General features: G+C 41.0%; 4 protein-coding genes across 4 annotated transcripts; 2 read left to right on the forward strand and 2 right to left on the reverse strand.

Moving 5' to 3' along the window:
• Positions 1–19,151: 19,151 nt before the first annotated feature.
• On the forward strand, positions 19,152–85,130 carry Prkd3 (protein kinase D3). The gene is made up of 19 exons (XM_051166080.1): positions 19,152–19,273; positions 26,334–27,210; positions 53,819–53,957; positions 55,954–56,085; positions 57,635–57,792; positions 59,820–60,012; positions 60,579–60,656; positions 62,881–63,064; positions 64,006–64,129; positions 67,273–67,350; positions 68,378–68,654; positions 71,380–71,432; positions 73,484–73,556; positions 75,661–75,767; positions 78,341–78,502; positions 79,029–79,127; positions 81,639–81,906; positions 84,098–84,183; positions 84,911–85,130. Exons 2-19 carry the CDS (start codon positions 26,923–26,925, stop codon positions 85,082–85,084), a joined length of 2,673 nt encoding a protein of 890 aa, XP_051022037.1. The 5' UTR covers positions 19,152–19,273; positions 26,334–26,922; the 3' UTR covers positions 85,085–85,130.
• Positions 85,131–91,101: 5,971 nt separating this feature from the next.
• Ndufaf7 (NADH:ubiquinone oxidoreductase complex assembly factor 7) lies at positions 91,102–102,583 on the reverse strand. The gene is made up of 10 exons (XM_051166380.1): positions 102,488–102,583; positions 102,050–102,213; positions 100,549–100,629; positions 100,174–100,284; positions 97,215–97,428; positions 96,297–96,355; positions 95,685–95,795; positions 93,306–93,449; positions 91,937–92,110; positions 91,102–91,549 (listed from the first exon to the last, which is right to left on the reverse strand). The coding sequence occupies exons 1-10, from the start codon at positions 102,522–102,524 to the stop codon at positions 91,334–91,336; spliced, it is 1,311 nt and encodes a 436-aa protein (XP_051022337.1). The 5' UTR covers positions 102,525–102,583; the 3' UTR covers positions 91,102–91,333.
• Positions 102,584–102,595: 12 nt separating this feature from the next.
• Cebpz (CCAAT enhancer binding protein zeta) lies at positions 102,596–119,841 on the forward strand. The gene is made up of 16 exons (XM_051166192.1): positions 102,596–102,805; positions 103,564–105,056; positions 107,371–107,602; positions 108,181–108,367; positions 110,081–110,169; positions 112,546–112,599; positions 113,388–113,490; positions 113,591–113,659; positions 114,758–114,824; positions 115,992–116,092; positions 116,753–116,810; positions 117,042–117,226; positions 117,931–118,017; positions 118,864–118,922; positions 119,006–119,087; positions 119,691–119,841. Exons 1-16 carry the CDS (start codon positions 102,659–102,661, stop codon positions 119,825–119,827), a joined length of 3,150 nt encoding a protein of 1,049 aa, XP_051022149.1. The 5' UTR covers positions 102,596–102,658; the 3' UTR covers positions 119,828–119,841.
• Positions 119,842–119,867: 26 nt separating this feature from the next.
• Positions 119,868–123,592, reverse strand: Cebpzos (CEBPZ opposite strand). The gene is made up of 4 exons (XM_051166279.1): positions 123,492–123,592; positions 121,463–121,578; positions 120,565–120,609; positions 119,868–119,950 (listed from the first exon to the last, which is right to left on the reverse strand). The coding sequence occupies exons 2-4, from the start codon at positions 121,575–121,577 to the stop codon at positions 119,868–119,870; spliced, it is 243 nt and encodes an 80-aa protein (XP_051022236.1). The 5' UTR covers position 121,578; positions 123,492–123,592.
• Positions 123,593–133,680: the final 10,088 nt, after the last annotated feature.

Consider the following 133,680-nt stretch of genomic DNA (forward strand, 5'->3'; position numbering starts at 1 on the left):
CAAAAAATGATGGTGGGATATCTAATTACAGTTGTAAATTTGTCTATTTTTCCTTGCAGCTCTATAAGTTGTTATATTATTCATCTCTAAGCTTGTCTAGTAAGCATATATTAGTTATATACAAGTATAATGTCCTTTTAAAAATCATTCCTTTGTCACAATTAAATGGCTTTGTAATTGGTACTATTGTTTGCTCTGCAGTCTATTTTCTTCAGATATTAATATAATAATTTGAAGTTTGTTTTAATGAATATTAATATGGTATGTTTTCCCATCTTTATATTTCCTTTTTAAAATAAGTTTTGTAGAAGCACAAATTCTTTTAAAAAAATTTTTTTTATTACATGGACTGGAGAAATGGTCCAGAGATTAAGATCACTGGATACTCTTGTAGGGGACACAGGTTTGACCCTCTATGCGCACCCACATGGCAGGTCCTGACCATCTGTAATGCCAGTCTTAGAGGATCTGTGAGCCTCAGCATCTAATTCCGTCAGCTGCTGAGTGAGGCCTCTCAAAGGAAGGTTAAAGCAATGACTTTTAAAGAGAGTGTTAAAATGAGTATGGCTAAGTCTCTTATAAACATATTAACAATTTCTAATTTTCTTCCTTTCTTTGTAAGATGCATATAGTCATCTGCTACAGTTTTCTTTGAACCTGAAATAGAGCTTTAATATTTCATGTGTTTTAGGTCTGGTAGCGACTGGTTCTCTCTTGCTCTGTATGCTAAAAAAAAAAAAACAAAACTTTTCTTCATCATTACCTTATTTTTTATTTTTTTATTTTTTTTTGAGTGTAGGATCTATCTTGATAGACTTTTTTCAGTGCTTTAAATGTACCCGTGCAGTGCCATCTTGATTTGTTTTACTTTGGAGGGGAGTTCTGCTATCTTTTTTTTTTTTTTTTTTTTTTTTTTTTTGCCTCTGAATATATCTTTTTTAAAAATCTGCTCTTTTATTTTCTTTCCCTTTTTTATGTTGTTGTTGTTGCTGCTGCTGCTGCTGTTATTTTTTAGTATTATTGTTTTGAAATGGTCTCTTTATGTAGCCCTGGTTGTTCTGGAGCCCTGTAATTCTCTATATAGAGCAGGCTGGCCTTGAACTCCTAAAAATCTCTCTGTGTCAGCCACCTGAGTTTTAGAATTAAAGGACAGATGTGCACCACCACACCCAACTTGCCGTACTCTTTTGTAAAATAGACTTTTATAGTTTTGTATATGTACTTCTGTGCGTCTGCTTGTGTGTTTATATGGGAGCACACAGGTGCCCAAGGAAGTCAGAAGAGTGAGTTAGATCCCCTTGGAGCTGTAGTTACAGGTGGCACCCTAGGAAGGTGCTGGGAAACTACCTCCAATCCCCTAGAAGAGCAGCGAGCACTCTTACAGGTTTTATATTTAATTGTGTAATTCATTAGTAGAATTTTGTATGTTCTTGTGTTTCAGATATACTGAGTTTCTTTGGCCAAGGGGTTTTAAGTTTTCATAAAGTTTGGAAATGTATTAGCTATAGCTTCCTCAAATGTGCCTGTTTTCTCTCTGTTCTTGTACATACTACACACTGCTTTGAGATCTCTCATTACACATGTAGCCATTTGTTTCACGTTTTCTTAGCAGGGCTGGAGAGATGGCTCAGCGGTTAAGAGCACTGGCTGTTCTTCCAAAGGTCCTGAGTTCGGTTCCCAGCAACCACATGGTGGCTCACAACCGCCTGTAATGTGATCTGATGCCCTTATACTTAATAAATAAATAAATATTTAGAAAAGAAATAAATAAAGTTTTCCAGTAGGTTTTGGGGTTCTGTGTGTTGTTCTTTTCTTTTCTTTCTTCCTTTCGTTCTTTCTTCTACTTTTATTTTCTTTCACTTCAAGTTTACAACTCCTTTCTTTTGCAGTATTTAATCTGGTCTTCATCTCATTAATGTGCTTTTTTCGTCTCAGACATTCTTTTATATGATTGGTTTAGATCCTCTTTATAACATCGTGCCTTTGGTTGTATGTTCATATATTTTCTTCTGTCCTCTTAAATACATGGAATATAGGTATAAGAATGGTTTGCCCTCATCTGATCGCTTATCATCTGTATCTTTTTCTATTGGTAGATTTTTTTTCTCCTTACTATGGATTGAATATTCCTATTCCTTTACATGGCAAGTGATTTTTGATAGAGAATAGGCATAGTAAATTTTATTTTTTTAACACTTGGAATTTATTTTATACTTCTTTAAACGGTCTCCATCTTTGTCCTAGAATACAGCTGATTAAATTGGAAATGTTTTAATCTTTTGGAGAGCTGATTTTAACTTTTACTAGCCATAGGAGAGCAGTGAGCAATCTGGGACTCACTTGATTCCTCCATGAGGCAATGTGTAACCTTCAAATTTTTTCAAACCTACTTTATTTGGGTTTCTTTAATGCTTCTACCTCCCTTCCAACCCACCTATCTGAGATAGGAGAGAAAAGAGGTTAATAGGAATAGGAGAAACAGACCTTCTTAGACTCAGTTCCTGGGAGCGATTCCACTTGCTTAGTTGGCAGGATTCCAGCAGACCTACTAAACAGCAAACCAGCAATTCAGCAAAGGGGACTGCAACTGCAGTAGCCGGAACCTAGAGCAGCAGCCAGAACCCGAGACCTCGAAGCGTTCTCTGGAGTGGGTCTCTCTAGGTGCATCTCGAAGTGGAACAACGAACAGCCAACATTAGGAAACATTACCAAGACCAAAAGGCCCAGTCTCTCGTTTTGAACATACACAGAGAGAGGCGGGTGGGAGGGGGGAGGGGAGGGGGGAGGGGGGAGCGGGAAAGCCTCAGGCTCCTTCCAGTTCATCCCTTGTCCCATCACTCCCTCACGGTGCTTTTCTTCCAACATGTATGCATCATTTCTGGATAGGATTGTTTCAAAATGAGATGAAAAACCCGTGCACATCCTGACTGGAAGCATCAGTGTGCTCCCTTTTCCTACACTGCGTGACAAACGGGAAGTAGACATAAAGCATTTCTGTTACACGCTGAAGGGTGGTTGTCATCTCAGCTGTGTTGTCGTTTGAGATGAACTGTGAACTATTTGATTTTCTCATAAAATACCATTTCTAATTGAAAGAACAGTGACTGATAAATTATGAATATTCAGACTTGGGTATTTGGCTGACATTTGCTTTAAAATGAACAAACGGCATCTATATCCTCTGGGACATGGCAGCATTTGTTGCCAATGATAACAGTGGATCTTTCAAACAAAAAAATGGATTTGGAGAACATTTTCTTTTGTTTCTGCTACCATAAGCCTAATAGTTTCCTTTTTGCATAGCATTTTTCCTGATTAAATTAGTAGTTTTTAAAAGCATAATTATAATATATAATGAAATGCTCAACATTTGGAATATCTGTATAATTCAAAGAGCCAAATTTTGTCAAATTACGTGTTATAAAATCACAAAGAAAAGATCCATTCAAAATAAAGGACACCAGAAGCTTTTACCTCTAGCAGGGTAAAGAAGTTTACCCATTTAGTTTAAGACTCTAAATGGCAACTGACTTTTAGGCTATGTTTGTCATAGTTCAGGTGACTAATGAAGATTCTCAGTAGTTCTCTGAAAATCCTATTAACATATTTTCCCTCTACTTGCTACACATGTGTGTGGGGACCAGGCTTTCTTTATAGAGGTCAACCAATAACAGCTTAAATGGATCAGTAAGTATCAGACTCTAGCTATCGTCTAAGAAGTTAGACTCTAAAGATTTTTTTTAAATGTATTTAACAATGCCTTGCCAAAGCCTTTGTTTTTGGAAAATGTAGGGGTTTTTAATGTATAAAAATGTGCTTTGTAAACTGTAATGCTCTCGTTATTTTAACCCATGTTTAAATATTTATAAAGTATTTGCTTTGCTTTTTAACAGAGCAACCATTGACAGATATAACTCACATAAAAGCTACTTGTGGTTCTCCATAATTGTTATTAAGATTAGCACTCTTGAGACCAAACCATTTAAGAACCATTGTACTTGGGGGAGGTAATGTGTTACGCCAACAGTTCTAATTGTGGGTACAGCACTGGCCTTGTTTCTAGTGTGTGGTCTTGGCGTGGGCTTGTCTAAAAGCCCCCAGCTGATTCTAACGCGCAGCTAAAACCAAGGAGCACCGCACTGAGCCACAAGCTTTGAGAAACACACTAGCCAAACTCCTATCCTCAGGTTAACGCTCCTTTCATGGTCATAGAGAACTAATGAAGCCCGCATCCTACCTCTGCCCAAATCCGTCCACCAAAAGGGAAATCAAACTAGTCTCTCCCGCAGTCCCGTAAGGTGTTTGCTGTTCCTCAGAGACCTTAGGAATCCAGGTTTTGTGTGAATCTGCCCAATGCCTTTCATAAACCCAGAGATCAGTTCGAGACAGAGACTGACTCCAGGACAGGGGCCTTCATCTCTGCTTTCTGGTGTCCTCTCCCTCTTCTCTCAAAGAAAGGGAAAGGTAGACTTCAGCCCCCTCGATTCCTTTTCTTTTTTCGTGTGTTTTGTTTTGTTTTTGTTTTAAGATTTATTTATTTACTATTATGTATACAGTGCTCTGCCTTTTTGTACACCCACAGTCCAGAAGAGGGCACCAGATCACATTATAGATGGTTGTGAGCCACCATGTGGTTGCTGGGAATTGAACTCAGAACCTCTGGAAGAACAGTCAGTGCCCTTAACCTCTGAGCCATCTCTCCAGTCCCTTTTCTTTGTTTTAAGACAGGATCTCATAATGCAGTCCTAGCTAACTGACCTGGAACTTGTGACCTAGACCAGGCTGGCTTCACACTCAGCCATCCACCAGCCTGTTTCCTAAGTGCTGGGATTAGAGGACTGTGCTGCCACGCTGGCCTTTACAGGCACCAATCTTGAATTTCCAACAAAATTTCAGTGGGACAGGATGTCCTTAGTTCTGCAGCTACTTAATGAGCCAGGGCAGCTTGGTACCCATGGGGGACCTTCTCTTTCTCTGACGGAGAAGGAGAAGGGAGAATAAGGGGAGGGGTATGCGAGGGGGGGGATTGCAAAAGAACATGTAAAGTCAGTAAATAAATAAATTTCAAATTTAAAAGAAAGACAAATTTTTTCTTGATTCCTTTTATAAATGTTCCTTTTTAAATTAAATATTCTGTGAGGGCTCTAAAAACTAAAAATACTCAAGATTAAAAGAAACTAATCACGCCAGGAGCGGTGGCACACACTTGTAATCCCAGCACTCAGGAGGCAGAGGCAGGCAGAGCTCTGTGAGTTCAAGGCCAGTCTGGTCTACAAAGTGAGTCTAGGACAGCCAAGGCTACACAGAGAAACCCTGTCTCAAAAAAACAAAAAACAAAAACAAAAACAAAAACAAAGAAAGAAAAAATTTAAAAGAAAAAACTAATCTCTAATGAGGAATTTTTATGCGATCAAAGAAATGAGCACAGAAAGAAATCAAAGATGAACTTAAGAAAAAACCCTATTTCTCACGGAGCAGACAGCTCTGAAATGCAGTGTCAAGATCATCAAATGAAGTTACAATCAGGTGGCTGTCATGGAAAGAATCCATCTGTATTGTGTGTTTATATATATGGTGCATGTATGTAGTGTGCTTACCAATACACATATGATGACTTTTTTATTGCATTATATTTTTTTGTATCTTGTGAGACCAACAGGATGGTAAAGCACCAATTTCTGTCACATGTTAAAGATAATACATGGAAGATATGAAAGTTCTATACTAAGACCTTACCTCTAGCCAGGAATAGTGGTACACATCTGTAATCCCAGAGGTGGGAAAAACTTGCAAGTTCAAGGCCAATTTGCACTACATAAAAAGTTCCAGGACAGCCAGATCTGCAAAAGCAACATATTTCCATAGTAAGTTACAGTTTTATGTTATACATTGAAAATATGACGAAAGATGATAGATGTATCCACAATAATATACATTTACAGACCCTCTAATTCTGAAAATCAGTGTATTAGTAATATCATCGTCATCATTGTGAACAAAAATGTTAAGTCACAAAGAGGTTATCTGTCAAAGGCTATAGAGAGCTAATTAATATACTTTAACCTACCCTTGTCTTAGACTATTTTCTGTGGCGACAAAAATCCTCGAGGCCAAATAACTCATAAGAAAAAGATATTTCTTACAGTTTGGAAGGCTGAACGCCCAAGCAATTGTGGGGCTGGCTCTAGCAAAGATGTTGATGATATCCCATCACTGCAAATGACATCATGACAGAAGCCCACACACATCAAGACTGGAACCCAGAGCAGGGCAATGGCCTAGTCTTATCCTTGCATAGCGATTACAATTCTCTTTTGAGGATGCTCCAGGATCCTATAAAAATGGTAGTGAAGGGCACAGCACTGGCTCTGCACATGCATGGCCTTGGGTTTTAGCTCCAGCATGGCACACAAAACAAAGTAAAAAAGTCACCCAGGGCTATAGCAATTCCTTCCCAGGCTACTACCGCCACCGGAACCAAACCTCCTCAGATTTGGTCCATTCTTAAAAGTCCACTACCTCTCCTGTCGTCACACTGGCAGCAATGTGGAGACAGATTACATCCTAAACAAAGCAGTCCTGCAGGCACTTATCTCTTCAAATGAGAAAATTTAAGTCGTCATTAAGATACAATTTTAATATGCTAAGGTAAGCTTTGACTGCTGGACATCTTTGAAAGTATTACTTCCAGGTTTTTTTTTGTTTTTTGTTTTTTGTTTTTTTTTTTTTTTTTTGGTTTTTCGAGACAGGGTCTCTCTGTGTAGCCTTGGCCATCCTGGACTCACTTTGTAGACCAGGCTGGCCTCGAACTCACAGCGATCCGCCTGCCTCTGCCTCCCGAGTGCTGGGATTAAAGGCGTGCGCCACTACGTCCGGCTTACTTCCAGGTTTTTAGCAGAGTCTTTATTGTTGTATTGTTTTCTTTGTTTTTGATCAAGTATCTATTTTATCTGTTAGAAGAGGGGTAAAAATAATATTTTTCTAAAATTCATATGAAAATATAACTCAATCTAAAATCAGGGCTGCGGCAGTCAGTTCCCTTCTGCTTTGGAACTGCGTGTGAATTTCCTAAGGAGTTATATTCTATTCGTCTCAGTTGTAACACTATGAAATAGTAAAGATTTTTGACTGATCAGGCTGTAAAGAGTATAATCAGTCTTTACTGGGGGAGGAGTAAAGCTCTTTCTTTCAGTCTTGTGTTGTTGGGATAATGTTAACTGTGGTTATTATTATCTTCTTCTACCTTTTCAGAGAAGAGCAATCTTTCGATGAGTAACTTTCAAGGTATATGTATGAAAGCAGAAAATGATTGATTTAATATGGCCACATCAGGAAGCATTCTAATGACCACACACCCTCAACACACGCACACACACACACACACACACACACACACACAGAGTTCCTTCAAAACAGTCCTTAAGTGAGTTTAAGTTTAAATAACAGGCCAAGGATTTGTACATCTATGCAGTCTTCATCAATGTGTGTTCTCGCTCACCTCTGACCACCCCTAGCTGGGCTTTGTCTCATCCTGTAACGTGGTCTGACAAGTTGTTAGAACTCTGTGAGATCTCTTTCCATGAGGCAAGTTCCCTCCTCTTCCCTCTGTGCTGCCTTTTCCTTTCCCCAGCATGAGATTCTCCAGGGAAATTCCCCTTTCTTTGGAATCCATTGTTTCAATAGTCTGACACCTTGAGAGACTTCAGTGTCTCTTTAGAATATCTTCATTGTTTCCAGGGTTGTTATGATTCCCCGCTTTCTATTTTAGCATTTTAACCTTGATGTGGAAGATGTCTACATCTGAAACAAACACAGGGACTAGAATGCAAGGAGGGATCAATGTGAACACATTTACTTAGTGCCAGGTAGCTGTGCATAAGAATAGGTTTTCATAATGGCCCTTGGCTTTTCGTTACTTTTGGAAGAGCCAACACATGCAACTCTGTCTTCTTGGTTTGATGCAGGATCTCATTATGAAACCTAGATGGGCCCCAAACTTACTATGTTCCTGTTTCAGCTTCTCGAGTGTGTGGCTTTCAGGCAGCCACTTCCTTGTGCAGTGTGACTTTTAGCTCTAATAATGTCCCCCATGTTTCTGAACAATATCCCCTGAAGACATTGCTGGTTAAACACCAGCTAGTTTGTTCTCCATTGTCCCCTGATGCCAGGAAAAGATTTGTCCTGGTTGGTCTGATTTGATCCCACATTGTGGGCTTTGGGTGTGGATGACAGATGTCAAGAAGTTAGTGATGATACACCATGTAGTCCCAACTGAAGCTGTGGCTCTTAGGGTCAAACAAACTTAAGTATGTTCTGCTTGTCCTTTAGGTAATGTCCTAGCATCTCAAAATTCTCAAAAATTCAAGTTCCTTTCTCCAATGCTGTGTTTTAAGGGTCAGACTTTCTTGAGAAGCCAAAGAAAGTGCAGCTCATTTCTCTGTTTCCCAAGTAAAGATAAAGCAGTTGGGCTGAAGTGGAAAGGCAGGAAAATGTCCCTGGAATAAAATGACTCCAGAAGCTGTTGGGAACTCCCATCTTTCTTCTCCACCCACGGTCTGCTTGCTATGAGTGGCACACCTGCCCAAAATGTGTCTTTGCACCTTCGTGGTCACCATTATGTTATTGTGCTGGCTAGTTCTGTGTCAACTTGACACAAGCTGAAGTCTTATGAGAAGAGGGAAACACAACAGAGAAACTGTCTCCATAAGTCACACTGTAGGCAAGTCTATAGAAACTTTTCTTACATAGTGATTAACGTGGGAGGACCTAGCCTATGGTGGGTGGGGCCACTCTTGGCATGGAGGTCCTGGGTCCCAGAAGAAAGCAGGGTGAGCAAGCCATGAGGAGCAATCCAGTAAGCTGCATTCTTTCATTGCCTCTGCATGAGCTCCTGTCTAGGGTTCCTGCCCTGTTTGAGTTCCTGCCCTTGTTGCTTTCAGTGACTAACTTTATGGAAGTGTAAGTGAAATAAACCTCCCCAATTTGCTTTTGATTACGATGTTTCATCACAGCAACAGCAACCTTAACTAAGTCAGAAATCGGTACCAGGAATGGGGTATTGCTGTGAAGACCTGAGTATGTTGTTTTGGGGAGGACTGTGGAAGGAAGAACCTGTGAATTTGGGGCTAGAAAATACATTAAGTGTTGAGAGGTCAGTGGGCTGTTCTGTAGGAGCTTAGAAAGCAAGAGTGTGGAGAAGGATGCAGGTGATGGAGGCCTTGCTTGTGAAGTTTTAGAGGGGAGTTTGTAAGTTCTGTTAAAGACTGTCAGGCAGGGCCTTTTACACTAAGAATCTGTGGTTCTGGTCAGCTGGGGCTGAAGAGCTGGCTGTGCTCAACAAGAGGTCTGGACCACTGAAATGAAGCCTTTGCTTTAGTAGGACCATTGATGTTGGTTAGTTAGGGTTGGGAAATAAGTGGGGACTAAGAAGAGAGCAGCCCCACTGAGGTGAAGTCTTCTAGGAAGTGTTTCTTCCAGAGATGGACAGTATAGCTGTAGCTACACTGGCAGCTGAACTTGATCTTGTGTGAAGAGTCTCCCAGGTAATATTAGTTTTGAAGGATGAGGAGGTCATGGAGAACAGATGAGAGGCCAAGAGCAGCCACTGCTGAAGAGACAACCTCAGTAGCAGTTGAAGCTTCAGGATTGAAGGGGTCACAGAGGTAAGATGGGGCTTGGCATCATGAAGGGAGCCCAGGAGAAGCTAGTGGTGAGAGCACAACCATATTGCTGTAGGAAACCCCAGGGGTTTGGAGACAGCAGTACTATGAGACTATGGTGAAGAACAGCGGAAGCCATGGAGTGGAACTGGACTGAGCCTATGAGACAAGCTGTCTGTGCTATGCCGAGTCCTTTGGAGGAGTCCAGAAGATTGCAAGTGAGCCCCAGATATTGGACAGTGAGTTATTTATACTTTTGGAGTTGGATGTGCCTTGTTTAGAATGTAATTGCAACCTGGTTCTTCTTCCTTGGAATAAGAAAGTATTTATTTTTATTTTATAGGAGTCCACAGTTGAGACACTTTGAACTTTTCATGAGATTTCTGAAGTTTTAAAGAAACTTTAGATTTCTTGGGGACCTTGGATTTGTAAAGAGACTGAACTTCTAAAATGTTTGAGTTTTTAATATGTTTTATATTGTGATCTGCATTGTGATCATATTGAGATCTTGAGGGATAAATGAAAAGAGAAAGGTTATTGCTAAATAGAATTGTATTGGTGTTTTATGTTGAAAAGGGGTCAGTTACTGAATTTGAGGCCAGTCAAGGTCTGACCGCTCATCCTCAATAAACAATTATAAGAGGCAACTGAAAATGGAAAGAAAGAGGTTACTTAAGGTGGCCGCACTGGAAAGAGGGACAAAGAGATCTAGGAGCACTCCTGTCCCCACTCCCACCCTCACACTCAAGGCCTTCTTCAAGGAATATGTACATATTTTTAAAAGCTGTGGTTAAGGTGCAGGTTAAGTCTAGAAATATGCATTGAAACAGGAAGAAATACTCTAGCATCGCTTTCCAGAGGGCCCCAAAATAGAATACTAAAAAAGCACACAGGTGCCAGGAGTGTGGCTGGTGTCATAACACGTGCTTAGCATGAAACCCTGGCCAATCGCAGGACAAAGCAAACAAATACAAATGACACAAATTTACAGAAATAGCAACAGTCTTTAAAAATAATGTTGGTAATACCACATGTAGCTATTTTAACCAATATTACCAGGAAGCAGCAAGATAATACTATAACTCAAATTCTACTTTTGAGTCATATATGTTCATATAATACATACATACGCATATATATGTGTATGTATACACACGCACACTATCTTTAACTTTGTCTGGATGTGGGTTTAAATTTAGACTAACTTCATACTGGTTTCTTTTATTTATATATCTATAAACATTAGTGAAGTATTTTGAGTGTTTTTTGTAACCCTAAAACAACATAAATGTGGTCATAAAATTTTTTGAATATTATAATTTATTTATACTACACAATCCATTTCATAAATTAGATGAACTAATCCATCTCCAGTTTAAATGTTCAAAAAAAGCACTTCAACAAAGCTGATCATTAACTAGAGTGTACCTAAATTTCTACCCCCACAAAAAAAAAAAAAAAAAAAAGCTTAAATCTCAGAGTACAATTTTTGCAAGACTAATCCCCTTCTGTCACTGACAAGGCTTCGTCTTTTAGGTTATCACTTAGTAACTCAGGTACCTATTACAGAGAACATGTCAACTCAGAGATTTGGACAAAGAAAAATAATTTGATTGATTATTCATCACAAGGGAGGTAGAGGCAAGCAGATTTCTGCAAGTTCCAGGCCAATCTGGTTACACAGTGAATTCCGGGACAGACAGAGATAGTGAGACTCTGTCCTGAAAAATAATTTTTTGAATAATTATTTTTCATATATATGTGTCTGTTCATGGCCATGAGTTGATCAATTTACAATTAACGTCTATTATTTAATTATTCTAAGCACCTTGCATTAGCACCTTCAAAGTACTGGAAGTAAACCTTGTGTTATAATTGAGTTGCATGGGTACACTACCTCCGACTTGAGCGGCAATGCATTTATGTGGGTAAAAAAAAAAACTACCTCCGACTTGAGCGGCAATGCATTTATGTGGGTAAAAAAAAAAACATATATATGTGTGTGTGTGTGTGTGTGTGTGTGTGTGTGTGTCTGTGTGTGTGTGCACGCACGCACACGCACGCGCGTGTGTCTGTTTTGTCATAAAATTGTATTACAAATTAGAAGGAAACAAAGGAATAATTTTAGAAAGAAAATTGGAAGGATGCTTCATCAGCAAAAAGGCGTGGCTATTCCAGGACTGCACATCTTCATTCTGCGTTAAGGCAAAACGGTCTACTGTCAATATTGCTTTTAGAAGAGAGGAAAAAAAAAAAAAAAAAAAAAAGCATCGATCAGAAAACAGGACACCAGCACTGGGGAGGTGACTTCGCAGGTACGAGGCCTTGCGTCACAAGAATGAGGACCTAATTTCAAATCCCCAGCACCCGTATAAAAAGTTAGGTGTGGCTCCCACGGCCCCAGCAGTAAGGGGAATGTAGAAAGTTTGGCCACCAGTGTAACTCCAGGTATAATGATAGGTCTATGTCAAGAAAATAAAACACAGAATGATGTAGAATGAGAGCTGACGTCTGCCTCTGGCCTCTACATGCATGCATGCACACACAACACTCACGCCCTCACACCCGAATAAATACTATGATTTTGAGAAAAGAAAATAAGGCAATGTCTCAGCCAGGAAATAGATGCCATTCTGGTACGCTATATGTATATATGATGCAGTAAGAGTTATTATTCAAGATTTCTACAGGCTGAAAATATGAGGGAAACACAGAACAACAGATAAACAGCATGTTACTCATATTTCTGTGTTACTGCATGTGTTTATCAGATCATACAGCTAGCATACAGTATTATTAATGTATAATGTATACATAGCTTTAACATATAAATCTAGTTGCATGACCCTTAAAGACAAGAAAACCTTCTAAGAAGTATGTTGTTATATGATTTTATCCCTATATAAACACCAGATTTTACAAATGTAGTTGGTATTACAAAGTACACATGTAAATTTAGTTTTTTTTTAAATTTTTAATGACTTGTTTTTATGTGCATTGGTATTTTACCTGCATGTTTGTCTTTGTGAGAATGTCAGATCCCCTGGACCTGGAATTAAAGACAGTGCTGCCATGTGGGTGCTGGGAATTGAACCCCGGTCCTCTGGAAAAGCATCCAGTACTCTTAATTGCTGAGCCGTCTCTCCAGGTCCCCACATTTACGGTTACATATTTGGCACATTTGGTATGCCATCTAGCTCCTAGGGCCATGATGAACGAAACAAACAGAACATTGAGTCAAGCACAAGGGAGATCAAGAGGCACTGTAACTGTGAGATGCATGAGGCTGCCATCATCAAAACACAAAACACAGCATTTGACAGTAAGCTTCAAAAAAAATAAAAATAGCAGTATTGCACTCTAAAACAGCAAGCAACATAGTGGGTGCTAGAAATACAGCTCAGTGGTTTGCATTTAGCTCTCACAAGTCCTTGGTTCAACCCTCAGTACCAAGGGATTACTAAGTAAGGAAAAAAACAAATACACAGTATGGTAAACACAGACGCAGCAACACAGAGGTTCCTGTTACTGTTATACTATTAAGTATTATGCACTGTGCGTAGTTCTATGGCTTTACTGTTGTACACCTGACAAAACAGGCTCACTTCCATCAACATGGTTACAAACGCCTGAGATGAACTTCTCTCACAGTTTCTATCCCTGTATTTTGCCTTCTACTTATACTTTTTAAAACTCCTCTCTGTGTTATATATTTTTGTCCACATCACAGCCAATAAATTTCAACAGGAGCTCTTTCCCTTCCAGATCAAATGCCTTGCACAAATGTTTGACATGCAGAAGTGGTTCTCAAATGTTCTGTGAATCAATAAGTCGAAGACTGTGAAGTCTCAAGGGGGGCACCTAAAGGGAACGAAACCAAACTATGTTAAAACCAAGCAGTTTTTAGGTAAGTCACCATCATTGTTAAAGGAAACAGGAGAGCTTAACATCAACTTATATAATCAGAAGTGTGTCTGGAGATACTTGAAATTTTTAAACTCGAGGTGTAATCAGGGTACACGTTATAGTAAAGCATTCAAGCCACTACAACTGAGTATAGTAAAAAGAAAGCCCAGTGTATTTATTTATTTATCTACTCAGTGATTTTATAATACACCAAGACACTGCCAGCCAGTAGCATAGACAGCGACCGTTCTGGTCACTTGGGGACAGCCGTGGGACCTTCCTTTGATGAAGCAGAAAGGAAGTCCTATCTCCAGATTCCTGTGCCTCTTTAGCTTTCTGTTGTCTTTTCAGATTGACACCCACAGAATCAAGTTCAGCAACTTGTCTCTCTGAGGAGATTAAATTTAAAAAGATAGAAAGAAAGAAAGAAAGAAAGAAAGATAGAAAGAAAGAAAGAAAAAGAAAGAAAGGCCCTCTTTAACATGAACAATGCTGGTATCATAAGCAGTACTTATTGTGTCTTTTCTGTGAGCTGGCCATTTAAAAATGCTTTCTGCACATCATTCCACTTAGTCCTTAGACAACTTACAGGGTAGAGTCAACAGTCGCCCAGAGTGTCACTTGGTTGTGTGAACCATACCAAGGCAGATGACTCGTATGTGCCACTCACTTCAGCCAGTCCTCAAGAGCATCCTATGATATATAAAATTATTCCCCCTGCCCTTGTTTTTTGAGCAAAATTAACTCCTCTTAATGATATTAAAGATCACCAAGTTACTCAATGGTACAGTTTAGACAGGCATTCAAAGTCTCACCCCCAACTCCTCCCAATTAGGATACTCCGAGTTGTTCCCATGTAGTGAGAGAAACCAGACTTCTTTGATTTGGTTAGTCCACATGTGATAAGTCTGTGAGTCCTTTGTTCTTTTCAGTTGGCTTTTGTGCTGTAACTTGCTGACACTATTTCAAAACAGAGTTTTAAATTAAAATTCAATACTCTATAGCCCAAGAGAACTTGATGTTGATTCCATTTTTAAAGAAATTCCTAAGTATTTACACATTATCTTCTTTTTCTTGGGGAAAGCCATTGTGCAAGACATCAAGATAATTGTGGGATTTTATTTTCGTTACCTGAATATTGACTTACAGGGAAAAGATAAAACCTATGTGATTATCCCTCTCTTTAATTATTAGATTTTTCCGAGCCTTCCTCTTTGTAAAATGATCATCTTTTTTTAGTATATGCTCTTGTAAATGCGTACACTGTGTTATCACTGTTATTATTTATAAAATTAAATGGAAAAAACATATAAAACTAATAAAAGTATAAATAATGAAAATAAAGAGGTTATGTGGGATAAACAGAGAAATATATATATGAAATAATGAATTTATCTGACGCAGGGCTAGTGTGCAGATAATGGTGGGATTACTAATAGCTTTTGAACCAATCGATTTGGACTTGGTGAGAAGGTGATAAAGAACTGTTGCAGAGCTTATTATATGATATTTTAGGACTATAAGTTGATTGTATTGATAATCATAACAATGAAAAAGTTTTTCAATTCAATAAAATGAATTTTCAATTCAATTTTTAAAAACTGGCACATATTTTAAACCCAGAGGCAGGTGGAGCTCTGAGTCTGGGGCCAGTTTGGTTTACATAATGAGTTCCAGGACAGCCAGGGCTATATAGAGAGACCCTGTCTCCCTGCCTCAAAAACAAAAACAAAAACAAAAAAAATCCCAACCAACAAAAATTTACTAAGCCCTGTGCTAAATGACTAATGAATAAAAATAAGACATGTTTTACCACAAGTTCAGGAGAGGCCAGGGGAGATCTGGTCAAAAGTAAAGACACACACACACACACACATACACACACACACACACACACACACACACACACACAAATGTTCTATGTAACTAGAGAGTTGTCTATGGGGCAATCCGAATACAGAACAATTACTGCTTGCAAACTCAGACATGATGACAGCTGTAACCACTGGGAATGTGTTACCAAGCATGTAATAATTTGAGCTAGTTTAGGAGAGACTAATTAAGTCTGTTGGAGTAACCTGGACTGAGATTGTGGCTAGGATAACTCTGATGGGATCAGGTGAGGTCCTGTGAGACTAACTCATCCTGTCTCCACTGATAAAGAACCTACAGCACTTCCCCCATAATCAGTTTACTAACTCTGTGTTGACACTTGAAGGCTGTATAAGGTTTTCAGCTGTGCTCCAAGGTCATGAAAAAAAAAAAAAAAAACACACAAATACAAAATGAGTTTCCAGTAACCATGTTCTATAAATTCAACCCAGCTGAGGTTTTGAAAATAATTACTACTTCCTCGAGTAGGTCCTCAGCAAATTGTGTTTTTCTGTATCTTAGATTCTAAACCAGGAAGCTCTGCTCTCTCAAGTCACAACCATGTTGACCCTCTTCGCTTGTACTAGGTAGCACGTGTAAATGATTGTGCCATTAAGGACAAGAGGGGACATTAAGTGTGGGAACAGGAAGATTTACAACAAAAGTCAAAGAAGAGGAAGAATACAAGCGTCTGTTTTCATTTAAAAAAAAAAAAAAACCTGAGATGTCTTGACCATTCAGATTCTGTGTTCTCTTAGGAATAATGAACATTCCTCATGAAAAATAATCTTTATCCCTTAGGACAGGAAGAGAACGTGCAAAAAAAAAATTGTGGTTTATGTTCATGAAAGACACATTTTCAGGTACAAAGACAGGCTTAGCCTCAAATGGCCTGTTGAAAAATTTAACTAGAGAAAGCAATTAAAAAGCAGAACAGTGAGAACGTAGGTCAATGAAATATTTATATGTAAAGTCTATATCTTCACATAAACACTTAAGTCTCTGTAGAGCAGCAGTTAATCCTTTGAGGAAGTTGCTCCTATGAAAAGTGCCTGTTTCTTAAAGGGCTACAACAGAAAAGGGAAGTCAAGAAGGAGATGAAGCTGGATGCAAACTCCTCCAACAGAAATCCTGGGGATCCTGCTTAGAGAAGATATCCTCCGCTGGACTAAAACATCTGTTGGAAAGCTGAAAGAAAAAAAAAAAAAAAAAGCACAGTCGGGCAACAGAATGCTTAAGAAGGTACACTTGAATGAATCTGCTTTTAATCTTAAAGTAAGAGAGTGGCGGAATATCTTCAAACAGTTACACACACACACACACACACACACACACACACAGACACACACACACACACACACACACTCCTTGTTTGAACCCTCTGTATGTCCCCCTTTTAAAAAAATATTTTAGTCATCTTTGCCTTGAGGATCACACTCAAGAGATTTTACAATCAATTTCAAAATTACCCAATCCATCCGTACTTCACACAGAATTCAGGACAACTATTTTTCTCATATGATCTATTAACTGGAATTCTTCTTCTTTAAAAATAAAAACAAAAACAAAAAAAACAAACCAAAAAATCCAAGATTTTTTTGCTACAATCCACAGACCCAAAGAAGCTAAGTTACAAGGAAGGCCCAAGGGAAGATGCTTGAAATCTCACTCAGAAGGGAAAATAAAATAGGCATTGGAGGTGGATGGAAGGAGGGAACTGGGTCGGAGGAGATGGGGAGGGGAGCAGGCGTGAAGATTACGAAGCAGGGAGGGACAGGTGAGAGAATAGAAATTGGAGGTGGGGGGCATCTCTGGGATTTGCCAAAGACCTGGGGTAGGGCAGGCCCCAGGAAGTCTATGGAGGTCACCCTAGCTGAGACTCCTGAAGTGACCACCTCTTGTAGCCAGACAGGACTTCCAGTGGAGGGATAAGGACACCAACCCACCCACAAAACCTTCGACCCAAGATGTGTGGGGGACAAAGATAGATCAAAGGTTGATGGAATGGCCAACCAAAGACTGGCCCTGCCTGAGACTCATCCCACGGATCTGACACTATCAATGCTACCCTGCTATGTTTGTAGACAGCAGCCTAGCATAACTCCTCTGAGAGCCTTCAGGCAGCAGCTTATGACAACAGATTCAGAGACCCACAGCCAAACATTAGACTGAGCTCTGGAATCCTATGGAAGGGTTGGGGGAAATTTTCAGGGTGGGGAGGGGGGGATGTCAGGTACTCCATAAGAAGACCTACAGAGTCAACTGGGCCCATGAAGGTTCACAGAGACGGAATGGATGGGTCCCAGGCCCCCTGCACATATATAGCAGATGTGCAGTTTGGCTTTCATGTGGATCCTCCAATAACTAGAGCAGGGGCCCTCTCTGACTCTGATGCCTGCCTTTGGAGCCCATTCCCCTAACTGGGCTGCCTTGTGTGGCCTCAGTGGAAGAGGATGTGCCTAGGTCTGTAGTCACTTAATGTACCCATGGGGGACCTCCCCTCCTTCTCTGAGGAGGAGAGGGGAGAATGGAGGGAAGGGGAAGGAAAGGAAGAGGGGGGCTTGCAATCAGGATGTAAAGTGAATAAATAAATAAATAAACCCATTGAGTTTAATTAGGGCTGTTTGCAAGAGCATGAGTGATGTGTGGGTAAGGCTTTAAGTACAAAGATGTAATCAGACTGACTTAGATGTTGGTGGATGTTGGCAGCTTCCAATTCCAGAGAAATGTCAGAAAGCTCCTCCCACCCCTTGCTCCCCCAGTAGAAAAGGACTATACACATTATTGTTTTTAAAGCCTCATTACCTAAGAGATGGGGGTGTAGCCAGTAGCATTGGTGACCTTGTGGGTCTTAGCACGTGGGTTCATGTCTGGGTGCCTTGTTTATTTCAAATCCAGGACTATCCATCAATATTGTATATCGGAATCAAAATTAGGTTTAGTCTCCCTCTGTTCTTAAAAGCTACCCGTCCTACACACACACACACACACACACACACACACACACACACACACACACACACACCACAAACACACTGCTTTCTGCATCCAGAGGAACTGACTTTAACCTCCCTAAGTCAATATATTTTACTTTGAAGGGATAAAATGTCGACGTGGGCCAACTATGTAGTTTTTGTGACAGTGACTGTCAACTGCTCAGACGTTTCTCTCGCATCAAGTATTTATAATTTAACACACAGAGTCTTCTCCTCTCTGAGGTTCCCTGACCGTCAAATGCTCTTTTGGTAGTGAGGGCCACACAGAGGAAACACAAGGCATGCAGCGTCTCCAGTTTTACTATGCCACAGGTGAAGGGCTCTGGTTGTGTGTCGTTGGGTGTGCGGGGTGACCGCAGCCACCGAGAAGTTTTGGCAGGAGCGAAGTGGACACGGTCCTCCACGCCAGACACCGCATTCAGATGGTCACCTCTTGCCCCCGACCGCAGTCTCCCGCCTAGCGGACAGCAAAGTGGGTTTTGAGTGCAGCGCGTCACTCGTGCGGCGCGCCTTCCCGCCCTCGACGCCACGCGGGGACCTCACCGGGGCTCAGAGCCTCCACGACCCCCGCGGGAGCTGGACCCACCACGGCGCGCGGCGGGGAACTACAGCTCCCGGCAGGCCCCGCGCGGGCCGCGCGCCCCCGCCCGCGCGCCCGGGCCCCCCGCCCTCCGGCCTCAAGACGGGACGGGAGGGAGGGAGGGAGGGAGGGAGGGCAGGAGGAAGGGGTGCGGGCGGCGGGCGGGATCGTGCGAGGTGCGTGAAGCTTCGCTGCCTCCTGCTCCGGGACGCGGACGCTGGCGCGCGCGGACTTTCTCCAGAGCGGCGGAGCCCGCCTCTGTAAGTAGTCGCCTGAGGGAGCGCGGAGCAGACACCGAAAAAAAGTTCGCGCCGCGGCCGCCACCGCTTTGTTCTCCCGACCCGTCGGGCTGAGGTGGCGCGGCCCCTCCCCCACTGCACGCGGCGGCGGCGGCGGCGGGACTCGGACCCGCGCGGGGCTGGGCGGCGGCCGCGGCTGGGCGGGAAGTCGGGGCGGTGCTCCGCCGGCGGCCAAGTTCCGCGGTCCGCGCGGAGGCCAAGTTGGAGTGGCGCGGCTGCGGGTGACCCACCGCGCCCTGCCCCTCGGGGAAGAGGGGGGGCTACTGTTCCCGAAACCCCGCAAACTAATTCTGCCGCCGCCTGGCCCCCGCGGCGCCGTGCGGTGAGCCTCCCCGGTTCTTCGCTGCACTTTTCGTGGTGCCGGGGCTGGAAGGGGCAAGTATCCGGGTTTGGAGGATGGTGACCCCAGTTTCCTGACTGCCTTTACCAGTTGAAGCCTAGCTCCGAGTTGCTCACTTTCCCGGGGGGAGCTTTGCCCTAAGGTGAAGCAGCCGCGGGGTGTGAAGCAATTTTTTTTATTTTTAAGTATACAGCACACTACTTGATTGCGTGTCGGATATTTTATTTCACACCATCGACATCAGAAGTATAGGCCGTGCTGTCTGCAAGCACGAATATAAATCAGGCGACAGGCGACCTGCAGACTTTTTTCCGTACACAGATTGATGGCATGGACGTAACTGTCCCTTCAACCACGCCCGTCCCCACAGGAAATAAGACTTATCGGTGTCATCTTTGATTAAAGAGGATAAGTTACAACTCCAAGTACAGCTTTGTAGGACAGGGCCTTTAAAACCTGTAGGCACAAACGAAGCGCAGACTTTAAAGTGCCTTCATCTGTAACCTGGGAAAACGTTGTTACGCTATAAAAAAACAAAACAAAACAAAAAAACCCCACCTTTTACTTTGTGCCTAATGTTGCAATTTTAGCAATTTTGATTTTGTTCAGCTCACACTTAAAACTTTTAATGCCAGGAGGGTGGACAAGCCTACGGATTCGCTTCAAGAAGCCTTCCACGAAGTTCCCCAGACTCGGTTCTAAGTAAGATTTGCTTTGTATAGGAACACTTTCCCCCCCCCCGACCCCGACCCCACTTTTAGCCAGCAAGTTGTTTCAAGTTTTTGTAAAAGCATTATTTTAAAATGTTTCATAGGAACCTTCACGGTAAGTTTTGCTTCACACGATAATATTATAAATGTCATGGGCCTGAGAACATGAGTTTGGAGTCCTTTTTGATAACCTAGGGCAGTTCACACTTCAGCAGTGCTAAAATTAAAAGAATTTTTCTTAAATGTGTTTGACAGTTTGATACATTCTGATCACGCTCACCCTCCCCACACTCTCTCTCTAATACCCCTCCAGCCCCTTAAAGAATGTTTTTTTAGCAACGAGCCTTTAATCCTGCACATTTTATAAGCTTTCTATTCTATCAGGTGACCTGTTTAGAATAGGCATTTCTTTCTATTTGCGTGTTGTTTCTCTTCTAAGCACTGCTACACACACCAAAACCCATAATACGTTGAATTTTGAAAGTTAAATGAGTTGAAAATACCTATACAGTAAAATGGAGGGAAAAATAGTTATTGAAATGAACTTTTCACTGAAGGGACATTGTTCAACGAAATTCTAAAGATGCCCTCCCAAAAAAAATACTAGCAGTAGTAGAGTTCATACTTTGTTTTTAAAGAAAACTTGCTCAGATTTTGATGATAACAATAATTACTTATATATAATTTGAGTAGGCACATAATTGGATTTAATAATCACGTCTCTTCTTTGAGTCTCTCGGGTTATGTAATTCAAACTGAACTTGCCTCTTTGGAGCAGTCATTTTAAAAGGAAAAAATGGGATATGGTACTTAGGAGATGTTTTAGTTTTAATTTCAGTGTAGATAATAAGTTTTCTCCACTTGTGGTTATGTTATAGTGGTCGTGTGTAAGAAGAGCCGATTGGCACTTAGCCAATCAGATTTCTTAGAAACCACTGGCGCAGAGTTGAAGATACCATAGCCCCATACTGCTTTGCCGGGCGACGCTCTAAAATCTGGCTACACTTCTCAGTGCCTGTGCAGAGAACCTGCCTGGTGTGCCCTCACCCTGACAGTGAAAGGACTGGGATTCAAATGCCTTTGGCTCAGCTGAGTAGGCTTACAGAGGAAACAATTTAGTGGAGTGCTAAGCTCTTAGAAAGACAGTCTTATATTAATCTGAGGGAATGGTTATGTTTCTGAAATATGCAATAGACTGCCACAGATTGTGAATTTCAAAAATTCTACAAAAATATGTGAGGTTTTGCACAATATACAAGCATTAAGCAAAGTCAGACCTTTGTCAAGATAAAACATAGATACTGAGGTATTGCCGTCAATGTACTGGTTGGCTATGTCACTGAAAAGGCTCACATGCATTTTACATGCTAAAACAATGCATACCATATACATGCACATGAGGGTTGGGATAGAACCTTGCACTTTATTAGCATTCCTTACACACAACGCTAAAGTAAACCTGGGCAACTCTTTACTGGGGAGTCAGGCAATTGCTATTACAAAGGAAAAGCATTTTCCCCCTCTTCTCTTTAACATTTACTGAATGCAAACAGAATGCTGGCTATCCTAAATTGTGAGATTTCCCCTTGCGGTGTTTAATTTGTCTTGTTTCTGGGGACTCTTCTTGTTTCCTTGTTTCTTTAAAGAGGCCTTCCCTGAGACCCTGCTGAAATTTAAGACTCCTGGGCATATCACTCTGGCGTATGTCATAGTTACCCAGCTGCTTGTGCAGATGTTTGTTTAAATGTCTGTGAGTTCCAGAGAAAGCAGTGGACATGTCTCTGTCTGCTGCTGCTGTGTAACTTTGGTGTCTCTCTTAGCAGTCTGGCAAACACTGAGTGTTCCCTTGGTGTGCCCTGAATGAAACTCCTGCTTTGGAGCTTCTAGTTAGAGCCTCAGCTTCTGACACCGTGAAGTTATAACTCAGCCAAACCGCCTAACCTCCAAGGGCCTTGTTTGACATTGTCCATGATGATTGGGCTCTGAGCTCAGAACATCTTTTGATTCTGTTCATTGGTGACAGAATTTGTAAGTTCATTTGAATGAGTTATGTGACAGCTTCCCAAGAGTGTCTGAAGAATGCCAACTAAACTGTTAGAAATTCTTGACAACTAGACAATACTGTTCCGGTTTAGAGACTCATAGCTATTAAAATCTGCATATCTGATTAATACAGTTTATAAATTGTGTGTAATGAGATGTGGTATTTGTTAACTATAAACTTATTTTCTATTTGAAGCATAGATACAAAGAAATTAAACAGTTTACCAAAGTTCGTATATTAGAATTGTTAGATTTCTTACAGATCATATCAAGATTGTAAACAAAACCAGGAGAGAGGAAGTGGATGGGATGAGTGGATGGGAGCTGTTAAAACAGGCTCTTATACTTGTATTCATGCAGAAAGTTAAAAAAAATCACTTTTATACAAAGTTATGTGTAGGTGATTAGGAATTCATGTCACTAGTAAATTAGTCAAGTGTTTTATTAGACTATTACTGTTAGTTAATACCAAGTGACATAATAAAATGAAAATAAGTAGGAAGATTCCTTTTATCTAATTTCTGTGAAACTTCTGAATGGCCTGAGCACTTACAGGAAGCCAGGTGCTGCACATCCTCTTCCCCTGCAGGTGTCAGGCTCCCGGCGGCGCGGGCAGGCAGTGCCTGTCATTTTCCCTGTACTGCTCTGCGGTAGTGCTGAATAAAACCAGTTTCTCTCTGAACACTTCATCAGATATTCCAGGGCCACTCATTCTGCTTGGTGTTATTAAGCACATGCTTAGCGCACACCATTGCCCTCACTGTTACCTGGACGTATGCAGTGTCTTTCTTTCCAAACCTAAAAAATCTGGAACTCTAAACATATGGATTGTAGAATAAAGATGATAGTACTATAGACTGAGGCGTTTGCGGACTAGTGCTCATGACTTTCCGGTGTCCAGAGGATTTAGGTTTGTATTAGGCCTGCTGGTCAGCCCGTTATATTCGCAGCACTTACCTGAAGCCTGGGACGCATAAACCGCCCGCACGAGTGGCTCCCAGATCAGCACCTCCCCATTCTTACATTGCACATTTAACTTTGCATTTACCGTTAAGTTTCACTTTAATTTTATTCTGTTTGCGCAGTTTTGTTCACCCTGAAGATTACATAAGCAGGTCTTCTGTCTTTACCCTCTCAGAGCTAATGAAAATAAAGGGCTCAGAGTGGTTTGGGGACTTTTCCCTAACTCATGTCAGTTGGCATACAGCAAATTTTCTTACTCCACTGATGATGGCCAACTCGGACTCACACAACATATTTACAATGGTAGTGGGGGAAATGTTTTTAATACTGTTTTCTGAGGCTGTTAGTCTTTAGCAAGTAACCTCTGAACTTCTGCTTTCTCAACTCTAAAATGGGTGATCATGAGGATTAATGAGGCAACCCATGTTTCGACCGGTGTCTGTCAGACTGTAAGAGCGCAGTGAGGGTTAGCATTACTTTCTCCACTTGACAAGTCTAGTGACGTTCACTTTGCAGTTGTAAGTGTGATGGGCTTGGCATTTCTTGTTGCGTTAAATTTTAGGCTGACATGTAGTCATTGTACTGCACCATTCTCCGCTTATTCACAAATCAGATCTGGCTAAGGATTTTCTTTCCTTTAAAAAAAGGTACTTTATTTGTTTTTATCTTACTTGCATCGGTGTTGTTTTTGCCTGAATATGTCTGTGCGAGAGTATCACATCCTCTGGAGCTGTGCAGTTACAGACAGCTGTGAGCTGTCGTGCAGGTGCTGGGAATTGAACCTGGGTCCCTTGGAAGAACAGCTAGTGTTCTTAACCTCTGAGCTATCTCCTCAGCCTGTGTCTAAGGATGTTTTAAGTTTCTTTGGTAGTTTCTGATTGTGCTTACCTGCTTTTCTGTGCTAAGCACTTGAAACTGCTCTCCCCATTCCAGGCCACGGGCACTTCTGTCATGCCGAACTCTTTCTGCAGGGTCATTTCGTAACAGTCATGATTAAACTCGTGCACTGCTTTTGCTGAATGGGATGACCTGCATCGTGGCCCGGAAACTTCCCCTCACATAAAGTTTTAGAATCCAAGCACTCAAGAGGGAGATAGAAAGATTGGAAATTTGAGATTACGCTGGGCTACATGGTGAGTTTGAGGGTGGCCTGAGTGAGATTCAAAAGAAAAGACATTAAAAAATAAAGTCATTTAATTCCTATTCATAAAGTTAGAGTTTCGGTTCTCTGCTTTCATTTGAAAACTGTTGGGAGAAGATAAGCAAGATACAAGCTGAGCAATTCTTTCTGTGTAATCTCTCACCCATAGCAACATCCTCCCGGAACAGTGATTCTCAGTTCCTTGTTATCTTTAAGAAGCAGTAGTTATTGTGGAAACAGCACTGGTAAGAAAGCATGAGACTTGGGTTCTAATCCCCACTCTGCTTGTTCATAGCCATGTGATACTACGCACATTGCTTTATCGCCCTGTGATTTGGTCTTCTTGTCTACAAAAGTGATATCTGTTTATTTCAAAAAATATCATGAGACATTACTACCAAGTGCTATAAAATAGAGGATTGCTATCAGTGCTTGTGCTTGTGTTTTCTTTCTTTCTTTCTTTCTTTCTTTCTTTCTTTTTTTCTTTTTTTTTTTTTTTTTTTTTGAGACAGGGTTTCTCTGTGTAATATTCCTGGCTGTTCTGGACTCGCTTTGTAGACCAGGCTGGCCTCAAACTCACAGAGATGCTCCTGCCTCTGCTTCCCTAGTACTGGAATTAAAGGCATGTGCTGCCATGCCTGTCCAGTTCTTGTATCTTTAAAAGTTATTTTTAAATTCATTTTATTCTGAATTTTCTCATTTGTATTACTGTTTCTGTACGGCTTTGTTCTTCCATCACTTACTTTAATTTTGCTCCATATACTCTTCTGTATACACATTTTGGATGCTTTGATTTTTCATCATTTTAATTATTAATGGCTACAAAGGATTTAGAAGGATTCATCTCTTGTGAGCTATTTCATTCAACCATGAAGAGTCATGCCTGTTTTTTTTTTCTTTCTTTCTTTCTTTTCTTAATTTTATGAACTGTGTTTTCCTAAAAACTATGATGCATCATTTACTGTATGTGGTGTGCTTTTTCTTAATGTTAGGAATCCATTAATGATGAATTCACGTTCTCCTGTGTTTCATAGTTTATCAGTTGTCATGGTTCCTCATTGACTCCAGTATATCCCCTTTTGTTTCTTTAGACTTCTGGATGGTATTTGTCCACAAAGCAGTACAGGGTTCATATTTTGGTAGGATTTGACTCTTTTAGAAGGATGGGAGCACTGGGGATCAAACTTAGGGCCTTGTACTCACTACTGCGCTATGTTCTCACTAGATTCTTCATATATAAAAACATAAAATACGGCATAAGCTTTCCTGTATTGGGAAATTATTTTATATATATTTTTAAGGGTAGGGTTGTGAGTGTTTTGTGTCTGTGATATTTGTTTTATTTTTCCTCTTTTGTCCCTTCTGTCTTTCTCAGTTTTTTTACAATCATAATTGAATTGTATAATTTGTGGAAAAACAGTGTTTGATTTTCATAAATTTATAATGCAATAAATTATGAGTGGATGCAGTAGTATGTGTCTCAATCTCAGCTACTCGGGAGCTGAGCCAGAAGGATTTCGAGAGCCCAGGAGTTCAAGGCCAATCAGGGCAACATAGTGAAATCTTGTCTCCAAAAAAGAATATATTACCTAACCTGCCCCACCCCACCCTGCACACACACAACCAGGAGTTAGAGGTAAGGGACAAGGCTATTATTTTAAGTGAGAATCTGTCTCTGAAATTATAACATTGTGATAACTAAAGTAAAAAATGACTACCCCACTAAGTTCTATTCATGAATTTTTAAAATCCCACCAAAAATTATCAGTAAAAAATTATGAGTATTCTTATAAAGCATTAAAACCCTTTTAAATTTTTTTCTAGGTTGACAGCATTTCCGAAGGCACCAGTATTCCTCTGGGGACCCATTCATCAAAGAAATATGCTTGTACTATTTTTAAAAGCTTTTTTACTTCATCAGAGGAAAGTTCACCCCCCAAGATGGAAATGAGTACATGTGAGAGGGCTATTTAAGGTGTGACCATTTGAGGCATCCCATCAATCCCTGAAGAAATAGATTATCTGAAACTACTTTTAACCAGGAATATTTTATATCTTGACACAAAGCAACTGTATTCAATTCATATTTTCTGAAATGAAAAGCAGAAAACAAGAACAGATTTAAGTAAATGAAGATGTTTCATAAATAAACAGTATCAACTCTGTTCTTCCGACAATGATGGTGATGTAAAGTGGGTTACAGATCTGGGTGTGGCCCTAAAGACAAGAGACTTGATGGGACTGATGGTGAGAGCGATAGGACGCTTTGTGCATTCAGCTCTCAGTGACAGAATTTGTCCTCATCGGCAGCTTTCATCAAAATCCAGAAGTGCCGTCATTTTTTTACTGCTGTTACTTTGAAAACTTCCTCGAAACTAGTTGACTACTAGTTATATAGATTCAAGGAAGGCAGATGTCTGCAAACAATTCCCCTCCTTCAGCCCAGAAGTCTGTGTTACCTGCAACTGTTTCTGCTGGGCTTCCAACTCCTTCTCCGTGTTCAAGTCCCAAGACAGGACTCTCAGCTCGGCTCTCTAATGGCAGCTTCAGCGCCCCATCACTCACAAACTCTAGAGGCTCAGTACATACTGTTTCATTTCTACTTCAGATTGGCCTCACACGAGAGAGTGTTACCATCGAAGCCCAGGAACTGTCCCTGTCTTCTGTCAAAGACCTCGTGTGCTCCATTGTTTATCAGAAGGTACTGTGCAAGCTATTTATATCAATAGGGTTTTTTTTTCCCTAATTAATATTGTTTCTCACACATCTCTATAATGTATGTGTGAAACAATGAAATAACACATTTGAACTCATCGGTAATTTTGTCCTGATTTTGAGCAGTGTTCTGACTGTGAGCCAAAAAGTCTGAAGTTGCAGTGTCTACCCGAAGGGAATTTAATATCACAATTAAAAAAATATATCACTTACCCCAAAGGAGTGTCATTTTACAGTCTAGGGGCTGATATTTGATTTCAGAGAAAAAGGTAAGAGGTCAGAGGGCATTATGACATTGAGGTAACTTATTAAAAAGGTGGGACACCATAGTTGCTGAATCCAGTGTCCACCTCAACCTTGAGTTTGCTTCATTTTGCCCTCATTTTTACCCTTGCCTTTTCTGTGGATGCTGATAATTTCTCATAGAGGAAGTTCAGAAACTACGTAGGCTACCATTTAATACAGACGCGCACTCTCTCTTCCTCTTAAACATATATTCAGTTTTGAATATATGACAGGTTGTTGAAGGTGATTCTTTATCATATTGCCCTATCCCGTGCTGTCTTCTGATGAATCTTGGCACAGTGGATAAGATAATATGTTTTCTACTTATGAGTTATTTATACAGATTATATTAATTGGTTTTGTTTTATTTTTAATGGATAACCAGTTGTTTCAAACAAACCTGTAGACTTTCTATATGCAAATAAATTCTCTTGTGGCTGTGAAAGTGAAAGTTTATCAAGTGCTTGCTTCACAAGCATGAGGCTGTGCATTCAGAGCCCATAGCCCCCGCTTAAAAAGCTAGGCTCAGCAGTGTGCACCTGGAGTCCCCGCACAAGGGAGGTGGGGACAGGTCAGCGATGACCGTGGAGTCAGTGAGCTCCAGCTTCGATGAGAGACCCTGCCTCAGCCAATGAGGTGAAGAGTAAGTGAGAAAGAGGAGCAGAGCCAATCCTTGGCCTGCGTAAACGTAGAGGCATACGCATGCACAGAGGCGTACACAGTCTCTCAGACTGATAACTTTGAATTTCAGCTCCTCATCTTTTGTTTTCCTTCCAATGTTTTATATGGTTTGCCATTAGCTTCTAATTTAAAAGTAGTTAGCAGTCTAAACGCATGATAGTGTTTGATAATGGCCTATGGCTTTGTGTTTCAACGGTGACTTACTGGTGTGAATATGGCCTAAAGTAAGAATGACTTTAGATCTGCAGAGTTGTTGATTTGTTTCTGTGTGTATTTACCTAGAGTAATGTATTTGATTTTGAGATGGAGGTTTTACTGTTGCCTGGGCTGGTCTTTGGACTCTGGGGGTCTCTGCCCCAGTTTTCATTATCTGGACACACCACCTTGCCCAGCACCATCTTTCAGTGTCTTTCATTATATACCACATACATTTCTCACAAGTACTTTTGTAGCTATTTTGTAACCTTTTTAACTTAAAGGTAATGTTTAGACTTAAGCATAACTTCTTCTGAGAGCATAGGAATTCCTAACCTGTGCTTTGTTGAACTCTGCTACTCCTTTTTCAGCATTTAGAATTTTTACTTCTGTATTTTAATTGATAAGGATATGTTTTGATATACTTATCATGTACAGCATTTTAAAATGTGGATACATTGTATAATGGCTAAGTGTGCTAGCTAACTTGATTTATTTCTGGTCGTTTGCTTACTTGGATGAGCTCATTTACTTCTTACATTTATACTGATTCTCCGTAGGGTTGTTGCAGCATCGGCTCTATGATTTATCTACAGGATTACTTTGGGCAAGTGATCTTACTTGTTTGAATAAGTTTCCAGGCCTGCCATGTCACTGAGTTGGGGTGGTTTCCAGCCTCTAATTATAACTCAAGGAGTCTTGAGTGGTAGATGAGAAATCTTAAGACACCAGCTTAGATTCTGGGATTTTATAGATACTTTCATGGGTCCCTAACTCACTTTAGATTTGAAAAGACTGTGTCAAAATTTCTTAGTTTCTGTCTTGTCTTAGAGATCTTGCTTTCTAGCCATCCATTTAGTTTCCTGTGTATGTACAGTTTCAGGTTCTGAAATAATAAATGAGTGGTGCTTGTGACTATCTGAACCTCTAAAGAGAGATGTTGTTGAATACTTACACTTTGGGTACCCAGGTTATCTTTCAAGTTAGTAGAGGTGATAATTCTTCCTCTGTAAATAAATGTTTTAGAGTTTTAAAATAATAAGGTTGCTTACATTAATAGTAATTATAGTTCCCATTTGCTGGCTTGTCCGCTTCTGTTCTAGCCTCTTTATGCGTATTCTAATTTGTCACAGCTCCACCATGTACAGGGCCACCTCAGTCACCAAAACAGCGAACTTACGTTACTTTCCGAAGCCTGTGATAGTAAAAATTCAGAGCTTCCATTTTTAACTGTTGTGCTCCAGACAGCTGCTTTGATTTCCCATTACTGATCGTTGCTCGTTTGTGAAATGCCTTCCAGTTAAAGAGACTGTACAGTCAGTAACCGCAGAACCCAGTTCCCTTGAAGCTAACTGCCCTTGTGTGCACTGAGGCCTGTATAACTGAAGGAAGCGGCTCCACAACAGCTGGTATTTAAAGCGCTAGAGAGGTGACTGGCACTTGATGGCTTCATTTGTAATTACTTGGGTGGTTTGATCTAATGGGCCTACTTGCTCTTCTAGTTTCTATTCTTGATAAGCTCACTTATGTAGAACCTTCTAAAAATAGACCGCCAGTTACATTTTATGGATTAGGTGGACCAGACATTGTCCCTGCCCTTAAAGGCTCATAGTCTAGTGAGGGAAACATGCTCACTAGTATCAAACATGAGAAGTAGGGCTGGATGTTGAAGTAAAAAGTATTCTCTGTAGGCTGATGAAGTATGTAGATGGCTAAAGCCATACAGAAAATAATATTAAACCTGGAACTATGATAACCAAGAATAAGGGGGTGAGACAGGTATTCCAGACAGAAGGATTGGGATATGCAGACAGGGTAAACATGGTATGTTTTGGAGCTAGAGCAATGGCTCAGCAGTTATGAGAATATACTGTTCTTCCAAAAGACCCAAGTTTGGTTCCCAGCACCCACGTCAGGTGGGTCATAGCCACCTATAACTCCAGCTCTGGGGAGTTGGATGCCTCTGGCTTCCATGAGCACCCCCCATGTGTGGCATACACCGTACTGACAAAAACACATAATTAAATGTAAGAACATTTTTAATTCTCTTGTCTAATTGTCTTAGAGGCTTACTGTTTCTGTCTGCTAACCCTGGAAGCTTGCAGCCTGCATACATCTAGAGTGTGTTCAGCCTGTGAGACTTACTGGTGAATAAAATCACCCTTTGTTGTTATTTCTGAACTACAGCTGGCTTGTTCAACTCAGTTGTTCTGGCCCAAACTCCTTTCCAAGTTGGCTGATTGAATCTGGCTTCTCTCTCAGCCTCTGACTAGGTTGCTCTGCTTGGCCTCAAACTAACTCTAGCAGTCTATTCTAATCGTCTGCCTCCTTCTCATTCTCTGGCTTGTTCTCTCTTCAACCTGTCTCAGTAAAACTCTCCTGGTAAAACTGCATCCCTCTGCACTGTTCTCTTAAGTCTTCTTTTTCCTGTCCTTTTGAATAGAATTGGATGTATCCTATCTCTGGCTTATTCTGTCAAATCTCATTTGTCATTTTATCTGCCTATCAGACATCACTTTCCAACATGACTGCTTCCTTCTACAAATTTTACCTCCATTGTTTGGCATTATAGGTATGTGCTAAGGGTGTGTATGTATTCCAGACTGAGTAGCCTTGTGGCTGGATTAAAAATTCCTCTAAAATTAAAAATAAAATAAATTATATTAAAGGAAATGTAAGTGCTAACATTTAGTAAGTACATACACGGTGCCAGGATTTATATGCATTTAATCCACACAGTAGTCTGTGATACATCTGAAACTTTAATGTGCATGGTCTTCACCTGGGAATTCTACTAAGGAGTATTATTTTGATTCATTAGGTTTGTATAGTCACACATTTCTATTACAGTGATGCTGGCAGTCCTTTGCTGTAAACCTTGTCTTAAATTACTTTTTCTGCTGTGCTAAGACACAATGACCAACACAACTAATAAAATAAAGCATTTCATTTGTGGCTTATGACTCCAGAGGGTTAGATCCTATCACTATCATGGCAGGAATCATGTCGGCAGGCAGGCATGGCAGGCAGCAGGCAGGCAGGTATGGCAGGCAGCAGGCAGGCGTGGCAGGCAGGCGTGGCACTGGGGTATCAACTGAGATCTTACATCCCAAGCCACAACCATGAGGCAGAGGGCTAATTGGGAATGGCATGGTTTTTTGAAACCTCAAACTGCATCCCCAGTGGCCTTTCAACAAGGCCACACCTCCTAATCTTTACCAAATAGTTCTACCATTCTCATTCAAACCACCACAGACCCATAGATGTACTGAGTTACAGGGGTGTAGGTGATCTTCATTAGTAAAGGAGGAAACGGGAAATTCAAAAAAGAACAATTTGCTGAAAAATCAGAGATCAAATGTAGGTCTGTCTCAACTCAAAGCCTCATATACTCCTCTCTGCACCCTGCTGTCTTCCCTCAGCAAGGAAAACGTTCACACTTGATTCTTCCAAGAGTAGAGCTTTAACTAAGGTGTTGTGTAGCAAAGTGAGATGATCACATCTGTCTTGGAGAGCTTAAAAGGGGCTGGCAAAGTGGCTTAGCAGACAAAGGGCTTTTTGCTGCCAAGCTGGATGACTTGAGTTTGTTCCTTAAAATACATAAGGTGGAAGAAAAATTGACTCCCAGAAGTTACCCTCCAACTTGGAAACACACACACTCACGTGCACAAATGAAATAAATTTTCAAACCTTACGGTTATTTTAAGATGCTAGATGAGTTAGATAGGGGGTTGTGGGTGACAGGGAAAGTGCACTGAGTGAAGCTGCCATCCCTTTAACCATAAGGACAGTGCAGAGTGACAGCCAACATGGGTCACTGCGGGAGTGATGTGCAGATGCCTAAGGTGGGAAGTCCAGGTGTTGCAATTTATTTTCACCAAACTCTGATAAGGTTCCAGTGTTCTAGAAATTTCCAGGAGGACTGAAGAAGTATTCTTGCACTTTAGGGTTTTGCAGGGTTGTACACTGGGACTCTTGTGCTCTGCCTGACTGGAATGTACTTTCTTTTAGAAGAATTTCACATCTCTGTAGTTCTCTTGTCAGCAAGACTAAAAGGGTTAGAAAAAACTTGAAAAGATCTTAGTTTGGAGGACCTGAAAAGAGACCTCTAAAAGAGAAATAAGCCCACAAGACCACTACCCTGTTTTAAATTAGGAAAGAACTTCCTAGATTATTTTTTCATTTTGGGCATGTTTGAGATTTTGAAAATAGGTATTTAATATAGTAACCATAAAATATAGATCCCATCTCAGTTCTATATATTTTTGCTTTCCAGTGTTAACAATATGTTAGGAATAATTAACTTTGTAATAAAAGATTAAAATTTTATCTTAGATAAAATAGATGTAATTTGTAAGATTTTTTTACCCAATAATGATAAAAGGTAAAAAGATTATTTTAAGTTCAAAGCCTATCAAAAAAGAAAGGATTTCTTTAGGGGAAAGTTGTATTGATATATTAATAATATAACAAAGCGTACAGTACTACAGACTCTGATATATATATATATATATATATATATATATGCATATGATACACATTAAAAACAATTGAATATTTTTTAAACAATGATTTTTATATTGCCTTATTTTCTGGCACCTTTAGGTAAAAATATGGGTTGCGGTATATATATTTTAAATTTTTCTCTCTTGAGCTATTTCAAAGATCCTGTTTTTTAAAATTTGTTTATTCTATGTGTGTATCTGAGTGTTTTTATGTACACTACTTGCATGCAGTGTGCTTGCAAGAAGAGGGCATGGATGCCCCAGAACTAGAATTACCTGTGGATTTGAGCTACCTGATGTGGGTGCTATAAAGTGAACCTGGGTTATCTTGGAAGAGCAGCAAGTGCTCTTAACCATAGAGCCATCTTCTCAGCCATCTTCTTTTATAAGACGGATTTGAGATACAATATACCTGTAATAAACTCCATTATTTTTAAGTTCATGAGTTTGATCAGCTTCAACAGTTGCATACAGTTATATAATTCCTCCCATTCAAGATATAAATCATTGCTATCACCCTAGATATCTTCTTGCACTTCCGCGGTCTCTTCCACCCACTGCTGCCCCAAGCAACAACTGCTCTACTTTGTTTAACTGTAACTTAAACTTGTCTGGGTGGTCTTATAGATAAGTGAGATAATCTATGCGGTGTTTTGTTTTTGCTGTCTCTCACATAGCATTTTTTAAATTAATAATATTTTATTTCTATAATTATTTACATTGCTGAATTAGTCTATTATATTAGATGTGCCTTAATTTCTTTGTTCATTGATGTACAATAGAATTGCCTGCAGTTTTGGTGGTTATGAGTAAAGTTGTTCTCAACGTTCTCATACAGTCTCAATTACAACATGTCAATTATGTTGGTCTTTGTATGCCTACTTAGAAGTGTAGTGGCCAGGTAATTTAATGGGTCTGTGTTTGTGATATCTTACCAGACTGATTTTCAAAGGTAGCTGTACACTTTCCATACCTACCAGCTCACACTGAGGAGCCTTTTTAATTTAGCCAGTCTGGTGACTGTATTGTCATACCTTCTTCTGATTTTAATTTGTATGTAATTGTGGACATATCTGCCATTTATCTTTTCTTTGGTGAAGTTTGTACATTCTGTGTGCTTACTAGTTTTTTGTCAGCTTACCCTAACTAGAGTTACCTGGGACGAGGGAGCCTCCATTGAGAATTATCGTCCTCTGATTGGCCTATCTGTGAGGCACTGACTAATAATTGATGTGGGAGGGCCCAGCCTGCTTTGGGTTTTTGAAGAAAGCAAGCTAATCGAGTTATGGGGAAGCAAAAGCGGCTTTCCTCCATAGTTCCCACCCTGACTTCTCTCAGTGGTGGACTATGGGATGGATAAGCCAAATCAGTAATCCCTTAGACCATCATGGTCTCGGCTTCAGCTTTTGCCTCCATGTTTCTGCCTTGACCTCCCTCCATGATGGGCTGACTGTAAGCTTCACAGTGAAATAAGCCCTATTCCCTCCCGACGTTGCTTTTGGCCATGGTGTTCATCACAGCAGTAGAAAACAACCTAAATATAAAAAGGAATGAATTTTAGTTTTCCAAACTATTAGCAAAAATTATGCACTGTTCTGTTAACGTCTCTGTGAGTCTGTAGTATCTCTAGTGAAACACTCATTCCTGGTATTGCTCAATGCTGGTTTTTCTTAATTTTTTTTTTTCCTTTGATTTGTTTGGCTCATAGTTTACAAATCTCACTTTCAATGAACTAGCCTTTAGTTTAATTGATTTTCTTTTTTCCTGATTGTGGCCTGCAACTTCAGTGCAGGATGGGTGGAAAAAAGACAGATTCCAGGGACTCACTGGCCAGTCAGCCAGCTAAATGAGAAGTTTCATGTTCATGTAGAGACTGTGTCTCAACAAAGAAGGTAGAGAGGTGATAGAGGAGGAAGTCTGGCCTCCACACATGTCCACATGGGCAAGCACATAGACACACACGCACGCGCACACACACACGTGCGCGTCCACACAGGGAGGAAGGGCAGTTTCAATTTGTCTAACTTATTGATGTTTGCCTTATAATGTATAATTCTCCATACACTCCTTTGTAAATATTACATATTGTCTTAGTTTCTTATTCTTGTGATGAAGTACCACAATCAAAGCAGCTTACAGGAGGAAGGGTTTATTTGGGTCTTACAGTTGGAGAGGGATCCAGGAGTCCATCCCTGTTGTGGCAGGGAGCATGGCAGTGGCGCAGCAGCTGAGAGCTCACATCCAGATCCACAAACAGGAAGGAGGAGGGAGTGCAGTGGGGACGGCGGCAGGAAGCATTGAAAGCGTCAAAGCCTACCCCTGTGACACACCTCTGACAAGGCCATACTTCCAAATCCTTCCACAACCAACTGGGACCAAGTGTGCAAACATGAACCTCTGGGTGGGTAGGGAAATGGGGAGGATCTGGGAAGAGAAAACATGATCGAACTATATTATATGAAAGGAATTTAATAAAAATTACTTTTGTACATACATATATTTATGATTTTTATTTTTTAGGATTAGTCTTTGTTTGTGTGTATCTGTATGAGCATGTGCTACATTGTGTACATAGGTCAGAGATTCAGAGAGGCCAGTGGATTTACTGGAGCTGCAGTTGTGTTGTGGGTAGGTGAGAACTTACCTGACATAGATTCTGGCAACCAGACTCTGGAGGAGTAGCAAGTACTCATCACTGCTGAGCCATCAACCTCACCCACATTTTAGATTTTTTTAAGCTTTTGTTATATGTACCAAAATTTCAAGATATTTTTCTTTATTTGTGGTAATTATATCTTGTTCTGAATTTGTGGTATTAATATAACTATTTTTATTAGTGTTTACACTGTGATATATTTTTTCACATGATATATGTGTGCATATATATATGTACATGCATACATGCAAGCCTCTCTGTCTTCATTTATAATTTTTGTAGGCTTTATAATTGATTGTATGTTTCAAGTTTATTCTGTCAACTACTTCTTAAGTGTTAAGATCACTCACGTTTAATACAGTTTTCAGTATAAAGTCCTTAGATATACAAATTTCCCCTACTTATAAAGGTTATACTTAGAAGTTCTCAACTTCACAAAAAAAAAAAAAGCAGTTAGTATACAGTAGAAAATATACTTTGAATTTTGAAATTTGCACATTTCCTGGTTTATGATACAATACAACACTTTAACAATGCTAAGTGCTGGCAGCTACTAGCCAGCCTAAGGGTTGTGCTGGTGAGCGCCTGATAACTCTGCAGTGTACTGGGTTGCTAAACTCTATGTGGGGGGGGGACAAGGTGAATTAATACATTCTCAACTTAATAGTTCCAGCCTATTAGAAGTTTACTAGGAGGTACCCTGTCAATCAAGAAGTGTGTGTGTGTGTGTGTGTGTGTGTGTGTGTGTGTGTGTGTGTGTGTGTGTGAGAGAGAGAGAGAGAGAGAGAGAGAGAGAGAGAGAGAGAGAGAGAGAGAGAATTCCTTCCATTCTTAGACTTTTCTGCCTTCTTTTAATTATGTCCTACATTTCCATTTTCTCTCCTGCTCTATTTTGCTTGGGTTTTGTTTGGTTTCCTTTTAGCACTTGCTCTAGTGCAGGGGTCAGCCATCTACATCCTTTGACCAAATCTGGCTATCTTAGTTTCATTTCCTGTTGTTGTAATAAAGTACCCTGACTTAAGAAGGAAGGCTTTATTGCCTTACAATTCCAGGTGCTGGCCCATCATTGTAGGGAAGTCAAGGCAGCAGGAACTTAAAGCAGCTGCTCAGGTTACGTCCACAGTCAAGAGCAGAAGGTGGTGACATAATGCGGCATGCAGTGCCCAGCTCATTGTCCCCACTCCTACCCAGTCCAGGACGCCCTGCCCAGAGAGCAGCTCCACGGTCTGTGGTCTGGCCTTCCCATCTCAGTTTAATAAAGATAACCTCCAGCAGATAAGCCCTGCTGCCACTAATCTACACAGTCCTTTATTGAGACTCCTTTCCCAGGTGAATGTAGATTTTATCAAGTTGACAATTAAAGTGTAACCATCACACTGGCCCGCCATCTGCTTCTGTAGGTCTGTTGAAGCACGGCGTGCTTATTCATTTACATAAGGTCTGTAGCAGAGGTTAATGGGGCAGGTAGCATATGGCCCTCTAAGCCTCAAGTATTATCTTGCTTACAGATGTCTAAAATTTTTTATTCTAGTTGATATATACTATAAACATTTTAAAGTTAGTCTAGAAGATGTTGTGTATAGTGGAACCCTGTATTTCTCTTCTGTGGTCTTATGGCCATGTACTTTGTTTCTGCATACCTTCAGTTCTCATTATTCACAGTAGTCATTCTGCACAGAGTCACACAAACACTGAGTTAGCATTGCAGACCTGTTGTGCCTCGTATATAGGGTAGGTGCCTTAAGCTTTTCTTCACAATACTTTTGTCAGCCAAGAAATACACTATTTTATGTATGACTCTGTCTACGATTGCTTTACTCAACATGCATTGTTGATTCAACAGCATTTTTCTCAAAGCCCATAGCACTGGGACACCTGCCTGAGTAATGCATATTTAAATCAGCCAGCATTCAGAACCTGTGATCTAATGCAAATCAATACATTTAAACAAGTAAAAGACAATATGAAGCTACTTTTAAATATTTAAATTACATATTTATTGTATGAAATTGACAGCTCATTTTCTGTACACCAGAAAAGGAATGTTTATTATAATCTTGTAATTCAAAACTTCAGCGACATGTATTTCTAGATTAAAAGATAGTTGAATCTAGATAGAAAATAGAAGCTAGGAACTGCTTTCTGTTTGGCAGTCTGTAAAGAGCTAAACAGATGATGCTGTTTTCCTTTGCCTAGATTTCCATTATCTGGCACTTACTGCTTCAGTTGAATGAGTATTCGTGGTGCCCTTACTGGAGCTCCCAAAATGGGAGGCTGTTTCCCTTCCCCCAACCATATTACACAAAAGATGAGTTAGTGAGTATCAGATTAGCATAATGGAAGGCAGTTCGTGCCAAGAGCTGAAGGAGTGGTAAGAGGACTAGAACTACGGATCACTGCTGTCTTGTTGGAGAATTGTGGAGCCTGTTTTAAATGTTGGTTTTTGGTTTGGTTTGGTTTGGTTTTGTAATTTTGTTTGTTTTGTTCTTGCTTGCGCCATCATTACCTGTCATACTTTACTTGGAGAAATAGACTTCAGATGCTGCTCTAGTGCCTTACATCGTTCTCTGGTAGCTCATAGCATGGATAAAAGCAAGATACCATTAACATTTTGGCAGTTAGCAAAAAAGCAGAAACCAGTCATGTATACACATGCAAACTCCTCTTTCTTTTTCATGGTCAAATGAATAAATTTTTGTGATTGTGATTTCTGGCAGTGCTATAAACTTTATGTAAGCTGCACTGAGTTACTCAAGAAGTTCATGGTGACCCCTTCCCCTCCTTATTCCCTGGCAGCCAGCAAGACAAACATCTGTGGTTGCTAGCAATGAGCAGGTGACAGAAATACGCCATTGCATCTGTAAGGCATTATTCCTCTCAAAATACAGTGGTGACTCCCACGGCATATGTGTGGTCAGAATTCCAAGCTTCGGACACCTTATTGGCTCATTAATTAGGACGTCATGCTCATTGCTGCACTGCTTGGATTGTCCTTCCCAGTATTTTTCTCCAGGTCAAGGTGTCTCCAGGACGACAGCACAAGAAAAAACAAAACACCCAAAGTTTCCTTCTTTAAGTACTGGCATCCTAGATAGCATGCATTTTAATGAATGTGATCGCCCTTTAACTGGGATGTACCTGTCCTAAGTCTTTAAGCTCTATGAGGTCAGACATCATGTAGCCATCATAAACAAACACCCAAATTTTTCTCATTTGAATGAGTGAAGAAACAACTAAGAAACAGTATAATGCCCTACTTAAAAGCATAAATTTTGGTCAAATTGAGATTCATCTTTACCACTTAGAAGTTGTGTGACCAGGCTGGAGAGATGGCTCAGCAGTAAAGAGCACTGACTGCTCTTCTAAAGGTCCTGAGTTCAATTCCCAGCAACTACACAGTGGCTCATAACCATCTGTAATGTGATCGGATGCCCTCTTCTAGTGTGCAGGTGTGCATGCAGACAGAACACTGCATACAAAATAAATAAATAAATAAATGTTGTATGACCTTGGTTTCTTACGTGAAAAGTGAGATTGAAATTATTGCTCATTTATGTATGTCTATACACGTGTATATGTATCTTAGGTTTTTTTTTTTTATAAACTGCTTTGCCCATTACCTGACATGTAAATGCTAACTTATCAGTATTACTTATTAATTTGCTCTTAGTGGCCTCCAAACACTAAAACAAAAATAACTTAGAACTACTATGATTTGAGACCCTTTCTGTTCAGTTTGTAGAACTGGTCAGTAGTGATCAACAAATAGCTAAAAACTGCTATCAAGTTAGGTTCATGTTAACTTTGCTTTGTGCTTTATCTAACTATACATGTCAAAATTTTATGTTGTGTAGTGTAGAAGGAAATTGCTTCAGTTGAGCATGATGACAGCCTTTTTTTTTTTTTTTTGTCATGGTGACAGTCTTATAATCTGTATTCTGCTGAAGGCTGAGGCAGGGGATATTGAATTTGAGTCTGCTTTGTGCATACTTAATAAGACACTCTCAAAAGGTGAGGGGGCAGGGAGGAAAGGGATTTAAAAAAAAAGGAAACGACTGATGTCCTCCTTGATGTGTGAGTCGCTCAGTTTTCTACTATAGCTTCAAATGCTCCTTTACCAGTGTAGAAAAGTACAGTTTACTGATGCCACTGTGTGATTTCTTTCAGCTTCTCTTGAGCTGCAGGTGATGTAAGCTTGTGGTTTGTTAGAAGTACTTCACTGTATTCCTCAGAACATATGGGGCTTTTGGGCTTTGGGGGAGGGTGGATTAGTGGGGGTGATATGTGGATTCAAAACCTCACAAGCTTGAGTTCAGCTGAGTTAGCTAATCACTTACTTGGAGTAGCTGAGTAAATACATTTTTAAGGTTTCTATATACTTAGGACTATTACCACGTACAATGAAGTCAAGATATTCCAGCATTGGTTTTACATCTCCAATGATTAAACTAGGAAGAGCCTGTGGAACCAAAAGGGACAGTAACAATTAAGTGAGATCATGTAAGGCCATCTGATATCATAAGAGGGACAGAAAAAGTAACCAAAAGTTCATAAATAAGTCATTAAGGAAAAGGGAGTCAGGTGGGAGAATCAGGTGGGACTGCAGAGATGGCTCAGCAGTTAAGAGCACTGGCTGCTCTTCCAGAAGTCCCAGGTTCAATTCCCAGCAGCCATGTGGCGGCTCCCAGCTGTGTGTAACTGTAGTGTCAGGGGATCCAAAACCCTCTTATGATCTCCAAGGACACCAGCCACCCCTGTAGTGCACAGACATACATGCAGGTAAAAGACCCATACACATAAGATAAAATTATAAAGAAGAGAAAGGGGATAGAGAAACGACTTAACAGTTAAGAGTGCTTACTGCTCCCCCAGAGGACCAGAGTTTGTTTCCCAGTATCTCCAGCTCTGGGAAATATGACACCTTCTTCTGGACTCTTCAGGCACCAGCACACACTTTCTATACACACACGCACACAACACATAAAATAATAATGAATCTTTAAAAAAAAAAACTTTAGAAAAAATATAGGACTTACTGATAATTATCTCAAGAGGTACGAAAATTTTTAAACTTTAAAAATTATTTTATTGTCTTTTAAAAGGTGACATGAGTGTTTTGTCTTTTTAAAAAAAAAGGCTGATAGTAAGTAAATTTTTGTTTCCCAATTTTTTGAGGTTAAAGATCTTCCTGGATTTTTCCCCTTGCCCTGACAGTGTTTGAATTAACATGATGTTGTTCCAAAGTTAAGAGCATAATTTTAAAAATCTGAGGCATAGAAAGGAAACTGCAGTTCACTGGAGTTAAATACTACTTAACCAGGAATTAGAAGAACCTGATATGTTTATTTTAGGTTTATGCAAAAAGGGTTCAGGGTTTTAAAAACAACAAAAACTTCTTAAAGGGGTCATTTCCGCCTAAATTGACTTTTGAAAACCAGTTTTAAGTCTTGTAGGGGCTTAATGCTGACCTTCACCCCTAAACCTCACCATCCATGGTCTGTGTGGTTCATTCTTTGAATCTAGAAGTTCCAGAGAGCATAAATAAAATGCACAAACTGGGGTCACAGGAAAATCAGTGTAAAATGGTGTTGCCTGACATCTCGGCAGTAGGGTAACTCTCTTAGGTCAGCAAACCATAATGTCAGCTATAAAAATAATAAAGCAAAATTAGATATTATATTTTTAAGTTGCTTTAATTGCTGCTAAATGATACTGCTTTTTTGCTTAAAGAGACAAAACAAAAATTGACCTCCTTGAAGGCATAGTTGACTGTGATTCATAGATGTTAACAGCAGGCTTCAGTCAAGGCTTGCAAAGTGATCCATGTTGGACGTACTGAGTTCTTCAGGTTCCAGAGCTGTGGAGCACATAGATACTAGATTCATAAATTTTTCATGGTTATTCTATATTTCTAGAAAATTCTTAGCATCAAGGTGGAAATGTTTCTTGTGGTTTGTACAGATTTGTTAAAATATAAATATTTTCTAACCACCTTGTGTGGTAGAAACCAGTATTTTTCAGGATGCTGTATTTCATTCTTGTAAGAATTGTTTTCTTTATTGTCACAGTCGTATTGCTGAGATCTACATGTAAGTTGTCCATGGTAGAGAACAGGCTACCCTGCCAGACGCCCCTAACATGTACAGTTAACTTTGGCTCTTACCTGATGTTGCAGGCCTTTTGGTTTTTGATTTTTGTTTTCATTGAACATTGACACATTGTTTGCTTAAGATGCTGTTGGAATTATAAAGAATGTAGCCAAAGACAGTTAAAATGTAAAAAAAATAAAATAATAATAGTAATAATAATAGAAAAACAAAAGAGGAAAACAGAGCAAGTGTGATAAGATCAGTACGCTCCTCCTATAAAGCGCTCACATATTGGTAAGAAACACAGTGACCATAGTAAATACTGGGTCAGATGATACAGAAACACATTTCACAAGATGATTCAGTAGGTTAGTAACAAACATGTGGGAAAATGCTTAAAGTAGTTTTTAAACAAATCCACACTAGGTGTCTTGTGTTCAATTGCAGCATAGACAGAATTAGTATCTGGTATACTGAAGAGTGTGGTCAAACCTCGTCGAAATACCAGTGGTTCAAGGATTGTGGGAAGCGTTAAACACTGGCAGAGGCTACTTTCTTCCCCCAAGAAATATCTCTTTAGCTAATAGATCATTTTTAGTTGAGCTTTGTTTAAAACTTAGTTACGACCATTTGAATTTCATCCAATTTTATGACACATCCTGAGGGTGGAGTCAATGAGGTGGAGTTTCTTTTGTTGTTGTTAGCATAAGCCAAAACTTTAGCTTCCTCTTTTTTTTTTTTTTTTTTTTTTTTAAAGCTTTGAAAGTCTTCCAACATAATACATTGAGGTCAGTGCTAGCTTCTTCACGTCTTTCCTAAAAAATGCCTAGTCTCAGTAAACATTCAGTAAAGGGCACATTTTACTTGTGTTTACACTAAAAACAAGGTAATGCAAATAATGAAGATTTTCCTTATTCCATGTAAGAACACAGGGTAGGCTACTATGGTATTAGGGGTGCTCAGAGCCTTGTATTTTAATGTCTTATCCCAAGACCAAGTTTACCTTGTGTCCTCAACTCCAGGGAGCTCCAGGCCTCAGTGGATGTTTGTGATGTCTGTACAAGTTCTTGCCTGTCGTGACTGTGCTACTGGCATCGTCTGCTGGGTAGAGCAGGGATGCTGCTACCATACCTGAGAGATGCACAACAGTCTTCTGACCCAAAATATTATACTACTGAGATTAAAATTTTCTGAGTTAAACTGGTAGAGAAATAGATCTTAAGTTTAGGAAAACCTGACCCTTCTGTTAATGCTATTCTGGGGTCTTAATAAATCAAAGAATAGGAATATCTTCTTGATTAAATTTTATAAATGGAATTGTAGTTTAATGTCATTCATATAAGATTGCCTATTGGGCCTAAGTGTCTTTGCTTGTTTCAAAAAGAAATAGAGTTTTCAGAGTAAGTAGTTAAACAGTGACTATAAGATATTAACTTGTAAATGGGGTGTTAGGAATTGAACCCAGAACCTTCTGCATGCAAAGCATGTACACTACCAGTGAGCTACCCCCTTACTCCTGGATTCCTATTTATTCATAGTCTACAAAGCAAAATAAATACAAATGTAATTGTATAAACTGAAGAGAGTGTTTTGCCAATAAGCCTTTGAAAACAGTCTAGCAGCAGGTAGACCGGGGTTGAGCCTGGGCAAAATGGTGCTGATCCAATTGTTTGAGAGGGAGGCCATTTATAGTGTCAGATTACAGATTACCAGAAAATCAATACTGACCAAATATGGCCACAGCCTGGCCCATGTTACATCAATTGTTCATGCATGGATTCCAAACATTGAAACTGTGTTGTTGTTGTTATTAATGCAAGGTTTTTCTTCTTAAGATAGGGAAGTATATTACCTCAGAACTTCAGAATCAAGGAGACAGACCAAGAGTATAGATTTTCATTTTATCACTTTGTTTTGTAGTGATAGGTCTTTTTCAAGTCCCTTAATTTATAATCCCGTTTCTCTCCTGAGAGCCTAAAATTAGAATACCTACCTTCATAAAGAGTTATGATTAAATATAAAGCTCTTAGCACAATCCTGGGACATAACTATTCAGAAAATACACCTGTAGCTTTAAAAACAAAAAACAAAAACAAAACAAAAAAAAACTCTAAATTTGGAAAGAGCCTTGGTTGTGAGTCTAGCCTTTAGTGGCTGAGCCATCTCTCCAGCCCAGGTCCTTGGTTCTGTAGACTCGGAAAGTTTTAGTGGATATTGAAGTTGCAGCATTTAGTTGCAACATGTCAACAAAACATTATTTTGATTTTAGTCTTGACATATGATCATCTACAGAAGAGAAAATCAAGTGTTTAAAGTGGGAGATTGCATGCACAGTGTGTGGTGTGTAATGACTACCCATGAGTGCTTCTCTGTTGTCTTGCTTTCATATTGATAAAAGGCTTAAAAGATAACCCTCTAAAACTATTGTTGCAGCTAGTTTATTGAATGAAAAACTAGATGGAATTCAAATGAGAAAGGAAGTTGGTAGAAAGCAATTTGTTTTGAGTTACGATGATGTTTAGTAAAATTGAAATTCTGACTAAAGCTGCCTGCTTTTAGCTGATTTAAAACACTTTTCTCTAGTTTTGATCATCTTAACACTAGATCTGAAGACCAGCCATGCAGCGTACTTTAAGGGTGATTTGGTCTGTTTAAATGAATGAATCTATTGTCTCTGAAGACATGAATTGAGTGTAATTTTCAGGTTCTGCTGTAGTAGATGAAAACTCCAGCTGTATCTTTTGTTTTCTAGAAACAGCTTGTCATTCTGTGTTGTTTTCTTTCCCCATTCTTTCTACTACAGCTGTGTTGCAGTGGCTTGGTGACATTCTCATCTTTCCCCTACATTTTTCTAAATCTAGGTTAAACAGTGTCAGGCAGCCATTACTAAATACTTCAGCACAAACTAGAGGGAAAAAAAATTATTTTCAGTTTGCTGCACATTCAAGTTACAATCGTAGCTAAATAACAAGGAAGGTCCCTGGAGCTTAAGTTTAAAAAATAAAAAGTTCAGACCTAATCACAAAACAAGGGGAAAGAGTATATTTAAAAAAAAAAAAAAAGGTTTCTCTGGCTTATGTCAGAAGTGTGGGTGTTAAATTGAGCAACTCTACTGGCACATGGGATCCAGAGGATTCTGAATTAGACATCAATGGTGAAAGAAAAGAGTAAGATCAAGTTCCGGTTGAGCCATTTCTGACTAACTCATCTAACCTAATGGTTTTGGATTTATAGGAAATTGTCATTGAACTGCTTCTCTATAGTTAAACACTTTCCAGAAGTTAATAATTAATTGATATTAATGATCAATTAATATTAGTTCTGGAGAATAGTCAACAGAGGTTTTAATAAGTGCCAGTTAACTAAGTTCTGGGTTCTAAGGGAGTCTGAGGAAACCTGGGAAAAGAATGTCCTTGGCACCTATTTACTATTATTTACTATAGGTTTTAAAGATTTACTGTCAAGATACACTTGGCATCAGGTTTAAAAATAAATTTTATATTCCATATATACATATATGTGTATCAAGCCTCTAACAGAAATTGGTGTACTTCACTCACTTATTTTTTACATATATATTTATATTATTACACACATATATAATAAACTATATACAGCAGGAAGAACCATAAAACAGGAATTAATTAAATGTTACATTCATAATGTTTTGGCTTTTGGTATTTGGCAGCCTTGAAGAAAACATCTTTCCTATTTTGGTGAGTCTAAAATTCTGAATGTAAATCAATATCTATCATATCTCATCTCTATCAACTTAAAATATCTATCTAGACCTAAAAACATCTTAGCTCCTAAACAAGTACGTTTAATTGTAAGCCTAAACTATCTGGTCTTCAACCTCATCAGAGACTTGAGAAAGAATAAAATTAATTACCTGACTAGACAGGAAGTACAGGTTAGCAGCTTCCAAAGTGAAAAAAAAAAAAAATGACAGAGACAGTTTGCTGCCTGAACAGTCACCCAAGTCAGATATACTGGGCCAGAAGGCTGAAAATGATGCTTCACTCACTTTTATAAATGAAAATATGTGTGTGTGTGTGTGTGTGTGTGTGTGTGTGTGTGTGTGTGTGTGTGTGTTAAAAGTCCAAGGGTTTCTCTTTTTTTTTTAGAATAAAACCAATCCTACCTTTAAAAAAAAAATGCCTAGTGATAGGTAAATAATTCACTCGGATAATATTGAATTCTGAAGTTGTTTGTTAACATGCAAATTGTTACTTGGCCAAGTAAAATAAAAGTTTTGCAAGCTTTCTACCTTATCTAAGATTTTACTGGCAGAAGTTTAGTGACCTGAGATTTTTTTTGAGACTGGCCTTTAGTGCCACAGTGCTCTAGAACTGGGAAAAGCCTTCAGTTCCCACAACCCAGAGGAGCCCCTGACACAAAAGTAGAAAGTAAATGGAGAAGCTGAGGTGAGGGTGCTGTCAGGTCAGGCCAGATTAAAGGCCCTAGTTCTTTAGCAGTTCTTCATTTCCTCTAGTCAGGGCTGAGGTAGGGTAGGGAAGGAAACACGGCTTGTCCTTTTCAGAAGGTTACTAACTCCCACATTTCCCGGCTCTAGAATTTTGACTCCTTTCATCCTAGAACAGCAGGACTCCTCAACACTAACCAGAGATTGGGACCAGATAATTTTAAGACGGAGCCTGTCCTGTGTACCTACTAAATGTCCACAAACTCAAGTCTGAACACCAGGAATGTATAAAGACGCCACCATGTACCTTCTGAGGCAAGATGGTCTCCGTTGAGCACCCGAGAGGCGTACACCTGCAGCTGTGTTCATTCCTGAGCGCTCCCACCTGTGCTGCTTGCCTCCTGGTCGGCTTCCTTGTCCCACGTGCTTCTTCTCTTCCATGACAATGGAATGTTTAGAAGGCACATAAACAACTTTATTGGGTGTGTCTTATGTTTTAAGGGTAAATATAAAATAGCAACAGCAGTCTTCCCTCCCTCCACTCTGCCCCATGAACAGGAACAGCAGATTCACAGATGTAATCCAGAGTTGGTTTGCATTATTTTGCCAGAATATTTTTTTTTTCCTTTTAAAATGATAAGAGGGTAGAAAAGTGACTTTTTCCATTATTCCTTATTCTACTGAAGTACAGCTTAGAAGAGCAAGCCATTATCTACGAAAAGCTTCTGCTTTCTGTGCATTTCACTGACAGGTTATTTCTTGATAGATTTTGAAATACAAAGTGCTTTTGTTTGTGGGTTTCAATGTTTTGCTCGTGCTTTTCCCACGTCATGTGATCCAGGCCAGCCTCCAAATCCCTGTTTCTCCAAGGATGACCTTGAGCTTCAGCTCCTCAGCCTCCTGCTCTACAAAGTTGGGACCACACGTGTGTGCCTCTCTGCTCGGCTTGTTCAGGACTATCGCATAGCCCCTATGCACCAAGAGTCATTCTAGAAAAAGAAGACTCATTCTGAGGAATAGTTGATTTTGGAGGTTTAAGGATCAATGAATTATTAAAAATAGACAAAAATGTAAATAAACATACCTTAAGCATATGAAAGAAATGGTCAGCCTTGTAAAATGGACAAATCCCAAGTCAGGGCCAGGGGACGACTCCATGGATAGGATAAAGCTCTCCCCATAAGCATGAGAACCAAAGTGCAGATCCCAGAATCTGCACGGGAGCAGGCCATGGTGGCTGCCAGGGAGGCAGAGGCAGGGAGTCCGGGGACAAGTTGGCTAGACCTGCTAGAACCTGTGAGTCTTGGGTTCATGGAAAGGTCTTGCCACCTTAAATAAAGCGAAGAATATACACACACCACCAACACACACGCGTTACAAAGGGGGGTGAAGTACAGGTTAAACTACACAGAGTGCTATTTTTCATATAAGAGCAACAAACTTGATAATGCACTTAGAAAATAACGTGATAAAGAACTCCTTTATCTTATTCTATTTTCGTGTGTATTGTGTTGATGTGTGTAATTGCATGACTTCTGCATGTGTGGGCTCACATGTATGCAGATATGGTGCACATATATGTAAAGGCCTGCGGTTGATGTCAGGAGTCATCCCCAATTGCTCTTGCACTTGTGTTCATTGAGGCAGGGTCTCTCGGTCGAACCCACGCTCACTGATGTGACTAGTCTTGCTAGCCGACTTGCTCTGGGACTCCCAATCTCGCCTTCCAATTGCAGGAGGGCCACCATACCCACCTCACATTTACATGGGGTCTAGGATTTGAACTCCAGTCCTTGCATTTGCTTGTGGGCAGGTGCTGAGCCATCTCCCCTGCCCCACAAACAATATTTTGCATATAGACATATAAGTTGGTATAGCCTTTATGAAGACCAATTGGTCAGTATCTGAAAGTTTCATGTATATGTACACTTTGACCTAGGAAATATTCTGAGAAATTTTTCCCATACATACACTCCAGACATGGTAAAGATATCAATGTGATTACTCACTGACTATTGTTTATAATAACAAAATATTGGAAACAGTAATTGCTAATGTTCATAGCACATTCAACTCATCAGGAATCCAAGTTTTTTATGGTACATTAACTTGTTTAATTTTCATGGGAACTGCCAAGTATGCTCTATTTTACAGATAGATAAACTATGGTTAATATTATTCAATTAATAAGATTTGAATTCAGGGCCTGGGGTGATGGCTTTAGTAAAGTGCTTGCTTTAGGACTAGAAGACCTAAATTTCATCCCCAGAACATAAAAATCTGAGCGCAGTCAGGCTGGCTAGAATGTAGTGAGGATGTCGCTTTCCCTGTGTGGTCTGCCTCCTCAGTACTCCAAAGCCCAGCCTAATAATGAGGTGAGGGTCAGACAGATCCACTAGTGAGGCATCCTCTAAAACACATGACCAGTAAGCAACATAGTCAAAGTCTCCCAAAACTGCAAAGTCTGAGAAAGTTTCACATAGTACCTGGCAGCTCACGGTCATAGAGATTCACGGATGGGATCCTGAAAGAAGAAAGGACATTAGGTAAAATCTAAGGAAATCCAAACAACAAGTGTTGGTAATAGGAAAACTGGATAAATGGGAACACTGTGTAATGTCTGAATCTTCTGTACATCTAAAACTGTTTTTAAAATAAAAACTAGTAAGCATAGGGAATAGTATGTTTAAAAAGTTTTTCAAATTCACACATCCATTTGAGAAGAAAACCTGAACATCATTTGTTTATAATATTTTAAATGTTTTATTAAATCTTTGAGACTTCAATGCAATTTATTTTTATCATACTCACCTCCATCCCTCTCCCTAACCCTTTCAGATCTACCCCACATCCGTACACCCCCAAACTTGGCTCCCAGTTTTTCTTTGAGTAACTTGAGTCCATTTGTGCTGGATGTGGAGCCATCCACCTGAGCACAGGCAACCTTACCGGGAGCCATGCCCTTAAACACTGACTCTCCATCGCCTGTTCCAGCCTCCTCTGTGCTGGAATGATGGCGGGCTTGACCTTGAGCAAGTCTTCACAGGTATCCCTCGCTGCTGAGAGAGTTTGTGGGCACCGAGGTCCTGTCACGTCCAGAAGATTCTGTGTCACTGCAGTCTACACCAGCCTTGGGGTGTTGAGTGGGGTGAATTTCTTCACAATTTCGGAGTGGCTGTCATGTGTGAGTGAAGTTGAGTCACAGTCTCATTGTGAAGACCAAATATCGAATCTTAAAACTCACGAGTAGCAAATATCTTTATATGCGTTTTTTCAGGTTGTTTCTGTTTATTTTTGTATGTTGTTTAGACATTTTTAAAGCTATGTGCTTATGGTTAATTTCCTGTTTCTTTTTAGATGTTTATCTTTATTATAGTCAAGCTTCTAAATCTTGAATGTTTTAAAACATTGGCCATAGTGGTTCCCTGAATTTCAGGGACAATATTAAATCTTGATTTTTTTTTTTCAGTCTGTTTTCTGTTATTTTGATTCTGACATTTGCTTTCAGATAATTTCTCACTGTCTTTTTTGTTTGTTTTTTGTTTTTCGAGACAGGGGTTCTCTGTGTAGCCTTGGCTGTCCTGGACTCGCTTTGTAGACCAGGCTGGCCTTGAATTCACAGCGATCCACCTGCCCCTGCCTCCCGAGTGCTGGGATTAAAGGTGTGTGCCACCATGCTCGGCCTAAAACTTTTTAAACTAACATATTAACCATACAATTTATATGATTTCTATCTTAACAAAATTAAACTACTATAATAAATTGCAGGTTTTTTTCCACAAGCCAGTCATTAAACCTTTTTCTCTAGTCCCGTAGCTTCCTAAGGCTGCGGCCCTTACTACAGCTCCTCATGATGTATGTGTGTGCCCATAATCACAGGTATTTCTGTTGCTACTTCATGACTGTAACTTTGCTGTTGTTATGAATCTTAATGTAAATGTCTGTGTTTTCCAATGGTCTTGAGCAACCCCTGTGAAAGTGTCATTTGACCCCCAAAGGGGTTGTGACCCACCCAAAGGTTGAGAACTACTGCTCTAGTCACTCAGTAATTCGTCAGATTTTGGGGTGAGTATTTTGTGAACATATTTGCTTATCTAGAAAATAACTTTTACTGTTATCACCAACAGCCTTTTGACATACAAATATTATTTTTTTAAATAATTATTTGTAATATTTTCTGCACTCTTTCTCCTACCTGTGCTTGGGTGTTTGTTTGCATATTCATTTATCTACGTGGTGCTGAGGGTTGGCCTGGGCAGTGCACATGCTAGAAAAGCACAGGGCCACGCCCTATCCTCAGATGATGCTACTGTTATCCCTTAGGTAACGTGTAGTGCAGTGTTGTTTTATATTGTCTCTAAGCTATGTGTTTATTTGAATGCTGCTTTCCTTCTTTGACTCGTGTTTTTAGGTTTTAATGGTTTTCATTTACTACCAGTAGAGTCTTGTGCTCTGACGATGTCAGGGTTAGTGGCCCATATGACTAACCAGAGATGCCTTCTGGAGAAAAACAGTGTCTCCCCCCAGTTTCCTCCTGTGTAACCCAAACCCTGATAACGCCTTCCCAACCAGCAGCTTCAGCCTTTCTTCAGGGATTTGCTCAGCTCGTTTTCTGGTCCAGGCCCTCTGAGGGCTGTTTGTAAATGACAGGTCCATTTTTCCCATCTTGCCTCTAACCCTTACCTCTTCCCTCTTAGAATGTAAAATATTTTGAACTATGAGCATTTATTAATTACAGTGCTAGGAATTAGACATAGTCATCAGCAAATTTAGTTTTGACAAATCTCCTTATAAAGCCAGCAAGCAGTGTTGTTGTCCCATTTTATAACTAAGCTGATAACGTTTCTCAGTAACTTATTTGCCCTTATTCCAGAATTTATCTTTATTTCATTTGTCGTTTACTGTCACGTTGTTTAATATCTGGCTTATTTCCATTTTTCCTGTTAGATTGTAAGCTTTTCAAAGATACAGGATGTTTTCTCATTACAACTACTGTCCATACATTGTATTAGCAAATATACCAGAAATACTATTTTAAAAATCATTTTTATTCATTCAAATATTTGTTAGAGATTTTAATTTTTATGAGGGTGAAATATGAAATTCCTTTTTAAGTTCAGGGGTGCTGCAACTAAGTAAGTTCTGAAGCTGATTCGGTCTCTGAGTAAATCATTTAGCAAAACTTAAAATCTTAATTTTAGAATTCAAACAAAAATCTGGCTTTTTATTTATGTCTTTTCAACTAAAAATAATTACTATGTTAGATATATATTAAAGCATATTGTAAACTGTGATAAATACTATTGATAACTCAAATAATTGAAAGTAGAGTTAGTATTATAAAAATTCTGAGTATTTCTATATGTTGCCATTATTTGGCATGTTTTAAAAATACAAGGAAACCCTTAACTTTCTAAAGGAGCCACTGTTTTTTTTTTTTAATATTTATTTATTTATTATGTATGCAGTATTCTGCCTAAATGCCAGAAGAGAGTACCAGATCTCATTATAGGTGGTTGTGAGCCACCATATTGTTTCTGGGAATTGAACTCAGGACCTTTGAAAGAGCAGACAGTGCTCTTAACTGCTGAGCCATCTCTCCAGCCTGTAAGCCACTGCTTTCAACTTAAGAAAAATAATTTTGAGAAAAGATTTGAAATTGTTTCTGAGAGCTGTGCAGAGCATTTCTGGTAGGAAAAATAATGTCTGATAATAAGATAATAATAAGGAAAACCAAGATGGTTATTATATCTAAAACATCTGCCATACTATCTGAGACTGCTAACAGTGGGCTATAAATTTTTCATGCTTGTTGTTCCCCAGTGAGCTGAGTAAATAACAAAACATGTTTAATTTCGTGGTCAAGTTGCTGTGTTATGAAACCAATCAGAGAAATATCTTTTGTGATTCCTCACCAAGTAGTGCCGTCATATGAGGTAGTGCATGAGCAATGTCGTCTCCAACATCCTGCGACAAGCACAGTAACAGCTTAATATGACTGATGAATGTCAGACCATTCAGCACAAACCAGCGACATACTATACTGTATATTAAAGGACACCTATGGTGTTATCTTCTGAGAACCAAGGAATTTTCTACAGCATCATGTTCCAAGGCACTAGTAAATTGGAATTATTTTGTAAAGCAAATATTAAAAATTCTTTTTTTTTTTTTTTTTTTTTTTTTTTGAGACAGGGTTTCTCTGTGTAGCCTTGGCTGTCCTGGACTCACTTTGTAGACCAGGCTGGCCTCGAACTCACAGAAATCTGCCTGCCTCTGCCTCCTGAGTGCTGGGATTAAAGGCGTGCACCACCATGCCCAGCTCTTATTGTTTCCCTAAAAATTATTAATATTTCACCAAGTGTAATGGTACATGTCTTTCATCCCAGTATGCAGGAGGCTGTCTGGCCTAAGTAGCAAGTTCTTAGCCATCCAGGACTGCATACTGAGACCCTGTCTCAAACAAACAAAAACTCTTAACTCGTGGATGGAGAGATGGCTCAGAGGTTAAGAGCACTGTCCGCTCTTCCAAAGGTCCTGAGTTCAGTTCTCAGCAAACACATGGTGGCTCACAACCATCTATAATGAGATCTGGTGCCCTCTTCTGGCAGGCAGCGGTATATGCAGGCAGAATACTATATACATAATAAAAAATAAATCTTCAAAAAACCCTCTTAATTCTAAGGTACTTTCTTCAAAGTATTTGACACACATTTTCATATTTTGTTCCACGCATGAATGTCCTAAGTATTATAAACATGGACTCGTAGGATAGTACATGTAGGGCATGTGTGGAAAGACCTCAAGCCTCTATCTAGAACAGAGATGACTTTTGCTTCGTAATCACAGTAAATGGACCTAAGTGCTAGGTGTGTGCTCAAGCTGAAGTCAGTGCTCCTGTGACTCCTGTCAGAGGATTCTTTGGTCTGCAGCTCGTCCTGAGATGATGTAGGTGCTCTGTTTCGTACTGTTCAGCATGATAGCTGCAGCTAAGGTGCCAGTCAGGCACTTGCAGTATGGCTAGAGTGACTAAGAAAATAATTTATTTTAAATTTACATTGTTTCAAATTCAAATAACTATGGTGAGTAGTTATGCTATAGCAAATATTTGAGATACTCTGCTTATATAGAGAAAAATTAATACTTTGGCTCAGTGTTAGAGGCTCCAGCCCACAACTGGTTGACTCCATTGCATTGGACAGCATACCACAGCAGGATCGAACTGTTCGTTCTTAGTCAGAGAGCAAGAAAGAACCCAGAAGACAGCAGAGTTGCAAAGCGCCCTTTAAGACCTTCTCCTATCCCATGTGCCACACACTCATTGCACAGAAGGACTCCAGGACCTCTTAGAAGGGCACCATGGAGCTCAAGCCTTTCACACACGGGCATTTTACACATCACATCCAAACAAAAGCAGTAGCTGGCCATGTATTGAGCAGCACAGCTGTAGTGGACGCAAACAGCTACTTGCTTTTAGGGATGAAAATAGAATGAGTGGAAGATTATGTTCTCTTATAGCAATTAGAAGTCTGCAATTTGTAAGAGATGTGTGTTCTAAGGTACTGTTTATTTGCAAATTTACTTTTCTGTTTTCGAGCTTTAAAATTAACCAGAATGTTTGAGTGCAAGGTTCACTTTCTAGATATTAAAGGAGTTGTTAGTAACCAGGAGTAATCCAGGACACTTTAAAATGATTTTATAGACTACTTGTAGCAGCAGAAAGCCATGGGGTACTGATTCAGGGCTGTCTCCCACAGTTTCCAGAGTGTGGATTCTTTGGCATGTATGATAAAATTCTTCTCTTTCGCCACGACATGAACTCGGAAAACATTCTGCAGCTGATTACCTCAGCAGATGAAATTCATGAAGGAGATCTTGTAGAAGTTGTCCTGTCAGGTAAGCAAGTGGCTCCTCTTGTTTTGTTTTCCCCCTTTTACTTTTTTCCTACAAAGTATTTTCTATACGAGTTCTATGTTCTGCGGCACTTGGCCTTAGTACTATGTAATTGTTTGCTTCTTTAATGTGTAGTAATGGTTTTTGTGGGGTTTTCATCTCAGGAAGGTTATAGCACAATGAGAAAAATAGGAAAACAAACTGAATTACTTAAGTGTCTTGAAGCTTGGGGAATTGCCAGTTAAACTGAAAAGAAATTCTTTCAGTGGGTTGAAAACATAAAATAAGATGAGAGTTGTTTCCTTTTCCCATTTCTGTTAATAGTGTAGATAAGAGAACTAAAGTTCCAAAAAGAGAAACTGGATTTTAAAAAGAAATATTAACAATTTAGAAGAGAAGCTGGGCACAGTGGTACACACCTGTAATCCCAGCACCCGGCGAGGCACAAATAGGCGGGTCTTTGTGAGTTCAAGGCCAGCCTGGTCTACAAAGCCCAAACAAAGACTTGGAAGAGAAAGTGACAGTGCTGGTTACTTGTATGACTTAAGAAGTGCTTCTTCCCTTCCTGTCCCCGAGGACATCCCCACTTCTGCCTCTGCCTTGCCCTGTCTTGCCATTCTTTGTTCCCTAACTTCCACTATTTCTAGTCTTACCCAGCACATGGGCAGGATGGCCAGTGAGTAGTGTGAGGGAAGGAAGAATGTCCCCATGGTGGCATACTTTGAATTGACAAGAAAGGAAGCAAGTGGTCAGCCGCACACCCTGAGTCTGCCTGTGTTACCCTCCGAGGATCAGTGTTTAGCCTAACGGTGACATCCTCATGACCATCGCTTCCCTCTACTGTTCCAAACAATTGTCATCCAACTTCTGACCCTTACCCCTGCCGCGCCCCCTGCGTTGGGCATGCCACACTACAGCCTCACCTGCCTTCCTCCTCATTCACAAGAGATGTATGTGCTTTTCTCCTCTAAGTCATCATCACACCCATTTCCTCGTGGCTCTGGACCTTTTGTCAAACCATAGGGACGTCACTGGTGACTTTCAGATGAAGTGAGAGAGCCACTCCCTTGCTCATGAAGAGAAAGGAGTATCTCCTGAGAATGTCCTTGAAATCAGTATCTATTCTTACAGAAACATTGTGACAATGAGGTTAAATTCCATAGCACTTTTTTTTGTCTTGTTTTGTTTTTCAAGAGTGGGTTTCTCTGTGTAGCCTTGGCTGTCCTGGACTTGCTTTGTAGACCAGGCTGGCCTCAAACTCACAGAGATCCACCTGCCTCTGCCTCCCGAGTGCTGGAATTACAGGCGTGTGCCACCACCACCTGACTCCATAGCACTTTTATTTTTATATTTTACTTCAATGTTTTTTTTTTCTCAGTCTGTCCTAAGCGAAACAGTTTTGAATGGGCTAAAGAAGATGTAATAGCTATTTGCCATCTTGTCATTATAAGACAATGCTTTTGGAATACCTCGCCTACAGACTTCTAACTTGGCTTATTTTGAGCTTAACTCAAGAACTGCTTTTTTTTTTTTTTTTTTTTTTTATCATAGGAATAGAGGAGGGGGAGAGAGAATGGAACTGAAAGGAGGGGAGGGAGGGGCTACAACCAGGATATAAGTGAATAAATAAATTAATAAGAAAAATCATAGTATTTGGCAAAAGGATGGCTCAGCAGAAAAAGGCCTCTGCCACCAAGTCTAATGACCTGATTTTGGTCCCTGGAACATACATGGGAGGAGGCGAGAACTCAATGCCTACAGGGATCCTCCACACATGCTATGGCACTTGCTCTTCTCCTAACACATGTGTACACACACAATAAGTACATTAATAAAATGTTTTATCAGTTTTATATGCCAAAAATTACTTATTTTGTAGTGAGATGAGACTTTCTGAGACATTACCTTGTGCTTTGATATAAATGAATATGATGGCCATTCCTAACTTACTTGTAATTATAACTATAGTTTAATGCTTTGTTTTTGTTTTGTTAAAAAGCTTTGGCCACAGTAGAAGACTTCCAGATCCGCCCTCATGCTCTCTACGTACATTCTTATAAGGCACCTACTTTCTGTGATTACTGTGGTGAAATGCTCTGGGGATTGGTACGTCAAGGGTTAAAATGTGAAGGTGAGTGCTTTCAAATTTGTGTATTAATTTGAAAGAAGATTTTGCATTTGCCTTTTGAATTATCAGTGAAAGACAAAGATCATAGTGGGTGTCTAGATAGTAAGGATTTAGAATTACAAAGATGAGGACTCTGATCTTTCCTCTGCCTCCACCTACTGGTTCCTTTGTATAAGCAACTTAGTCAGCCTTTCTGGAGACTGGCTTCTCTGTGGAAGGTATTCTACTCTACCAGTTTCATAAATGGCTAAAGGAACGTGAGTAAAATATCTGACACAAACAGTGCTTTGATAACTGTTAACCACTTATTATTAATAGATCTTTATTATATTTTTAGTTTTTTCTGTACAGTGGTAAATTTGTCAGCTTGTTGTAAGTTAGAATTTCTAGGGAGTAGGCCACAGTGCATAAATCTGATTAAGAAGCAGTCTTCTACTGTAGAGGGCAAGTTAACTCTTTTTGTAAAGTATCAGCAGGGAAATACTTTTATTTAGGCTTTGCAGGCTGTGTGGTCTCTATTGTGTCTAACCTCTGCTATTATAATATAAGGCTAACCTTAGGACCCAGAGAGATGGCTCATCTGCTGAGAGCACTTGCTGCTTCTTCAGAGGAGCTGGGTTCAGTTCCCAGCACCCACATGGTACCTTGCACCAGGGCATGTATGTGCTATATATACATACGTGAAGACAAAGCATTCATAAACAGAAATTTTAAAAATAAGTATTTAAAAACCGAGCAATTAGCCATAGAATATAGGGAAATAGGCAGCAGAGTTTGTTCCAATAAAATATATTTTTAGAGTAAAGGAGATGTCTTGGTCAGTACAGTCAAGCCACACAAGGAGGAGGACCTGAGTTCTGTCCCCTGGACCCTTGTAAAAAGCTGGGTGTAGTGACATGTGTTTGGGAAGTTTGGAGGCAAGAGAACCCCTAGGATTTTCTTACAGTTTCAGGTCCCAGTGAGGGACCCTGCCCTCCAGATAAGGTGGATATCTCCTAAGTAATAGCAGCTAAAGTTGGTGTCTAGTCTCCACACTCATACACGGATGACACGTGCAACTTTTGTGTTATATAGTTACATAACACTAATATTCTATTATTCTTTATTATTGTATTATATTCATGAGCACTGAGATTTGAGTGCCATGTAATTTTCTCACCATTAAAGGTTTGTTGCACAAGCCACCGTGGGCTACTGGGTAGTACTTGAAGACAGTAGCTCTCAAGCTTTTGCCAAGTATTCATAAAGCATGCTTTGCCCAGCTCCACCACCAGAGTTTCTCAGTCTGTACATTAGGGGATGAGTCTACTAACTTAGGTTTCCCATACATTTCCAGGTGGTTGACTTCGCTATAATAAGTCAAAATTCACTGCTCCAGTTAATTTAGCTTTTCTAAATAGCCCTTTGTACACATTTTCTAGTCTTGAATTTGTTACATTCCACATACTGTTAATGTGAGTTCTTAATTAAGGTTGGTATTGTCGCCAGAGAAAATAACATTTCAAATAGTTACATCTTAAATTTTTATACTTTACTGTTAAATTTTATTTAGGATGTGGATTAAATTATCATAAACGATGTGCCTTCAAGATTCCCAATAACTGTAGTGGAGTAAGGAAGAGACGTCTGTCAAATGTGTCTCTGCCAGGACCTGGCCTCTCAGTGCCGAGACCCCTGCAGCCTGAGTGTGTGCCCCTTCTCAGTGAAGAGGTATGTATTCTCAGATCATAGAAGGCAATCTACTAGTTATTCCTAGTGATGGTACAAGACACATGACATCCTAGAACAGGTAATACCAGGGTATAGAAATGTTCCTACTCGTAAGGCACTTTAAATGTAATAATGAAGACAAGGCTACCAAAAGCGAGCCTCCTTCTCTCACACTTTGGCGCTCAGTCTCCATACTTTATTACTTAGTCTTACACGTAACGATAGGCCAGGGTTCAGGGTTCAGGGTAGAAGGCTTATCCATTGATTTTAATCTGTGAGTATACATATTTAGATGGGGGTAGGATTTAAATAACCCTGTGACCAGTGCAGCCACAGATGCAGTTGTACCTGGCATCCGTGCTCTATACTATGTCTCCAGTTCCCTGATAACAGCAAGACCTGAACAAAGACACTAGCCAGCCATTGGCAGATAAAAAGACCTGCTAGAAGATCTCTTCTTTTCCAGAATGTCCTGTATATTTGGTGACTAAAAACTAAATCAGTCTTAGTGTGATTTGTATGATTTGAACTTGAGACAGACCAACAATAGTAGATGCAGGAGATGCAAAGTAGACGCACACATTCACAACAAGCTCAGAACACCGTTTCTGACAGTGAAGACACAAGGACTTTAATGGGAGCTTTTCAGTCATCTGGGGCAGTTGTTCAGCCTTTGTGCTTAAACATGCAATTTTGTTTATATTGTTTTGTGTTCCAAATATATAACATAGCACTTAGCATATAATAATCAGCGGATGGTGTAGTCAGTGCCTGGAATGTGCTGTCTTGAGCTGGCCTATACTTTAGTTTGATTATTCTCTTTATTTAAAGAGAGTTGTAGTTAACAAAAATCCACTTATCTTTGAAGCTATATAAACATTATTAATGGTTCTTTATTTAATTTTTTTAGCTTCACTTGGAGCAAAGAAAACCTCCAAAAAACTGGAAAGTATCTGCAATATCAAGGAACTGCTTAAAAATCTAATTATTATCACTAATGATATTTAGTTTCCATTTTTGTTTGTTTGGTTTTGGTTTTGGTTTTTGTCTGCCACCATTTAATTCAAATTTCTGCAAACATGTCCTAGTATTGTTGGGAAATTTTGAAGCTAAGTTTTGCTTCAGGCTATATTCAGTAATATAGTGTGAGCAGTGACAGTGACTCCCACATTGATTGCTCTCCTGTGATGAACTGCTTGAGCAGCTGTGAGTGGGTGTTACCATTTGTTGTAATTCATTGTAAGTTGTAGGGTTTATTATAAAATGCTAAATGTATCTGGCAAATATTAATCAGTATGTGTGTGGTGTGTGTGTGTGTGTAAGGTAGGGTAGTTGGGGATGGAAAAGATAGAAAGCTATTAGATTAGTTGAGGAACCTGCTTTTGTTGGTGGTAAAATGAGCGCCATTATAAATGGCGTTGGCAACAATCCCTCCCTAAACAGCAAAGTCATTCAGTAGGTCCCAAGTGAGAACACACTTTAGGCTAACACCAAGGTGGGAAATGGATCAAGTCCATTGGGCGCTTCACTGCGGAAGGAGGGCAAGACTAGACAGGGGCTGCATCATGAAATGCTCATTATTTGGCCCTGTGATCACACCTTGTTCAACATTTTTATTCTATCTTCTCAACACCAGCTGTGATTTTGGCAAGGGCCTTTTTTCTTAAAGGGTCTATTTTGGAAATGTAGAGGGATAAACCAAATGGCTGGACTGCCATGTGAATTGCCCGCTGTTAGGTCAAATGAGTAGTTCTGTGCAGTAGTCTGGAGCCTGCATTGACACTATCCTAATGATACTGCTTTTCAGCGTGGTTTCTCTACTCTTTAAAATAATTCTCCATACTTTGTAAAGATCTGTACTTCTCTTATGCAAATGTGGTAAATTAAGTCCACAGGAAACTGCTGAGGTCCACAGTTTTCAAATGTTGACTTTAGCATTCCAGATAAGTAACTTGTGCTTATGTTTTGCTCCCAACACTTTGTTTTTTAATACTAACTTACACTGACCCAAGTTACTGGTGTTTTAGTCTCACACTCACCAAGAGCCCAGTAAGAGAATCCCGTCCTGGAGTGGCCGTCCAATATGGATGGAGAAGATGGTGATGTGCAGGGTCAAAGTTCCACACACATTTGCTGTCCACTCTTACGGCCGTCCAACAATATGTCAGTACTGCAAGCGGCTACTGAAAGGCCTTTTTCGCCAAGGAATGCAGTGTAAAGGTAAGATTGGTTACATTCCTGGTACAACTTACGTGTATGCTTTATAATAAATACAAGTTTAAAATATCTGAGTTTCAGAAACATTTACTATAAAAATTCTAATTGTGGTTTAAAAAAAGAAAATTTATATTTATATATGTATATATATGCCAAATTACTTTATCTTCCATGTTTTATACTCTTAAAAAATACAATCAGAGCAACTATATGAGAAATAATAGCACTCACTCATTCTCATTTAAATTAGGTCTAAGACCGCATGGGTGGTAAGTAGAAAATCTGTACATGCCATTAGATTCTGCATGAAGTAAGAAGAGGAGATGTGGAGCTGCCAGGTGTCTGCAGCGTACAAATGGCATTAGCTTTGTTACACAAAGGAGCTGGTCCCTGGTTGGGTTAGGTAACTGAAAAGTTGAAAAACACTGCTAAATGCTATCAGAAGTTGAGACCTGACTACATCCAAGACTTTAGTTCTTAGAGGAAGACACTGTTTTGAGTGATTTAAAGGAAATGTCATTGTATCTGGTTTTACCTTTTAAATAATAAGCTGACTATCTTTATTTTAGACTGCAAATTCAACTGCCATAAACGCTGTGCATCCAAAGTACCAAGAGACTGCCTTGGCGAAGTTACTTTCAATGGAGGTAAAATTACATATTTCTCTTAACTTTTATAGAAGATCAGAAAAAGTCATTACTGTGTACTGTCTGGGTAAAACCGTTTACATATTCTATTTTACTGGCTTTGTCTAAGGTTTTCTTCTGACTTAATAACTAAGCAGAGTACAGAGGTCAGTGACACGACACAGTAGTTAATGCCTCCATCTTTCCTTTAGCGACCTTGCTACTCAGCCTCCAATATCCAGTGGTGCTGCATATCGACTTCCAGATGCACTTAAAATCTGGCAGTCATCTTTATTCTTTATTTATTGACTTTAAATGTAAGAACAACCCTCTCAGGTAATTCTAATAAATGTCTATCACACAAATACATTAAACAATTTGCCTAAGAATTAGAGTCAAGAAGTGGCAGAGCTAGAATTTGAACCCATGTCTGGCTCATTAGTCTAAGTCCTTTTCTCTCAAGTAATCTATGACTGTCCTCTTCCAAAGTAACACTAGTGAAGCCATTACTTGTTTTTGGAAGGAAGGAGTAAAGAACACATGCTCTAAGATCCCAGCATAGTTTGCCCTTAACAGTTTATGTGACTGATAAAAGTAAATCAGTAGTTTTTTAGGAATAGGGTAAGAATTGAAAATTTTAAAAATCCTTGAAAATTTAGTTAACATTTTCTGCATATCTTTCCATGGTTTTCAGTTGTCTTGGGTCTGTTTAGTTCTGAAGGCTGAGAAGTCCAGGGTGTCAGCATGGTCTACATTTGGTGACAGTCTTACCTCCTGGTTCATGGAAGGCACCATTTTGCTACATTGTAACATGCCGGATGGTGTGAATTAGCTCTTTGGGGCACTAATGCAGATCATAGGAACAGAGCCTTCACGGCCTGATCACCTCCACAGGCCCTACCTCCATTACTGTCACCTTAGAAGGTAGATTGAATACCCAGATTTGAGGTAACCCTGCCCTCTGCACCATGGCTAGTTAACATCATTGGCAGTGTATGATTGGCTTTCCAGTGTGCCTCAAGTCTTACCTAGCTTTAAAACTCACACGTTTGTATTCTGTGCCTCTCTACCTTTTTACAAATGGATATGAAATGCTATATATCTATTTTAATGTGCATTTCTCTGGTTACTCATGAGTTTGAACATCTTTCAAGTGTTTGCTGGTTATCTGTGTACCCATTCCACTCCCACCAAATTGCCTGTTCAAATGCTTTGTTTTTGTGATAATTTGACATACTGATCCTTTTTCCATTTACAGTGGACATAATGACTAGATGCTATATTTTTTAGCAACTTTACTGAGCTCTAGTTTGTTTTATAATTTACCCATTTGATATATTCACAAAGTTATGTGGCCATTACTCTGTCTACTGTTACGAATGTTCATTCCCCCCCCCCCCAAAAATTATATAATTCATAGTCACACCCTACTCTACTGTTATGTTTGTCTATTTAAAAAATTGTGTATGTAGTTATACAATAAATATGTAGGCTAGTGGCTGTTTCCTTTTACTTAGCATAATATTTTCAGAATTCATACATATTTTAACCTTTGCCAGTATTTAGTTCTTCATACGGACAAATGATACCACTGTCTGAGAAATTGTTGCACTGATTTATGCAGTCACCAGGCAATAGATGTCTGAGGTGTGGCTACCTTGGGGCTGCTTGGAACAGTGCTGCTGTGCACACATTAATATTACTTGTCCATGGGCATAGGTTTCCTTTCACGTGGGTAGATACACGGTGACTCAGTGGTTAACAGCTTGAAGACCCGCCAGACTTCCAAAGCCACTGCACTGATTTATAGCCCATCAGTATTTAAGTAACTGTTTGGTCTTTTATTATTGAATTTAGAATTTCTTTAAATATTCTGAATACAACCCCTTCATCTGCTGTTTTTTACATATACTTTCTCAGTGGTAGAGCAGTTGCCTAGAATTTGCAAGACCGTGGATTTGATCCCCAGCACACACACCACACAAATAGGAAACAAAGGGATGGGGATTTAGCTCAGTGGTAGAGTGCTTGCTAGGCAAGGCCCTGGGTTGGGTCCTCAGCTCTGGAAAAAAAAAATAAGGTAAAAAAATAAGAAACAAAGACTCCCTCACCTTGAATCTTAAGGATATTTTTCTCAAGTTTTAAAGCTTTAAAGCTTTTTTCCTAGTTAATTTTAAGACTGATCTGATTAGATGCATTGATATTCTATTAATATTAAACTCGGTTCTTTTAAAACTTTTCCTAGAGCCTTCCAGTCTGGGAACTGATGCAGATATACCAATGGATATTGACAATAATGATATGAACAGCGATGGCAGCCGGGGCTTGGATGACTCAGAGGAGCCATCCCCACCAGAAGACAAAATGTTCTTCCTGGACCCGGCTGATCTGGATGTGGAGCGGGATGAAGAGCCTGTTAAGACAATCAGGTAATTCACTAAGCTGCTGCCAAAGGCAAAGGCAGGTCGGGGTCTCCTATTTAGGAAAGGTGGCATTTCTTTAAGTGGAATCTAAAATATAATTTAAAATCTAATTAAATCTTGGCTAATTCTTTATTGCATTTACCACAGTATTTCTAAAATAAATTGTATTACCTTTGCCATCTACTCAAGATAGAAAGTATGAGAATCTACTTTCTTAAACCGAAAAGGACTTCATTTAAATAGAGTCTAGATAAAATATCTTGCTTTGGAGCAGCTCCCTCAAGGTGCCAGTATTAGACCATTAATTGAAGCAACCGGTTTCTTCACAGATACAGGTTACCAGGTGGTAAAATCAGCAGTGAGGACTACGGTCCTGAGATGTTTCCATACACACACACCAAGTTGCACATTTTCTCCAGCTGTAATATAACCTGATTTTACTTATTACAGTGTTTAATTTTCTTAATACCTATAAATAATTTTCCCTAACAGTTTTTTTCTCTAATATGATCAACTGATTTTGAAATTTGAGCCATATAAAGTTGAGTAAACATGTTTTGCCTTATGAATTTATTCTTCTGCCTAGGGCAAGAAAATTCCTCAGCAGCAAACCCAAATGACTTCCCAGGCTCCAGATCAGCTGGCTGGAAGATCCCTTCTGCTCCATCCTTCATCTCCCCACCCCCTCTCCGCCCTCTCATGTGTGTCCATGTCCTCCCAGAAAAGATCACAGCAAACATGATTAGTCACAGTGTTGTAATAGTCTGATAAGTTAGCTGTTTATCTGTGTAACAGGGCTAATTTATTTTCAAGTCACTGACTTCTTACGATATTTTGAAAAATATTAGCTCAGTTATCTTTTTAAAACTTGGTGAGGCTGTAGTATGTGTGATGCTTTTTAAAATAGATATTGAAAATATTGATGATCAATTTTAAATATTTTTTAGTCCATCCACAAGCAATAATATCCCATTGATGAGGGTTGTGCAGTCCATCAAGCACACAAAGAGGAGGAGCAGCACAATGGTGAAGGAGGGGTGGATGGTCCACTACACCAGCAGGGACAACCTGGTCAGTAAGCACACACGTTTGCATATGCCAGTAAAATTGATGATGGTCTCTACTTCATGCACTTGGTGAATTAAGATAAGGATGAAATATATATATATATAAAGACTACATACACTACAGCAATGTGTAAAAGTGAGGCTTGAGCAATAGTGAATATTCAAAGGAGCATCGAAGTAAGGACTCACAACGTAACTGTAGCTGAAGATGGGAAGAATTAGAATTGCATATGAACAGTCATCTGTAGTAAGGTAGGAAGCGGTTGTCTTATGTGTATAAGCAGTGTAAATGGACATACTGTCTTTGGATCAGTATAGCAGAGAGCAGGAACCATACAGTCATAACAGGACAGCAGAGGAAGACTCAGCTTAATGGCGTAGCTAAGCATGCTGGCTCCAAGCTTCGCCCTTGTAAGTCTGTTAGGACTGCAAGCATGGCACAGCTACTTATTTTTCTTTATGCCTCAGTTTCTTGTCTATAAAGTCTGCATAGTGGTAGTGACTTTTCCTACATCCAAACGAGCTGATATATATGGGAAGAACTCATGGCAGTGCTCGGCATGTAGCAGGCAGTCAGTGAGTATCAGAAGCCATTAAGATGTGAATAGTCTCTAGTGAGCTGTTTAAGAGTGACAAGTTAGATAGCCGTAGTGTGCAGACCTCCTCGCAGAAGTCCCTTTCTGCAGAGGATGGCAGTTAACACAGAAAATGACAGCTGGTCAAACTGCAGAGTAAGTTTCTGCGGAGTGCTCAGCTGCAATGAGACAGCCATGTCATACCTCCTCTCCCCAAGGCTCAGGACCCCTGTGAACGCAGGCACAAAGATTGTAAGAGCCAGAGTTGGCGAGGACCGGAGTGAAACAGTCTCTTTGGGACAGGACAAGACAGCTGTGCTCATCAACTCAGCAGCTGTAGCTACCTGCAAGATCAAGCCAGTCACCACTGCATAGGGGAGGGCCTCAGAAGCCCCTGTTCTACCTGAGGGCTTCTGGGGAGAGAAAGTTGATCTTCTTTCAGGATAAGGCTCCTAGTCAGCCATACACCATGACCCCATACCCAGGAATTTATGAGCGGCACCAATGGGACTCTGGATTATTTTTAAGTTTGGGGGTGGGGGTGAGATCAAGGCAGAGTTAGGGGGAAGAAGGGGGTGAAATGATCAAAATACATTGTATGCATCTATAAAATGCTCAAAAAGAATAAAAATATTTGAAAACATATGAAGTGTTTAATATGTTCAGCTGGTTTCAGTAAAGTTTTATATGGCAACAGCAGTACAGATCTGTTTACAATCCATGTCCTTTCAACTGGAACTTAAAAGAAATATACACATATTTGAGACGTTAGTGGGTGTGTCTCATGGTGGATAATTCAGTAAGTAGTCTGTGGGTAACTAAATAGCCATTTGGAGGAAAAAATGACTCTAACATAAATCACACTTCACATGTAACAAAACTAAATGAATCAACGACTTAAACAGTTTCAGGTTAAACCCGTAGAAGAAACGTTGGAACAGTGATTTTATAAAGACTCCTTGTTGGGGATAGGTGATAAATGAACCAATCTCATGAAAGAAATTCTGTAGTTGGCAAACCAAAAACAAGACAAATGACAAATCGGGAAAACATTTCACCTCATACTTTAAGTAAGAGCTAATCAAGAATATGTGAATAAAGCCAACAAATTGATAGTAAAAAAAAAAAAAAAAGGCCACTGTACAGTTAAAAAAAAGCAATTTTATATGAAAAGAGAGATCACAGAAAAGGAAATAAAATTACTTTTATACATAAAGTGTGGTTTTGTTTATAATAAAAGGATTATCACCTTTGACTTGCATTGACATAATAGGTGTTTATTTTTTTTCTTTTTGGTACATCAAAATCAAAAAGTTTAGAAAGAGTCTAAGTAACGTTTGGATTGTGATCCTTTGGGAGGTCAATTGACCCTTTCACAGGGGTCACCTAAGAAGATCAGAAAACACTGATATTCACAATTCATAACAATAGCAAAATTACAGTTATGAAATAGTAACAAAAATAATTTTATGGTTGGGAGTCACCACAACATGAGGAACTGTAGTAATGGGTCACATCATTAGGAAGGTTGAAACCACTGAGCTAAGTAGTCACCTCTGTGTTGTAGATAGGACTGTAAATTAGGTCATCTTATTTAACACTACCAAAACCATCTTTTGGTATCTTTTTTAAGTTTTTCTATACTTTTGAGAATTTCATATATGCATACAGTGAAATATCATATCTATTCCATTTGTTCCCATTGCCCCCAACACATCACCCTTTCAACTTCTTGTCTTTCTTGTGTGTATGATAACCACTAAATCACGTTAACAAGTACTACCCATAAATACCTGGGCATTTGGCCACAGTGCCCAGGATGTAAGCTGTCACTGGCCACCTCCTCAAAAGGCAAAGGAGTCTCCTTCCCCCAGCAACTGTCCCCTGCTAGTGGCTCCTTGTGAAGGGGTGAGACCTGAAGATCAGCTACTCTGAGCATGCCAGGGCTTTGTCTGGCTTGGTCTTGTATAGGTAGCACAGCTGCTGTGAGTACATGATCGCAACTATGTCGTTCCCTGAAAGTGGCATCTCCCAGCGCCCCTCCTCATCCTCTGGCTCTTTCTGCCACCTGTGTAATGCTGCCTAAGCCCTGGTGGTGATGGGGTAAATATCAATATCCCGTTTAGGACTGAGCGCCGAGTCTTACATTCTCAGTACATTGAACAGTTATGTGTCTCCGCTGACTGCTGACCGTGACAAAAACCCTCTCTCCTAACAAGTGCAGCCTGGGTCTGTCAGCTCCTTGAGCGTGAGGAGTTACAGAAGGCTGGGCTGGGCCGTGGTTGGGGCCTGAGGTCTTGCCTGCCAGTGTTTGGGGAGTAGCTCTGTTTATCTCTTGACAGCATCTAGAAATTCAGCATATAAGTAAACTGCATAAAACCGAACAACATACTTGGGTTATGTATGGAATGGGGGACTGATACTTTTTACTAGATTTCCTTTTTATATTTTGAAAAACTTAAACCTTGATATTTAAGCCCACTCAATAGAGGAATGGATATTAAAAGAAAATTGCCACTATTTTGGAAGGAGTAACTTTTTAACCAGGTTTTCTGACTTCTGTTTTTAATAGAGAAAGAGGCATTATTGGAGGCTTGACAGCAAATGTCTAACATTGTTTCAAAATGAATCTGGTTCAAAATATTATAAGGTAAGGATTTTCCATATTAAAAAATGTTAAAATGTTATGATATTGTACTTTCTAGTTTCAGTAAAATTTTACATGGTTAACTTCATTTTTATGTGAGTGTACTTATTATGACTGCCTAATATAGTGCACAGAGGTTATTGTTAAGTCTTTGTTGAAGCAGCTGTCCTCTACTTCCGTTTCACATACACACATACATATACACCACACACAAACACACACAAAATGAATTGTCTATGTTTTTGGACTAAACATTAAATAATAATTTAGGCCAGTGTATAGACTAGAAGGAATGCTTAACCAACCCTACTGGCTCAGGATTCTTTTTCTATTGGTTTTTGGGGGGTTGGGGGGGATTTTTATGATTTATTTAGTGTTCTACCTGCATGTATGTCTGTGAGGGTGTCAGCTCCCCTGGAGTTGGAATTACAGACAGTTGTGAGCTACCATGTGGATGCTGGGAATTGAACCCAGGTCCTCTGGGAGAGCCTGGCGCTCACTGTTTTGGATAGACTAGCTGGCCAGTGAGCTCTCTGAGATCTGAGATCCGTCTGTCCCTGCCTAACACCTGGGACCTGACAGGTCCTCCTGCCTGCATAGCAGGTACTTTACACATTTCCCATGCCCTGAGTCTCTAACACTCCATGATCTGCCTCTGGCATTGCTGGACAATCAGATCTTTTAAGACAGACATTCCATAATACTTGGCTGTGTAATCCATATGCTGTATACTATGTTGGTCTTACTGGCATTCATAAAAATCTTTGATTCTTTAGTGTATTTAAAAATAAAAACAAGGGGCTAGAGAGATGGTTCAGTGGTTAAGAACACTGTCTATCCAGAGGTCCTGTGTTCAATTCCCAACAACCACATGGTGGTTTATAACCATCTATACTGGGATCTGATGCCCTCTTCTGGGATGTAGATGTACATGAAGACAGAGCACTCATATATGTAAATTAGATCTTAATAAATTAATAACAACAAATATGTATTCATAGTTTTTCAATGCTCAACTTTTTTACTGCAGGAAATTCCACTTTCAGAAATTCTCCGCATATCTTCGCCACAAGATTTCACTAGCATTTCACAAGGCAGTAACCCACACTGTTTTGAAATCATCACTGATACCGTGGTATACTTTGTTGGTGAGAACAATGGGAGCAGCTCTCCTAATCCTGTTCTCGCTGCCACTGGAGTCGGACTTGATGTAGCGCAGAGCTGGGAAAAGGCAATCCGGCAGGCCCTCATGCCTGTTACTCCTCAAGCAAGTGTTTGCACTTCTCCAGGCCAAGGAAAAGACCACAGTAAGTAGAAGCTTCTTGGTGGCTTCTCTTTGTTTTATGCATTTGTAGATATATTTGTGTGGTGTGCTTTGCATTTTTAATGCTTAAGTTTTGTTTTTAATAGCCAGTACCACTAGTTAATACTTTATAGATTTGTGCTGGGTGCCATCATATATGCATACATCTGTGTTATTTCATGCAGTTGCTTCATACATTATGTTAGGCCTAAAACTAAAATCCAAAAGAGAAATAAAAGCTCTTCAGGCGGATATGATACATTATGGATGTATCATGCATATGCAATGCAGTATAGAGATAAAATAAGGAATGTTTTACTGTAGACCCAGATATGGAAAGCAGAGACTTCATAAAAGAAAAAAAAAAATGATTTGTAATTCAGACTGCAGTCAAGGGTTGGCTAAGCAGAGATAAATAAAATGGTAGAAGAGGTGGTCCTGCCTTGGTTGGGAAAACAGGTACAATCAGAAGGATGAAGTGATCGTACCTCTTTGATGCTCAGTATGACCTGAGGAAGGTGGGTAGATGGATGGTTAACAGTGTTTAAGTCCTGAGGAGTTTTAGACAGAATTAGCACTTAATCAAAACTAAGAACCCTTTCTCCAGAAATAATAGAGACATATGTGCATACATTTTACTTTAATTTCCAAAGGCTTAGTTAAAAGTCTCTGAGGTAGAATCCTAGAGGGAAGAGGGAAGATCATGGAGAGTTAGACACAGTGCTGTTGCTCATGTTTCTATGTGATCTTGGACTCCAGAGTTCCCTCATCTAAAGTGGGAAGAAGAATAAATGCATGTAATGTACTTGGCATGGTGCCTGAAACTTAAGTGACAGTCCTGTTTTGTTGCTCTGGCTGGCTGTACAACAACCAGTATGGAACCAATGGAATTAAAATTGGATGGATCTGAATAAAGGAGGCCATTGAAAGAAAATAAAAAGATGAAACTAGGAAACAAAACACTTGAAAGGCAATGGCAGGCCCGGTAATTCTGTTGGTGTGCCTTTTCTTGATCATTATTTAAATGTCCAAAGTACTTACAGGGTGTGGTGGTATGTTCCTCTAATTCCAGAACTACTGGAGGTCGAGGGAGGTGGGTGTCTTGAGTTTAAGGCAACATGGCCTTCATAGAGAGTTCCAGGCCAGCCTGGGTTACATAGTGAGACTGTGTCCCTAAAAAAATAGAAAATTTGAATTACTTAATATAATTTTGAATTGGCTTAATGTTTTTAAATAGAATTCCTTTCTCCGATGAATATAAGAGGAGAGTATCAGGTCCTTTTCTGTTATTCTCTGATCCCTTGAGACAGTCTCTCACGAAAACAGGGGCTAGCCATCCCGCTCGATTGACTGGCCAGCAAGCTCCCATAATCCTCCTGTCTCTGCATCTACAGAGCTGTATATGGCCACACTTGGCTTTTTTACATAAGTGCTGGGGATTGAACTCAGATCCAAGCCTCTTGCCCACTGAGCCACCCCCCAACCTGTGCTACTCGTTTAAGATGAAGAATTTGCTTATATTAGTGAGTCTTACTTTTTGAATATGTAGAGTTGTTTCAGAAGCTTCATATTTTGTTTCTTTGGGTTGTCTTAAAGGTATTTTGATCTTTAATAACTGTTCTGCTTTATTTCTTTTTTTTTTTCTTATTAGTTTCTTTGTTTACCACAGTAATTCATCAAAACTTTGTAGAAATGTGTCATTTGAATTGAGGAAGCCCTTGAGACATATGAAAAGTCTATCCCCGTCCCAGCCCTGTCTCTGCCTCAGGAAGCTACTGTTAGTAATTTGATATAGATGTCTTAGCTGAGGGAGAACCGGGGAGGAGAGGAGCCTAACCAACTGCTACATTGTTTTATTTTTCCTTTTACAAAAAATAGGGTCGTATACTCTGGAATCTTTTTCATAAACTTTTTTTTACCTACTCTCTAATATATAAAAGGTATATTTCAGTACCGCTGTTTAAATTTATCTAATTTAAACTTATGAAAGTTATGAGTGCTTTTTAAAAAACTGTACATGGGTGTTTTGCCTGTAAGCCTGTCCATGCACCACGTATGTGAATGATGCCCTTGGAGCCAGAAGAGTATGTCGTGTCCCCTAGGACTAGAGTTACAGATGGTTGGGTACTGGGACTCAAACCCAGGTCCTCTACAAGAACGGCCAGTATTCTTAACCACTGAGCGATGGGTCCTGGCACATGCCTTTTGTGTTTTAAAGCAATATAAGCAGCATATAGATATAAATACTACAGTCTTCACTTCCCAGCCTACGTCACTCACTCATCAGAAGTAACATTTTTAGTTTTAATTCAGACACTCCTACTCTACAACTTGTTTGTTTGTTTGTTTGTTTGTTTGTTTTTCTTTTGCTCCTGGCAGTGCTGGTAATTGAATCTGGGGCCTCAAACTTCATACATAGCAGGCAGATGCTCTAACACTGAGCCATGCCAGCAGCTGCCCTTAGGAGGACATCATGGCTAATTTTCTGACTCAGTAGTCACAGATCTATGTTGTTGATTAGCTAGAGTATTATTTTGGGTAGATGTGTCATATTTTATTTACTCAGTTTTTGTTGATGAATTAGTATTATATATACCATTTTAATATATTGTCTATATTGATGTAAATTTTAATCTTGATAAGCTATGGATTTTCATGTCAGTAAATAATGTTAAGGCATGTGGTAACAATTTTGTGTTTTTCTCATATTTCATTCTTATGTTTTACAGAAGATCTGGCTACCAGTATCTCCGTATCTAACTGTCAGGTTCAGGAGAATGTGGTAAGTAATAATTCTATCCCTTATGTGCAGACCGGATAATTAAAATAGGGGAATGAATGTGAAAATCTTACCACATGTACTGAGCAGTTGCTGAGCTAAGACACTAAGCTAAACTTCATAGTGATGCTGTCCCTAAGCAGTTCTGCTTTAAGAGAGAAGCTAGGGTAGATTTTGCTTCATCATAAAAATGGGAATTTCTTCACTTCAGAGGGGGGCATGAGAATATTGCCCAGTGATCTACAGAGGGAACTTTCTACAGAGCAGTACACCTGAGTGCGGCTCCTTTTCCTGTAAAGGGCCAGATGCTAAACAGTTACGTGGCAGGGAACCCAGCTTTCCGACTGTGGCAAATACCTACACAAGCAAGAGCATGACTGTTGTAATAACTTCATGGTCACTGGAATTTGAATTTCAAGTAATATTCACATATCACAAATTATTCCTTTGATTTGTCCAGTCATTTTAAGAACTTAACCACCATGGATCAAGAGCCCTAGAGAAAGCCAAGGCCACACTTTGCTACCTTTTGGATCAGATTGAAAGAAACAAATGAATATACTAGAAAATGTTTCTATATTGTTCTCTGATAAAAATATCTCTTTCACCTGGAGTTTCAAGCAATTACAGTTTTCTAACATCAGTTTGGGGCTTTCTAAGATTGAACAGAGCATGAGTGTCAGGAAGAGACAGCAAGCTCCAGGAGGTATAACCCTGTGTCTCGTGTCCTGGTGATGGCTAAAAGAGATTCCATATTGAGGAAAGAAAGGGGAATCCCAGGAGCATGGTAGGAAACCTCTACATGACCCATGAAGCCGTGGCTAAGGAGAAGAAAGAGCCCACTTTGGCCTCAACTATCTTGAAAAGCCCATGTCTAATTTGATTCGAACCAAAATGTGGTCACTTAAATTAAAATATGGTTGAGATTGATAAGCATATACACATGATTCTTACAACCTTTAAGGTCTTCATTACAACTTAGCATGTATGTACATACATGTCCATTGGTCTTTGTTTCAAGGCTGAAGCTTTGGATCTGATAAATGGGCTTATACTCATCTTTCTTCAGTCATACCCGTAATGCAGTTCTGGCACAACACACTCTGGGATTTAGGTCTCTTATTTTCTGTGTAGGTCTAAATGCACATGTATACGGAAAACTCAGGCATCATTCCTGCTGAGCACCTTCCACTGTGCTGGGGGAGGGGGTGTTTGGGGCGCACTAAGTAGTGTAGGCATGCTCATTTACCAGCACATCTCATCTCCCTGCACGGGAATTGGAGAGATGCAACATGCATATCTTTTTTAAAGTAGGTTCTGGACTCAATCTGAGCTCCTTGTACAGCAAGCACTTTACCGGCTGAGCTGTAACCCTAGCCTGAGGGGGTTGTGGTGGTTGTTGTTGTAAGTCCAGATAGCAGTCTCTATTTTGGTAAAACTTTGTTTTTATTATTTTCTTAATTCTTTTTATAGATCACTACTAAATATGATATTTGTTTTCAATTGAAAATGGTTTTTTAAATTTTTTAATATGTTTTTTATTTATGTATTTATTTTATGTATGAGTGCTCTATCTGCATGTACACCTGCATGCCAGAAGAGGGCATTAGAGGGTATAGATGGGTGTGTGCCACCATGTGGTTGCTGAGGATTGAACTCAGGACCTCTGGATAAGTAGACAGTGCTCTTAACTGCAGAGCAACCTCTCCAGCCCTATTTGTTTTTAATTTTATTTTTGAGGCAGATTTTACTGGGTAGACCAGGGTGGCCTTGAACTCGCAGATGTGCCTGCGTCTGCCTGGGAGGAGTGCTACGACTAATGGTATATGCTACCACATCCAGCTCCTCCTAAAGGTCTCCTTAAATAATAAGTTATATTTGCATATTCAATCATCATATAAGATCGGGCTATGAAGCCTGTGCTTCATGAAATATTTTGTGCTTTATAAAATTTTTCGACTCTGACATGAAAATTAAACCGTGTGTAAGTATTTGAGTTAGAGACACTGACGGTCTTAAGTGGAGAAAGCTGACCTTGCTTGCTTTCTTGACAGGATATCAGCAGCGTTTACCAGATCTTTGCAGACGAGGTGCTCGGTTCTGGCCAGTTTGGCATTGTTTATGGAGGTAAATGATTATAGCCTTTTATATACATATTTTCTAAATTGAAAATTTTAGGACAGCTGGCATTCTTTTAGTTCACAGTTCTGTCAAGTGTCCTTTTTCTCTAAGGCTGGTTTGCATCCTCTAAATAAATTTCTTTTCGCTAAGACCAAGTTTCCCTTCATTTCAGTTCCAAAATTCTAGTAGTAACAGAATCAGGAAATTATTTTACAGTAGTCTTTATCTCTTCTTGTAGCTCATTCATAAAGATGTGTTTGTGTTGGGTGTGTGGACTGGCCACTGGAGTGTGCTTCCCACTAGTTTCCAATGCAAAGGCAGCGTTCACCTTCAGTGACTGGATATTCTACCAGGTCAGAACACCTGGACCCTATTCTGCTCTGTGCTTAAGAATACTGATGAAACCTATTTTGCTTCTGTGTCTCAAAATCTTTTTTTTTTTTTTTCTTTCTTTCTTTCTTTTTTGGTTATTTGAGACAGGGTTTCTTTACGTATGTAGCCCTGGCTGTCCCAGACTTGTTCTGTAGACCAGGCTGGCTTCGAACTCACAGAGATCTGCCTGTGTCTGCCTCCTGAATGCTAGGCTTAAAGGCGTGTACCACCACACCCCAGCTTGTGTCTCAAAATCTTGCCATCTCCTTATTGAAAGTGATAAAGTGAATTGCACTCATAGACTTACAAGAATTAATTAAAACTCATGTGTATATGAAAGAGTTCCATATGCTGTAATCCAAGACAGAATGCCAAGCCCTTGCTTCCTCTTTCATTCCTACTCTTCTTTCATACCGCTCTTGGAGTGAACCTTACAGAAAATCAGCATCTGAGCTTATCGTTTGGACGTACAGACTGTGCCCGTTGTTCTTGGAGTAAGCCAGCTACAGTGTCTTCTTGTCTGTGTAACCTCCATTCTAATTGTAGTTAGTGTTTTATATCTTCCTGTCATACTTGTATGCTTCCGTATTGTACCTCTGCTCCTTCTCCATCCCTTGTTCCTCTAGTGAACATTGGTGTCCAGGCTTATCTGAAGGGCTTTCTCTAATGCAGTGGTTCTCAGCCTTCCTGATGCTGCGACCCCTAAATACAGTTCCTCATGGTGTTGAGAACCCCGACCATGCAGCTATTTTTGTTGCTCCTTCAGAACTGTAATTTTGCTACTGTTAAGAATTATAATGTAATTATCTGGTATGCAGGTGGTCTTAAGTGACCCCTATGAAAAGGTCATTGGACAGCGCCCAAAGGGTTGTGACCTGCAAACAAGTTGAGAACCACTGCTCTAATGTGTTTTCTTCCCGTCCTATCTCTCCACTAACAAGCAGATTGTGCTTCCTTGGTGCTCCTGCGACACAGTGGGCATCCTCCTGCCACAGCGCCTGTAACTCTTTGTGGTTCTCTCATCTTCCTACTGAACTTCCAGGGACGCCTTAGAGGTGTCTGTGTTTTCTTGTATTCCAAGTATGTGTTGCTGTGCCTCACCCAGAACACGTGTAGGTTTTACACACGCATGGTATCTGTGGTTTGCAGCAACTTCAGATGTGTTCGCTTTACCTCTGGAAGACCTCCTGCAGGAAGAGACCATGGTCTGAAGTACTGCTGCCATCTTACCAGACACGCCCTGTTTGTCTAGTCTTTTAAAGTAGCCCAATTGTTAGTGTGGTGTCCACAAAACAGTTGTGAATGATTTTCAAGTTAGTAGATTGGCAGAGAACAAGTCACATGCGTGTTAGATGGAGCTAACAAATAAGTGTACCTGCTGTGGTCACCTCTTAAGCTGGAGCATTTAAGCAGGGAGATAATGCTGCCTACTTGTTTTATACCTAGGACATGAAGGTCTGGAGCTTGAGGGTATACTGTAGATGATCACTCTGCTGACCTGGGGAACCTAGAATAAGATTCACTAGTATAGCATTTCCATCTTGGCAGTCTCTGAAGACTCGCCACGGCACTTAAAAGCTGTCACTTACTACCATGGTCTGTTACTTCGCAGCAAGCAGGTTCATGAAGACGTTACACCATTTCAGGTCATGAAACTGCCTTCAGTCTGTAGACAACTTCCCAATGGAGCTTTCTGTTACATGTGAGCTGCCGGTTTAATTATTTTCCTCTTTAACAGGGAAGCACAGAAAGACTGGAAGGGACGTGGCTATTAAAGTCATCGATAAGATGAGATTCCCCACAAAGCAAGAGAGTCAACTGCGGAACGAAGTGGCTATTTTACAGGTAAAAAGTCAAAATGGCTTACATAGGCTTGGATTTTGATTGATGGGACTTTGGATGAGTATTTTAGATGATGCAGACAAGGATAGGTTTAGAGGTTTGTTTTGAACTTTTGAATTTAATGATGCAAGTCTTTTTTAAACATTAGGATAATGTTTAAAAGTTTAAAGGAACTGTTATTATTTTATTCTGTAATACCACTTTGTCTAGAACCTTTTTTCCCAAGAGAAAGGTCTAAAAATAAAGAAAAAATTCAGTTACTTCTGCTGTATTTTTATGTTATTGTTTTGTTCATCAAATTCTCATAAATAATGTGAATATACTAATTACCATACAACTAAACATTGATTTTAAAAAGTGTGCCTTTTAACTGTAATGTGGTGTTCTGTTAGTTCAGAGTTCCTCATATTGTATTACTTCATTAAAAGTTTGGTGGTGTTTACTTTGGTTTGGTTGGGATTTTTATTGTTCTGGTTTTATTGAGCCAAGGTTTATTGTGTAGCCCAAGATAATCTCATCTCATAGTGATTCCAGCTTTAAGTCTCCTGAGTTCTGGAGTGCAGGTGTCACCACCATGCTTACTCTATTAAAGTCTATTTTACAGATGCTAGCAAAATGTAAATCACATAAAATAAAGTGCTATAGTTTTCTTTCAATCTAATGTTTTTATCTCTTTTGGAAGTTACTGTCTAGAAGATAAAAAATTGGCTTGATCGTTCTATCTTCTGAATCTTGTAAATAATAATATGCAAATACCCATCGTATGGCTTTTGCGTGCTATTTAAGAAATATCCACGTAATAGTTAATGCTCTTAGCCCTCCATCTACTTCTATGAGAGTGGTACAGCTGACTGCACCTAAGATTCTTAGACAGAAAGCAAAGGTCAGTGACCCATGTTTTAGCCTTACTATGGCTGGCAAATAACAATCACTTCATGTTTTCAGAGGAATGACAAAAATTTCTGATCTGTTAGCCCCCAGGTTCATATGAAGCCTACTTCCAGCAAAGCTAACTTTATGTAGAATACTAATAGCATTTATATAGGTTCTGAATGTGAGTGTGTTGTTGGTGTTTTCTCATTGAATTTTAAAATCTTGCTGTTCAACTAATATGTAGAACAATAAACATAAGCATCTTTATCTAAGGATTAATTTGGCTTTGGCTTTGATCACAGACAGAGCCCTAGACTGAGTATTGAACTTCAGAATCTTTAGTTAATACACATAGTGAATTCTGGTTGTTTGTATATGTGTTACAATTAGGTGTTTTAGGATGTCTCCAGATACACTGTTTTCAAAAATTTTTTTTGGAGGATAGAGAGAGAGAGAGGGTGTGTGTGTCTGTCTGTCTGTCTGTCTGTCTGTCTGTCTGTCTGTCTATGCCTGTGCATCTGTAAAATGGTCACTTTAGGTATTCCTTGACAGTCTGTAAACTCAACAATATTTATATATTTACATGGTTTAAAGATGAACTTTAATATTCCTCAAGTGAGAACTTGTACCACAAATACTTTGTGAAACAAAATTGTCACATCATACCTTATTTATTGATATTGATTCTATAGATTTAGTCAGGGAACATTTACATTCTAGCCACTCTTCCATGTGTAACTTGTCTCTCTCTCTCTCTCTCTCTCTCTCTCTCTCTCTCTCTCTCTCTCTCTCTCTCTCTCTCTCTCTCTCTCTCTCTCTCTCTCTCTCTTTCTCTCTCTCTCTCTCTCACACACACACACACACAATAAGGAAGGGAGAAGAAAGAAAATACTACAGTAAGTGTGGTGTCAGGTCTGTGTGGGAGGTAGGAGGAGGTGTGTAGTGAAGTGAGCGGCCTGAGCTGAAACACAGAAACATCCTGAGAAGAAGACAGAATGGAAGACAGACAGTCTCCCTTCAGTGACTCTCCTTCCCAGCACACAGCTGGGAAAGAGTACCTGTGGTTTTATCTTATATGCTTTTAGTTTCTTTTCTAAACTTTTTTATTCTTTATTATTATTGCATATATATATGCAAAGTTATAAGTACAATCTGCTGGCTTCATTTAGTCTTGCTCATGTGTACGTATGTTAGTGCTCACCACTTGGGATTGGAGTTATCTGGGCTCACTCCTGGAGCAGACTGATCCTCCCCCTCACAGAAGTCAGTATTTACCTTTAGCGGTTTATTTATGGGTAGGCCTTTTGAGTTCTCTGCCATCCATGGCGGCATGTCACCTCTTTAGGCAACCATTTTACTGAATTGCACAGATGTAGCTTCTCTGTCCTATATAGACACTGTCTCGCCACAGGCTTCCTGGTCTTCTGGCTCTTGTACATATTCTGAACCTTCAGTGTGTTGTGCTGTAGGTGTGTCAGTGGGTATTGAGTACCCCATGGTCAGTTGATCTCTGCATTTGACTAGTTATGCCTTTCTGTAATGGCCTCTGTCTGATGCAAAAAGAAGCTTCTGTGAGGGGGTGAGAGTAAACTAGTTTTTCTATACTGTACTCATGTAATCATTGCAGCGTTTCACATGGTTTCATGGTCAGACTAGTTCTTTCCTGAAGTTGACCACCCAAATACCCTGCCACTTCTCTTCAGAATCTGCACCATCCTGGGATTGTAAATCTGGAATGTATGTTTGAAACCCCAGAACGAGTCTTTGTAGTGATGGAAAAACTTCACGGAGATATGTTGGAAATGATTCTGTCCAGTGAAAAAAGTCGACTTCCAGAGCGAATTACTAAATTCATGGTCACACAGGTATTACAACTCTACCTTGAAACTAGATAATTGAACAACACCCTTTTTATATATTCAGAAACTTAAGGATTGGTAGCCTTAATACAAGTGAAACAATAATACTTATAGCTACATTTTGATTAACTGTAGTGGCGTTTGGAAGTTATTATACAATTCAAGAAGTCTCAGTGGGTTTTAGCTGATTTTCTGGGTTTTAAAAGCCTTTTGAAAGGGTAGGATCACTTTTAAATTTTATTTTATTTTTATTTTATTTGTATGAGTGCTTTGCCTGCATGTATGTATGTGTGCAGCATGTGTACATGGTGCCTGTGGAGGTCAGAAGAGGTCATAGGAACTGCAGTTAAAACAGTTAAGCTGCCTTGAAGGCACAGGGAACTGAACCCAGCCCTCTGCAAGAAGAGCTCCATGCATCTCTCCGGGCCTTCGGCTAGCATGTGAAGTAGTGACGTTCATTGTGGGGTTCTCATGCCTGTTTGTCATCATACTTTGCTCTCAGCTGCTCCTCTCAAAACCTTTCTCCTTACAGATACTTGTTGCCTTGAGGAACCTACATTTTAAGAATATTGTGCACTGTGATTTAAAGCCCGAAAATGTGCTGCTTGCATCAGCAGAGCCATTTCCTCAGGTGAGACACTCTCCAGAACCTGATTAAGAACCGTTCTGACCGGGCGTGGTGGCGCACGCCTTTAATCCCAGCACTCGGGAGGCAGAGGCAGGCAGATCGCTGTGAGTTCGAGGCCAGCCTGGTCTACAAAGTGAGTCCAGAATGGCCAAGGCTACACAGAGAAACCCTGTCTCGAAAAAAAAAAAAAAAAAAAAAAGAAAGAAAGAAATATAAATTTACACTCCTTCATTGCTGGTGGGAATGCAAACTAGTACAGCCACTTTGGAAATCTATCTGGTGCTATCTCAGAAAACTGGGAATAGGGCTTCCTCAAGACCCAGCTATTCCACTCCTTGGAATATACCCAGAAGATGCTCCAGCACACAACAAAAAAATTTGCTCAGCCATGTTCATAGCAGCCTTATTCATAATAGCCAGAACATGGAAACAGCCTAAGTGTCCCTCAGTAGAAGAGTGGATAAAGAAACTGTGGTACATATACACTATGGAATACTACTCAGCTATTAAAAACAAGGAATTCCTGAAATTTGTGGATAAATGGATTGAGCTAGAAATGATCATAATGAGTGAGTTAACCCAGAAGCAGAAAGAATCAAATGGTATATACTCACTTATATCTGCATACTAGCCCAAGGGGCATGTCCCACGAAAGCCTTCACTTACCAGGAAACTGGGACAGAGGGGAAGGCATCCTATTGGGACTCTAAATGAGAGACGCATGGGAGAATAGCAAAATAAAAAGATACAGAGGGTCCTAGAAATCTACAAGTAGAACAATATGATAGGCAGATTTGGGCCCAGGGGTCCCGCTCAAACTAAGGCACCAGCCAAGGACAATACAGGAGGTAAACTTTAAACCCCTACTCAGATCTAGCCAATGGTCAGAATATTCTCCACAGTTGAGTGGAGAGTGTGATATGACTTTCTCACGTACTATGGTGCCTCACATTTGACCATGTCCCCTGGAGGGGGAGACCTGGTGGCACTCAGAGGAAGGACAGCAGGTAGCCACGAAGAGATTTGATACCCTATGAGAATATATAGGGGGACGTAATCCCCCTCAGGAACAGTCATAGGGGAGGGGAATAATGGGAAAATGGGGGGGGGAGGAATGGGAGGATACAAGGGATGGGATAAACATTGAGATGTAACAAGAATAAATTAATAAAAAATTAAAAATTTAAAAATTTAAAAAAAAAAAAAAGAACCGTTCTGACGAATGACGTCTGCACGGTACCCTCCCAAATCAAAGCCCAGCTCTGAGTGCACACCACTGTCGTTTCTAACTGCCAGTTGGAGTCAGCAGCTAAGCCACTAAAATTCGGGCTTTATTATTATATTGCTGCTGTTCATTAAAACTTTTTCAGATTTAAATAGGTCTCAAGGAACAAAATTTTGGAGTGGGGGCAGGGCATGATTCTGATTATGTATATGTGGCTCACAACCACACATTTTGTTATGCCCTTCAAATATCTGAAGAGGGAAGTCACAAGATTCAGCTATGACACTGCATGTTTTATTTATAAGACATGTATCATGACATATACTAGAAACACCTCCTGGAGCTGTTTGCACTGTGGCTCTGTAGACACTACATCCCTTCTCTCTTGGTTTACAGTAATACTTTTCCTAAGTCGAGTCAGTCAGATCACTTCTTCTCAGAAGTACTTGGCATTTGCCTGTTAGGCATACCTATAATGATTAATAACCAAATCTAACATAATCTAAAATGATGCAGCAAGAGAAGTGTCCTGGCCTCAGCCAAGCCTGTCATACTTCCTGAGCAGTCTTCCTGAGGAGAACACAGTCGTGGTTATGGTGACCTTATTCAACCCTAAACCATCTGGAGTGACTAGTTCCATCAGCATAGAAAGCACTCAGTCCTCATAGCTTTTCAACTGGTCACATTATCATCTATAAGCCTTGTTTTACTTACCTGCTAATATGTAGCACCCTTGGCAGTAGATAGTTTAAGTAAAATGGAGGATGCTTTGAAATACTGTAGCTTATTTTTCAGGCAGCAGAACATGTATTGAGTCCTTTTGTGTGTCTAGATTCTGAGAGGACCCTGAGGGTTCAAAACTGAAACACAGTTCTTACATACAGAGAATAGAAGGTCAGCACCCTCCATCCATCTCATCAAAACTACAGAGCGGCGTGCTTGCTCCGCGAGGTGGACAGGTTACATTCTGGAAGAGAAAGTGCAAACCTTTCTTTAAATAAGTGCTAGGCTAGCTCTTCATCCTACTGAGGTATCACAGAGCTGCAGCTGTCTCTGCCTGCCTCTGGGGAAGTTTCCCCGTCTACAGCTGTCTCTGCCTGCCTCTGGGTCAGTGGTGTTTCAGTTTCCCCGTCTACAGCTGTCTCTGCCTGCCTCTGGGTCAGTGGTGTTTCAGTTTCCCCGTCTACAGCTGTCTTGTGTATAGTCAGTACCACTGGTTAAGTGCATTGAGCATATCTAGGGACAGGTATTGATTCATAATTGATAAGTTTTACATATTCTATTTCTAGGTGAAGTTGTGTGACTTTGGGTTTGCCCGCATCATTGGTGAGAAGTCGTTCCGGAGGTCAGTGGTGGGAACTCCAGCCTACTTGGCCCCCGAGGTTCTCAGGAGCAAAGGTTACAACCGTTCTCTAGATATGTGGTCAGTGGGCGTCATCGTCTATGTGAGCCTCAGCGGCACGTTTCCGTTCAATGAAGATGAAGACATAAATGACCAGATCCAAAATGCTGCGTTTATGTACCCACCGAACCCATGGCGAGAGATCTCCAGTGAAGGTAAAAATGAATTCATTACAGATTCACACCGTAAGTCTAAAATCTTTGTGATTACAAATAATCTTGTCTCTATCTCCCTCACTCGTTGCCAGTCTTTGAGCACTCTATTGTATTTTCATCAGTGTTATTGTTGTCGTCATCATCTTTTCATTTTTGGCATAGGGCTCACTTTGTAGCTCTTCCTGGCCTCAAACTGCCTGCCACTGCCTTCCAAGTACTAGGATTAAAGATGTGCAACACTTTGCAAGGCCAAGCACTCTACTGTTAAACTGTTTTGTCTCTATTTTTCTTACATTTTTTAGACATGGCAGTAACTCAGGCCCCAACAGCCTCCTCCAGAAACTACTTTAGTACCTTCTCACCTGTGCTGCCACTAGTCTCTTCTCTAGTTAATAGTCACTGCTACTAGATCATGTGCAGGAACCAGTTATTTCACCCAGTTGGCTTCCCTTTAACCACAGCAGGTATAGGCTTCTGGGACGGCCCTTGCTAAGCACCCTCCAGCCTCACCTCCTACTTCTTACACAAACTTAGTTGCATACCTTTCTTAAACTCTTTTCTGCATCTTGCTTAGGTGTCCTGCCAACAACCCCTCCTCCTCACTACTACAATCCTTCAAAGACCTGTGTGAATACCCCTTCTCTAAGCTATTCAGATCTGCTTATGCTAACAGTTGGACATTTTTTTCTTAAGGATATGGTTTGATAATTGATTATCCCAATCTTCAGAACAGCACTGTGAACTCCTTGACTTAGACAATTTTAGTTCATGCACTTACACCAAGAATGAGCTTTTCTATCTGCAGCTCATGTCTTCAGTTCTGATCGCTTACCAGGAAGCTTCCTGCTACAGTTTTTAGTTTGTAATGCATGTCAAGCATGAGTCAGGGCCCTCGGCATACTAGTATGCCACTGGTATGTATACTGCTCCCAGTAGCATGGAGGTTTCAGAGCTTTATACAAGACCTTTCCTCAGGGAAAAGGAATGAAGTTGGTATTCTTTAAATAGCGGTGGAATATGCCAACCTTGGTAAACAGTTGCTTAGATACGGTAGAAGGACCGAGGACTATCACAGGCAGGTCTAGCCAGTCCTCAGAATGAGTAGGTCTTCTTACTTTCCCATGCCTGCTGGGCCAGATGACAGCTTGAAAAGCATCCCACTAACCTGAGAAGACTGTCAGAAGCAGCAGTCTGCCAGTTTCACCTATAACAGAAAAGCTGAGGTCCACTAGGAGGTTGTGATCTTCAAAGCTGTCTCAGAGATCTAAAGGCAGTGTGGCCCACAGGCCGCTCCTGTCATCTGCTTGACCATTCCTGATTCTTACTCAGAAGGTGGGATGAAACAGTTCCTGAAATTGATGCAGATAGTGAACACTGTCGAGAGAATAGGTGTGGGTTTGAAAAATTTGAAACACGGAAGCTAATAACATACTTAGGGAAAGAAAGCCTTTGCAGGTTGGGACAAGGCTTGCATGTCATTATTCCAAATGTGCCTTATAGCCTGTGGTCAATATGGACTTTTGTGATTGCAGTGCTTCAATTTCTCTAAACAACTGAGTAAATGTGCTGAGTTGTCACTATAGATACCAAATCACCCCGACCCTGTTTGCTAAAACCTGCACAGTGTGAACTTTTGTTAGTGTCACTACTTCATTCCAACTGTATTTAATGAAGAGGAGTGACTTCTGCCACTTTTTCAAACCAAGTCAGGGAAGAGAGAGCATTGTGGTGTCAGTGGAAATTACCTGGAGCCAGAGCCTGTTCTGTTCACCCTCAAATAACAGTAATGAATACTTAGCACCTGTACGCTAAGCACACTCTAGGCTTTTACAGTAAGCTCATTTCATCTTCTCAGCAATTACAGTGTGAGGATGAGGAAATCAAGGTACTGCATAGTTTAGAAACAGTTCGTGTCACACTGTGGTATGGCATACATGAGCTGAGCCATCTGGCTCAGTGTACCTATGTAACCCGCACTCTGCCTGCCTCCTTAGTAACATAAAAGGTCGGCATCCGTCTTTACTACAGGAAGCATCCATGGTCACTTGTGTATGCTAAGTTCTAAATGCTAAAGAAGCAGAAATCCCTCCATGCCGTCTTTATGTGGGTCAACCTGCCCTCCTGCAGGTAGGGTCACAGTTTGGGTTCCATACCCCTAAACTCATGTATCTAATTTTGCCTTTTCATCTAGCAATTGATTTGATAAACAACTTGCTTCAAGTGAAGATGAGAAAACGTTACAGTGTTGACAAATCTCTTAGTCATCCTTGGCTACAGGTAAAAAAAAAAAAGTATTCTACATCTTAGCCTCCTATGAGCTTGTCTTTGCTAGTGAACCCACTGTAAAAGCAGTCGGTTCAGCACATTTCTTGGGATAACCTAGGCCCTGTTTAGTCATTATCTGTGCTATGACTCCAGCCTCTGGAAGTTGTGTAGCTGATCACTCAAGTCAGTATTGACAGGCAGTGAGCAGAAACAGTAAAAAAAAAAAAAAAAAAATTTTTTTTAAGGTTGTCATGGCATACTGTTCAATATATTTTATTTTAAATGCTCTCTAAAAGGTTTGTTTGTGTTTGGTCTGATTCATCTGTGAGTTATTACAGAGATTTGTCCCAAGACAGAAATTCACACGCAGAGAAGCTATACACTGTTTTATAGGAACATCAAACAGATGCACCCTGGGTTCAGTGCTTAGTGAGTTAAGCAGGTCACAGATTCTGCGCTGTCCCTGCTTTGAACAGTAAATGTATGCCTCCAGCTGCACAGAGCAATTCTTCATGATTACTATTAGCTAGCTTAAACACCTCAGAGAATTTTCCAGAAATTAGTTCCTTTCCTTTACTAGAGACTTCAGATTTTAAGAACTACTTTTAACGTTGATAACTTAAAATACTACAATGAGAACTTAGGAATAAGTTGTCAGTTGTGTAACTAAGATTATAAACAAAAGGAGGGTCTGGCAGTATCTTGTCTTTTATGGTTCATAATCATTTTCTTTTTGTAGGACTATCAGACTTGGCTTGACCTCAGAGAATTTGAAACTCGCATTGGAGAACGTTACATTACACACGAAAGTGATGACGCTCGCTGGGAAATACATGCATACACACACAACCTCGAATACCCAAAGCATTTCATTATGGCTCCCAATCCAGATGATATGGAGGAAGATCCTTAATTATCAGTGAAGAAGCGTTCTATTTCATGAGCAGATATTTGGCTGCATCAGACAGAGTCATGAGGAGAGATAGGATGACTTGGTGGCACCAATACTGTAGCTCATGATTAGTAGGTACATGAAGGGAAAATGAGCAATAAAAGCACATCCAGAAATCAAAATGAAACTTGCTACAAATTTTTATAGCATAAGCAATAACTGGTTCTGTCATTTTTCTTAATCCTTCACATTAGCACTTAATTTGTCCTTTGCTGTTACTATATCTTTTGTTTTAAAAGCCTACGACTGTCTAGTGACTGCTTATAAGGCTGATTACTCAACACGTTTGTAGTTAAGCAGTAACTATGAGGCTAGCAATATATGGTTTGCTGTAAGGACTTTTAATATTTGTCTACTGTTGGAGGCATCGATTGTTTCTGGGTCCCTATAAACGGAACACTGTACTGCTGACCTTTTGGGGATGTATCTTTAAATAAAATTGTCACATTTTGTATGTTGCAGTAGCCACTAGGATAACTGGACAATTAGTGTTACAAAGTGGATAGAAATAGCTGCTCATCGCCCAGCTCTGCCGCTAAACACGGATGTTCTCAGTTCACACTATCAGTATGCGTGCTGTATGCCACCAGTCAGTGGGCACAGCTCTGCATTTAACTATACAGTTTACCCTAACCTGGGGTTGGATAATTTATAGGCAAAATTAGATACATTCTAAAAAGGAAAGTTAATACAAAGTAAGTGTCACTATACAACAAGCATTATCTTTTCCCCCTTTTTTTTTTTTTTGGTATTTTGAGACAGGGTTTCTCTATATAGCCTTGGCTGTCCTGGACTCACTTTGTAGACCAGGCTGGCCTGGAACTCACAGAGATCCACATGCCTCTGCCTCCCTGAGTGTTGGGATTAAAGGTGTGCGCCACCACGCCCAGTAGCATTCTTTTTCTTTTCTTTTTTCTTTTTTTTAAACCAGTAAACCTGAAGTGGTTTCTACATGGTGTTCTTAATTGTTACCCTACAACCTTGACCATGATTCCAATTCAAAGAGGAAGGATGTATATTGCAGCTAGATGGAGTTCGGGCCCTGCTGCTGGTTGCTGACATAGATTAAATTGAGCAGGGACAGCCGGCCAGGTAGTATACTTCTGAACCCAAGTAGCAATGATAGGTTTTAGCTGCACTGTGTGGGTCTCTAACCTGTGATACTGCTGCAAAGCTAAGTTGCCACCTACCTTCACGGTCAGTTGTAGAGCAGTATACAAGAGGTTGACAAACTGCAATCTTGAACACTCATTGGGGGCTTTCTCAAACTGCAAACTCCCAACAGGCCCAGTGACCACCAGGAGTCTGCCCCCCCCCCCCCCCCCCGTGATGTATTGTCCAAAGGCTAGCACTGTTGCATATTCATCAAGTCCTGGCTGTGGAAAATCTAAACCCTGGTAAAGCACAAAGAGTCATAACAATCCCAGTTGACATTTTGAACTCTGTTTGTTGCCACAACAATCCTACCTGGAGTGACGCCGGAGGGGCGGGGGAGGTGGGTGTGAAAGCTTCTCCAATCTGATGGAACAACTGCTCAAAATCTGCACCTGATCTCTGGACATTATACCAATGCCCTCTTAGATAGTCCCACCCACATATTATTTGTCTTGAGTAATGTCAAGGGTATCCACCATGGTTTCATGCGAGGCTGTGAGCAAGATTTTCCATACTTTTGCATTGATGTTCCTGCCACTGGTTATGACAGCCACTGCTAGGACCACAAGATTGCTTGCAAAGTTCCTAGCTACTGCGACTTCTTGTGTGTGCAACACCAAGGTCAGCAGCAGAGCAAGCACAGCACTGTTTTGTGCTCCTGGGCCTCTAGGCTCACTGGCCTGGCCTGTTGGTACATCGGGTGTGATGTACTGCACAAGTGCCCAGATGTAGTTCTCCCGCCGCAGTTTGTGGGAGAACGTCATCAGTTATATTGCCAGGCCCTCTAGTCTGTGCACAGTGATGCCCCAAGTACTGCATCCAAGTTTCCCAGTGATTCGAATGGAAGGTGATATTTCCGTTAACTGGTTGAACACGGAATGCTTGTGGCCACAGAGCACCTAACCTGAATGATGCCACCCACACTGGACAATTCAACTTCATCCTCTCCCAGGCTACTGAGAATCAGTTCCATCACCTGGGGATCACACAAGAATGTCCCCGGTGGTGGCTCAAGACCTGGTGCTGTCATGCTTTGTGCTGCTATAGCTTCCTGTGTGTCATGGCCCCGGACTGTGCCTTCTTCTCTGGCATTGTCACCACTTCTCTCACTGCCAAATGTCTGAGAATTGTGCTGAGTTGACGGCCATTAACAGTCGGTGGGATAAACTTGTTCCACCTGCTTCCTGCACCTCCTCTGAGAGCGTCGATTCCCTCCAGAAGAAAGGGATTGCGTGCAGCTATGTGGATGTTTGCACAATCGACACACAAGACTCTCAACTCTCTTTGAAACCAGCTACCCTTGGTTTCTACTCTGGCGGCATTCTTAAAATAGCAGTTTGTTTTGAGCAGTTGGGAGAATGGGTTGAAGTAGACAGGAAAGTTCCGTTCTCTAGGTGGGACCATATTACCAGTGAGCAGATGAAGGAGGAGCCCTACACTCCAGCCCCACAGCAGCTCTCTCATAGTAGTTACTGCACCCTAATCTGAACTGTTCCACACCAGAAAGGCGTCAGGTTTCCAGAGACTGAAGTGTTTGCGGACCCCACTGGTTGAGCGTCTCTGACTCATAAATCTGAAATCCTCCAAAATCTGGAGCTGTAGAGTTCAGTGCATTCAGATTTCCAGGTTAGTAATGTTCCAATGTGTGCTTTACCCAAAGACAAGGACCCAGGACCACCGTCTCATTAGAAATATACTCAGTGGTCACCAAGAATAGGTTTTGTTGTTTTTCCTTTCCTGTGCGAAGAACAAAAATTTGAGTCAGCCTGGGTTTAAGTCTTAGTGTCTTTATTTTTAGGTGACAATTGCTCTAAGTTTCTCGGTCTGTAGAGTGGAGATCAGAAACTCCGCTTCTACCTTCCTCAGTGTGGCCGTGAAGTTGGCATGTGTGAATGTTTCTGACAATCTGGAAAGTTGGTGCTGCTGACTACCACTGACTCTGAGAAGGCAAAAGGAAAACTGTGTGTGAACAGACCCGAAACTCAGAGTGCCTTCGCAGATAAGAAAGAAGGGATCTATCTGAAATGCAAAATGTCCTTGAAGTAACAAACAGTATAGGGTGCCTCTGTGTTCTAAGTTTTTGTGCTTTAAATTATCCTCACAATAGCTACATGGCTAACTACACTTAAAGAAGTTTAGGCGCAAGGTTATCTGTTAAAGTTCATTGAGTTTGAATATGGATTTGAACCCAGGCTTTTGTCCCAAGTCCCTTTAACCATCTATCTCCAGGAAACTTTCCACACTATCTCTGTAATTCTCATACAGCAATTGTGAAGAGTAATTTTAAGAAATATATATAAATGGATTTTTCCATTTCTGCTAAGTCCACTTGACCAACATGTACAAGATGGAACTATTTGTGTCATGAGGCAACTCACTGTGGCTTTTCTGTGAGTGAAAACTAACTGGAGAGACTGTTCTGTTTGCTGTACTTCTATAATCAGACTTCACAACTATGAATTACTTGCACTCTGATTTTGTGGAAGGCCTGTGCTATCTAGAGAGGCTGTACCGGCACTGTTAGATAGCATGGAGTTGAGTACCAACTCCATGTGTAACCTGCATAACCTTTTGTCTTTGTCTTAAAGCCAAGTTGTGTTTGCATAAAAAAGTAATTGTTTCTTAGAAACGTGATACTTTTCAAAGCCGTGCATAATGACACTGTTTAGTACATTTTATATTTTTTGTTACATCCCACTTTTTGTAAATATTCTCAAAACTTGATAATAAAATGTATTTCTCTATCACCATACTTTGCTGTGTGAAAACCTTCGCCAGTCTGTAGTACAAGCATCCCAAGCGAGCTGTGCTTGGTTGTAATGTTTTCCCTAGGCCTGAGTAATAGAAGAGCACTGATTGTATTTACCTATGCCCCACATACATGTGCCAAAGAAAAGCTTTTAAAAAGTCATTTCAGCTGTATGCTGCATTTGAGGTAATTATCTAGAGGGTTAATTTATTGGAATGCAAGTGCAAAGAATAATGATAATTAAAATTTTCAGTAACTAGCCCAGATATTCAACTATTGCAATCACCAGAACACTTAGAAAAACTAAATGTCTAATAAGAAAAATAAATTTCCAGATTTTGATATAGAAAGCACTACCAGATTCCTCCCTCTTAATTATAAAATTAAATAATTATTATTTGGGAAGAGCCAGTTGTGGGTATTACCTAGTCTTTGAAAACAAAACAGTGAATGTAGGGATAGAAAGCAGAACAGAGCAATTAGGAGTGGCCTAAGGTGGGGGATGGTGTGCTCAGAAGGTAAAGTACCTGCTGTGCGAACAGAAGGGCATTGGGTCCCCAGCCTCACAGCGTGCCCGTAACCCCAGTGAGACTGTTGGGGAAAAGGGCTAAGACAGGAATGGGCAGAGCCAAGATCTTTCACCAAATTAAAGAGCTATGAGTTCAGAAAGAGACGTTGTCTCAAAAGCTTAAGGTGGGAAGCAATGGAGAAAAACCTCCACATGTAAACGTAATGCCCAAAATGTGGTCTCAGGGTTCCTACTGTAACTGTAGGTGCTGTGGCTGAAATGTGCACACACCACATACACCAATTAAACACAGCCTCGTTCCTTTTTTTTTAATTAAATATTTTTACATACTCATTTATATTATTACACATATATACAATAAACTACAGCAATAAAAACCACAAAACAATCAAGAATTGTATATATGTTACATTCATAGTGTTTTGGCTATTTGTATTTGGCAGTGTTAAAGAAAACATCTTTCTTATCTAAAATTCTGAATGTAAATCAGTACCTACCATATCTCATCATTATCAGCTTGAAACATCTTTGTAGACCTAAAAATGGACACACAGTGTTCACACCATCCTCAGCTAAGCAGCAGCAGGAGTAAGTACCAGGGATACACCACTCCGCCAGTGACTTTCCGGTGCACTTAAACCAAAGATCAAGACATGGCCAGTACTGTTTCCCTCTAACCTCTCATAGGACGGTGCTGCTCATAAACACTTCCCAAGAACGCTCATTTACAGTACTATATAACAGTCCTGTGTACCAACTCAATACACAACTAAAATGTTACATTTATCTGAAAATACAGCAGAATGAGCTCAGCTTAGGAAAGTGTCCCTCATTGGTTATATTACTCTTAAGTCTTATTTCAGTAAAAGTCAGATTTGCTGCAGCTGTTTTTAACTGGTTTTTATTACGTCTTTAGTATCAGTCTTTCCTTAACATCCACAGAAGCATGTGTAGCCCTTCTGAATGGAGTTACTGCTGGCTCCTTCCCAGCCCCTCTTCCTTCATCTTCTCTGCGCACGTGCACACCACAGAACAGAAAACTAAATCTATAGCATATTCAGTTCATTATCCCCTTCAGCAAAAACAGGATAATAACTGTAAAAAAAACCCACGTCGTCAGCTCTGTCCAACTCTGACTTCTATTCCTAAACCTTAGAGATCCTTCTATCAGAATATACTACTTTTCACTTTTTTAAAAATCAAATATCTAGATCTGTTGACACAGAGACTGAACCACCAACCTTAAGTACATGTGTGGACTGCACCTAGGCCCCCTACACTTGGGAGCGCAGTCTTCATGTGGGTTATTAGGACAACTGGAGCGGGGCTGTCACTGACCCGGATGCAGTTGCCAGCTGTTGGATTGCTTTCCCTACCTGGGCAGCTTTGTCTGGCCTCAGTAGTGGTCTGATGCAACAGGAAGTGGCAGGATAGGATGGCACAGGGGAGATGAGTGAGAGGGAGCACCCTTCTCTGAGAAGAAAGGGAGGGTGTGACTAGAAGGAGGGAAGGGGCTGCAATCCTGTACGTAAAGTGAATAAAAAGAAAAAAAGTAAAAACAGCAACTAGATTGATTAAAGGAAACAATTTCACAATAAATTACTTCACTAAGTTGAAAACAGTTATACCAAGAGTTATAACCTTGAACATTCTACCATTTTATTGTATTTATATAAAACAGGTTGTTTGAACACTTATTACCTTCAATATACAAAGTAAATTTCCTTTATTTTGACTTTTAATCCATACTAAGGAAGAAAAACTCCAAGCTGAAATGTCACTGCCAAACAAGTTCATCAAACCCAGCTACAGATGAGGTGGGGGTTTTTGACTGACAGGCATTCCTTTCTTGACTTCCACCATCAAGTCTCTGAAGAGGAAGCAAGGCAAAGAAGTGAAATCTTTCTCCCATCTTCTGAGGGTTCATTAGCATATCATACCCTCGAAGTAGCTGCTGCTTCACCGATGGCTCTTCTGCTTTATCTAAAAGAATCTGAGGGGGAAAGGTCATTAACAAAAGTCGTTGGAAGAATTCTCCAGTGCACCACTAACAACGTACATGATCCAGTACAGTGATTCCCCAAATACAATGACAGCGCGCTTCTAACTGTAGGATGCTGTGGTCCAAGTGTATACATCTGCATCTTTAGCAGATAGTGCAGGTGATTTGCTCTGTAACAACATTTCAGCATCCTTGGAAGAGGAGCTATAAGATGTATACCCATAAACATGGCTCATAGAGAAACTTAGCAAACGGACACACCCCGGCCCTTGCTTCTGCAGAAAGAACCCTAGTGCTTGCTCACCACAACATCAGTAAGCCAGGAGAGCTCAACTTAATCTTTGAAATTCATATATTTAGTATTAAGTAAGCCATTACCTTGAGCCGGACATCAATGCCCATGTTTTTTAAAAAGGTTCGTTGTTCCACTGGACCCAGAGAGGCTACTTTTCCTTGTGCCATTCTGCGTAGGAAACTGAAGTCCACATCAGCTGTGAGGTCAGCTGTTCCAGGAGCAGTCAAGACATCATGAAGCTGGTGTCCACGAAACCCCTTGGATATGAAGAATAGTTTTTACTCTGATATAGTTAATTTTGTTGAAATCAGAGAAAGGATATCTTACCAGTCCATTTTTTACATTGTCAATATGGCCTAAGTCTGTGGTTTAAACTTGATGCAGTAACATCCTTTCCTCACACAAGGTGACACATGGAAAACCCAGTGGACTACATGAAGCTGGAATTCCTAATGTTACCTTTAGCATAAAGCTACTTAACGTGCCCACTGATGCTGTGGGCAAGGTCTTGTTATCACACCCTAGGTAGTGGTTTACAAATCCTACCTGTCCTCTACAGACACAAAACCACCTAAGAATATGGTGTGTGCTCTGCCCAGAGCTGCCCAGCCAGAACCCTGGAAGGAAGCTAGAGATCATCATTTTAAACATATTCCTCCAGGCAAGAATTCTTTGGTTGGTTGATTGTGGGTTTTCCGAGACTGTTTCTCCATGTAGCCTTGGCTGTCCTGGAACTCACCGAGCTCCGCCTGCCTCTGCTGGGACTAAAGGCTTGTGCCACCACTGCCTGGCAAGAATTCCTAACAGCAACGAAGTAGAAACAAAGGACCACTGATCTAGACAATGAATAATAGCCTCTGGCTAAATACGTACCAATTAAAGAATAGTCAACATGGTTAGTCATAGTTAAAGAACATTCTGAAAGAATGTTTAGGAAGGGTGAAAGGAAATATGTGGAAAGAAAAACACATTAAAATAGTTCACAGTAGCTATGTTAACTGTGCAAAGTAACTTTTTTTAAATGAAGGCAGAGTAGAAACATTGACATGAAGAAAATATTTCCCAAAATCTGTATTATTCCAATGCACCCTAGGTTCTATGCATATCAGGCTTGTGCTAAGAATGACTGTAAGATTCAGAATCTTATGGATAATGGTTTGGTTTAGGGTTCCCCCCACCCTTTTGGCTTTTGAAGATGGAGTTCTCTGTGTAGCCTTGGCTGTCCTGGACTCACTCTGTAGGCCAGGCTGGCCTCGAACTCACAGAGATCCACCTGCCTCTGCCTCCCAGAGTGCTGGGATTACAGTTGAGAACCACTGTGCTCAGCCTTATGGGTAATTATAACAACATAATTAATATTAATTAAACCAAGATGAAACAAGTCTTCGGGGAACTTCAGGCCTCGCAGTAACATTCTGATAAAGCATGCTCCTGCCCTTCTGTGGTACATACTCTGAAGGTGTCTGTCTTTGTTCCGTCGTGACCATAATCGGCAATCAGGGCAGCACCTCCAGCTACTGCAATGCGCTGAGAAAGTTCCTGGATGATGACGCCTGCCTCGGGACACACTTCCACATGATCTCTTCTTTCGTCATGCTGGTGAGGGGATAGTTAGAATCACACTGTGTCACTCGAAAGAACCTTTTACTTAGGGCTTTTCACATTTCTACAATGAACATTTCTTAGTTAACAAGGTATTCACCTTGAATATGGTCTAGCCAGTGTTTTACATGACATCCTTTTCATTGTATAGAACTTGGTTCTTTCATGCTGGACATTAAGTTTGCAGACATTTCAATACTTTATTTATTTTTAATACGCATATATATACTCCCACATGGCCAAGGGCAATATCATTTTATTATAAAAGCACTTTCCTGTGTTAATATATAAAAACAGTTCACTGGGTTGAACGCGTGAGGAAATGCCTCCTGTCTGCCTGGAGCAATAACTAATATTAACAGGGACTCAAGAAATACTGTCAAAAGCACCACTCATTTAAATCCAATGAAATCAGATCCTGTTCAGCCAATTGTGTTGCCTTCCATGAAGGCAGAAAGCATTTCCGCGGTACTCTGTATCTCTGAGCAGCAGCATACTGAACTAATGACAATCTTGTAGGATTTGCTATTTTCGTGTTCATTATGAAAACCGCTGTCTTCTACTCCCTCCAGACCCCCTGAAAACAAAATAATGACCCACAGTGACATCGCTGCCTAAGATGGAGCACACACAAGACATGTTGAGTCACAGACTTAGTTTAGGGTTGGACCTTAGCAATTCCTACTGCTCAGTGGGAGACAAGACTTTGCATTCTCCTAAAACATGCTATGGGTTTATAGTGAGATTCAGTGAAATCTCACCTTAATGACTGTAGATAAACCAGTATAGCTACAAAAATCACAAAGGTCTATAGTGAGGATTCAGGAAAATAATAAACATTTAGCCCCAATGACACTAGATAAACCAATACAGCTAAAAAAAAAAAATTAAAATTAATAATCACAAAGCCCGCCTCTTCAGGCATCTGCCAGCAAGCCTCAGGTTCCCCTGCTGACATGCACACCACCGCATACTAAGCTGCAGGGTGACAGGTGGCACTCCTGAGGCTCCACTCAAATGAAAGAGATGCCAACCCTCCCCTAAGTGAATGCTATGTAAGTCAAAAACTCGAAGTGACGACTGCTGGAGCCAGAGTAACCTCAGGGTGGAGGCAGCTCTTTGGTAGCCTTATAAATATGTTTGTCAGCTGGGTGTGGTGGTGCATGCCTGTATTCCCAGCACTCGGGAGGCAGAGGCAGGTAGAGCACTGTGAGTTCCAGGCCAGCCTGGTCTACAAAGCGAGTCTAGGCCAGCCAAGGCTATACCGAAAAACCCTGTCTTAAAAAAAGAAAAAAAAAAAACCCAACAAATAAATAAATATGTTTGTCATTTAAGCAGAATTACACAGAATATGAAAAAATAAAACTTCACAAGTGTTTAGTATGATATTTTAACTTGTACTTTGTAAAGAAAACATATTCATAGGTATGTTTTTAAAAACTTTGTTTTTAAAACTGAAAACTTTAGGAAATTCTTAATTAACATCTAGAACATAAAATATTATTCTGGGGTAAAGAAGAGGAAATAAGTGAGTAGCTCAGATTTCCTGAGAGGCATGTGCAGTTTGGGGACCTTAAAACACAGCCCTGAGGCTAGCAGGATGGCTCAGCAGTTAAGAGCACTGGATGCTCTTCTAGAAAACCTCAGTTTGATTCCCAGCCCCCAGGTGGCAGCTCACAACTGTCTGTAACTGCAGTCCCCGGGGACCCAGCACCCTCACATACACATGCAGGTCAAACACCAATATATGAAGAAAGTTAAGCACAGTCCTAAGATGGAGAGCTCTGGGGAGCATTCCTTACAGCACAGGACAGCAGCAGTTAGCCTGCTCACAGTGCAGGACCAAAGGGAGGTTTCGGTGCAGATAGAACCCAACAGCTGTGCTCTTGCCCAGTGGTGACAATAACGAGAGCACACAGAGCAAACCATGAGGCTCGGTAACTCAGCTGTGACTCACCACGCTGCCTTTCCCCATGGATCACATGCGTCATTCATGCCCAGGGAACAGTGGAGGGCTTCAGGTAAGTAAAGGCTTACTAGCCCGGCCTCCTGCATCACAGTGAGATGACACACAGGAGACAGTGCAGCCCACCCTCTGGGCCGCCACTGTGGGTCTCACCACAGAGCCCCTCACGTGCTCCATCGGGAAGACGCCGAGGTGGCGGCTAAGAGAACAGACTAGACTACTGTGCAACAACACAGGCTTAGAAGGAAAACTCGGATTCATACTTGTAAGAAGGCTTCTGCTGGGGTCGCACACGGCGCCAAGACAAACCTCAGTTTATCAGGAACTTGTGGGTCGACATCAACAAACACTTCTCTCCATCCTTGTGGGGTCTTCTAAACAAAATACATAAAAATAAAGGTTTGCGAGATCTTCAGACATCATGTTCTCATGAAGGGACAGAGCTACAGAAGAAAAGCAGCCCGGGGCTGCGCAGAGATAGAGGGCGAGGTCAGCCCGAGCCAGCAGCCTGGTACTTCCGGGACCACGTTCCATGAGACTGACTCTTCGCCTTAGAAGTTGCCGTGGGCGCAGCTCATCACCAAACCCAAACTCCCCCAGAAAGGATGGAGCAAAGTTTTAGTTTTTGTGATTTAAAGTCCGCAATGACACACACATTCGTCATCCTATGCTCTCTTATGTCTTCAGCCCGAAACTAAGCATGCACAGCAATGTTCATAAGAGAGTAAAGATTCTGGTTGATATTTCATTTTTGCTTCTCAATCATATTCATGAAGGCCCACATAATACTAACCCAGGCAAGCTGGGATAAGCACCAAGAGTTCACTAGCACAGCTTTAAGAGCTTGGGATAAGCAACAACATTTCCATCAATACCTGAAATTTATGCACAGGAAGAACATCAAAAAACTCGTGTGCGAGATAAAAGCTGTATCCTGTTACAAATACAAGGAAAAATTAGTGATTCAGCATTTTACACCAAGTAACTCTACTGAACATTGACCATGAAAGATAGTGCCTGACCCTGTACACTGCAGCCTGGATGGTCCCGTACTGTCATCTGCGGCAGTGCTTCTCACCCTGCCTAATGCTGCGACCCTTCAACAGTTCCTCATGTGGTGGCGACCCCCAATCATAAAATTATTTCATTGCTACTTCATAACTGTACATTTGCCACTGTTATGAATTATAAATACCTGCTATGCAGGAGGTCTGTTACTGCCCGCTGTGAAAGGGTAGTTAAACCCCCAAGGAGGTCTCGGCCCACGGGCTGAGGAACGAACACAGCTCTATGGCAAACTGCCTGTGACTAACAGACTAAGAGAGCCCTGCTCCTCGTTTAGCACATGATGCCCTGAGAACTGAATCCTGCCATGGTCAGCTAAGTCTTCTGTTCATCACTAGGTCTAAACCCAAGGAGACTCAAATGTGTTACCTGGAAAGGAATAGGAGCTTCATATAATACCTGAGAAAGCAGAGGCCAGAGATGGCTTTTGGTGTCTTACTAAAGATCTTGCCACGACACTGTCAAAGACGCCTAGACTAGAAAAAGGCAGACTTACCACCTGAGAGCAATGGCTAACCATCTACCTCAGCCCTTGCTGCTTCGGGCCCTTTCACCATCTGGACTGTCCTAGCTAACGGGAAACACTACACAGTGCAGAGGACACTTACATTTTTGGTTTCTAGAAAATGTTATGAGATCTTCTATTAGAATGTTCTTTGCTAGAAAAAAAAAGCATCATCTATTTTCTGCAGACACAGGACTTCAAGCGGTGACTATTAAAGTTGTACCTTTAGGGACATCCTTCAGGTCTCGGTACCAGGATATTGGAACCCCAGACTTCGTAACACCTTTCATGTACACCAGCGACTCCATATCTCTCTCCAGTGGGACTTTCTCCTCTGTCAGTGTCACTGCTTGAATTTCACTTAACTTTTGGCTCACTTCTACTAGGTGTACTGAAATGTCACAGTTTTTTAGCACAGATCCAAGTTGACTGAACACCTAAAACAAAAAAGAAGTGAAGACTGTGTCTTAGTTACTATTCTGTTGCTATTGCGAAGAGACACAATAGCCCAGACAACCTAGAAAGAAAGTGTCAGGTGTGGTGGCGCAAGCCTTTAATCCCAGCGCTCCAGAGGCAGAGCGGGCGGATCGCTGTGGGTTTGAGGCCAGGCTGGTCTACAAAGTGAGTCCAGGGCAGCCAGGACTACAAGAGAAACCCTATCTTGAAAAACCAGGAGAAAAAAAAAGAAGAAGAAAAGAAAGAAAAAAAGACAGCATTTAACTGGGGGCTTGATTACAATTTCAGAGAGTGCGACCATTATGGTGTGGAGCATGGCAGCAGGCAGGCGGACATGGAACTGGAGCAGTGGCTGAGAGCTTACCTCTTACCCACAAGTTAGAGGCAGAGAGTAAGATGCTTGGTATGGGCTTTGGAAACCGTAAAGCCCATCCCTGGTGATTCGTCTCCTCTAGCAAGGCCACCTTCTAATCTTTCCCAAGACATTTCTACCAGCTAGGGACCAAGCATTCAAATATATGAGCCTACAGGGGCCAAGCCACCGCACACTTATTTGTCATTTAAAAAAATTTTTTTTCAGCGGCTGGGCGTGGTGGTGCACGCCTTTAATCCCAGTAGTCTCAGGAGGCAGGCAGATCTCAGTGAGTTCAAGGCCAGCCTATTCTACAAAGTCCAGGACAGCCAAGGCTACACAAAGAAACTCTGTCTTAGGGGTGGGAGAGGGGAGAAATCATTTCAAGCAAAAATTATTTATCCAAAGATTAAAACTAGGCCAGGCGTGGTGGCTCACGTCTTAATCCCAGCACTCAGGAGGCAGAGGCAGGTGGATCTCTCTGAATTCGAGACCAGCCTGGTCTACAAAGTGAGTCCAGGACAGGCAGGGTTGTTACACAGAGAAATCCTGTCTGGAAAAAAAAATTAAATCCATAATGATTATTTTTTTACATTAAATTGCCAAGAAAAAAAATCATACAAATTAATCTCAAAAACATTAATGAGTTTCAAAACAACAAAAGCTTAAAGTTTAACAAATATTATTACATATCCCTTAAAAATATTCTTACAAAGTCTGGGAGAAATGACAGAAAAGAGAAATGAAAGAATATCCACCTCTGGAACTAGGGAGATGCTCAGTGGGTAAAATGCCTGAGGTTAGCCCAAGCACCATGCCAAAAAAGAAAAAATAAAGCTGACAGCATGCACCTTCAATCCCAATCCTGAAAAAGCAGAGACAGGAGGATCCTGGAGCTTTCCAGCCAGTCAGCACACTCAGCAAACTCCCGAGTCAACAGGAGATCCCATCTCAAAACAAAGGTGAAAAACACTAGAGGAAGACACCCAACGTCAACAACTGGCCTCCACACGCACATTGAAACGTTCACACTCACAAATACATGAATGCACATGCACACGCATAGAAATGGAATGTGAGCAGTCCTTGAAAGTCCTTGCTCCATGCCCAAATGCCACTGTCCCCAGGTAACTACTTACCGACTTTTCCTTATGAATTAGATTACTAAATGTACTTAGTCAACACATAGCGACTGTTTCCTGTTCACTCATCGTGGATTTGACATTAAAATCATGATATGAATTCTTTCACGAATGCTAGTGTTACTCAGTACCGCTGCATTGTGGGCACAGCTGTATTCTGACTCTCACGCCACTTGATACTCCACTGCACGGCTTTACCACGTGGTTGGCTTCAGTTTCCCACTGGGTTGTTTCTAAGTCTTTGCTATTCAACACAATGCTGCCACCTTCTTGTCTAGTCTCCTGGTGTGTGCTCACCACTTCCTCTAGAGTGTGTGAGCAGTAAGGGTGTGCAGCGGACAGTGTAAGCAACTCTGACACACATCCAGGAGCCAATCTGGGTGGTTGTGCCAATTTACACTCATGCCTCAGTATGACAGCACGTGAGAACTGTCACTCCTCCACACAGCCTCATCTTTACCCTCACCAGGGTCATTTCACTTTTTGATTTTTTTTTTTTTCCCAGTCTGGTGATTTCACTTTTTGCTTACCTGACTACTAAAAACTAAGTGAGTTTTTATTTTCATTAGCCATCTGGATTTTCTCTTTTGTGAGGGATCTGTCTATATCTTTGAACTTTAATCTGTTATCTTCTTATTGATTTAAGGAGTTCTTTATATATTATTCTAATTACTATTTCTTTGTTGGTTATGCTGTTAAAAATAACACCTTCCACTCTGTGGCTTATCATTTCATAGTATCTTTGAAAAACAAAAAAGTCCTTATTTCTGTAACAAAAGATTATGAATTTTAATGTAGTTGAAATTATTGTTTTCCATTATACCATCTGCATTTTGTGTCATTGAAAAGCTTTAGCCAAGCATGTTGCAAATGCATGTAATCCTTTTCATATAATCCTGTCACTCTGGAGGAAGTAGCCAGCCTCATGGACCTAGCAAGGCTCTCTCAAAAACAAAGCAAAACTGAAGTTTCCCTACTCAGAAGGTAAATATCGACTCCCATAACTCAGCCAAACATTTTATAATTTCAGCTTGTACATCACTCCTCCATTTTTTTAAGCCTACAGACAATAATAAGTAATGAACCATTATATTACTCTGACATCGTATTTTAGCTGACAAAAATAAAGCATAAAAAGGACTGAAAACCCAGAAGATCAATGTAACTTACAAGCTTGGTCAAAAACAGGAAGATTAACCCATATGACGTAGAGACATTCTTTTATTACCTACCCTCAAAATATCTGCTGTGAGGGTACCACGGCCTGGCCCCAGCTCCACCAGCTGGAAAGCTGTAGTTTTTCCAGAGGTCATCCATTCACTAACGAACCATATCCCGAGTAGCTGTGACGAGAAAAAACATTAAAGTGTTAAAGCACAAAACTCTACATAAAGACATACTTTATAGTCCTTAACTCTTTACTGTCTTCCTTTGTCCTTCAATCTCTCCACCACTACACCATTCCCTCTAATGATTTTAAATATTTGATAAATCACACACACAAACACACACGCCCCATAAAACACTATTGCAGACTAGCATAGTTTGGTCTGCTCTCAAGTATTTATGAAACTCATTTCTTTTGCAGTCTACACATCGTGTATTACCTCCCCGAAGATTTGACTTATTTCAGGTGAAGTAATAAAGTCTCCTTTTTCTCCTAGCATATCATGATGCACATAATATCCCTAATTAAAAAAGAGGAAATGGAAAAGATTACTTTTCAAATAAGGCTTTCAAAACTACTTCTTCAATATGCTTTGTGATACATACAGTGAAGTAACTATTTGCCAAAAAACTTTTCTCTTCTGAAATAATCAAGATAAAGAAAGAGTCTTTACCTACATTTTACACGGTAGTAGTCATTTTGCAAAACTCCTAGAAGAACAATTACTCAAGCAGCAGGGCTGGAAACATGCAACGTGCATCTCTCCCCTCCTTGCCCTCTCCCCACCCCTACCGCCCAACCCAATAAGATTCTGATCATCCTGGCAGCCTCCCCTCCCAGAACTTTGATTTTTCTTGATTGTAGTTTGACTTAAATAAACGTGGTCTGTGTGAAAATCCCCCCACCCCGGGGTGTGTGTGTGTGTGTGTGTGTGTGTGTGTGTGTGTGTGTGTAATCCATCCATCGAACTTATACCAGTGACTTATGTTCTTTTCATATGATTAATGTATCTTGGTAAAAAGGTGGGTTTAGAAAATGTCCCTACTTGTCTGTACTTCAACACCAATGCAAAGTCTTCCTTTCCTTTTGAGTTTTCCCTGGCATCCTTACCCAATCAGCCTACTCAGCTAGCATCTTCACTGACCTCTGTCTCCTAAGACAAGTATTTTTTGTCTGTCTTTCATTACTTTGATTAGAAGGTTTAATTATTTGGGGAGAAGCCTATGTCGTATTATCTTCATAACCCAAGTTTTACCATAATGCTTAACTTGTTGTTGTTGTTGTTGAGACAGTGTTTCTCTGTGTAACCTTGTCTGTCCTAAAACTCACTTTATAGACCAGGCTGGTCTCAAACTCACAGATATCTGCCTGCCTCTGCCTCCCGAGTACAGAGATTAAAGGCATGTGCCACCACACCCAGGCTAATGCTTAACTTTCAAGAAAGACTCAATGGCTCTCTTTCTTACAGCCAGCCAAGTGGAGACCACCTTGAATACTAGCACCAAGAAGGTTAACAGGAAGATGCTGCAAGTTCAAGGTCTTCATATATATATATATGTGTGTATATATATATACACACATACACACATATATATACACATACACATACACACACACACACACACACACACACACACACACACACCATTCCCTTCTGTCAGGGAAACTCACCATCCAATTTGAAAATCATCTTTCCTTTAACTCATGGAATTGCATCTACATTCTACCACCCAAACACTGCAGAAACTTGTCCAGACCTCCTTACTGGCATTGCCCTGGAATTAACGCTGCCTGTTCAACTGACAGATTAAACTATATTCCAAGGACTTCGGAGATGGCTCATCCCCTGATGGCTCTCTGCTACGTGGGCTCAGGACCTTCCGACTCCTCTGACTCCTCTGCGTACACACCCTTCGTGGCTCGCGCTCCCCTATGTTTACCTTGGCTGGGTTGATCAAAACCTCCTTCATGTACTCGGCCACAGTGATGGGACCTGTAGACTTTATTTTATACGTAAGATGCCGCAGCATCGGTGTCACCTGGTTGCTCTCTGCCTGCTCATTCCCGGAGCTGAAACATTTCCCTCTCCAAACACAGGGAATGCCTGAAAAACACGATTAAGCTCCCAGCATTAGAAATCTCCGTTTCGTTTACACGCGCAGCAGGCAACCCAGAGCTTGCAAGGCAGCCTTGGCCATCACTAACTTCGTCCCCACAACGTCAGAACCCGATGGAGGCATGCACTGAGCCCACGACTACAAGCCCCTGGACCACACGACCTATCTTCTCCTCCTCTCGAGCTCCAGTCCCAGGAAGCAACCGAGGAACCAAGGAGCAGCGCGGTTTCCACTGAACCAGAACTCTGCAAGGACTCTTACCCACGCGGGCCAAGCCGCGTCTCACTAAAGCAGTCATTCCTACCACCTTGGGGCCAAGCTCCGCCCCAGAGGAGGAGATGAAGGGTATTTCCTGACTCGCCTCCTCAATAGGAAGTGCGTCACCGGAAAGCGGAAGTGAGCTACGGGCTGCGCGCTCGTGTTCTGCCAGCAATGTCGGCGGACCGGGAACCTTTAGAGTTCCATGCCAAGCAGCCCTGGCGTCCCAAAGAAGTGACAGAAGATCCAGAAGAGGAAGATAGCGATGAGTCCAAGGGTGGCTTCTCTCTGGAGGAGGTGTTACGCCTCGGAGGCACGAAGGTAACGGCCACAGGCTCCGGGGAACGGGATGCTCTCGCTGCTGGCAGTGGGACCGCAGCCCAGCCTCTTACTTGTTCTGAGAACCTCCCGCATTTTCACCGCTCTTCAGTGGAATAAAAATATTCGTATTGCATGTTTTCTCCTGTGTTTACGTTTCGTTAAGATGTAAGCGATCTTGTTATCAACGTGGTGTAACCGTTACTCCCGTCGGGTTGGAACAAAACTAACTTACTGGTCCTTAACCTCGTGGACAGATGTTTTAAAAGCTAGTGAATATGTCATCTGTATCTGCTGGGTTAAAATTTTTATTATTGGAGGAGATGCTATATGTTTGTTGATACGCTCGTGTGCAAGTCAGAGGACAACGTTGTGGAGTCGATTCTCTCCTTTCCGTGGGTTCCCGCGGATGGAACCCAGGTCTCCAGTCTTGCTTAGCAAGGGCTTGACTGACTGACCCATCCCCGTGCCCAGTCTTATAAACCTTTAACCTCGCTCACCTGACACATTACAAGTGTCATTTTCATTGGATTTCTGTGGCTGTCAGCTTGAGCATCTTTTCATATCTTGAAGAAGGTTCTTCGAAAACCTTCTTTTCCCTATAGTGTACATATATCCTTGGCACGTTTTGTTATTGGATGTCTGTGACTTTCCCAGGTAATAGTGTAATAATTCAGATGTGATGGTTTTCAAAGATGAAGTGCTTACTGAAGTTCTGGGTTTATAATATGGCTTTTTAACTTTTTTATGTATTGTTGCAGCAAGATTACCTTATGCTGGCTACTTTGGATGAAAATGAGGAACTGATAGATGGAGGCAAAAAGGGGACAATTGATGACCTTCAACAAGGTGAACTGGAGGCATTTATTCAAAATCTTAACTTGGCCAAATACTCAAAGTCTTTGATTGAAGAGGATGAACTAGATAAAAAAGAAAATGCCAGCAAAAAAGATGTAAAAACACTGAAGGTTGAAAATAAAAAACAGAAAGTAACACAAAGTAAAAAGGCATCAGAAAAGAAGGTGAAAAATAAAAATGGACCAGAACAGCATTCTGATAGCAGTACCATCCCAAAAGCAAAGAAAGATAAACAACCCGATGTATTCGAGTTTCTGGAGAGACAAACGTTGTTACTCAAGCCTGGAGGCAAGTGGTATGACATGGAGTACAGCAGTGAGTATTCCCTGGAGCCCCAGCCTCGGGATCTGGTGTCCAAATACAAAGCCCTGGCCCAGCAGCTGTATGAGCATGAAGTCACCTTGTTCAAAAGTAAGACAAGCTCTCAAAAGGGAGGCTCTTCCACCTGGATGAAGGCAATCGTGTCTTCGGGGACACTGGGTGACAGGATGGCAGCCATGATCCTTCTCATCCAGGACGATGCTGTTCACACACTCCAGTTTGTAGAAACCCTCCTGAACCTTGTTAAAAAGAAGGGCAGCAAGCAGCAGTGCCTCCAGGCTCTGGATACGTTCAAGGAGTTACTTATTACAGACCTCCTGCCAGGCAGTCGGAAGCTCTGGGTTTTCAGCCAGCATCCTTTTCACAAGCTGGAAGAGTTGTCCAGCGGCAACAGGGACTCAAGGGATCGAAGACTTGTACTGTGGTATTATGAGCACCAACTCAAACAGTTAGTAGCAGAATTCGTGCAGGTCCTAGAAACTCTAAGTCACGATTCCTTGGTGACCACTAAGACCCGAGCCCTCGTAGCCGCCCACGAGCTCCTCTGTGATAAGCCTGAGGAGGAGAAGGCTCTTCTTGTGCAGGTGATAAACAAGCTGGGAGATCCTCAGAACAGAGTCGCCACCAAAGCTTCCCACCTGTTAGAGGTGTTGCTGCGGAAGCATCCCAATATGAAAGGAGTTGTGTGTGGAGAAATAGAAAGGCTCCTCTTCCGCTCAAATATCAGCGCCAAAGCTCAGTATTACGCAATTTGCTTTTTAAACCAAATGGTTCTCTCCCATGAAGAAAGTGAGTTGGCTAACAAACTAATAACTCTTTATTTTTGTTTCTTTCGGACTTGTATCAAGAAAAAAGACATTGAATCAAAAATGCTCAGTGCCATCTTAACAGGAGTGAACAGAGCATACCCTTATTCCCAGATAGGTGACGACAAAGTCAGGGAGCAGGTGGACACCTTATTCAAGGTGTTACATGTTGTAAATTTTAATACCAGTGTGCAGGCTTTAATGCTACTTTTCCAAGTAATGAATTCTCAACAGACAATATCTGATCGCTATTACACAGCTTTATATAGGTAAGTGCGTAGCATTTTAGTGTATGAATGTGGGGGAAACCTGCTGTGGGATAGCACATGTAGTATAGGGCAAAAGGAAATTTTAAGTTGTGTGTGTGTGTGTGTGTGTCAGTATGTGTGTCAGTGTCACATAGGCACCCTCAGCAATCGAAAATTCACCAACTTTGAGCACAATACCCTGACACCTGTTTCAAAAAAATAACATTTTGCTACGTTTCTTTAAGTCTTTTGGGATAATGAAGACCTAGAACCAGAGGTGTAACTGACATTCCCTTCCCCCATATTTTCATTCTCAATCTTCTTCCTGCTCCTCATACAGCTCAGTAATTCATTCAACACATGGCTTTTGCGTACTTAGATCTGCTGCCCATGCTCTCGGTGTGTAAGGTAGGCACCAGGAACAGAAATCCCACCCCTGGAGGCCCTTACCAGAGGTAGGCTGGAGAACGAGAGCTAGCGGTTCCGAGGTGAGGAGGTTTTTGCTCTTTTAGCCTTTAAGATTTTGTTTGGTGGCTCATACAGCTCTCGTGTAACTCGTCAAGGCAGGTATTTCTGACAGTAAGTGCTTTGGATCTGCCTTACATACGCCAGCAAGCTGCGTTGAGGAACTTACCTATTCTTTTCTTGTTTTCTTTTTTGAGGCAGGTTTTCACTGTGCAGGCTTGGCTGCTCTAGAACTCATAGAGCTCCACCTGTCTCTGCCTCCTGAGTGCTAGGATTAAAGGCAGGTTCTACCACGCCTGGCCTCTAATTGGCTTTTTACAGTTGCACATATATATGTCTAACTTAGAAAGGAAAATGTAGTGATTAATAGTTAGACTTCAGACACATTTACTATGATTTCAATCCCAGCCAATAGTTTGCCCTGTTAAGATCAGGCAAACCCTATTGTAACTTGATTAATCTCATTTTCTCACAGTATTTTATTAGTAAAATGCAGAGGTGTGCACCTGTCTCGTGCCTGTTGTTCATATTAGTAAGCATTTCCTAAGTTACAACTAGTGAGTGACAGACCTGGAACCTCACAGAGAAAAGCTTTAGCGCAGGTGAGATGGTCCAGGGATAAAGATTCTTACTCACAAGCCTGCCAGTATAAGATGATTCCCTAAGACCCCTTCTCACCTACACACACACACACACACACACACACACACACACACACACACACACACACACACTTTAATTTCCAGAAAAGCTGTATAACAGAAAAGCGTTATTTGGAATAGTTAATGGAGACTTTAGTCCATGACTGATTGGACCCCTCATTTAGGAAACCATCCATGGAGGAAGCCTGTGATAGCACAGTCCCCGTCCATGGAGGAAGCCTGTGACAGCACAGTCCCTGTCCATGGTGGGAGCCTGTGACAGCGCAGTCCCCGTCCATGGAGGAAGCCTGTGATAGCGCAGTCCCCATCCATGGAGGAAGCCTGTGACAGCGCAGTCCCTGTCCATTGAGGAAGCTTGTGACAGCGCAGTCCCCATCCATGGAGGAAGCCTGTGACAGCACAGTCCCAGTCCATGGAGGAAGCCTGTGATAGCGCAGTCCCAGTTCCATTGGATATTAGGAGAAAAGGTGGGAAAGCTGAGGAAACCACAGAGCATAAACATAGGACTGAGAGTATTAGAAGAACTCATTGGGAACTGTGGACATGCAGAGAACATTCTGCACAGAGGACGGTGTGTATGGAAGGAATACTTGGTTAGTCCACTGGATCACATATTAAGGAACTCAGTTTCTTTTTCACTGCTCATAGGTAGTCTCCACCAGAGCCATGTGCGGGAGGCTGCCTCTGCTCGGCTGGAGAGGAGAGAGTAAACAAAGACAGAAGCTGGTCATCTTACCTACTGCTTGCTAGGTGTCAGTTTTTTCCCCAGCTCACAATGTGGCCCTGGCTGGCCTTGGCTTTGCTGTGGAAATGCTGAGGGCAGAACTCCATGAGAGCTGCGCCTCTGCCTTCCAAGAACTGACTGAAAGCAGACTGAGCAGGCGTCAGGTTTTATTAGTTGGCTTTTGTGTAACTGTTCAGATGGGGTTCTGTATCTGTATAAAACTACCCTGTTGTCTTATAAAACAATTAGAGGAGAAAAAAGTCACAAAACAAATGGCTTTTATCTGGTGACACCTTTCCTTTTTTACCGTTGTGTTCTTTCTCCTGGGGTCATTGATGTGCACTTTATCTGATAAGGCAAAAATCGTGTCTTACTTTATTCAGGAAATGTATCCTAAGATTTGGTTGTGGAGTCTCTAAACTATGACCACTGGATGTGAAGATGATTTTATGAATGAACGTCTGACCTTGATTTCATTTTACAGAAAGATGTTGGATCCAGGGCTGATGACGTGTTCCAAGCAAGCGATGTTTCTTAACCTTGTCTACAAATCTCTGAAAGCTGACATCATGTTGCGCCGGGTGAAGGCTTTTGTGAAGAGGTTGCTTCAGGTTACCTGCACGCAGATGCCGCCATTCATTTGTGGAGCACTGTATCTTGTGTCTGAGATCCTTAAAGCAAAACCAGACTTAAGAAGCCAACTAGATGACCATCCGGTATGGTTTTTATGCTTCCTGACCCTGGTGGGTGCTGCTGTGTTGGGTGGGTTTGTGTGTGTTTTTGCTTTACTGACAGTAAGTTAATTTCTCTGGAGTGTGTTACAATGTAAGCTCTAGACTTGGACAGAGCCAGATTTCCCTGCCAGGTGGACAGCTAAATAGGTGAGCAGGTTGCTTGACTCCTCCATTTATTACATAGCAAGCTGCAGTGGTATAGAAACTACAATCAAATGAGGTAGTTATGGGTGATTATAGAGCAAGTAGACCCTTGCAGCCTGTTTCCTGCTTATGAAATGGAGATAAATAGTAACCATGCCTACCTTTGTTATTTATAACAACATTTGAGGACTCAGGTCTAAAATCTCTTGGTTCAGAACTTGGCTCTGTTATGTTTAGGAAGAAAGTAGGATCTTCCATTCATTCTGAGTAGCATTCAGGGCCGTGACTTGACTTGCCTGGGATTTTCTCGTTTGACTGGAATTGCAGTGAGTTTTCTGTGAAACCCACATCACATAAGTGAACACACTTTATTGCTGTTCCCGCTGATTAATAGAGGCACTGGTCTACTTTGGTAGGAATCGGATGAAGAAAACTTTGTTGACATGGGAGACGACAGTGACATAGAAAAGTTCACTGATGCTGACAGAGAATCCACAGTGGATGCTGTGAAGGAGCCTGAGGCAGAAGAAGCTGTGCCTGAGAGCAGCCCAGACGCCAGGAAACCAAAGCCGGCCTCCTGGGTCCACTTTGACAACTTGAAAGGTGAAGTGCTTTGGATTGTTCCCTTGAATTAGCTCTCTCTGTCGTCGTCACAGCTGTGTCTGTGTGACAGTGCTAGAGGGGTGCGCTGAGCCAGCATTGAACTACATTTGCAACCATGAAGTAAAATTTAGTGGTAGGGAATCACAGATAATCTTTATTAACAGAATTACATGTTTTAAATAAATCTTACAAATCAAGCAAATGCCTTTTAGAGCTATGGGAATTAATTGAAAAGCAATGAAATGCTAGATGCAATGCGAGTCATTTATTTCCATTCTAAATAGGAGTTTATGCCTAATTGAGCCACTCTAGTCAGAGCACATGAAGACACCCAAGTGTGGGTCACATGAGGTTTGATTTCTGACTGGAACTGTATTTAATCATATCTCTACGACTCTTCTTGAGTTTTGTGTAACTGTCATATTCAACCTTTGCAGTTTCTTAATGCAGGGCTGTTTGTTTTTTTTAATTTTTTATTTTATGTGTTTAAGTGTTTAGCCTGTATATATGTCTGTACCATGTGAATGCCTGGTGCCCAGGATGCCAGAAGAGGGCATTGGATGCCATGAAACTGGAGTTACAGGCAGTTGTGAGCCACCACACAAGTGATGGGAATCAAACCCAGGTCCTCTGGAAGTGCAGCCAGTGCTCTTAACTGCTGAGCCATCCCTCAAGCCCCCTAAAGCAAGTTTTTAAGATAGAAGACTCTCTGGGAAATAGAAGCCTTAAGTGACTATTGCTACACATACCAAAGAAAAAGAAGTCAATTAATAGAGTATTAGAGCCAAAAGAAAGCGTAGAGATACAGTCTTGATCTGAGGCCAAAAAGAAAAGACTACTAGCCTGAAGAAGACAGTGCCAGGAACATTTCTTTTAGGACTCATGGTTAAAGTAACTCAGCTTTACATTTCAAATATATTGAAGAGAATGCCAGTAGTCGTCAAGAAAGTTCTTCAAAGGATTTCTCTGTTCAGAGCACATACTGTTGTCCTTTAGGAGGATGACAAGCATGTGCTAGGGCTACACAACTAATAGTGGATTTCAAAATTCTTGCTTTTAGTATCTGGGACCACAGAGACAACTCATCCAGGAAAGGAAAAGGCACTTACTCCCATGCCTCGTGACTGACTTCAGGCTCTGAGACCCACATTTAAACTGGAAAGAGACCTGGCTCCTCAAAATCATTTTCTGATCTCCACATGCAGCCTTGTGGCACTTACACACTAGCACCCACACCTACACACACACACACACACACACACACACACACACACACACACACACACACACACACCTACACACACACACACACTTAGTGAGAAAAAGTAGAAAGGAAGAATTAATCTCTTATTTCTGGATTTTTGCAAACATACAAATCTGTTCCAAGAAAAAAACTTCCTTCAGTTTATTTCCATCTTACCTATTTATGACTTGCTTTCTGAGCACTTTCTCTGGCTGCTTGAAAACTACTGACTGAAGGAAGAGGTTGATGGTTTGGTAGCTGGGACCAGTACGTTGCAGATTTTTCAGGAAAAAATATTAAAGTAGACATTAAGATAGATTGTTTAAGGGACTTGGCATTTTAATCTGGTAATGTATTACTGAACTACTAATAGCTTGAAAATTAGGTCTGTCTGTGAGAACATTAGTTGTGATAGTTTTAAGTGTCTCCTTGAGCTAGGAATAAAGCATTTAAAAATACTGTGTCCTTAGGTGGCAAGCAGTTAAAGACATACGATCCATTCAGTAGAAATCCTTTGTTCTGTGGAGCTGAAAATACAAGTCTTTGGGAGCTCAGAAAGGTAAAATAATTTCAACTATTTTTTAATTCATTTGTAGCACATATTCCTCCTGTTTTCAATGGCTTTTAACACATTAAAACTTTTCTTACAACTGAAGAACTTAATATGAAACTACAAATGAGCAAAATTATAATTGGTATGTTCATTTTACAGAAACTTTTTAATTATTGTTATTATTTTTATATTAATCTGCCTGCATGTGTACCTGCAGGCCAAAGAGGGCAACTGATCTCATTATAGATGGTTATTAGTCACCATGTGGTCACTGGGAATTAAACTCTGGACTTTCTGAAGAGCAACCAATTCTCTTAACCTCTGTGCTGTCTCTCTAGCTGTTTACGGAAACTTATAACTGATGTGCATGCAAATAAAATAGCTTATAAATAAGAATATAGGGCCGGGTATGATGACACACGCCTTTAATACCAGCACTCTGCTGGTTGTAAGGCCAGCCTGATCTACAAACAGTGCAGACCAACCAAGGCTACACAGAGAAACCCTGTCTCAAAGGAAAACAAAAACTTATTAGCCGGGCATGAAACCGGTCTCAAAAACACAAACAAGCAAAAAAAAAAAAAGAACATGGATTGTTACATGTAGTTCTCTAACATGTGTTGCATTGTCTGAAAATAGAAATCTTTTACTACATTATTGATTATTGTGTAAATGAAGAAGATAAATTGGGTTCTAACAGCCTTCCTGTGACAAAAAGCCAGTTAGTTTCTCCCTATGAATTATTCTTGCAGTGTGACCACAGATGCTCAAAGCCGTTCATCGAGCGTGCAGTCACAGCTGCTGTCCTGGTGATACTGGGGCATTATCTGTCTTGTCACTGTGCTGGCTGTAGCACTGATGATATAAAAGAAGACAGGTGAACTTCTGATGCCTTGATACAAGTAAAGACAGTTCTTTTTTAGCCATCAAATTCTGTTATATTTTTCTCTGCCTATACTTGTAGTAAACAAGGGAAGGGGCAAAGCCAGTATCACTTGAGAATGATAAAGCAGGTATTGTTTCATGACCTTGGCCTTAACCCCATGCCAGTGTTCCCTGTGTGGATGGCAAGCATGCGTCCCGCTCCAGTGTCTCGAGGTAGAACTCGGCCCGCTGTTCCTGCTACACTGACGGGCAAACTGTTTACTCTGAGACACATTTGTAAATGAAGTAATTGGTTCTTCTGCTTCAGGCAAAAGCAACTAATAGTGACAGCCAACCACACTCTGCACAAAGTTGCCTGATAAAATTAGTGATCAGAGTAACACTGCAATTTCGAGCAATTTGGAGGAACTGCCCAATTCATCCAGTGTTTTTCAAATGACCAGAGTACAGTGTTCCAAATTCACATGTGGGGAAGGTCTGCATTCATAGTAGACCACTTGGTATGGCAGATCCCACCTGGCAGTTAATTTTACCTTTCGGTATAACATGAAAAAAGAAAATCCACACTTAGGTGAAAGACTTACTAAATCTTTTTTTCAACCACAGATTGTTTGAGGCTGGACTCTCTTCATATAGGTTCAAATAGTATGGAATACTAGAAAAGAGTTAAAAGTGCATTAAGTCATATTCAGCCAAATACAAAAGAGATTTTGAAAATATTTGTTAACTAAACTTTGAGAATTAGTACTTCTTAATTTTGTAATTTTTGTTCTGAAGCATACTTATTTTTCATGAGCATGTTGTTTACACTAATATATGGTAGGTATATTATCATTTTTTATTTTAATTTTATGCATTTGAATATTTTGCCAACATGTATATAAATGTACCCACATGCATGCCTGGTTCCCAAGAAGGCCAGAAGAGGGTGTCAGATCCCTGGAATTGGAGTAGCAAGTAGTTACTTAGGAGCCACCATGTGGGTGCTGGGACCTGAACACAAGACCTCTGCAAGTGCAGCAAGTGCTCTGACTGCTGAGCTGTTACTCCAAACCCTGGATTTACCAATTTAAATGAACTATAAGCACTTAAATTTTTCCTGTTGTAATTTCTAATAAAGCAAATACAAAAATAATCCACTCAGCTGTAGGTTCTTAAAATCTCAGGGTTTTTTGTTGTTCTTTGTTTTGTTTTAGTTTTTCAGGACAGGGTTTCTCTTTGTAGACCAGGCTGTCCTGGACTCACTTTGTAGACTAGGGTGGCTTTGAACTCACAGAGATCCTCCTGCCTCCCAAATGCTAGGATTAAAGGTATGAGCCACCACGCCCAGCAAGAATCTTGGATTTTTAAGTACCCATGGTTTGGAAACCAGAATGTTTGAGAATCACTCTTTCTGTATTAGCTTAAGTTTCAGTTCTCTACATTTTTCTCAAATAACCTGTAATTTTGCTGAAAACTGACCTTAAAGATAATGGCATTAACATTTTCCTTCTTTAGTTATCTGAGCATTTCCACCCTTCTGTGGCCCTTTTTGCAAAGACTATCCTTGAGGTGAGTGTAAAATACTCTTAAAAATATATAAGATTTTAGAGTTGGGGTCGGGGCATGTCTTGGGGGTAGTGTTTGTTTTCGAGACAAGGTTTTGCTATGTAACAGAGCCCTAGCTGTCCTAGAACTCAAACTCAGTGATCCACCTGCCTCTGAGTGCTGGGGGGATTAAAGGCATGTGGCACCACATCCAGCTAAATATTACAGTTTTGGGTCATCAGCAATTGCCGGAGCAGTTGTCCCCGCCTTGTAGTCTGATGTTTCTGCTCTTGTTGAGGACCAATGACTTGTTTAATACAGAGAACAAGAGTCCTTCTCGCTGTGGGATGACTGGAGACACAGCACATCAGGAAACAGCAGCTCCTACAGGCTGGCTGCGCTCTCCTTTGCTTCCTGTGTTTGCTTTCTCAGTGTTTGGGTCTTGTAATGGTTACATAGTCGCCATCATAAATTTTACCTGCAAATCACCAGGGCATCATAAAATATCTATGTCTAGTTTTTTAGTAGGAAATGCATTAGAATATTTGAGGGTTAAGCCGGGTGTGGTGCCGCATGCCTTTAATCCCAGCACTCGGGAGGCAGAGGCAGGTGGATCTCTGTGAGTTTGAGGCCAGCCTGGTCTACAAAGTGAGTCCAGCACACCTAAGGATACACAGAGAAAACCTGTCTTGAAAAACCAAAAAATAAAAAATAAAAAATATTTGCGGGTTTATCATTGCAATTTATGTTTTTCATGTTTGGATAGGTATTTATTTTTTATTAAATAATCTACACCATTTCCCACCTTTCAGGGAAATTTCATCCAGTATTCGGGGGACCCACTGCAGGATTTCACACTCATGAGGTTCTTGGATCGATTTGTATACCGAAATCCAAAGCTACATAAAGGCAAAGGCATGCTCCCGTTATTTAGTAACTCTTTGGTTGTCGTTGCTGGGGTTTAGTAAATGAAAGAAGCTATAACTACATTAGACTCTCATGGTTTACATTTCAGAAAACACCGACAGTGTTGTGATGCAGCCGAAAAGGAAGCATTTTATAAAGGATGTCCGCAATCTTGCTGGTAAGCATAGAGCCGGGACAGTTGAAACCAAAAGGATAGCGTAAGACAATGTAACACAAATTATGTCCTTTGACCCACTTTATCATAATAAAAATTTCAAGCATATCCTAAGTAAATAAAATTACGGGCCCTCTGGCCGCCGCTCCCCAGCCTCAGCAGGCATGCCTTTTGCCACGCTCAGATCACACAGCTCCTTCAGTGACCAGCAAGTGCAATTCACATCTTGTACAGTTCAGACCGTCTTAAACTCTTCCAGTGCTGGCAGAGGAAAACAAACATGCACAGCTGGCTCTCTCACACCCCATCGTTTTCAGTGTGGTTGGCGTCCTCCTGTGCACTGTGCCTGGTGCCCGTCTCACCAGCCTTCCCGATCCGATTCTGGCTCTCTGTTCAGAAAAGACATTTCTTCACACGCCGAGTCCTGCCTTCATCTTGCTCAGAAATTAGAGTTAAGTTAAACAGTCTAGTTATTTTCAGCCAACCTCTAAGAAACCCAGGAATGTCAGCAGGATTACTCTGGCGTAATTAGGATTGTAAGGCAAATCTTTAAATCAAGTCAGAGTTTTTACAACTATAAGCATTATTGAACTTTTCTTCCGAGACAACCAGATTATGCTATAATCCTTCATGTGGGTGATAGAGGCAGATGGATAAGGATTTAGGGTTAGGAGCTTTAGAAGAACTCTTTGAGGGGCTTCAGTGCTTAGCTCAGTAGTTAAGAGCACTTACTACTCTGGGGCAGGACCCAAGTTTAGTTCTCAGCACCCATACTGAGATGCTAGGATGGTGAGACTTGGCGACACAGTCCCAGAGATGCGCTTTGCACTGCTGCACCTCTTACCCACCACGGTCTTGTTTCAAGATTTCAGAACTTCCCACTAGTGGTGGAGCACGCCTGTAATCCTAGCACTCTGGAGGCAGAGGCAGGCAGATCTCTGTGAGGTCTAGAGTGACTCCAGGACAGCCAGAGCTGCACAGAAACCCTGTCTCAAAACCCTCCCCCAAAAAAATCTTTTTCAGAACTGCCAGTATGTTAATATCATGTGAGAGCTTGAGTAATGTAGGAAATGGTCATAATAAAATGCTTCATTTCTGCAGTGAATAGTAAAGAGTTTCTTGCAAAGGAAGAAAGCCAGATCCCAGTGGATGAAGTGTTTTTCTACAGGTAAGGTACCTAGTGCAGCGTCCTTGGGGACTGTGTTTACGTTTGATACACTGCTTTATTGGTGTTGGACTGTTTTGAAAAGATCAGGTTATGTGTCTGTTTTCTTTTTGAAGTAAATTTAAATTACTGAATCTGCTACTGATAGAAATCTTAGTGAAATTGGTCAGCTTGAATATTAATGGAGTATTTAAATTTTGGCTATTAATCTGACTTTGTAGACCTCTAGGGGTTTGTTTGGAAACTGTACATTGCCTAAGATGTCCGCCACCTCCCAATGAGCACTTGCTGCTTACTGCGCCTGGTTCTTTTTCTTCTTAAGCAGTGACTCTTTATTAGTCTCTATGTGTGTTAGTTTAATGCAGTAGCAACAGAAGTAGTTTGCCTAGACCGCGGCCCTCCAAGGAGAGCGAACACAGCCCACTGTGACGCTGCAGTGGCTGATCTCGACAGTCACCACTGACACTCGCTGTGCCTTGTCATCTGCTGTCAAGTTATCTAGTTGACTACTTAATTAGATTTAATTTAAGTTGCTTTTTAAAAGAACTTTTACTATGAATAATTTTGTGGGTGTGATGCCAACTGGGAAGTCTTTAAGTTCTACTGTGACTTTGGGTGAGCTGGTAAGTTATGATTTGAGGTTGTTTAGAACCACTATATTCTGATACTTAGAGAATTAGTGTTGAAGTTGAAGCAACCTTTTACTATGCAAAAAAAAGTAAAAGTGCTTTTTACTTTTAGTGTTGTGTGGGATCAAACTCGGGGCCTTGTTCTTGTTAGACAACACTCTCCATGCACCTGGAGGCCTCGATGATGCTGTGTCAAGATGAGTTTGGAGAGACAACGTAGAAGACATGAAAACCTTGAACATTTCTCCTTCACTTAGCAGTGCTGGGTAGCTTAGGCCTGTAACCCCAGTACTCAGGAGGCAAAAGCAGGGGACTCAGTGCACAAAGCCAGCCTAGGCTATGTGGGTGAACCCCTTCAAACGGTGAATTATTATGCTTCACATTTCAAAAATTGATGCCTGTTTTGTTTAACTCAAAACATGTTTTATATTGAATACAGTTTTACTCGTTTGTGTCCATTTGAATATTCCTAACACAATTTGAGTTGTAATTAGTCTTTAGTCATAAATTAAACAGATAAATAATATGCATTTTACTTTAGGTATTATAAAAAAGTTGCTGTTGTCAAAAACAAACAGAAGCGCGATGCAGATGAAGAAAGTATAGAAGATGTTGATGATGAAGAATTTGAAAATATGATTGGTAATTTGTTTTTATTAACTCAGTTTGTAAAAATATTATTTGTTAATAGGATATAGAACATTATTGTTAAAAGTGAGCTTAGTTTTTAGAAATCATTGGTCTGCAGATTATAGTAGAAGATTGAGAAATAACATGGTAACGTGCTCATATTTGTTCTAGAAAAATACATTTTTCAGCTTCGTACAATATGTAAGAAAATACTGTTTGCAAGAACAGTGTTTTCATGCCTAAGACCAAGTCTCTGATGAAACAAACTATTGTTCATAGTCTCCCAATTCTATTTGTAGCAGTCACCTGCTGTTTTATTGGTTGTTTTTTTTTTTTTTTTAGGTGCTTGGGTTTTTTTTCTCTATAATCCATAGAGCTTGGGAGTTTTTAAGTCAGTTAAATAAAACAGTACATGAAAATGGAAAGGCTTGCTTTGATGTCACTGTTACATCTACACTAGTAAAAAATAAACGCTAAAGTTCTTTTTCAACAGAAGAGCTATAGATAGGAATTAAACTAACAGAGCCCACTTTAGAGACCCAGCACCAGCAGTAGGCCTGCTTACAGCATTGTGTGTTGTGAAACCCTGAGTCTGTCACAGTGACTGGGGTATAATGCGTATAGCTCCTGGTCCTTGCTGTCTCTTAAAATTTTTATATCGTTCTTGCGCAGACACATTTGAAGATGATAACTGCTACACTCCTGGAAAGGATGATATTGATTTTGCCAGGTAAAACTCAACCTTCTCTTTACTGTTTCTCAGTATTTCCCAAATTATTGTTCATCAGAACAGGAGGCTGTAGAAATCATGTGACTCCCCTGGGTGTGGTGCTTTCATTTTGAATCTTTGGAATCTTTGAGCACTCTGTGATTCTTTTACGTAGTCACCTGAGCACACTTCAGGAAACACTGCCTTCCTTAACAAGTTTTGGAGTCTTGGAGTTTGTTTCTGTTTTCCCAGCAATATGAAGAAAACAAAAGGAGCTAAGGAGAACCTGGAAGATTCAGAGAGTAGTGACAATGAGCCTGGTGACCTGGATGATGACGAAGTTTCTCTAGGAAGTATGAATGATGAAGACTTTGAAATTGATGAAGATGGAGGAACATTCATGGATGTGTCAGATGATGAAACTGAAGATGTTCCAGGTACATACAGATTGAAAAAACTAACTCATAAATCATACTGCTTTCTTGCTAATTCTTAGTCTAGGTTTCTATATCTGAAGAAGACACATATATCAGTGTTGGACTTTAATTTAGGCAACAGCTTCTCTCTACAGTTTCGGTTGAGCTGTCATTGGTGTACAGGGCTGGTGGTGTAGCCTGATAGTAGAGTGCTTCCTACAATGTGTGAGGTCCTTGTTGGAGCCTCAGCTACCAAAGAACAAAAGCAATAGTGACGAGCAGCTTATCTAAGAAAAAGCCAGTATTCGTACAGCCCTACTGCACAGTGAAAGAGAGGAGCGACGTAAACTATAGACGGTGAGGGAGCAAGCACAATTGTGCTCTTGTGTCCTTGTCCTTTCTTTCATTTAACCTCTAATGTACACCTGCTTTGCATCTTTTCTGGACCTAAGCAGTAGAAGTTTCTTATTTTTGCAAGTGTTGGAAGTATTTGGCCTCATTAATGGTCATTGAGTAAATTACATTCTTGTGAACTATAGCAGGTGCTCTTAGAGACTGGAGCATCCTGGATCCCCCATTCTGTTGGGATTGGAGAACTGTAAAGCTACATGGAATAGGCACATCAGGCCTTGGCATTGCACTGAACACTGTAGCATGCACTGAGTTGGTATTTTTCAGGCTTGTTGTTTTTAAATGGCTTAATAGCAAGCTTTCTTGGGTTACAGAATTTGCTGAAGCCAGCCCCAAAGCCAGTACTAAGAAAAGCAAGAGAAAGAGTGAAGATGATTTTGACTTTGCTAAGTCATTTCAAGGTAAGGAAATTCAAGCCGTAGCAGCTGCCATATGAAGAAATACTATTTGGAAATACAATTTTAAAAACTTGTCTGATGCTGTTTAGAAAATTTTTCTTAAACGATCAGTCCTTGGGCACTGTCCACCTTTTGCTTGGGATAAGGGTCTTTCATAGGCTTCGGATTTCACCACACAGGCCAGGCTAACTGCTCCATGAGATTCTAGCACCCAGCTGCCTCTGCCTGCTATCTCACCATCACTGGCATTACAGCCACTACAGCCAGGTTCCTACATGGGTTCTGGAGACCTGAACCTTGAGTGTCACACCTGTGAGGCGAATGTACCGGTTAAACCATCTCTTGGCCAAGAACGGTGCTTTAAGAATTGATAATAGCAGGGTTCTTTGCCATGGAGAGCTATTTCTCACACACAGCCTTAGATTTTGCTGCTCCCAAGGTCCTTGTCTCTCATTTCAGTGTCTCTAGATGATCTTTTCAGTCAGGTTTCAGGAGTCCCTTACATGTGAGCCCCAACTATCCTGCCACTTTACCATTCTTAAAGTGCTATAGATTCAGGGTTATATGTGACTTTTTAATAGACATTTTATTTTCAGTAGTACCAACAAAAGTTTATTGATAGTATAATAAACATACTTCAGTCAGCTTTTTCAAGCCCAAAGAGTAAGACCTGAATAATAACTTTTATTTTGCTTCACATAATACAAACTCCATTCATTTCAGCTGTGGATTTTAATCCTGAGTGATACTGTTGGTTTCTTGTAAGGATAAACATTGATCAGTGACCAAATCTGAGAAATAAACATACACTTTAAATAACCTACACATAATTTTATTTTATTTTTTAAGGACCAAAGAAAAAAAAGAAGAGTTTCAATGACTCCAGCCTGTTTGTGTCTGCTGAGGAGGTAAGGCTAATATGCTGACTAAGAACATAGTTAGTTATGTTCTTTTCAAGTTTATAACTTTCCTCACCTTTTTTTCTTGAAAGTTTGGCCATCTGTTGGATGAAAATATGGGATCCAAGTTTGATTATATTGGTATGAATGCCATGGCTAACAAAGATAATGCAAGTAAGTAAACTAATTTTTGTTCTTTCCTTTTTCTTCTTCTCTACAGCAGGGTCTGTGTGACCCAGGCTACCTTACACTCACTGTGTAGCCAGGCTGGCCTTGGGCACTTGACCCTCTACCTCCCCAGCAGTAGGATTACCAGTGAGCACCACTAGGTCACCTTGAACTTGTCATTCTAGATTTTAAATGGCACTTCCCTGTAGATGTCCGAAAGTGGCAGAAGCTTGCCTGTCCCATAGCAAGGCATTTACCCACACACACACTACAGACTCAGACAACTTTTTTCTTGGAGAGTAGGTCTATTTTATTTTGACTTGGCTAAGGTTTATTCTTTGTGCTTGAAGACCTTTTAATTATCGCTGATGTTATAATAGTTTCCATTTTTTCATAAATATAGAAAAGAACAATCATTTCAGTATCAGTCCTTCAGTATTCTTTCATTTGTAAGCTCCTCATCCTAGGTAGCAGAGGAGAGTGGCACACAGTGGGTTTGCACAGTGGGCGGGACACAGTGGGTTTGCAGGGTGGTTAGGAACTGCAGACGGTGGGCCTGAAGCTGTGGTTACACTCGGGCAGAGACTCATCTTTCTTCTTCTCTCAAAGGCTTCAAACAGCTGAAGTGGGAAGCTGAGCGTGATGACTGGCTGCACAACAGAGACGTGAAAAGCATCATCAAGAAAAAGAAAAATTTCAAAAAGAAGATGAAAGCCCCTCAAAAATCCAAAAGACAGAGGAAGTGAGAGCTTCAGAGTGGATAATAAATTAAGATTGTACTTACCCTTAATTTTTGCTATTCAACCATTTTTCTTGATCTTGTTCTCTAACTCCATACAGTCCAGACTGTTCAATGGATTTGTAATAAACTATAGAAACAAAATGCTGTCATTTATAAATCATGTCAAAGTTAGTTCCTCCATATTGTTACATAACAAAGTGAATAGCACAGCAGGGCTCTATAGTCTTGCGTATGCTCTAACCGGTCTCCTAACTGCTGTGATGAGCTGCTTGGTTGGGGCACCTCGTGCCAAGCTTCGGTTACATACATGTCATGAGGTAGGCATTAGCTCTTCCACAGAGAAGGCAGCCTCTCTGAGAACATAGGATGCCTGAGGAGAACAGTTACAGCAGTAACCTGAAGCCATGGTTTGTGCCCATCGCCACCTTAGGTCTCACTCTGGAATGTTCTTTACCATTGGAAAAAAGCGGCTCAAGCTTGCAGGGTGGAGCATGTAACTCAACAATAGAACTTTCTCCAGTGTTTGTAAAGCCTGGGGTTCGATCAATGAAAAGTAATAAGAATGAAACCAAGAGCTAACTGTTCTCATCTGTGTAATTAGGTGAGTCCTTCCTGTGTGCTCTCAGGAAGCAGCTAGTGTAGGAAACAGTAACAAAATAATGTCATGTGATCCAAAGCTGTAAAAGTACCACAGGATTGATAGGCTAGTTTGCATTGAATTTTACTTGAAGAAAAACTTACCTTCCAAAATGAAGGGAAATCTCTTGTTCATTGTTTGTCTGAAATCTGATATTAAAACAAAATTCACTGTATTAACATCAAGCCACAATTTATTATATTAGTATCTATTAGCATTTTATATTTAATGTCCCTCTGATCCACGAACTGAATGTTGAAGAATAGTATATAAGTTACATTCATCTTAAAATCCAGCATTTATACTTTCTTTTTTCTTTTTTGGTTTTTCAAGACAGGTTTGCTCTGTAGCCCTAGCTATCCTGGAACACACTTTATAGACCAGGCTGGCTGTGAACTCACAGAGATTCACCTCTGCCTCCCAAGTGCTGGGAAAGGCATGCACCACCACGACCCAGCAGCCTTTACTTTAAAGACTGAACATCCCGTAGCACCCTGGTATAGTGTCCTATGAAGTACTTTGTGGAAGACAGGTGACAAGCTTTAAAGGTAAAGGAAGTAGTAGGAATTCTTAATTTAAAAGTTGAGGGTTCTAGTATAAAACTTAAGTGGTTACATTGTCCTCAGCAACAGTGGAAATGGTTCTAGTGCCTTACTGTTGATGCTAAGATGCTGTGCCTGAGGCAGTTCTGGGCATTCAGTGGTGTAGCTCTTTCCGAGAATACTAAACAAGTGTAAAAGGCAGGCCAAGCTCCCTCCATCCCATCCCTAAAGTTGTGCTGAAGCCCATCCAATTGTGAGCCAGAACAGACACTTGTCCTACCCTTCCCTGGTAGTCTGCAAGTCAGACATGAGTCACTTCTACGATACTGGACTCCTCCTTCCCCTCTTGCCCATAGGAATGTCTAACAGTTTCAACCTGAAGAAACGTTTTGCCCAGAAAAGCCACTAGCGCTTAGTGCATACCCCGCTAGAAAACAACTACTGAACTGTGTTTGTTTACCTTGGCTTGAGTTCATCTTCTGAAACAAAAAATAAGCTCCAAAAACACCCACAAGTTCAACTGCTAGAACTCCCTTAAAGATCTTCTTTGTCAGCGGTTCCATGGATCGAGCCATCCTAAAGTTAACATACATGAGCGTGTTGACATTCCTGTCGCCGCAGCTACAAGGAAAACTCCATTGCTTTCTACATGAGCCCCAGAAGTGATGTGTGTTTGGCTTAGACATTCCTGTATACAGTTTCCAATCTCCATGCCTGAGGAGTATGGTGAGCCACAGGACACAAGCCAGGGACAAGCACAGAAATTCTGAGAAAGCGTGTGCCTTTTTACAAAGCAAAACTGGAGGAACGAAGTCTCCTTAGGGTCTCTGGTACAGAATGAGGAAGTAGGCTAGAGGAACGTGTTGCTGGCCTGGGAATTAAAATACAGTCTAATAACAGCATTTGAAGGCCCTGTTGGAAACTTCCCTCCAAGGGAAAGGTTATTCTTTAAGTGACACCACAGCTCATGCATTTCCTGGATGCAAAAATAGGCAATAAACTAACCTGGTCTTGTCCCTTGGACACACCTCCTTGCATGCTAGAACACTTCAACTGCACCATGCCCAAAGCAGTGCTCATTCCTAACCCTCCGCCTGCTTCCCAGCTCCCCAGGTTCTGCCTGAGCAATCCTAGTGTGGGCACCCCAGTAATCTGCCTCTGTTGAAGTCATTCCAGACAGTGTTCATACAAGGCCCTGGCCCATGAAGGGGGAAGCTGACTGAGTAGTGACCAGTAAATAGCAAAACTGCAGGGGATTGAAATCCTCCCTCCCTCCCTCTATGTAAAACGAATCAAGAAAGGGCTGTCAGTGTTGGAGCCAAGTATGAGCTTATTAGCATGAGTCATGGGTTCTGTCTTTGAAGAAAGGTTATATATACATCAAATGAAATTTGACCTGCTGAATAGATGAAAGGTAGGCCAGGTTTTACTCTGCTTCCCTATAACCTCAAATCAAGAAAAGAGCCACTAATCCTTTTATCTCATATTCCAATATTTTTCCCACTGCTCTGTCCTCAACGCTGAAACAGGCTTCTGTATAATGTTGTCAGCTAGCCCCTCCATCTGCTTGTACCTTTCACCTCCCTTTCAAGGTAATTAAACACTGTCAGGATTAGCCATGGACTGTATTACCAAGTGCCCCTCCCCTTCGCCCGCCCTCCAACGTTCCTTATTTCACTTTAATAATGGGACCACTCGGGGAACAAAAGACTTAAGCTTTATTATTTTCATTTTAAAAACGAAGCAAATGAACACATATAACTGGGGACGACGTAGGAGCGACAGCTGTCTTCCTCTGTTCCCAGTACTCTGTATCACTGACAGTCCTGCTCAGTACCAAGTTCTCAAGGCTGTTTTTAATGTTCGGGGGGGGGGGGGGGGGGGGGCAAGCACCCGGCACCGGGGGGGGGGGGGGCGGAGGGCAAGCACCCGGCACATTTGCCTGCAGCCTATTCCATAACTTAAGGAATCTGAGCAAAACCTTTTTGAGTAGAAGATAGTGGTGGTGCTATGGTTTCAAACAATCCAAATAACGCTGGGGAATAAAACATTTACTCTCTTAAAAAAAAAAGGTGGAAGTGTGGCACTCCAAGGCCCTGCGCTTTGAGACTGCTTTACTTAATCAAAAGCCCGATTGTCACCAGGGCACACCTATCCAGACCAGATGCCCTAGGGAAACCAAAGGGCCTTCTTGCACTGGAGAGGCGGGGGCTGCGGCGCAGATGATGCAGCCATGCTTGTCCCACAGGGTGGACCTGGGACTGCTGCCCAGGATGGTTCCAACACGCAGCGCCCGGCCTCAACCCGGGTCTAGGTCCTAGCAGGCGCCACCGCGCTCGGCTAGCCGGAAACACTCGCGCCCGTCTCATGCTCTTGTGCCAGCGGGACAGTCTCGCTCAAGTGTTCCCCTGACCCAAGAATATTACAAGACACCATGCGTCCCACAGTGGGGAGACAACACGGAGCAAGACAAACAGCCATGTCCTTACCTGAGGCCTCTGCACGCCGACAGCGCACAGCGCACGCGCACAGTCGTCGCGTCGCCACGCCCCCAGTTTTAGCCACGCCCCACAGCGGAACCTGAGCTGGCTACACTGCTTTGACTTGACTCTGGCGTAAGTAGCTGTAGGAAGCTACTCATTTTACCAATAAGGTTATCCTGCCTGCGGCCACACCAACTAAGACAAAGAATTCACACTTGAATCCAGGACACGGTCTTTAAACCCTGCACGTGGATCATCTTTCCCCAGCTCTAAACCCAAAGGGTATCAGAAGAGCAGCAACAACCCATCACCTGGGACTGGCCAGAAACGTGGGACCGGAAGTCAGTATATCACTTTAGCCAGATCCTTAGACAATTCCTTTGCATATTAAAGTTGAGAAATTCTGCCCCTAGGTACTGCCCAACAGGCAAGAAGAGGACTGACCCAAGGGAAAGAGAGATGAGAAAGAGAATACGAACTTCATGTGCAAGGCAAAGCCTGGAATGCCAAGCTACTTCTACTTTCATTAAAATGTGGTCTAGCCTCAGAGATCTGCCTGCCTCTGACTCCAGGACAGCCAGGGCTACACAGAGACACCCTGTTTCAAAAAGCCAGATAGATAGATGATAGATAGATAGATAGATAAAATGTGCTCTGATGTCTGGCTCTCCAATCCAGAAAGCTATGAATGCTACCTAACAAACTCTTCAGTGTAAAACATGATGAAAATTTTTGCATAAATGATAATTTTTTAGATTTTTTGAAAAAAAATTTAAATGCTAGGTTCTGGAGCATAAACTTTGAGGATGAAAGTATCACGTCACAACGCCACACAAAATAAATGTATGTGTGCTCTCAATATTTGTATATGTGTGTGGATTCTGTTTTGCTGTGATGTTCCATTTCCGGCATGCTATCTTCCAAACACAGGCTGTTGATTTTGGCATCATCTGGTATTACCTGTGCTTGTGGTTAAGAGGAAAGTGAAATGCGATTATCAATATTGTTTTAACCTATTATTTCATGTGATAAGGTGTGTGAGGCAGAACTCCATGGAAGAGGAGAAAGAAAGGTTGCTGAACTCAGAGGGGATAGCGGAAACCAGAAGAACACAGCCCGTTGAATCAATTAAGCGGAGCTCACAGGGACTGAAGCAACAAGAAGCAAGTGGCCAGGTCGGGTGCTGGGGGCAGGGGAGGGGGGGGGGGGGGGGGGGGGGGGGGGCGTGGCTACAGGAGTCTGTACCAGGTCCTCTGTGCATGGTGGTGTCTGTTAGCTTGGTGTTTTTCTGGGACTGCCAGCTGTGGGAACGCACATGTCCTTGACTTGTTTGTCTGCTCTTGGAACTCTTTGCCTCCCGTTGGATTGCCTTTCCCAGCCTCAGAATCAGGGCCTTTTACCTTGTCTTAGTGTATTTGGTTTAGTCCTGTTGTTGTCCAGTTGTTGTCTCTTGAAGGCCTGCTCTAAGGAAATGGAGGAGGAGTGGATCCAGGGAAGAGGGGAGAAGGAAGGGACCTGGGAGAGTGGAAGGAGGGGGAACTGCTCGGTATGTATTATATGAGAGAAAAATAGATAGCTTTTTGAGAAGAATCTATTTCCAAAATTAAAAGTAAATATAGTTATTTAACTGCTATTATTACTATTATTATTATTATTATTAATTAGCTGGAGAGATGGTTCCGTAGTTAAGAGTGCTTCCTACTCTTCCAGAGAATTCCCAGTTTCTTTTCCAGCATACATATAAGGCTGCTCACAACTCTAGCTCTAGGAGATTCGCAGTCCTCTCTGGCCACCCCAGGCACCTGCACTGGCGTGCATGCACGTGCACGCACACACACACACACACACACACACACACACTAATAAAGAAATTTTAAAATACAGATGATTTTTATTTATGTGGTCTTGTGTGTGTGTGTGTGTCTGTGTCTGTGTGTGTGTTTGTGTGTGTGTCTGTGTGTACAAATGCCAGCCAGTGCCCACAGAGGCCAAAAGATAGATAGGTGCTGAACTTGTATCCTCTGGAAGAGCAGCAATCACTCTTAACCACTGAGCCATCTCTCTCAAAGAAAGTCTAGAGAAAAGAAGTGCTGATTTTAAATCTAATCTTTAGCACTGGATAACGTTACTGATTCTACAAGTGTAGCTTGTGGTTGGACTAAGAATGATCTCTGTGGGCTCATACATTTGAATGCTTAGACACCAGGGAGTGGAATTGTCTAAAAGAACCAAGAGGATTAGGAGTTGTGCCCTCGTTGGAGGAAGTATGTCACAGGGCAGAGGAGGGGCTGCGGGTGGGGGGGGGGCAACATACAGGATATGAGTTTCAAAAGCCCACACCAGGCCAAATCTCTGAATGTAAGGCTCTCAGCTACTTCTCCAGCACCATGCTTGTCTGTGTACCACCATCCTCCCCAGCACAATGGCAATGGTCTAACCTCTGACACTATAAGCTAGTCCCCAGTTACATGCTTTCTTTTATGAGAGTTTCCTTCATCAGGGTGTCTCTTCATAGCAATAGAGCAGTGACTAAGATAAAGCTCTCCTTGCCATTTTTATTATTGGTCTTTAGGCATATTCTTTTCATCTATTTTATTGAGTTCTTATACCTCTACCTCCCTTCCAACTCTTATCCACCTTAATCCCTTCCCATCCCCCAAGACTAGGCAGGAGAGCAAGAAGGTTAGAGGGGAAGTGGGGAGAGTAGAACTCTATAGACTACTTCCTGCTGAATAGGGCTGTGGTTCCTCAGGGCAAGTCCAATCTTCATTGTCTGAATATCCAGCAGTCCAGCAAACCAGCAATAGCAAATTCAACAGCAGATGAGGGGTCGGGGCCACAGCAGCAGCTGCAAGCCCTCTCAGGGCTCTCCCATTTATACTCTCTCAGGAGTTCCCAGAACTAAACTATCTGCAACTGGCACAATCACATCCCTGCCAGAGCACGAGACACGTTAGAGTCAGCTGCTGTGGACAATCTGAAGCAGCCCCATATCTCACACCTGGGATTAAAACAAAACCATATTCATATGACATAACTGTTTTTTATTAAGAAACCAAAACTTAAGCCACGGTGGTAACACACGCCTTTAATCCCAGCACTTGGGAAGCAGAGGCAGGCGGATCTGTGAGTTTGAGGTCAGCCTGGTTTACAAGGTGAGTCTGGGACAGCCAAGATAACACAGAGAGATCCTGCCTCAGAAAAGCAAAAAATAAACAAACAAACAAACAAAAAATCAAAATTTTCATTACAGTGGTGCTTTTAACAAATTAAGTGTCATCCAAAAGTGGTTTATTTGGTGTCCTTAAAAGGTACAACTAGCCAGGTGTGGTAGCACACGCCTTTAATCCCAGCACTCAGGAGGCAGAGGCAGGCGGATCACTGTGAGTTCAAGGCCAGCCTGGTCTACAAAGCATGTCCAGGACAGCCAAGGCTACACAGAGAAACCCTGTCTCGAAAAACCAATTTAGAAAAAAAAAAAAAAGGTACAACTAAATCAAGAAACTTATATGAAGCAGTAAAACATATGTTAAAACAATTTCTTTTTGTCCACTGCCACACCGTCAACAAATCTGTTATAGTTGATGCCCCATTAATGGTAGGTGAACAAGAGGAAAGATGTGAATGCCAACCTGAACTCACATTTAGAGAAGTGACTTTACACATCAAGAAAACATGTGCACAAAAGCATGATTAATACATGCTATGCAAACCACCAAAGCCATGGGTCTCATAAGGGATGGAGGATGAAATCATCACCAGTCCCGAGAATTCTTTTAAAACAGTGATGCCAACCAGAGCAGTATCATTTACGTTTCAGAAATAAGATGACTAAGATGAAGCCAAATGAGAAATAGACTTTATTGTTTGAGACAAGTTATCAAGTTGTTTATGGCTTCGAAATTGAATTGATGCTAGAACTTGATGATGAAAACTACCGTACAGGTTTGGTATCATTTATATTATCTTTAAGGTAAACCTCTCAAATTATTAATACAAAGTTTCAAATCATGACAAGGTTTCAAATGAAAGTGAAATTATGGCAGTCTCAAATTAAGACAATTTTGTGCAGTTTGACACATTGACTAAATGTGGCCTTTGTGAACAGCAAAAATATGTAGCTTATTTACTTCATACAAGAATTTGAGCGCTCTCTCTCTCTCTCTCTCTCTCTATCTCTCTCTCTCTCTCTCCCCCCCCTCCCTCCCTCTTTCTCTCTCCCTCTCCTCCTCTTACTCATTCCTCTCTCTTCTTCTTACTCTTCCTATCTCTGTCTCTCTCTCTGGGGCACCCCTCCCCCTTTTACTCCCCCCCCCCATGCTCATTTAATAAACCTCATATAAAAAAAAAAAAAAAAAAAAAAGAATTTGAGGGGTTGGAGAGAAGACTAAGCAGTTTAGAGCACTTGTTTTCTTGCAGAGAACCCGGGTTCAGTTCCCACCACGCACATGGTGGCTCACAACCATCTGTAACTCTAGTTCCAGGTGATCTGATGCTCTCTTCTGACCACCAAGGGCACCTGGCACACAAGTGTGTAGCCTGTCTTTGCTATTTTATGGGTTCTTCTTCTTTTTGTGGAAGCCCACAAAATAGCAAAGACTAACTAAACACATGGTGAACATGCATGCATACAGTCAAAACATTCAAACACATGAAATAAAGTAATCTATAAAAACATTCGAGACAGATTTCAAGATTCCTAAAAAAAATAATATTTTGGTAAATTTCCAACTCTATTTAAGTCAATATAGATATGTTGCCTGTCAATTACAAACAGACTGCACAGAGCTGCTGTCAGCCATCCAACTTGAGGGAGAGAATTATTGATTGTGTTTCTGTCCTAGACTTTTACAAGTCTTGTCTTCCCAAAACCACACATCTGTCACTTCATGGTCACGCCATTCTCTTGTCATTGCTTTTTATCATACCTAACAACTGTGCAACTGCTTTCAAGAATGAAGCAATAAAAGTAGAACTGTGAGACATCTGCTGAGCACTTTGAGATCTCACTGAGAACTGTAACCACTTCATCCAACCACAGATTGCTGCAGTAGGACCTCAAAAGTAATTTTAAAATGACATCTTATTACTTAGATATGTTCTTTATTAGTGATCGCAGGGACGTACTGAAGAATTTTGAGACTCTCTGGACTCGGCGATGCATAATTAGGATCATCATGTGAGGGTTTTTATTTTTTACTTCCCTGTGGGGACAATATCATGAAAATTACACACAGGTGTTTTTTGTTGTTGTTGTTGTTTTTTTAACTTCACTCGCTTTCATCCCCCCTGCTGTAAGGGATGGGCCAGCTCTCAGTGAACTCTGCATTTGCAAGAATGACATGAAGAGTCCCAAGTTGAGGTTCAAGCCTAGGCTACATCAGAAAATAGTTCATCCCTCATAAAAGAAAAGAAAGAAAAGAAACAAAACCAAAAATCCTTCATTCTAAAGAAGCCTAAGTCCTGAGGAAGACAAGAGAGGAGTCCTACTTAGAGGCCTTAAAAGACAGCCGCGAGGCCAGTCTTCTCACGTGAGGCCCTTGCTACTCAATCCCTGCTTGCTTTATTTAACCTTATTTTAATTACCACATTCTTTTCTCATTTGAAAATATAAGTCTATAGTCTAGACAAAGACAAAAAAGAGCCGGGCAGTGGTGGCGCACACCTTTAATCCCAGCACTCGGGAGGCAGAGGTGGGCAGATCTCTGTGAGTTTAAGGCCAGCCTGGTCTACAAAGCGAGTCCAGGACAGTCAAGGCTACACAGAGAAACCCTGTCTCGAAAAACAAAGAAACAAAAACAAAACAAAAAAAAGACAAAAAAGAAAAATTGAAAGCAACAGTGGATGATTTAGGAAAACAAGAGGGACTTTTAAAATATGCCATCACTGTCTACATGTCCCAGACCCTGAGACAGAGTACAGCAGACATTCCAGGGGCTTCTGTGACCCCTGACACTGATCAGATACAAGAAACTGAATGAGAAGGTGGCATTTCACTTAACATGGAATGCACACAGAGACACACACACCCCTGTCTCTTGACAGTGACAAAATGTCATAGAAAACCGGTTTGTCTGTGGTTCCATATGCTGTTTCCCTTCATACCACATGCCTGGAAATTCAGAGTTGAGCATGTAGAATTTCCAAATCAGCCTGAGCCTGGAGAAACTAAGAATAACATGACTTTACACACGGACTGTCTGTGCCCCACCCCCTCTTCTACGCGCTCACATCCTCCTATAACCACATGTATTGATGTCAGTTGGATCTGGGCCATTGTCTTCTTAAATGCTTTATTCACCAAGAAATGAGCAAACAAGACCTTGTTTAAATCAGTCTTAAATTCTAGCCCGGGAAAACAAAGACTGTTTGTAATGTAAGGGCTAATCCCACTGAGCAGATGGGCAGAGCATCCAGCCCAGTTCCTCTTTTCTTTCTTGAGGGATGGATTCTTAATTACACTTCCCAACCACGGTGAAAGCCATCCCATTATTATGTAATATAACGGCTTCAAGTGGCAATCATGTGTGAAAAATGTAACCGCATTGATACTTACAATTCCAACTTTACCTCTTCACAACTTCTAAAATTAATACTCAGAAATATAAACAAATCCAGGTCCCCATTTCTAGCTAGGAATCCTCTGTGGTCAGTTCTTTGCCCTTTATAAAATGGAGGTTAAAAATGGTTCTCTTACACATGGACTTTCTCCCTCACTCTCTGGAATGACTACGGAACCTAGAACCCATGGCCTTGTGCAAGCTAGGCAAATGCTCTACCAATGAGCTACATCTCCAGACCTCTTCCGAGTAAACTGCATTCTGTTTCTCTTTCTAGGACTTGTTAACATTTCTAAAAAGTGAAATACATGATAAAGTCAATGTAAACATTTAATATTGTGCTTGCCCTTAAAAAATGTTGGGAGATTTTTGTCCCAGAACCCAGGAAATTCACTTCCTATATAATCATAGAAATCTCTGTGTTTCTAGGGTAAGTTTTTACTATTGCTATTGCCATTGAGTATTTCCAGAGTGCTTGGAGTCTGGGGAGCTATCTGCCTTTGAGGAGTTCCAATAGACTAGGTCCATTTGCTCACTCTAAAAGACAGGAGAACCAGGCATGGTGGCGCACGCTTTTAATCCCAGCATTTGGGAGGCAGAGGCAGGCTGATTGCTGTGAGTTCAAGGCCAGTCTGGCCTACAAAGTGAGTCCAGGACAGCCAAGGCTACACAGAGAAACCCTGTCTTGAAAAACAAAACAAAACAAACAAATAAATAAATAAAAATAAAAGTCAGGAGAAACAATTATTAATGGTGTAAAAAGGATAACAACATTTCTCCCAGGAAACTGGCAAGAGTTTCCCACTTAAATAGAAGCAAGAGCAAAAAAAAAAAATGTTCATAATTAAGCATTTTCAGTCACTGATAAGCATTCTTCCCACTGTCCCCCACCCCACCACCAAATGAAATGAGCCCCTTCAAACCAAATTAAAATTTATAAACGCAGGTTTTTTGGAGTCAGCTCCCAGCAGGTTCCCTGGTCCCTAGCCAGAGAAGTAGCCATGCAGAGGGAGAGAGAAGGGGGAGGGTGCAGACAGAACGTGCTTGAGAGAGGAGAGGGAAAGGAGAGGGGAGTGAGAGGGAAGGGAGGGAGGGAGGGAAGGAGGGAGGGAGGGAGAAGGAAGAAGGAAGAAGAAGGAGAAGAAGAAGAGAGGAGGAGAGGAGGGGAGGACGGAGAGGTGGAAAGGGGAGGAGGGAGAGGAGGAGAGGAAATGCAGAGGGGCGGTCTGTGCAAGGGAACCAAAATGTATGGATTATATAGGGAAGCTTAGTCCCTGCTGGAAACTTCAGGGTAGAGGGTGGGGTACGCAAACCAGGCCTTATAACAGGTAAGGACTGAGGAATGCTAGGAGAACCTGAGGGATGCTGGGAGAGCCTGGAGGCCAGATCCTGTTTGGTATGTAAATTAGGCATCTCAGCTACCTGTGTGGAGTCTGAATCCCAACTACCACTACCTCAAGTGTGGCTCTGTGAAGTCCTGCTGTCCCTGTGGCTGAAAGCTGCAGTTCAGTTCCCACCATGGGTTGGTTGTTCTTGCTCTGTAGAGGGTGCAGCAAAAGCTCCCGTGACCTTGATTCTCCTATCAGGCAGAGAAGCACCAACACACACACACACACACACACTAACACAACTAAACACAAGGTGAGTGAAGCAGCCGTTTGTCTGGTCCGCAGCTTTGCTGAGACTTTGCCCCTGTCAACCTCGGATCAACCCACTGTAACAAGAGGATAAAGTAATGCCACTCTCACAGGTCTGCGCTGCACCAACACTGGAGCATTCGTGTAGTTTAATAGTGTGATGGGGGTGTGGTGCGCACAGTTCTTTAATGATGTTAGCAATGCTGTTAATGGTGACATGAACCACTAACTACACAGGGTAGCTATAGTTGGTGTTTTAACTAGCTATCGCTGGCTTGAAGAAAAGTTAAATAGAATAAAAGAAAAGACTATATATGCCCTTAGGATTTAGGAAGAAAAGTGAAAGATGAAGAGAATAGTGTAGAGAAGATGAGAGGGGGAAAAGTGCACCATGTATTGATGTAAATTCAGTCTCACAAGAGGTCAGATCAGAAGCTCTGACTCACAGAGTATAAAAGCAGAATAGATAGGCCACTCAGCACCTTCAACAAGAGCCCGTGTGCTTCTTCATACGCAACTCAGAAGGACATTCGTGCCAGATGCAGACCACAGGAAAGACATTTATACCCTGAGATTGGCCCACGTCGCCAAGTTCCCTTTCTTTTGTTGGTCTTCCATGCTCAGAAATGGTTTCTAGTCAAGTCTGGCTTGTCAGCATCATGCCTGACACACCCATGTGGGAAAGGGAAGCCCCCGGGTAACATGGTAGAAGCTTCCTTCATGTGGTGGTGGGTAAAGGTAAGAGTATGGGAAAGAACAGACCATCCAAATAGACAACGAGAGAGCATCAGTGTAGGGGGTCAGGGGTCCTCACAGCTATGCACAAGGGGAATTTGGAATGTGTACCCAGGGTTGTTCCTTTCAGAGAAGGAATCCAATGCTTGTTATCTGCCCAGAAGGCAGGAAACAGGCATGCATTTGAGCCTGGTGACCTTTTGTTATCTGTATGCCCAGAGATCAGACCAGACTGGCTCCACATCATTATCATATGTTTATTTTTCTCAGTCCATAAAACCTACTTTTTACAGGTGTCGCATGTGTTTTACAAAAAGTTGTGATGTAATCTTGTCCAATCTTATACACACACACACACACACACACACACACACACACACACACACACACGTGTACTGGCTGGCCTCTTCCCAGCTTCATTAGATTTTTCTCAAAGAGATTATTGTACGCCTTGTTGTGTATGTGAGGTTGAGTTAATTATTCCCAGAAAAGTTTTCATCAAAATGTGCTGTGCTTAAATATGCCTGAGATATATATATATATATATCTCCATACTAGGTCAGACTCTAGAACTTTGAACTAACACCAGCTATTAAGTAAGTCACATCGAACTGAACTGCCTTCTCGCCTCCAGCATGTCATCTCTGAGCCTTTTGAAAGTCATAGAGAGCCCCAATGGCGCTGGGCCCCAGAGAGGCTAAGACATTTTTTTTTCTTTTAAATAGAAGTGAAGGACAGTTCGGTCCTTGTTGGGGTTTGGTCTCGTGCTCTGTATATTCAGATGTTGAATTCTGGCCCCCAAGATCTGGTTGCAGTCAGGACCTGGGCATAGTCAAGTTCAATGATCAAACTTTGCTCCCCAGTTATCTCTGATTGGTTAATAAAGTTGCTGTAAGCCTATTACTGGACCTAGGAGATAGGAAGGCGGGACTTCTGTTGCCTGTCTTAGAGTATCAAGTAGGGACCATCAGGAGGAGAGGAGGAGGAGGAAGAGGTAGAGAGCAGATGTGGAAAGAAACACTAAGGGAGCTGGAGAGATGGCTCAGAGGGTAAGGGCACTGTCTGCTCTTCCAGAGGTCCTGAGTTCAATCCCCAGCAACCACATGGTAGCTCATAGCCATCTACAATTAGATCTGATGCCCTTTTCTGGTAGGAAGGTGTACATGCAAGCAGAGCACTGTATATAAAATAAATAAATTTAATTAAAAAAAAAAAAGGAAGAAAGAAAGAAACACTAAGCTGATGGGGCAGAAGCAGCCCAGG

This window comes from Acomys russatus, chromosome 1, assembly GCF_903995435.1.
Source record: "Acomys russatus chromosome 1, mAcoRus1.1, whole genome shotgun sequence".
In the NCBI taxonomy this organism is placed as follows: domain Eukaryota; kingdom Metazoa; phylum Chordata; class Mammalia; order Rodentia; family Muridae; genus Acomys; species Acomys russatus.

What these genes read in the sequence shown, in the direction of transcription:
- Prkd3 (XM_051166080.1), top strand. Translation starts at nt 26,923, where the DNA reads ATGTCTGCAAACAATTCCCCTCCTTCAGCCCAGAAGTCTGTGTTACCT. An exon ending in GTCAGGTTCAGGAGAATGTG is followed by an intron (nt 71,433 to 73,483) that starts GTAAGTAATAAT and finishes CTTTCTTGACAG; the next exon opens with GATATCAGCAGCGTTTACCA. An exon ending in TTAGTCATCCTTGGCTACAG is followed by an intron (nt 84,184 to 84,910) that starts GTAAAAAAAAAA and finishes TTCTTTTTGTAG; the next exon opens with GACTATCAGACTTGGCTTGA.
- Ndufaf7 (XM_051166380.1), bottom strand. Translation starts at nt 102,524, where the DNA reads ATGACTGCTTTAGTGAGACGCGGCTTGGCCCGCGTGG. An exon ending in ACGCGGCTTGGCCCGCGTGG is followed by an intron (nt 102,214 to 102,487) that starts GTAAGAGTCCTT and finishes CGTGTTTTTCAG; the next exon opens with GCATTCCCTGTGTTTGGAGA. An exon ending in GCATTGATGTCCGGCTCAAG is followed by an intron (nt 91,550 to 91,936) that starts GTAATGGCTTAC and finishes TTTCCCCCTCAG; the next exon opens with ATTCTTTTAGATAAAGCAGA.
- Cebpz (XM_051166192.1), top strand. Translation starts at nt 102,659, where the DNA reads ATGTCGGCGGACCGGGAACCTTTAGAGTTCCATGCCAAGCAGCCCTGG. An exon ending in GGATGTCCGCAATCTTGCTG is followed by an intron (nt 113,660 to 114,757) that starts GTAAGCATAGAG and finishes TCATTTCTGCAG; the next exon opens with TGAATAGTAAAGAGTTTCTT. An exon ending in AGAATTTGAAAATATGATTG is followed by an intron (nt 116,093 to 116,752) that starts GTAATTTGTTTT and finishes GTTCTTGCGCAG; the next exon opens with ACACATTTGAAGATGATAAC.
- Cebpzos (XM_051166279.1), bottom strand. Translation starts at nt 121,577, where the DNA reads ATGGCTCGATCCATGGAACCGCTGACAAAGAAGATCTTTAAGGGAGTT. An exon ending in GAAGATGAACTCAAGCCAAG is followed by an intron (nt 120,610 to 121,462) that starts GTAAACAAACAC and finishes TTTTAATATCAG; the next exon opens with ATTTCAGACAAACAATGAAC. An exon ending in ATTTCCCTTCATTTTGGAAG is followed by an intron (nt 119,951 to 120,564) that starts GTAAGTTTTTCT and finishes TTGTTTCTATAG; the next exon opens with TTTATTACAAATCCATTGAA.